Source organism: Mixophyes fleayi, chromosome 6, assembly GCF_038048845.1.
Source record: "Mixophyes fleayi isolate aMixFle1 chromosome 6, aMixFle1.hap1, whole genome shotgun sequence".
Taxonomy (NCBI): domain Eukaryota; kingdom Metazoa; phylum Chordata; class Amphibia; order Anura; family Limnodynastidae; genus Mixophyes; species Mixophyes fleayi.
The window spans coordinates 291,015-402,679 of record NC_134407.1 but is presented as its reverse complement, the minus strand read 5'-3'; the positions used below and the strand labels follow the sequence as shown (position 1 = coordinate 402,679).

Below are 111,665 nucleotides of genomic sequence, written 5' to 3'. Positions count from 1 at the left end.
ACAGAGCAGAACACTACATCACCAGGCACCACAGAGCACAACACTACATCACCAGGCACCACAGAGCAGAACACTACATCACCAGGCACCACAGAGCAGAACACTACATCACCAGGCACCACAGAGCGGAACACTACATCACCAGGCACCAAAGGAAAATGTGGGGGAGTGATGCTGCTCCAGTCCCCTGGGGTCCCTGTTCTGTTCTCATAAGAGCTGAGAACAGAACACTCCCAAAAACATACCTGTAGGTTATTTGGCAGCTGATGAAATTAACCTTAGTGTGTGCATGTATCAGGAATTTCAGACTGTAAGCTCTGATGGGGCAGAGACTGATGAGAATGGCAAATATTTTCTGTAAAGCGCTGAGTAAATAAAATAATGTTTAAATAGAAACATCTCTCTCTATAATAAATATATACTGCATTTTGCTATTATATATGTGTATATATTGTGGCAAGAGCCCGCTACTGCTGAAGCACACGCAAACAACTTCTTCCTTTTTATGTAGTTTTATTGTCAGGATGGTAAATGTTTTGACACCGTACAGATTTCACAGCAATTCTTGGAGACCCTAAACGCTAGCTAGACATAGATCAGCTCTCTCAAGACCAGCCAGCTTCCCCAGCATTGGTCTCAGTGCACAAATGACACAAACAAGCTTTTATGCATGATACTCATCCCCCAGCCTTAGCTTGATGGGCAGGTGACACACCCACCTTCTCTTTAAGAGAAAACGCCCATCACTGGCTCTGTTTGCACTAACAGACACACCCTGTCTGTTTGCTGAGAGGAAATCATGTAAGTTAACAAAACTTTACACTACACATAGGTTTTTACCTGGTTTAATCTCAACCTAGGTGCATAACTGCGCCAATGTTTTATTCTGCTTGGATGTTTTCTCTGCATCTTGTCAGATAAATGCCTCCCTTTGTTACAATATATATATATTTTCTCTTTGTTAATTCTCCACATTCTTCTACACTCAGAGCACAGGTTGAGCACATGGGTGTGATTGATTTCCAGTTTAGGTAGTTGGTGCTGGGGAGGAAGCATAAATAGCTGGATGTGTTGTGGCTGGTGTCTAGTGAGGGAGCTGGATGTCTAACCAGACACAGGGTCGCAGGAAATTGTAAAAAAAAACAAACTTTGGTTTGATTGCTGTCTCTACCATCCTGACAACTGTGAATAAAGTGGTTCAACAAAACCTTTGTGAGCAACATCTGTTCCTGATGCTTGTTAGAAGTGGTGTTAGAAGTGGGATTTTCAAAGAACTGCCAAATTTGGCTGTCCACCCAGCCACAACCTGCAAGGTAGTGAGTCTTGCAAAATCTGGTTAATACAAACATACTGTACTTGCTGCAAGTGTGGAGAATGTATAGGTTATGCAAACATTAATCATGAAGCAAATGTATAAAATTGTTTGATGATTGCAAGTGTTATTTCAGGTGACACAAAACCTTTTTTCACAAGTAAAATTGTTAAATTATGCTTAGGGAAGCAACGTTTTACTTTTCTACACACCAAGACACTGGCTTGTAGGATCTATTGAGAGCTTTGGTGAGTGTGGCCACTACGTAGCAGGAGCCATTGCTTAATGTGGCTGTTATGCAGCAGGATCGTTCTTTGGTCGGCTGGGAACAGTCTTTTCTAGTTGCTGCACCATGTCCCCCTCCACTGAGAGTACGTTGGTGTTTTGAGTGACTGTTCTGATAATCCAACATGTTGTTTTGGCATTGGTAGACTCTGGAAGTGATCTGACATTGGTCTCCAATTCTGAAGTTCCAAAAGAGGTGACAGCAAGATTACCTAAGGTAAAAGTGCTATGCAGCCATGGAACTACTGAGGAATATGAGAAGACTTGCCTACCGCTTACTCTAAAAGGTCAAACAGTTAAGGTAGTGGCTGCCATAGCCCCAAAAATACCATACCCCCTTATCCTGGGGTGATACTTTTCATTGTTCCAGCAGGCTCTTGCTGAATGGATCCAGCTGGGCACGTCGGCATACATCGGCAGAAAGTTCAAACTTAAAAGGAACCTGACTAACTCTCGCTGGACCCAGGAAAAGAGACAACAGAACTGTTGTGTTTGGATTCTAAATACAGGTCTACAACTACAACTTGTCTCAAGTCTCGCCCAAAGAGTTAAAAGGAGCAGTCGATACAATCATTTACTGGTGACAAACTTCACTGCTACTCCAGGGGGAGTAATTATGTCATTAAACTTTTATGCCACCAACGGAAGCTGAGGCTCATTTTGTTACAAGACTTTGCTAGGGACCAGTTCAATGATGCTACCCTATGCATTTAAAACGGTTTCTGAACTTAATGGTGTAATGAATGCTGTCAGGTCGGCAGAAGGTGTATCCTATTTATTGGATAAAGGGGATTTGTTGTATAAAGCGGAGGATGTTCAGGTACATGTACCTTTAGTTTTGAAAGCTGCACACATAAATCTTTGTAGGGGTCATTTGGGAGAAGATAAGACTCAGGAAAGAGTGTTATTACAGTTTTACTGGCCAGGAATATGTATGTCAGTAACACGGTACTGCCTATCCTGCCCAGTATGTCCGAAAACTTCACCAAAACCTGACTTCAGAGGCACAATGATTCCTTTTCGGGTCATTCAAGTCCCCTTTGAACAGATAGGAACGGCCCTAATGGATCCATTGGAAAAATCGGATTGGGGGTATCACTATGTCTTAGTGATTCTGGATCATGCCATGCGCTATCCGGAAGGCATTTCGTTGCATAATATCAAGTCAACTACTATAGCCAAGGAGTTACAACTTCTTTATATGAGGTTGGGAATTTCAAAACAAATCCTAACTGACCAGTGCACTCCTTTTATGTCAAAGTTAATGAAAGTCAGTTACGTGGTGTAGAAGCCCTCTGCAGCTCGGTCTATTATCCGAAAAAATGGATGGGCTGGTGGAGAGCTTTACCAGATGATTAGGACAGTGGCACAAGACCAAAAAACACTGGGATACTCTCCTCTGTTTTCTAATGTTCATGGTACGGGGTTTAGGCCATTTGAGCTCTTGTATGGACAACATTCTATGGCATTTTGGACATCCTCAAGAAAGATTGGGAACAACAAAAACCCACGGAGCCAAATATGGTTCAATTTGTAACATGATTATATAGAAGTGGCAACAAACAAAACAAAACAAATAGGACCTCTGGCATTAAAACAGAAACTTGAGACAATCCTGGTTAAGGTGACTCATACCATAATGATGTCACTAGTTTCTAGTGAGTTGATTGGCTCCCGTCTTACATTTGTTCAGCCCACAAAGCATCTGGTGTCTCCTGTTATGGAATCGGTAGGCTGTCTTCTCATGAATATTCATTCAGTACATAAAATTGTCGCCTCCACTGTGTGTTGGGTGACGTTGGCTGCTCATTAAAGTCATCTTAACCATCCTGTTCAACCGAGGCTTTGGCGACCATTTCCACGCGGACACTACCAGGGCCACGATAATTGTAATCCTAAAGCCAGGTAAGGACCCCACAATCTGCTCTAACTACTGCTCCATATCTCTATTGGATACAGATTTTCACTCTCCTCCCCTACTATGCCCCTCCTCTCACTTTTGGGAGTCAATCTGATATTAAAGAGTGCCCCATTTTTCCTGCTTCTCCCAGCACCAGAAACTTGATTATTTGTGATTTATTAATTCTGTGTTTTATCCTTTTTATTTTATAAGAAACAATTGCATTATATTTGTATGCCTTTTATTAACTGTTTTATCTTAAGCATTGTGGATGTATTTTCCCTATTAAATTACACTTAATAAATTCAAGTCTTTGTGTTCTTATGAATTCACGCGACAGTTTGGTCCAGACGCTACCTAATTGAAATGAGGAGAACATTGTGGTTTATGTTAACTCTGATTAAAGTAAATTGGGCTAGATTCATTCTAGGGAGAACCGAAGGCTTCCTAAATAAGAGTGTCAGCTCTTCATAAATAAAAAAACCTTGGTGGTGGCATAGTTGGTACAGTAACGCTAGTGTGTGGCATAGATAGGGAAGGAATTAATATTTTTAGAGAGAGCAGGTGGTTGTTTTTTGGTTAACCCTGTGTCACAAACGTGTCACGCAGGCTCAGTTGAGCGTGTTGATGCAAATTATTTTTTTTATATTTATGACACTGCATTAATGGATTTTTATGTTACTACATTAATGGTTTTATACTTACGTCACTGCATTTATAGTTTTATATTTATGTTACTGCATTTTTCACACTGCATTTGTTTTTATTTAGGTTACTGCATTGATGGATTTATATTTAAGGTACTGCATTAATGGTTTTATATTTTTGTTATTGCATTAATGAAACTATATGTCAATGCATTAACGGTTTTATATTTATATCACTGCATTACTGATTTTATATTTTTTAATATATAAATTATGTTAATATATAGATTAAAATATTTGCTAAATTCGTCGCAAATAGGTTGAATCCACTCCTCCCTAGTCTCATCCATCTCAATCAGGTGGGCTTCGTCCCATCCAGGCAAGCACTAGACAACAGCCGACGGGTCAGACTCGATTCATCTTACCAACAAATCAAAGGTCCAATCTCTTGTGCTTGCTCTTGACACGTAGGAGTCCTCCTTTATGTATATGGCTCTCACTCTCCAAAGATTCAGCTTCACAGTCAGATTCTTGAAGGCTATTGGTGCCCTTTATCGCAACCCCTCCGCCCTCGGTCCTTACAAACGGCCTGGCTTCTACCCCCTGCTCTCTAGCAAATGGCACTAGACAGGGCTGTCCCCTCTCACCCCTACTCTTTGCCCTAGTCATCTAACCCCTGGCATGCTGGATTCGTGCCAACCCAGATATTTCTTGCATTACCACTGCTTTTACTGAATTTTAAATATCCTTATTCGCTGAAGACATCCTGCTCACTAAGCCCGTCGTCTCAGTCCTGATTCTATTCAAGGAGCTGTCTGACTTTGGGGTGGTCTCAGGATATAAGGTTAACAACAACAAATCAGAGGCACCGCCCTTCCACCTACCTGGCCCGCTTAAACAGCTTAAGCTCAATTTTCTCTTCCAATGGAGGACGGACTCAATAACGTATCTTGGGGTTAAGATCCAGGGATATGACGTTAATTAAAATAGGATATTAGTGGATATAGGGCAACAATAGGACTGCAATATTGGGTCTGGGGGGATTTTCACAATTGAAACAGATTTGCGGTTGCTTACTCTGGATCAATTTCAAATATAAGTGAGGGATCGCAGGAGATCCAAAATAGGTTGAGCTTGAACTGCTGTCTTTTTTCAACCTCGTCAACTATGTTACTATATGACCACCTATATAAAGCAAATTTCCCACACCTGATCCATAAACTTGAGCAAGACCTCCTTCATTGGCAGAAACACTTCTTATCATTGATAGGCAGAGTTAACACTGTCAAAATGGCTGTGCTACCTAACTCTCTTTCCTTCTTCCAGACCTTAGCTGTCCCAGTACTGCCCTGGACTCTCTCCGCTCTTCAGACCTTCTGTAACAATATTTATTTGTAATGACCGTAAACCCAGGATTCGCCGGGACCTACTGGCTAGACCCTTGGTGTCAGGTGGCCTTGGACTGCCTCTGTTCCATAGATATTGACAAGCTGCCTACCTTAGCCAACTAATGTCCTGGCACGTTGTCCCACACTCTAAACCATGGGTCGACGTTGGAATTGGCATGCTCACCTCTAGCTCACTGGAGTTTCTGCCCTGGCTCCCCAAAAGGCACCGCCCGGCCTCGACTATTTCCACGGTGCACCATGCGCTCTCTGTGTGGAATTCCACAAACAAGACTCTCCACATTTCAGAGCACCCCTCTCAACTCATCCCAATATAGGACCATCCTCTCTTTCCCCGTGGCCCGAGAGCCCGGTGTGCCATCGGAGTGGAGGGCTGCAGGGAACATGCGCATTCACCATATAGTGGCCCATTTTGGCCCACGCCTGTTCTCAGACATACACGAGAGACAACACCTATCCAACTCACGGTTCTACCGCCATTTCCAAATCCAACATTTAATTTGGTACTCTCAACCACTCACACTCTCCCGATGCCTTTGCCAGTTCGAACGCCACTGCATCTACAATACCAACCATAATGGAGCCATCTCTCTCCTCTACCACTCTGTCGTAGCCCCATCGGACCCTCCACCAGCATCCTACTTGGTGGCCTGGGAAGCGGACCTGGGCAACCCCCTTAGCAATGAACAGTGGGACACAAACCACACCCGGATTTCCAAATGCTCAATGATTAAAGAAAATTCCTATAAAATCCGGACTTGATAGTACCTGGTCCCCACTCACCTCCACCCCATGTTCCCTAACTCCTCTGATTTATGCACATATGGTGGACGTGCCTGGCCCTGACTTCCTTTTGGGTCGATATCTGTTCCCTTATTGCAGCCGTTAACCAGGCTCCCCCTCACTTTGACCCCTGCGTATCTACTATTGTGTGCCCCAATTCCCCATATTGACAAAACCACTGATAAGCTTATCTCGCAACTGAAAAAACCCCAAAAATAACCATTGTCCTAAATATTTGCACTGACAAAACAGTTTTATATATGGCTATCTAGACCCATATTGATATGTGTTTATAACTCGAGTGAGTTCATATATTTTAATCATTAATTTATTGTTTTAATATATGCATTATTAAATCGATTATTTGATATAATTGTTGGCCAAGAGTATGTCGTTTTTATATTGTTGATACATAGATTTAGTATCAATTAGGTCTGCAGGAATTAGTTTTATTATTGTATACAAAATTATTAGACACTGGATAATATACAACCTCCATAGAACAGTCCCAATCAAACGTGTAATTTTCTTGCTTGTCTTATATTCACAAGTCCACAGCCAAGGTAGTATTTAAACATAAAAGAAAAATAATATATAGCGAAGTACGTCCAATATAGTGAACCTTCTATCTTGTGAAAGGTACCACCATTGGCATCCCAGTGTATGCATCGACTAGTGGATATTATTATTATTATTATTAGTTTATTTATAAGGTGCCAAAAGATTTTCTCAGTGCCGTACACAATACAAGACAGTAGACGATACAGGGTAAAACAGAACAGAACAATAAATGAGTATTACCAAGACTCCCGGAGCTCCAGGCATAGCAATTATAGTGAGACTGGAGCAGAAGAAATGGTATGGAGACAGGAGCGAAGAGGGCCTTGCAGTTTGGGGATAGGAGGAGGCCCACTCCACCTCCTCGACAGTCATCCGGTCTGGTGGAGTGTGTAAAGGAAAGGCCCCCATGGGAGAGTGTGGCGGAGGAAGCAGTGTCAGTAGAAGAGAGTCAGGTTTCAGTGACAGCAAGAAGGTTAACTGAGTTGGAGATGAAGAGGTCATAGATAACGGGCAGTTTGTTATGGATGGATCTGGAGTTCCAGAGGAGGTGAAGGGGAGGAAGGGATGTAGGGAGATATGGATGAGATTGACAGGGTTACTGGAGTGTGGGGAATGGTTGAAATTGGGAAGGGGAAGTGGGCCAGGGGTGAGGATGGGTATAGGACAGGAGCAAGGAGGCATGGTAAAAGACCAGGAGATGAGGGGGGGTCAGGGAGAAACAACAGGGGCCAAAGAAACAGGAGGAGGGGAGAGAAATTAGAGGCAACGGTGAACAAGGCAATAAGTGGAGAGACAAACTAAATGATAAAACTAAAAAAACAAAGTAAAATGCAAGGTAAAATGCAGGCAATAACAATTACATAATGCTATGGAGGGACAATATCAGGCATGAAATGCAAGGTAAGCGAAAAACAAATGATGAGTGACCATAGGTACAGGTGAAGCGGGTCGAGAATGTCCACAGGAGATGGAGTTCAGGTGAGTCCAGGGTATAGAGTTCTAGTGAGCCCAGGGAGAGCAGGGTCCAGGAGTAGAAGAGGGACTAGAGGTATTAGAGTGGCAGGGAGGATAGGAAGTATGAGCCTACAGATGAGGGTCTGTAGGTGGCCAGTGATTAAAGTGGGTCAGATGGTAGTAGTAAAGGTAGGTGGTGGGTGGAGGGACAGAGCAGGGATAGGGGACTAGTGGTCACTGTAGTGGTAGATAGGGGGATGGGGCAAATGAGGTAGCAGTATCAAGTGAGATAGTCGACAGCATCAAATGAAGAGCAGCATGGAGGGCAGCATCTGATGGAGAGACAGCAATATGGGGCAAATCCAGAGGGCAGAAGGGAGAGTCCAGGCCAGGGAGTGGAGTGAGGGAGAAGTGGTGGACAGTAGGCCAAAGCTGCGGCCTGTGGTAGTTGTGACCGGCTGGGCAGGGAGAGGTGTGACAGACGGGGAAAGCATGAGGTGCATTAGCAAGGAGGCAGGAACGGAAGCATCAGGTGATCAGCATCAGGTAAACGGAGGCAGAGCAGCAGTGAGCTGGAAAAGGAGACCGCTGGCCAGGAGCAGCTATAACAGGAGAAGACCCGATCCGTGTCCAGGAGTAGCAGTGCCAATCAGAGGAGCAGGCGGTAGCGGGACATCAGGCGATAGGAGGCAGCACATCAGGCCACGGACCACAGGCAGCAGACATACGGGCAGCAGGAATGGAGGAAGGTAGGCTGCACGGGGATTAGGCCCAAACCAGGATCTGTAGGAGAGAATTAGTCTATCCGACCCGAGAATGAAGAAGATAATGTGCCCATGAAAGGCAGGTGAAGGGCAGTTTCAGGCAGCAAGGAGGCATCTCAGTGGTAGAATACAGGGTCCAGAGGGAGAATCAAGCTGGGCTCCAACGGAGAGCTCGTAGGACACATCTGCCCTGAACAGAAACAGAAGGTGGTTCATTAGCCCCAAATGGTATCCTTAGTTCCAAATGGTAACATGCTTGCATCAAAATAGTTGAGAGTCAGCCTTAATATATGGTCTTTCTTGTTCCTCCTTCTTTCTTCATATTTACTAAGCCACATCTACACGACTTATCCTTTTAAAAATGATTTCACAATTTATTAAACTACACATAAGCTATATTAACTAAAAAATACATATTTCCTCAGGATAGTATTCAGTGCAGCCATTATTCATACCAGATCCTTCCATCAATAGAGCATATAAGTCAGTAGGAATAAGTTGGTTCCATATCCCAAACTGTACAAGTAGATCCTCCAGATGACCAACAGCAGTCCAGAGAATACTCCTCCAATCATCGTGTTTCATTCTTTTAATGAGATCTTTATCAAGGTAAAGGATGTGTCTGCTAGTTTTGATTGGAGGGTCAATTATGAGTACTCATATTCAGTGCACATAATATCCATAATAACACTCCACTACATATTACATTTCAAATAACATCATAACATACATTATAATCATAAATTTCAACACATTTGTCCTTTAACACATGCAGCCCACACCATGGCAACCGTTTATGCCCCACACACATCATCATCATCATTTATTTATATAGCGCCACTGATTCCGCAGCGCTGTACAGAGAACTCACTCACATCAGTCCCTGCTCCATTGGAGCTTACAGTCTAAATTCCCTAATATAGACACACACTCACACAGACACACACACACACACAGACAGACCAACAGAGACAGACAGACTAGGGTCAATTTTTTTAGCAGCCAATTAACCTACCAGTATGTTTTTGGAGTGTGGGAGGAAACCAGAGCACCTGGAGGAAACCCAGGCAAACACAGGGAGAACATACAAACTCCACACAGATAAGGCCATGGTCGGGAATCGAACTCATGACCCCAGTGATGTGAGGCAGAAGTGCTAACCACTAGGCCACTGTGCTGCCCACACACACACTCAAAAGTACATATATTCTTCCGAGATTTGGGTAATCTCCTAATTACAATTTCCTTCTTTAAGTCCTGTGCCGCATCATCATAGCAACCATACAAAGCGCAACCAAAACAAGAGCCCCATTTCTGGAAGCAGAGTCACATGATTCTCTATATTTATTACACCATCCAGGGCACATACATATCACATCATACCTAACGGCCCGCTTGATTCTTGGGCATGCAAAATCGGTTGTCATAGCAACCTGGGACTATGCGACATCCAAATAGATGAGCATCTAAATGAACAAACATTAAATCAATCACAAGGCTCCACTTTCAAGTTAAATATGAGAATTACTCCCTTCGTTGAATCAATGTAAATTACTATGCCATCCAAATTCCTTATTCCACATAACCATAGACATATCGCTACAAATTAATGTTCAAATGTTGGTTAAACATATACTCTCACATTAGCCTGCAGAGTCCACGCATTATATGTAGTCCATACATTGATGCCATAGCAACCGTTGATATAAAAGATGTAGATATAACCAAGGAACACGTACTCTCATGCCAGATGTGTGATTTGTGTTAATCACTAAATTAAACATCAATTAGCCTATTAATTAAAACTAATTTATATCGCCTTTAGAGCTTTTATAGAGCCCTATGTGACGTCATCACAGCGGTTACCGCCCCCCCCCCTCCCCCCTGTATTTATTGTGGCACCCAACCTCTGCAACACATATATTAACATCATTCAAATCAACCCGCTACACATAACACAATGATAGTCAGGCATCAAAACCAATCATATGACTTCCACTATAATTAGTGAAGAAAAGCCCCTAGGTCACTAATTAGAGACCACCCAACCCTGGACCATTTGAAAAAGCAGAGTGTTTAATTACAGTGGACTATCAGACTGGGAGAATGTGTGCTGGGAGCAGATAAGAACAGCAGCTTGGAGAAGGGGTACACAGTGGCAAATCACCAAATAAAAGATTTTCTACTTCTCTGATGGGTCAGCCCACAATTTAAGAACAAGAAAAGCTTTGCCAACCTTTGCTCTCATAAAGATGATTTTGATATAGAAGCATTTTTTATGGACTGTACATAGTAAAGGGCCTTGGGACTGAGTAGGTGGCACAGTGTAGAGGTTTGCATCCCGAGCAAGCCTGCAACGTCCATACGATAATCAGATTCTTACACCATAACAACTTTTTGAGCTCCTGACATCAGAGGGTATGTAACTGCTGTCTATGACAACAAATGGTGGCTCGTATTTATTCTGGAGAAAGATGAAAACATTGATGAAGTAAGAGACATTCCTCCATCCAGCTGGGCCATCACCATCTTTATCATACCCAGGGAAGCTGGATGTGTTATGGATCACTATGGTAGATGTTCTGTGTAAGGTGACTTCCAAAAATGGTGAACGCTAGTAAATGATGTTATGGGCCATTATTGCTACATGTATAAGGTTAGAAATGCCAGTCATAAGTATTATCAGATATGGTTTCGCTGGTACAACTCCACGTATAGTATACATTCTGGAGATGGGAAAGTTTCTGTGCCTCCTAACTAGTATATTCACAGGCTTCTCTTTCTAGGTTCCTGGTTTATTTGTTTCATATCTCTGAATTGGAACAACTGCTATTATGTCAGTCCTTTCATTAATAATTATTTATGTTCTATAATTACCATTTACCTAAATTGTTACTATATTTTTAACCTGGATAACTAATATGTAAATTAATAGATTAGATCAGGAAATGCTTGTTAGCATAACAGATGTCAGGTTTTGTTTTTTGCTTCTTTTTTTTTTTTCTCATATTTGCTTGTGTTATAAAATTCTTCCAATAAAAAACACGATTCAAAAAAAATAATAAAAAAAATCAGTACTAACATAGTGTCATTTTACATAAATCTATATCAGAGAGATTGTTTAAGGAGATAAATTACAAGTAATGAACAGGACTATATAGTTCTCATTTTCATTATTTTAACAAACAGTCCAAAATGAATGCTCTTGTAGCAAATTAACCTATTATGATCCCAAAATTTTATTGATTTATTAACAGTATGAACAATGTTTGAGATTTTTTTTTAAAATATGGCTTTTTGAGAAAATCAAAAATTTGATTTTGAAAATTTTGCAATTTCAATTTTTATTGCAACATACTGCTGTTATATATAATATGAAACCCCATAAAAAGAGGATTAAGATAAGACCTTGCCCAACTCTACAGCTCAATTAGGTGATCTACAAAGGCAATTTTTTAAAATAAGTTCAAAGCAAATTTTTGTTAAAAAATTATAGCTTTAAAGGCATATAACTTCAAAACTAGTGCGCATATCAGCCTAAGATTTGGGGGGTTTATTTACACCCATGTCAGCATTTACAATACCAAGTTTCCTTACAATCTGAAACAGTCAGTTTGAAACCTTGTGTTGATTTGATTTGGAATGACCCATTATCTTTATTTGAAAGAATTTCAACCCAAGAAGCATTAGTGCAGGATAACCATAAAACACACCAGGGGTATATTTACTAAACTGCGGGTTTGTAAAAGTGGAGATGTTGCCTATAGCAACCAATCAGATTCTAACTGTCATTTTGTAGAATGTACTAAATAAATGACAGCTAGAATCTGATTGGTTGCCTATGGCAACCATCAATTTATCAATAGGCAACATCTCCACTTTTTCAAACCCGCAGTTTAGTAAATATACCCCCAGGTCTTCACTGTGACATCCAAAGTACCTTGAACATCCGGGAGGAGGAAGATAAAGCCGACAAGAAAGGCAACTAGAAGTAGAATCAGCTTCCAATATTTACCCTGATCTACAAAAAGCTCATTTCCTTCCCAAAGGACAGAGTGGCTAATAAAGTAAACAAAAAGCAATGAGAAGGGACTTTACTTTTCAAGCCCTGATATTAGCAGCCAAAGAGGCAGCGCTTTAGGCCAAAGGCCACAAATACAAATCAAAAACTAAGAACATCTGGACAGACATCTGTCTCGTTGCAGACCAAGCGTCCTAGTTTAGTGGAAAGCTCTTCATAGCTGAACTAAAGGAAAAAGGATTTCTGTGCTTACTGCTACATTGGGTTAAGGTGAGGGAGCAGGAGCTGAAGACTGAAGCTCTTCCCCTCCTTCAACCCCTCAGTTCTTCAATTGCAAAGCCCCAAAGGATAGGTTAAACACAAGAATACTAACCAAACATACAGTCCAAAAAAGAAACAGAACACAGAATAGAGGGTGGGAAGCAGTGTCCCCCAGATGGATTCAGAGAAATGGCTTAATAGCAATTAGAAAAATCCTCTTTTCTCCTACATCCCATCAGGGGGACACCGCTACCTTGGGACGTTCCAAAGCTTCCCCTAGGGGAGAGAACGCACAGACATAACAGAACATACACACTCAAGCATGTGAAAACTCATGTAAACAGTAGAGAAACGAGTAAGCGATATGTCCTATCAGCGTACGAATAGGATTTTACCTGACAGTCTGATGGTCCTTTACAAACTGACTTTTCAATGCTTAGGAAACACATCAAGTACGTTTTTGGTGGTTTCAAGCCACATGGTTTAACCAAAATTACTGCTAAGGCCCAGAGTGCCGACACACTAATTTATGATCCGACACCTGCACTGCAGCTCCTTACGAGTGGAAGCACCTCGTTCTCTGTTGGAGAGGAGAGCTGACTTAAAGGTGACAGCTGACTCAATACGAATATTCAATCCACTACAGGAATCGGAAGGATGAGTATGGAATGGTTTTTCTTCTCTACCTGCTCATATTGTTTTTAGAATTGAAAAGAGGTCCCATTTAACCATGCTCTTGCTATAAAGTGTATCAGTAAACAGGATGGCGTATAAAGCCCTATACTGACTTAAGCTGGGTACACACTGAAGAATTGTCTGACCGATGTGTTATCTCAAACGATTGTACCCACAACTGAAGGTCTGATGAGTCTGACGATTCATCTATATACTCCGATACGATTTACCTTCAGATCTGTGCTCTTCATCTGGTCCTCTAGACTTCAGAGAATGACAGCACAACATTCATTCATTATTGTCACACTGATTAAAACCGCCTTGTTATAGCTATCCCCGTGTCCTAATAAATTTTCGTTAGCTTCTGTGACTCTGAAACGAAACATTCTGTCTCAAAACCAAAAAATGAATTATTCCTTCTACAGCAATCTCTACATTTATTCACCTGGACATTGATCACTAGCATTGGCTGAAAAGAACATGACTCTGTAAACTCTATGGAGATCATGAGCATTATTATTATTATTAATTTTTATTTATAGGGTGCCACTAGGTGTCCGTAGCGCTTTACAGGGACAAACAAAATTACAATACGAGGTGAGACAGCACAGAACAGTAAACAATAATCACAGTAACTCAGTGAGCTCAGGGCACAGCTAGAGATGTGGGGGAGGGGAGAGGGGAAGGTCCGCCAACAGCGGCACCTAGGCAGGAGGGCACGGAAAAGAGGGAGACCCCCAGGGGGAAGAGGAGGGAGCGAGAGGGGACGGGGGAAGGGGGTCATCGAGGCAGAAGGCTAGGTAGCTGGTGAGCAGAGTTAAAAGTGGTGGAGACAGGAGGAGAGAAGACCCTGCTCAAAGGAGCGTACAATCTAAGGGGTGGGGTAGACTGACAGAGAGACACGGGGGAGAGACGGAGGAACGGAGGATAAGGATAAGGGAAGGGGAATGAAGTGGAAGAGTCAGAAGAAAAGGTAGGAAGTTAAGTGGGAGCCTGGAAAGCTTTAAGAAAAAGGTGGGTTTTTAAAGCCCGTTTGCAACTGGACAGATTAGGGGAAGTTCTGATGGAGGGAGGGAGCTTGTTCCAGTGGAGGGGGGCAGCGCGGGCGAAGTCTTGGATACGCGCGTGGGAGGAGGTGATCAGGGGGGAAGAGAGGCGACGGTCATTGGCCGATCGGAGAGGGCGGGATGGAGCATGAATTGAGAGGAGGGAGGAGATGTAGGGTGCAGTGGAGTTGGTGAGGGCCTTGTATGTAAGAGTGAGGAGCTTGAACAGGATTCTGAAGGGAAAGGGGAGCCAGTGAAGGGATTGGTAGAGGGGGAGACAGAATAGGAGCGGCGAGAAAGGAAGATGAGCCTAGCGGCTGCGTTAAGTACAGATCGAAGGGGAGCAAGGTGAGAGGCCAGTAAGGAGGAGGTTGCAGTAATCCAAGCGGGAGATGATCAGAGAGTGAATAAGACATTTAGTGGCATCTTGGGAAAGGAAGGGCCGGATGCGAGCGATGTTACGCAGCTGGAATCGGCAGGATTTAGCAAGAGAGAGAATGTGGGGGCCAAAGGAGAGAGAGGAGTCGAGGATGACCCCGAGGCAGCGAAGTTGGGGGACAGGGGAGATAGAGGTGTTGTCGACGGTGATAGAAAGGTCAGAGGGGGACGAGGTGCGAGGGGGAGGAAAGACTATATGAGTACATACACACTACATGATCGGTCGGTGATTGGTCAGAAAATATTAAACAGTATTATTATTATTAATTTTTATTTATAGGGCGCCACAAAGTATCCGTAGCGCCATACAAGGACAAACAATGGCACAGTACAAGGTGAAACAGCACAGTACAAGTAACAGTAAGCACTATAACTCTGGGGCTCAGGCACAGCAAGAAAGAGAGGGAGGGAGGGGAAAAGTGAGTAAAGGCAGGTAACTATGGCCCAAGAGGGTGGGCACGGATGACAGGTAAGAGTCACTGAGGGGAGCGGAGAGAAGCGAGAGGAGGTGAGCTGAGTAGCTGTAGAGCCAAGTTAAAAGTGATGGAAACAGGAGGTAGGAGAGCCCTGCTCAAAGGAGCGTACAATCTAAAGGGAGGGGAAGACAGACAGACACATGGATGAGACGGAGAGACGGGAGAAACGGAGACGGAGTCGAGGAAGGGGGAGAAGGGAAGAAGGGATGAGAAAGAGAGGTAGCTGACCGGTGGGAGTTTAGGCATGAGACTGGAAGGCTTTTAGGAAAAGGTGGGTTTTTAATGTTCGTTTGAAAGAGGACAGATTAGGGGAAGTTCTGATGGAGCGGGGGAGCTTGTTCCAATGGAGGGGAGCGGCGCTGGAGAAGTCTTGGATACGTACGTGAGAGGAGGTAATCAGAGGGGAAGAGAGGCGATGATCGTTGGACGATCGCAGAGGGCGGGAGGGAGTGTGAATAGAGATATGGTTGGAGATGTAGGGAGCAGTGGAGTTGGCGAGGGCCATGTAAGTCAGAGTGAGGAGCTTGAAAAGGATTCTGTAGGGGAAGGGGACCCAGTGAAGGGCTTGGTAGAATGGGGAGACAGAGGTGGAACAGCGAGAGAAAAAAAAAAGCCTAGCAGCGGCGTTAAGTACAGATCTAAGAGGAGCGAGATGAGAGGGGGAGGCCGATAAGGAGAAGGTTGCAGTAGTCCAAGCGGGAGATAATCAGAGAGTGGACGAGAGATTTGGTGGCATCCTGGGAGAGGAAGGGCCGAATGCGGGCAATGTTGCAAAGCTGGAAACAGCAGTATTTGGCGAGAGTGTGAATATGAGGGGCAAAGGAGAGAGAGGAGTCGAGGATGACACCTAGGCAGCGGAGCTGGGGAACAGGGGAGATAGAGGAGTTGTCAACAGTGATAGAGAGGTCAGAGAGGAAGGAGGTACGAGAGGGAGGAAAGACAATGAGTTCAGTTTTAGCAAGATTAAGTTTAAGAAATCTGGAGTACATCCAGGAGGAGATGGCAGAGAGGCATGCAGATACCCTGGAGAGAAGGGAGGGAGAGCGATCAGGAGAAGAAAGGTAGAGTTGAGTGTCATCAGCATAAAGGTGGTACTTGAGGCCGAAGGAGCTGATGAGAGCACCCAGAGAAGAGGTGTATAGTGAGAATAGTAAGGGTCCAAGGACAGAGCCCCGAGGGACCCCGACTGAAAGGGAGGAAGAGGGGGATAGAGACTCAGAGGTGGAAACAGAGAAGGAAGGTAAGAGGTGAACCAGGAGAGGACGGTACCGGAGAGGCCAATGGACTGGAGGGTGTGAAGAAGGGGGCGGTCAACGGTGTCAAAGGCCGCCGAGAGGTCGAGGAGAATCAGGAGGGAGTAGTGGCCCATGGCTTTAGTTGAGAGATCGTTCGTAACTTGAGGCAGGGCAGTTTCAGTGGAAAGCAGGGGGCGGAAGCCTGATTAGAGAGGGCCAAGGAGGGAGTGTTCAGAGAGGTAGGTGGAGAGACGGTTGCAAACAAGTCTCTCGAGTATTTTGGAGGCAAAGCGGAGAAGGGAAATGGGGCGGTAATTAGAGAGTGAGGTGGGGTCAAGGTTGGGTTTCTTGAGAATGGGTGAGACGAGGGCATGTTTAAAGGCGGAGGGGAAGATGCCGGTGGAGAGGGACAGTGTAAAGAGGTGAGCGAGGTGGGAGCAGGTGGAGGCGGAAAGGGAGCGAAGAAGGTGAGAAGGGATGGGGTCCTGGGGGCAGGTAGAAGGGGGGGGGGGAGAAGAAATGAGAGAGTGGACTTCCTCGCCCGAGGTAGGGCAAAAGGAGAGAAGGAGTTAGTGGCTGGGGGGAGAGGGGGGAGGAAGGGCGAGAGGGGGGGTGGCGGAAGAGTGGGTGGAGGAGATTTCAAGTCTGATGGCCGCGATTTTAGAGGAGAAAAAGGAGGCGAAGTCAGTGGCAGAGAGAGAGGAGGGGAGGGGGGGAAGACAGGAGAGTGTTAAAGGTGGCGAAGAGGCGGCGGGGGTTGGAGGACTGGGAGTAGATGAGTGATTTAAAGAAGGATTGCTTAGCGAGCGAGAGGGCAGAGCTGTAGGAGGAGAGGATAAACTTGAAGTGGAGGAAATCGGCCAGGGAGCGAGATTTTCTCCAGTGGCGTTCGGCAGTACGAGAGCATTTTTGGAGGAAGCGGGTAAGTTTGGAGTGCCAGGGTTGGGGATTGGAGCAGCGAAGGTGGATGGGCTGGGCAGGGGCGACCGCATCAAGGGCGGAGAAGAGGGTTTGGTTATAAAGGGAGGCCGCCTGATTGGGGCAGGACAGGGTGGAAAGGGGAGAGAGGAGAGTTTTGAGAGAAGAGAACAGAATAGCAGGATCAAGGGTGTCGAGATCGCGTCTGGACCGGGTAGATTTGGGTGGGGGGGGAGGGGTGCAGGAGTAGAGGAGAGAGAGAATGAGAGGAGATGGTGGTCCAAGAGTGGAAAGGGGAAGATAGAGAAGTCGGACAGACTGCAATGGTGGGAGAAGACAAGGTAAAGGGAGTGACCAAGGCAGTGGGTAGAAGAGAAGGTCCATTGGGAGAGGCCAAGGGAGGAAGAAAGGGCAAGGAGTTTGACGGAAGCAGGGTCGGGGGTGTCATCAATAGAGATATTGAAGTCGCCAAGGATAATGGAGGGGATGTCAGAGGAGAGGTGGTGTGGGAGCCAGGCAGCAAAGTTGTCAAGGAAAAGGGAGGAGGGGCCAGGGGGTCGGAATATGACAGAGATGGGGAGATGGATGGGGTAGAAGAGACGGATAGAGTGGACTTCAAAAGAGAAGGAGAGGGAGGATTCAGGAGGAATTAGTCTGAAAGTACAGGTGGAGGATAGGAGAATGCCCACTCCACCGCCTGGGCGGTCTCCAGGTCTGGCGGAGTGGGTGAAGGAGAGGCCGCCATAGGAGAGAGCAGCAGGGGAGGCAGTGTCGGAATCGGTGAGCCAGGTTTTGGTAATGGCAAGAAGGTTAAGAGAGTTAGATAAGAAGAGGTCATGGATAGAGGGGAGTTTGTTGCGGACGGATCTAGCATTCCAGAGGGCACAGGAGAAAGGGAGGGAAGGGAGAGAAGGGAGAGGGGAGATGGGGATAAGGTTGGCAAGGTTAGCGGCGCGCGGGGGAGTGTGGGGACAGGAGCGTGAAGTTGGGCGAGGTGAGAGTATGGGTATGGCAAGTGAACAGGGAGGCATAGTGAGGTAAGGGAGGGGCGGGGGAGGAGTGGAAGAAGTAGAGGGGACAGAAGAATAGTCTGAAGCAGAGGGGCGGGAGAGGAGGACAGGGGGAGTCAGAAGGTAGACAAGAGGAAATGAGATAAGTGAGTTAAATAAAGTAATAGCCAACAATGACAATGACGGTGGGGAGAGGTGTGGCAAAGAGGCAAGACAAGCCGTGTAAAATGAGACAGAGAGGCGTGAACGGGGAACAAAGAGACAAGAAAGGCCAATAGACGGAGAGCAGAGGAATACAAAGGGAGAAATAAAATGCGGTTGGAATAGATTAAGAAATGCAAATATAAATAATTAAATACAGTAAATAAGAGAAGCAAATATAAATAATTAAATACAGTAAATAAGAGAAGCAAATATAAATAATTAAATACAGTAAATAAGAGAAGCAAATAGAAATAATTAAATACAGTAAATAAGTAAATAAGAAATGCAAAGAGGTAAATACAATAAAAAAAAAAGAGAGCGAAAAAATTAAGGAATAAAGAAAATAAATATAAAAATAAAGCAAATAAAAATGGAATAAAAATAAAAATAAGGTCTACAAAGGTAGCCGGGAACAATAAATACAGTACAGTATGGACTAGGGTGAAAACAGGAGAATACAAACAAACCCGGGAGATGAGACAATGTCACTGGGAGAAAGTCTGTGAAGTCTGTGAGACAAAGTCACTGGGAGAAGGTCTGGGAAGTCTGTGACTGCCAGGAGACTTTGAAGCAGGAGCAGAGACCATGGGAGGATGCTGGGTGACCAGGAGAGAGGAGAGCTGGTGAGAACCGGATGACATGGGTGGAGAGGTCCAGAGCAAGTGAAGAGGAAGAAGGAGTCCAGGAGCATCAGAGGAGGGAGAGCAGCAGTATATACAGGAGCTTCTGTGGGCGTCAGGAGCGGGACATCACTGGAGGCAGCAGCGTGGAGAATGACCCAGCAGCGTTGAGAGGCGGCGGCAGCAGCGAGGACAGGTGCGGCACCAGAGACTGGGGATCCGAACCGGAAGTGGGCCGCAGTCGACAAGAAGGCCTGGAACCAGGAAAGTCGCTGGGTGGAGGAGGTGAAGGACATCTGAAGAAGGCTGCGAAACGGCATCCAAGGCAAGACGACCGGAAGTGGATCGCGATGGGGAGAGGAGCAGCACTGGAGACCGGAGGAGTTGACCGGAAGTAGGCCTGAAGAACCAGCAGGCGCACCAGGCAGTAGAAAAGTGGTGAGAGTCAGATTGAGGACATCCAGGGAGAACACAGAAGAGGCAGGAGACGGAGGGTGGATCAGAGGAGAACCTCCGCAGGGCGGAGGGTGCAGCTAGGCCAGAGCCAGGGCCTTGATTAGGCAGATTCGACTGGAGAGACCCGGATCGACGACCACAGGAGAGGGCACAGCAGGGCCAGGAGAGGCTGGAGACGCGGCTGAAGACCAAGGCCGGATCCGATGGAGAGTCAGGTGGGAACGTGGAGCAAGACTGGAACCGGGTGCTCAATTAGCAGAATCCACCCGTCTATAGCAGTGCCAAGCAGGCGTTGAATCCCGGCGGGAGGTGAGGGATCAGTGGAGAGCAGAGCTATGCAGGAGTTGGAGCCCGGCAGCAGGTGAGTGGAGGTAGGCAGGCAGGGAGCGTAGCCGGGGCTAATCCACAGGATTTAGGAGCCCAGGACTTGGAGCCCAGTGGAGAGCTCTCACGGCACGTCCGTGCAGCATGCCAACCAACATGCAACAACCAACCAAATGAGCCAACAATCAACACTTTGGAACAACTTTCGACCATCGTGTCACTATACACACTAACCCGACTTCCAACTGAACAGTCGTATGTCGGTCGCTTATTGGACGAAAACGGTCCAGTGTGTAGCTAGCCTTATTTCATGTGGTTAAGGATCCGTTCAGCTATATTTCATCTTGATTCCATATTGCCTTACTTTGGATTATATTTATCAGTCGGCTTAATTGAACAATTCACAATATCAATAGGCTATTTATATGCTGATTTAGGAGGTGGATTTTTTTTATTTTTTATGCATATATATTATGTTTTTATGTGTGTATGTATTAATTGTATGTTATTTTAAGGTTAATTATTAAAAGTATTTGCATTACAATTGGTTGGTGTTCTACAGGTCAGTGAACAGAGCCTATCTTCTCTTTTGAGTGTTTTTTGTTGTTTTTAGACGTAGTACAGACTATTCCTTATGTGGGCAGCTGTTCTCTGTATTTCTATTGAGAGATACTGTTTATAAGTTATATGTTGGGCTTCCTCGTATATATATTTTTGACATAAGTATGTATTTTTTAAGGAAGGAGGCCCCCCTTTTTTTTAGTTTATTTTCTTTGTTTAGCGCTGTTTTTTGGTGAAACGGTTTCAGGTTGCAAGTAGTTAAAGAGTTGTGATCACAAAGTTCAAATATCAATCTTTTATTGGAAACAAGTAAATATATAATAATAATATAATTAGCTTTGATAGTTCTCTTAGTAATATGTTTAACCAGCAATTATCCAGGACCTCACTCTCTCTCTCTCTTGAGCTGGATGGACAAATGATTGGCACCATTACTGACGGTCCAGGATGAGGGAGAGAGAGAGTGGGGCCCTGGATAATTGCGGATTAAGCATGTTACTAAGAGAACTATCGAAGCTAAATATATTATTATTATATTTTTACTCATTTGCAATAAAAGATTGATATTTGAACTTTGTGGTCACAACTCTTTCACTCCTTGCAACCTGAAAGGACCTGAAAACGTTTTACCAGAAACATTATTGGCGCTGCTCTAGCAGGGTGGTAAGGTGTTAATAAAGTGACATTAGAAAATGTCATTCTTTAAGAAAATGTTAAAAAAGCTCCGGTAGTAAGTAGAGATATCCTGTGTGGTTTGTTAGCTCAGCAAAGTGTAAAGCAATGATGTTAGAGGCTGCGAGGTACATTCAGCCCGCAAAATGTGAGAATGCTTAAGCCCATACAACATGATTTGTCTGTTTATGATAAGTCACATAGAACAAGCAGCTGCGGCGATCCAGTCTCACAGCTCAATGAGATAGAAATTCAGTTTTAGGAAATGGAAACTGAACTAGAATCATTGAGGGAACAAAAATTTTTGCGATCCTGTATTAGAGTAGGAAACTGAATCAGATTTTGCAGAATTTGAGACCTATATTATAGATACTGTAAACAAAAAACAAAGACGTAGAGGCAGGCGATAAGTGAAACCTGCCAGAGTGCGAACATTAATTGTTGCGCAGGATTGGGAAAATTTATATAAAATTGAAGATGACTCAGATGAAGGTTCCCACCAGTGCCAAAGAGGCACAGAAAGTGTTGGATACACTTGGCTGCTGGAGATGTTTTGTGCCTCATCTTAAGGCCTATATACAAAGTCACCAGAAAAAAAAATCAGAGTTTGTACGGACTGCAAAAGAAGAAGATGCTTTCCAAGCGACCTAGCAAGCAATCCAGGAGCATAATGTCCCGGGCTCCATCCAGGTAGATCAGTCATGCTACCTGGACATGACGGTAACAGATCATGCTATGTTCTGGGTCCTATGGCAGAAGAGGGCAAACAGTGGAGAAAAGAAGATACCCATTAGCTTCTGGGCCAAGCAGTTGACATCTGCACAAAGATACACCAATCTCAAACAAAAACTCTTCTAGCAGCATACACAGCCTTACATTTTGAAAGTACCACTAAACAACAACCAGTGACTGTGTGAACAGAATTGCCAGTGGCTGGTTGGGTGAGACAAGAAGGACTGGGAATACATACTGTTGCAGCTCAGTAGCAGACTCTACTAAAGTGGAAATGGTACCTACAAAAAAAGAGGAGTATTAAGTCAAGAACCTTCACAGGTTTCCACACATATTGCTGAAATGGTGAACGTTGAAAGCACTGAGAAAAAGTTCTCAATTTCAGTTAGGAGAGGGCCAGTGCAAGTGGCTGAACCATAGCATCATCATTTATTTATGTAGCACCACTAATTCCTCAGTGCTGTAGAGAACTCATTCACATCAGTCCCCACCCCATTCGCGCTTAGTCTAAATTCGCTAACATACACACACAGACCAAGAGAGAGAGACTTGGGTCAATTTGATATCAGCCAATTAACCTACTAGTATGTTTTTTTTGGAGTGTGGGAGGAAACTGGAGTACCCGGAGGAAACCCACGCAAACACAGGGAGAACATACAAACTCCTCACTGATAAGGCCATGGTCAGGAATTGAACTCGTGACTCCAGTGCTGTGAGCCAGAAGTGCTAACCACTGAGCCACCGTGCTGCCCAGTATGCTATACTTCCAGAAGAGCAGCTGAAAAATGCTTGGCTCACAGGTGGCTTGGCTATATTGACAACAAATTGCCGCAGCTGTACAGCAGCAGCCTACTAGCCACAGACACAAGAGATCATCTGAGTCAGGAGGTTCCAGCCAGTATGGAAAACATGTACACATACATAGTAACATAGTTGATGAGGTTTAAAAGAGACACCAGTCCTAAATGCATTACCTTACATTTATGTTAAACCTCATACTCCATTTGGCCGCCCAATCCTCCAGTTTATTTAAGTTCCTCTGTAGAGAAGCTACATCTTGCTCTGACTTTATTACCTTCGAGTTTAGTGCCATCGGCAAAAATTAAAACTTTACTTTACTTTTACTTGCCCTCGCAGCTGCTGCTTGACATTGAGCACTATTGCTAAGTCTACTGTCTACGAGCACTCCCAAATCCTTATCCATTATAGATTCTCCTAAATTTATCCCATTTAATTTATACATTCTGTGCTTTTTATTGATCCCTAAATGCATAACCTTACATTTATCTTCCATTTAGCTGCCCAATGCTCCATTTTATTCAAGTCTCTCTTGAATAAAATGGAAACTACATCCTGCTTTGATTTTATTATCTTAAAGTTTAGTGTCATCTGCAAAAAATGGAAATTTTACTCTCTAAGCCATCACCAAGGTCATTAATAAATATATTCAAAAGGAGTGGCCCCAGCACGGAACCTTGAGGTACCTCACTTAAAGCTTTTGACCAATTAGAAAATGTTCAATTTATCACAACTCTCTGTTCCCTATTCTCTAACCAGTTTTTGATCAAAGTACAAATGTTGTTTCCTAGGCCCAGTTCCCTTATTTTGTAAACCAACCTCTTGTGTGGCACTGTATCAAAGGCCTTTGCAAAAATCCAAGTAGACCACATCTACTTTGCTGCCCTGGTCTAAGTTCCCACTAACTTCCTCGAAGAAACTAATTAAATTAGTTTGACATGACCTATCCCTCACAAATCCATGCTGATTCCCACTAATAATCCTGTAATCCTTCCAGTAGTTTCCCCACTATGGATGTCAGGCTTACAGTTTGTGATCTCGTCCCCTTTTTAAACAACGGCACCACATCTGCTATTAGCCAATCCCTTGGTACTGAGCCTGATGAGATTGAAGCTATACAAATTAAGAATAGCGGTCTAGCTATTTCTGAGTTTAGCTCCATAAGAATCCTTGGGTGTATACAATCTGGACCTGGAGTTTTATTTATATTCTTCAGACGCCTTTGGACTTCGTCCTTTGTCAGTATTAATTAATGGTACTGTTTAATTTCCGTTTTTAGGTTGTATTCCTACCATTTGTTCCTCTCTAGTAAATACTGAAGAAAAGAAAGTGTTTAATACCTCTGCTTTTTCCTTAGTATCATTTATCAATACACTCATCTCACTTCTTAGGGGATCTATAGTATCTTTTTTAACCATTTTGCCATTTATATACTCAAAAAACTTTTTGGGGTTTTTCTTTTTCTAATTTAGCCAATCTAATTTCCTTTTTACATGTTTTATTACATTCCTTGTACCTACGGAAGGACTCCTCAGACCCTTTAGACAAATAATTTAAGAGCCCGCTTCTTCCTTTACATCTCTTCCCTTACCTTTTTATTTAGCCACATTGATTTAGACTTAATTCTTTTACATTTATTACCCAAAGGTTGTATCCTCGAACCACATAATGGCAAGTGTTTAAAAGAAGCGCTTGGCTACATCCCAGAATAATCTGTTTAAGTATCGGGATCTTGCCGATAATGACGGGCATTTCTGCTAGAATAGTGGTGGTGAACTTGTGTGGGACACAGGAAACATTCAATACTGTTGAGAATTGGGACTAGATGAATTTTTCTCCAAATCATGTTACATAATGTTTTCTTCCAAAGTGTTACCTGTGAAAAATCTATGATGGCGTACACCTATAAAAGGGCTGATTGTGACAGGCCAAGCAAAATGGCAGCTGAACTCCATTTTGTTGTTCTTGTATTTTTAGTGTGTATTGGGAAATGCTGTAGTAACCAAGGTAAAGCCGGGATATGTCTATATACTACATATATCAGCCAGGTGTTGTCCCAGTGCTAACTGCACATGTACTGGAAAGTCCTGTGTAACTTCACTGCTCTGCACCAGCGTAGAATAAGTGAAACTGTTACTCATAGCTGTACCAAGAAGTTCTTATTTATGTTTATACCTTATATGTTAGTAATATCCGGCACCCTTAGCTTCTTTTATATAAAAGCTGGTTTTGCTGCGATACAAGATGCCTCATCCTGGACGTTAGTAATGGTGCCAGTCATTTGTTTTTGCTGATTAAACATATTACTAAAAGAACATTCAAAGCTAAGTATAGGATTATATTTTTACTTGTTTTCACATTAAGATTGCTCTTTGTACTTTATGGTCACGACTCTATTAACTCCTTGCAACCTGATAAAGTTTCACCAGAAACAAGCACCCAATTAATTCCTGCAGATACAGGTCTGTGGGTGTCTTTTCTTGCAAGTTTTGGATTTATTACAATTTAAAAGGTCTTCAGCCGAGCACTATCCAATATACAAGTGTTGGGTGCACTATTGAACAATCTCCTTGAACAGATAAAAAAAAAAATACAAAAATGTAACCTTAAAGCTAAAGTCAGAACCATGGTAGCATCCAACCATAAAAGAAGCACCAAGTTTTACGATTCACAGACCATTCGGAACGGTTGAAGACAAGTGCATGGTGGATTCAGCATTGGCGTTTGTTGGTCCTTCCCGTGTCTGCTTTTGTTTCCTTGCGCAGTCCGAAACGATACATTAAATTGGCTTCTGACAAAATGAAGCCGTGTGTGATCGATGTAAATGATTTAATTATCTCAGGAAAGCACTCGTAATATGGTGGCATTATACACTTAATACATGAAAATGCCATTCTTCATTTCAATTTGTACCTTGGAACTCGGGAGCAGTGCATGGTGGTACATTACAAGGTCTTGTTGAGGTTACAAATGGTCACAAGATATTTCACTACAGATTGTCTTTCCACAGAATGGGAAGAAGCAGATTTTCATACAGCCGATGTACAGAGATGTTTGCTGTGCTGCAGAAGTGCAAAAAAAATGGGATTTTTATACTTAGGTAAAATCTGTTTCTCTTAATCCATTGGGGGACACCGGGACCTTGGGGTATAGAGTAGGGACAGGCGAACAATGGCCCTTTAACTTTAGTTAAACAAATCTCTGGCTCCACCCCCTCGATACCCCACCTCCTGCTAGAGGCCAGTCTATGTTTAACCAAGCCCGCAGAAAGGGAGATAGAGAGAAACCAAAGAAAAAAAGAATAAACTTAACACATCATTGTGTTAACAACCAGACATGTCAAACATAAGGAGAAACCAGAGCGCGTTAAGGGTGGGCGCCCGTTGTCCCCCAATGGATTAAGAGAAACGGATTTTACGTAAGTATAAAAATCCCATTTTCTCCGACATCCTTGGGGGACACCCGGACCTTGGGGGCATCCCAAAGCTGTCTCACGGGAGGGAACGCTCAGAAGAAACGGCCCGAAGCATCTTTCTCCCAAAACTTGCATCCCTAGAGGCAAACACATTAAATCTGTAAAGCTTTACACAATTGTTCACTGGAAGCACCATGGCGGGCCACCCAGGAAACACTTACAGATCTTGTAGAATGCACCCGTAGGTTATCTGGGACAGGCTCCCCAGCCCCATTGTAAGCCTGACGGATAACAGCCGCAATCCACCTAGCAATGGTCACTTTAGAAGCTGGCCAGCCTCTTTTGTGAGCATCATAAAGAATGAAAAGATCCTCAGCTTTGCATAATTTCTGAGATCTTTTAACATAAATTCGCAAGGCACGAACAACATCAAGATAACGAATAGACTCATCGTTATGAGAAGATGAGGAATTAGATAGAGCCAGAATAATAATGTCCTGATTCAAATGAAACTTAGATACAACTTTAGGAAGGAAAGAGGGCTTGGGTCGAAGAACTGCCCTATCCTCATGAAAAACTATCAGGGGAGGCTTGCAAGACAAAGCAGCAAGCTCTGAAACTCTGCGTGCCGTAGAAATGGCCAAAAGAAAAAACGTTTTCAACGTTAGAAATTTGAAATCCACCGTATTCAAGGGCTCAAACGGTGGATGCTGTAAAGCCCTCAACACCAAATTCAAATCCCATGGTGGAACCGGGGGAATATAAGGAGGTTGAACATGGAGAACACCTTGAATGAAAGTTTGCACATCAGGTATGACAGCAAGTTTTCCTTGAAAGAAGATCGAAAGAGCCGACACCTGACCCATAAGGGAACTAAGACGCAAACCTGCATCCAAGCCATCCATCAAGAACCTCAGTAACCTGGCCAGACAAAAAGAAGACGTAGGATATCCCTTCTTTTCACACTAACCAATATATGTCCTCTAGACACAATGATATATTTTTGCCGAAGCCGGTTTTCGAGCACGGAGCATGGTCTGCACCACCCGATCCAAAAAACCTTTAGCTCTTGGATCCTGGCCTCAACAGCCACGCCGTTAAAGCCAGACGTTGCAAACTTTGATGACAAAAGGGACCCTGGGTTAGCAGGTCTGGGCATATTGGCAACCGCTACGACCGACCTCCTGCCATGAAGAGTACGTCAGTGTACCAGGCCCTGCGTGGCCAATCCAGCGTCACTAGAAGCACTGGAACACCCTCTCTCCACCTTTTTCAGTATTGTGGAAGCATGGCTATCGGAGGAAAAAGGTACACTAAGCGGTACCTAAAGCTACTGCTCCGAGATCTCTTGCACGGGAACAGTAGCGGGAAACCCTGTGATTCAACCGAGATGCCATCATGTCGACATACGGTTGACCCCATTTCACCACTAACTGTTGAAACACCTCCGGATGGAGAGACCATTCTCCTGGATGCAGAGTCTGCCTGCTTAGGAAGTCTGCTTCCCAATTTTCTATTCCGTGAATGAAGATGGCCACGAGTGCCGAAACGTGAGCTTCGGCCCACAGAAATATCCTGTGAGTCTCTCTCATGGCCAAGGGACTCCTGGTGCCGCCCTGAAGGTTGAGATAGGTCACTGCTGTGACATTGTCCGATTGAATCTTTACTGGATTTCCCTGCAGCAAGTGTTGCGCACTTCTTAGAGCATGAAACAATGCGCGCAATTCTAAGACATTTATTGGAAATTTGGATTTCTTCTGAGTCCAAAGCCCCTGAATCCGAGCCTGAAGACAGACAGCCCCCCAACCCCCGAAGGCTGGCATCTGTTATCAGAATCCAATTCCAAATTGAATACAAGCGTCCCCTGGTGAGATTCTGCCTGTGTAGCCACCAGATCAGCGACTGACGCGTCTGCGGAGAACGGCGATAAACCTGACTCGCCAGATTCCGATGGAATTTGTTCCATTGCGACAGGAGATCCAATTGAAACTGTCGTGCATGGAACTGAGCAAACTGGAACGCTTCGAATGACGATACCATCTTGCCCAGAAGTCTCATTGTAAAATGAATGGAAGGTCTCCTTGCCGCCAACAGGGATTTCACCATCCTCTGCAAGGCTAGGATCTTGTCCTGAGGAAAGAACACCCGTCTCAGACGGGTATCAAATAAGAGACCCAGAAACACCATCCGCTGGGATGGGATCAACTTGGATTTTTTGAAGTTGATAATCCAACCGTGCGACTCCAGGGTCTGGATTACTACCTGAATATGCAACAGAAGCTTCTCTGAAGAATCTGCCTTTAAAGGTAGATGGTCCAGGTAAGGGATGATTGTAATTCCCTTGGCCCTTAGCAGAGCAGCCATAACCGCCATGATCTTGGTGAAGATACGTGGAGCTGTGGCGAGACCGAACGGGAGAGCCTGAAATTGGAAGTGCTCTGACCGAACTGCAAACCTCAACAGGGACTGATGACCCTTCCCAATAGGCACATGGAGATATGCATCCTTGATGTCTAGAGCCACCATAAAATCTCCCTGTTACATGCCGAGAATGACTGAGCGTAAAGACTCAATCTTGAAGCTGGGCACTCTGACCTGTGTATTCAAATACTTTAGATTGAGAATCGGTCTGAAGGAGCCGTCTGGTTTTGTCACAAGAAAAAGATTGGAATAAAACTACAAACCTCTTTGAGAATGAGGAACCGGAATAATCACTCCCGACGAAAGAAGGGATTGAATCGCTTCTATTAAAGCCAATCGTTTCCTCGGACAAGACGGAAGCCCTGTGGCGAAGAACTGTCTGGGAGGAAGACCGAGCAGATCGATCTTGTAACCCTGATTCACCACTCCCCGAATCCAGAGATCGGTAGTGGACTGAGAGCACCGATCCCTGAACCGCAGAAGACGGGCTCCTACCACAGACGACAGCGGAGGAGAAAAAAAACAGTCATGCAGACTGTTTGTCTGCAGGCTTTGCAGCTGGACGTCACCCAGACCAGGCCTGACGTCCCCGCTGCAAACCACCTCTAGGTGTGGATGACTGGCCTGTAGAAGACTGGCCTGAGGAATATTAACCCTGAAACCTTCCTGAGGACTGAAAGGACTGGAATTTGGATAATCTTTGTTTGGGAGCATTAACTAGGAGAAAAATGCCCTTTCCACCTGTAGCTTGACTGATAATGGAGTCAAGCTGAGGTCCAACCAAAGACCCCCAGAAAACAGTATGGTCTCAAGAACCTTTTCAGACTCCCCATCAGACTTCCAGGACTTAAGCTCCCATCTCTCAGCTGCCGTGCCCCTCCAAGCTTCTAGAGAGACTTGCCTACACTCGCCTCACACGCTTCCTTTCCGCTAACAACCTGTTGGTCTTCGGTCTGGCTTTCGTTCTCAACACTCCACAGAGACTGCGTTGACCAAGGTTGTCAATGATCTGATCACTGCTAAAACAACGCCATTACTCTCTCCTAATTCTCCTGGATCTCTCGGCTGCATTTGACACCGTTGACCACTCTTCTCCTACAAACACTGCAATCCCTAGGTCATCAAGACACTGTTCTATCCTGGTTCTCATCCTACCTTTCTAATCGCTCTTTCACTGTTAATTTCTCTGGAGCCACCTCTGCTCCACTTCCCCTATCAGTTGGAGCACCACAAGGCTCAGTGCTAGGTCCTCTGCTGTTCTCTTTCTATACCACTTCTCTTGGAAATCCAATAAGTTCCTTTGGCTTTTAGTATCATCTCTATGCGGATGATACCCAAATCTATCTATCCTCTCCTGATCTCTCGACATCTGTGTTGTCCCGTGTAACTGTCTTTCTGCATTTCATCTTGGATGTCGTCTCGCCAACTCAAACTTAATCTTTCCAAAACAGAGTTAATAATATTCCCACCCACCAAGAGCATACCTGACATTTCTATCTCTGTTGATAACATGACCATAAATCCCACCCCACAAGCTCGCTGCCTAGGTGTAATCCTTGACTTACACCGATCCTTTGTTCCCCACATTGACTATATCTAAATCCTGCTACATACATCTAAAGAACATTTCCAGAATTCGCACATATCTCACGCAAGACACTGCAAAAACCTTAATTCATGCACTCATCTCCCGCATTGACTATTGCAATTCCCTCCTTACTGGTCTTCCCAAAAACACACTTAAACCTCTACAATCTATTTTGCACGCTGCGGGAAGACTGATTTTCCTTGCAAATCGTTCTTTCTTTGTTGAATCACTCTGTATGTCTCTACACTGGCTGCCTGTTTTGTACCGAATCCAATATAAAATACTTTTACTAACCTACAAGGCCATCAACAAAGCTGCACCAACATACATCTCCTCTCGTCTCAAAATATCTCCCAACTCGGCAACTCCGTTCTACACAAGATCTGCGTCTCTCATCCACCCTCATTACATCCTCCCATTCCCGGTTACAGGACTTTTTTCGGGCTGCACCCACTCTATGGAATTCTCTCCCTCGCACAGTAAGACTCTTCTCTGGTCTACAAACTTTCAAGCGTTCTCTGAAAACCTACCTCTTTAGACAAGCTTATAATATTCCTCAGCCACCCTCTTAACCTCGCTACCTTTAGCCTGTTACACAATTTCACACAAGACAACTACCTCCTGACCAATATTGTTGTGTGACGGGTTAATTTAGCTTATGAGTCACTTTTACCTTTGCAGTCTGGCTGGGCCAAAATGCAAAATGTACACTTAACCTCATGTGTCATTCTCCGATTGTCCCATAGATTGTAAGCTTGATTGTTTTACCCAGTTTGTTTATTAGTTTATTATGTTTGTCCCCAATTGTAAAGCGCTACGGAATATGTTGGCGCTATATAAATAAATGATGATGATGACTTAAGGCAGAGAATACGACAAGTTGAAAATGCAGAGGCAGAAATACATGCACCAATCAGTCCCGCGTATGTAGCTGCCTCTCGATAATAATCTATCGCCCTCTGAATTTGCTCCACTAATGGAAGCAGTTCAGAGGAAGGCCTGCCTGCCAACAAACCCTGAAAACGGAGTTTTGACCAGCGTTCTACTGCTTTGTTTACCCACACAGATGCCAAAGCAGGCCTGAAAGAGGCACATGCTGCCACGAAAATGAATTTAAAGACGGCCTTAACCTAATGGTCAGTACCATCCTTAAGAGTGGCAATGTTAGGAAAAGGAATAGTAGTTAACTTGGCTAACATTGTAACTGCAGCATCCATACGTGGAAGCGTCTACCATTTAGCAAAAAACTTCAGGAGGAAAAGGATAAACCGACTGCAGTCACCGAAATACTTGGAACTTGCTATCTGGGGAAGTCCAAGGCTTTGACAACAAATCTTCCAATAAGGAAGAAGCCAGGAAAAAGAGAATCTTTTTTTTTTTTTTTCTTCTTCTTGTTCCCCATGCAAAACGAGGAGCTTGTGCAACATGAGGAACCTCTTACTTAGGAAAGTGAAGTACCTGACACAGCTTGTATTAATTCCTCCACACTTTGGCGAACCGAATGAATCTCCTTCACAACCGAAAGAGCATCCATGTCAGAATTCACCGCTAAATTACCTTCACTCTGGGAACTACAGTCAAAATCTGGCTTATTTTCCTGAAGTTGTGGCGCCATCCTTCTACGCTTATGTGAGGAAGATGGTGCCGCAGATTGTAACATCCTCTCTAAGAGGAAGAAACCTAAACCAAACCCTGTACAGAGAATGCAATTCCCTGTACCCAAGCAGGCTGTACAGACACCGCCAGGGAGAAACAGTCAAACCTTGACTTAGCGAACTAGAACCCATGTCAGTTGCTACAGTGCAAGCAGAATCAGAAGATGGAGCGACCACAGCCTGTGACAGCACCAACTGAGCAAGTTCAGCCACTGTATTGGAGAGAGACGGAACCCAGGCATGAGTTGCCGTATGTAAAGCAGCAGCTGCTGTATTACACGGTATGCTCTTTGAAAGCCGGCAGGCTGCGCACAGAGCCTCCGCGCCTGACTGAAATGATGGTAGCTTTATGTGACAGACAGTCCAGGTGAAACTCAACATTGATGCAACACCAGCTTTACCACGCATGGTTTTTCCCCTTCTGACAGTGTAATAAACAGTGTAATAAAACACAATTTAAATAACAAGCAGCCCACAATACTGAACAGAAAGTGAGCCTGCAATACAGCCAATAAAAGCCCCAGAGTAAAAATAAACTTTTGAAAATAACAATCCCCAAACCTTTCTATCAGGATATTCCTGCCATAAAATAATAAAAGTAACAGAAGAGGGCTGCTGAGCAGCCCAGACACAGCCTTTTCACGGGCACTTAAACTAGACAGGCCTCTAGCAGGAGGTGGGGTATAGAGGGGGTGGAGCCAAAATTTTGTTTAACTAAAGTTAAAGTGCCAGTGTTCGCCTGTCCCTACTCTATACCTCAAGGATGTCAGAGAAATAGAGAATATTCTGCTTTCAAAGGAGACAACGGCCATGTTACTAACTCTAGCACTGTCCAAAGGCAAAATTGAGTTCCTGAAGACATTTATTAAGTTTTCACTAGGAAATTTAAATTCAGAAATGGTTGTTTTTAGCTGTAAAGTATTGCAGACAGTAGATTAAGGAACTGCTCACATGTTTCCGAAAGATACTCCTCCTATCCATCCAGCAAAACCCAGAGACTGATCTGTGAGCACCACAGATCGGGGTGTGAGGCGATACCAAACCCTCTCCCCTGGTCACATCAGCTTCATGATGCCAGTCACTGTTACAGAAAGAAGATTTACATCTAACTAGTAGACATTGCCATTAGAGAGCTACTTGAGGTGGGCTTGGGACCCATGTGGTTCTGTAAGTTGGGGGGAGAGGATAGTATCATGTGGTTTGCTTTCTTCTTTAACAATCCTATCCTGTGGCGATCTTTGGGGTTATTTGTTTTAAACATTTTTATGTATCAATACTGATGTATTAGCTAAAGTCAACTGGCTTATAGAGCTAACTGCAAACACAGTTTACATACTGAACAACTCAGGGTTGGCACACAAGTGGGCAATCAGACGTTAAGCCAGGTTGGCATACAAGGAGGAAATCAGATATTAGCGAGGTAGCATACAAGTAGGTACAAACGTTAGCCGGGTAGGCGCATGAGCAAGTAGTCAGTAGATCTGTCACCAGGTACAGGTTCAGGTAGCTGAACCTACAATGACAATACTCAAGCAAAACCTTTGGTCCGGGAGTACCTCTTTATAGCCCCAAACAGAGAACCCTAACCAAGATGGATTCTGGCCACCATGGAAAATAATAATACTCTCTGGTGGCTGGAGGTGAAATTATCAAACACTGTTCCAAACCTTTTATTATTAATTGTTCTGCATTTTTCTTCAGCCCAATGTTGATAACTTTTTTTATAAACAATCTCAAATTGTTCATGGCTTTCTTTACACTTTCATAAGAATTGACCAACACTTAATGTAAGAATTCAGACAGTCCACCTTTGTCTTCCACCTTATCTCTGGAGGAAGAATGAGCTTTAATCCACCCTCATCTAAATTTGACACTTGCAAAATGATTGTTTCTAAAATACTTAACATGAACTACCTGCTCCTTAACATTAGAAAGTTCCAAATCATGTGCTAACAAACAGCCACATGTAATAACTATAAGATGTTCCTCCTCCAGTTCATGCCGCATTACCAGTGTTGTTGGTTACACTGCTATGGACATGACTCATATTCATCATCACACTTGGTCAGATGCTTTTGCCACGTGAATCAAATATCCAGTTAATGACACATATAATGGGCTCATTGTGAACATTGGACCATCCATCTAAACTCAATCTGTCCACTAAGCACGTTTCTTATTCTTCTTTAAAGATCTTCTCGAGGAGCAAGTTACCAACTTCTTTTTGGGTTGGAGGAGTATACCTTGGACGCATTAAGTTTACCTTCTTTTTGAACTCTACATGTTCTACAGCACAGATTGAAGAATTTGTTTCATATACAAATTTACCTACTTGCTCACCAAGTGCATTTTTTTTGCAAACTTTATGTCCTAACCACATATGTGACCGTATTGCTCTTGTTGGTGGATTATTGATGTCACTGTCACCCTCACTAGGTTTTCTTTTTAACTTCAACTGCTGATTGGCTATCACAGGTGATAATTGTTTGCTTGTTGTAGGTGTCTGCAGTTCAATTTGAAAGCCGACTTCCTGCAAATAACAAATATGCATATAAAATTATTGTATTTTATATAATTATATTCCGTAACCCCTGATTACCCTCCGCCGCCCCCCGTTTAGTTGCATCAAGGGAATTTTACCCCACGAGTTTGAAAACTTTTCTTTATTCAGTGCCAGGACTCAGGCTTAGGCCAATCAAAGATTTATGGCAAATTAAGATTTGAACAAATTTCTGAAAGAGTTGAAAAGTAAACTATAGAAAAATGGTCAACTTACCTAAGGTGTCAGACTGACTGATGCTGGTCACCATGTTGGACTAGTTCTACGTCTTCACCTTCATCTTGGGCCTCATGGCCCAGAGAGCATATTTGGAGGTGTTTTTTCGTTCCGTCAACCAACCCCATCCTCTTTGTACCATAGTTTTTACATTGGGCTTAAAGTGCTTTTCCTGATTCAGTAAAATAAATCCATACAGGATCTTTATCTTTCTGCCGGCCATGACTTTTGTAATTTGTAACTGTGATAAGTTACTACTTTCAACTGTCTCGTCTGTGGTCTGTGTCTCTTGTTATCACGAGTCACAATTAAATTAGGTCAGCAAGCTATATCCACAGATACAGAGCTTTTATCAGCTAATCAAAGGTCAAAGGACTATGGTCCATATTGCACAGTATGGCAATTGCCATTAAAAACAATGGAATTTTTTTAATGGTGATTTAAATCAATTTAAAACAATAAACAAATTCATGTAAAATCAAGTTGATTTAAATCAGCAAACCCTGCTAATTTCCTATATTTTGACCTGCCTACTCTCATACTAGGCAATTTCAACATCACCACTGATAATCCCACTGTCTTCTTCTTTCACTTACTTCCTCCTTTGCTCTCCCAGTGGAACTCATCTCACACCCACTGTGATGGACACTCCCGTTGACTTATCTTTTCCGGCTACTGTTCGATCTCTAGTTTCACCAACTTAGCCTTCTGACCCCAACCTCCTTTCCTTCAGCCTCGCTTTACCGCACGCACTCCCCCCTGCCCCCAAAACCACAGAAAACGAGACGTAAGTCCCCTTAACCCTACCCACTTATTTTCTCCTACGTCTGCACTTTCCTGTCCTAATCAGGCCGCCTCTTTCTACAACAAAACACTCCCTTCAGCCCCAGGCAATGCAGTTCAAGCTATGACAGTCTGACAATCCAAACCCCAGCCATGGCTCATCAATCAGACCCGCTACCTCCACAAGTGCTCCCACTCCGCAGAGCGCCAGAGGAGGAAATCTCATTCCTATCTCTAGTTCCTCCACTATATATTCATCCTATCATCTTACAGCATTACCATTTAAATTGCCTAACAAAACATTCTTAAAATTTCTAATATCCACCGAGCTTTCTAACCCACGTCACCTCTTCGCCACCTTCAATTCACTCTCTGCCTACCTGTACCACTTCCCCCTTCCTCCCTCACAGCCCATGATTTTACCACCTACTTCAAAGACAAAATGGACAAGATATTTCCTCATGTCAAATTTCAACCACTCAGATTCTAGCTGTTATTTTGTAGAATGTACTAAATAACTAGAATCTGATTGGTTGTTAAAGGCAACATCTCCACTTTTTCAAACCCACACCTTGATAAAAGGTACTCCAAAGTTTCTACACTCTTCTCACCCTACAACCTGTCCCCTCGACCCTATTCCCTCCCAACTTGTCAGCTCCCTCTCCTCCACTAGATGGCCACCTCTTCAACCTGTCTCTCTCCACTGGCACATTTCCTTCCTCCTGTAAACATGCGCTCATCTCACCAATTCTAAAGAAACCATCGCTCAATCCAGCTCCTCTCTCAAACTCTCTCAAACCTCCGCCCTATTTCTCTCCTCCCGGACTATTTGAGCACTTCGTGTACAAACGCCTGTCTCACATCACTCCATTCTCTGCAATAAGTATTCTGCCCCCAACGTTCCACTGAAACTACACTCACAAAAGTGATGTATGATCTACTTACTACAAAGTCAAAGGGTTATTTTTTTCCATACTCCTCCTCCTGGACCTCTCTGCTGCTTTTGATACCGTTGAACACCCTCTGTTCCTGTCACGGACTTACCTGATCCTCGCCGCTCCGTCCAGCCGCACTTCCGCATTCAGGACCATGTGACCGCACCCGGAGGCGGTCACATGACCACAACCCTAGAGGCGGAGATTTTGAATCCCCTTCAGTATAAAAACCTCACTCTGACACTCGCTGAGTGTCAGAGCAACACTTACCTGTTCCTGGCTCCTGCTCTTCGTGGATTGCAGTGTCTTCCAGTTTCCAGTGTCTTCCTGTGTGCTAATCTCTACCTGTTTGACTTCCCTGGCTCTCCTTTCCCTGTGTACCGACCCGGCTTGCTGACCATTCTCCTATTCTTGTGACCCGTGTACCGAACCTGGCTTGTTGACTCCGAGTTGCCTTCTGATTCTGCCTGACTCCATTCCTGTGTACCGAACCGGCTTGTTTGACTCCGCTACCACCGCTTCACTCCGCTGTACTACATCTTGAGACGAACCTGGGGACCGCGACCTGCGACTCCTGGCAGCGAAGCCCACCCCGCCTTGCGGCGGTTCTTGGTGAACATCGGGGAGATCGTTAGACTCCGCACCTCAGGTAAGCCAGTGCTAATAAAGATTAGTAATATAGTATCCAGAATCTGTTACAGTTTGCTCTGACCATGGATACCACAGCTAAAGATCTGTTGGAGCATTTAGTAGGAAGGATGGATAAGCAAGAAGCTAACCAAGAGCAACTTTTAAAATTCCTCAATAGTCTATCCACTCGGTTGGATGTTGTCCAGAACACCCTTGCGGCTGGTGGATCACCTGGGCCGGCAGTGGCTCCTGTACCTCAGGCCGCAGCAGCAGCTTCTTCCTCGCAGTTACGGTTACCTAACCCACCCAAGTTCGATGGAGACCCTAAATATTGCAGAGGATTCTTAAATCAATGCTCCATACAATTCGAGCTTCTACCTGGGAACTTCCCTTCCGAAAAAACGAAAGTGGCCTATGTGATTTCGTTATTGTCCGGTCAAGCCTTAGCATGGGCTTCCCCCTTATGGGAGAGGGGCGACCCCATTCTACATAACTTCAACCTCTTCTTGTCCACCTTCAAGAAAATATTTGATGAGCCAGGAAGGGTGTCCAATGCCGCTTCCGGCTTACTACGTCTCCGCCAGGGAAACCAGTCTGTGGGGCAGTATGCGGTCCACTTCAGAACTATGGCCTCTGAACTTCGCTGGAACGATGAGGCCCTAGTAGCTACATTCTGGCAGGGCCTTTCAGACCGAATCAAAGACGAGTTGGTATCCCAGGAACTCCCTACGTCTTTGGACGACATTATCTCCCTCTGTGTCAAAGTTGATTTGCGTTTCAAGGAACGTAATTCCGAGAAGGAACATTCGCGGCGTAGTATGATTCGCTTGGCCCCCAACTTCCAAACCCCTGTTCTTCCTCCTGAAGAGCCCATGCAACTTGGGAGGACCCGCCTATCAGCCGAAGAAAGGGAGAGGAGATTTCGGAACAAGTTGTGTTTATATTGTGGAGAGAGCGGCCATCTTCTGAGTTCTTGTCCCAAACGCTCGGGAAACGACAGGGCCTAACGAGTTCTAGAGCTGTATCGTTGGGCCTCTTTTCTCAGTGTCAGTCAGTTCCCAATAGTAATGATTGCCTGTCTATTCCCATTTCCCTCCAGTTAGGACAAAAGACCTTCCCGCAGTCGGCTCTTCTAGATTCCGGAGCCGCAGGAAATTTCATTTTTGCCACTGTAGTTAACAATTCGCTATTCCCACACAAACTTTGGAACAACCCATCTCTCTGATGGCCATTGATGGGGGAAGAATTCCTGAGGGGTCCCTTCTGGTACGCACTATTCCCCTTCTGCTTCAGATAGGAGCACTTCGAGAGATTTCTTTTCTAGTAATACAGAGGTCTACCAACCCAGTCTTCCTAGGACTTCCATGGCTGCGTGTCCACTCTCCCACCTTGGACCGGAAATCTGGTCACATATTGTCCTGGGGACAGTCCTGCTTCGATCGCTGCCTACAGAGAGTGGTTCCTCCGAATAGTCCTAGACGTTCCCAAGAATTTCCTGTGACTCTCCTACCTGAACCATACCAAACTTTCTCTGATGTTTTTTGTCAACAAGAGGCCACTAGACTTCCTCCTCACAGAATCTGGGACTGTGGCATTGATCTGATACCTGGTAAACCCATTCCCAGGGGCCGTGTCTACCCCCTTTCCCTCCCGGAGTCTAAGGCTATGGAGGAGTATATCCAAGAAAATCTAAACAGGGGCTTCATCCGCAAGTCTGCCTCCCCAGCTGGGGCTGGCTTCTTCTTTGTAAAAAAGAAAGATGGGGGCCTCCGCCCTTGCATTGATTACAGAGGCCTGAATGCCATTACCGTTAAAAATCGGTATCCACTGCCACTGATTTCTGAATTATTTGACCGGATTAAGGGTGCCACCATCTTTTCTAAACTTGATCTCAGAGGAGCGTATAACCTTATACGCATTAAGGAGGGGGATGAATGGAAGACGGCGTTCAACACCCGAGACGGCCACTTTGAATATCTGGTCATGCCTTTCGGGCTATGCAATGCCCCAGCCATATTTCAGAGCTTTATGAATGAGCTGTTTCAAGACCTCTTGTACCAATCCGTAGTCATCTACTTGGACGACATTCTCATCTTTTCTCAAGATCTAGCATCTCATCGTACTCATGTATTGGAGGTCCTCTCTCGTATCCGAAAAAATCAGCTATTTTGCAAATTGGAGAAATGCACCTTCGAGCAGAAACAAATTCCCTTCCTGGGATATATTATTTCAGGCACCGGTCTACAGATGGATCCCACAAAATTGAAAGCCATACTTGACTGGCCCCAACCTTTGGGCCTTAAGGCCACTCAACGCTTCCTAGGATTCTCCAACTATTATCGTCAATTTATCAAGGGGTACTCTTCTCTCGTAGCTCCCATCACATCATTGACCCGCAAATCTGCTGATGCTGGTATTTGGTCCACTGAGGCTATCCAAGCCTTTATATTATTAAAGTCTCTTTTTTCATCTGCACCCATTCTTCAACAGCCAGATTGTTCTCGTCCTTTTGTCCTGGAGGTAGATGCCTCTTCTGTTGGCACAGGAGCCGTACTATCACAGCGAGGTCCTTCTGGAAAACTTCATCCCTGCGGATTCTTTTCCCGTCGCTTTTTACCTGCTGAGAGGAATTATGGGATTGGCGACAAAGAGCTCCTGGCCATCAAGTTGGCTCTCTCCGAATGGAGACATTTACTAGAAGGAGCGCAATTTCCTATCACCATATATACCGACCATAAGAATTTGCTTTACTTACGCACTGCTCGATGTCTAAACCCTCGACAAGCAAGGTGGTCCTTATTCTTCTCACACTTTGATTTCAACATCACTTTTCACTCGGGATCTAAGAATACGAAGGCAGACGCCTTATCTCGCTCTTTTGATCCAGCTGACATGGAATCCTCGGAAGATAATAAATTCATTGTAAATCCATGTCAAGTATTGGCAGCTACACACCTGAAAAAGGGTTGTCCTCCGGACAAAACATTCATCTTGCCACATCTACGCACCCAGCTCCTTTACTGGGCTCATCACTCACTCTTCTCTGGGCATGCCGGCATTCGCAAGACCTGGGACTTATTGTCCCGAAGCTACTGGTGGCCTTCCTTGCTGGAGGATGTGAAGAGATTTGTTGCTGCTTGTTCCAAATGTGCTCAACACAAGACCTCTAGGAAGAAGCCTTATGGATGCTTGCTCCCATTACCCATGGTCACAGATCTCCATGGATTTTATCACGGACCTTCCTCCTTCCAAATCCTGTACTGTAGTGCTTGTGGTCACGGATCGCTTCTCTAAAACAGCTCACTTTATTGCTCTCAAAGGCCTTCCTTCTTCCTCTTCCTTAGCCGATATTTTTATTAAAGAAATATTTCGCCTCCACGGCTGTCCTCAACATATTGTCTCCGATAGGGGATCACAATTCATATCAAAATTTTGGCGGTCTTTTTGCAATAAATCCGGGATTAAGCTTGACTTTTCTTCCGCATATCATCCCCAGTCCAATGGGGCTACTGAGAGAACCAACCAAGAATTAGAGAAGTTTCTAAGAATATTTATCTCTAGTAACCAAGACAACTGAGTGGACCTTCTCCCTTGGGCCGAGTTCGCCCATAACAACCATTTCCATGAGGCCATCTCTAACTCCCCCTTTTTTGTTCTGTATGGCTGCCATCCTAGACTACCCACCTTCTCTCAAGTCTCATCTTCCGAAGTTCCAGCAGTGGACTCGGTTTCGTAACTTCTCTGATATTTGGGAACAAACCAAGACAAATTTAAAGAAAGCAACTACTCGTTCCAAAAAATTCTACGATAAAAGGAGAAGAATGACTCCAAGTTTTGCAGTTGGTGACAGGGTATGGCTATCCACCCAGAACATTCGTTTAAAGGTTCCCAGTAAAAAATTTGCTCCCAGTTTATTGGCCCATTCACTATATCTGAGATTATTAATCCCGTAGCCTTTAGATTGAGTCTGCCTCCCTCTTTACGTATACCCAATGTCTTCCATGTCTCCTTGTTAAAACCGATGGTAACCAACAGATTCTCCACCTCATCCAGAACTCCTCCTCCTGCTGTGGATCTGGATCAAGTCGAATACGAGATTAAAACTATCCTAGATTCTCGTAAAGTTCAAGGTGCCATACAGTTCTTGGTAGATTGGAAGGGTTACGGCCCTGAGGAGCGCTCATGGGTAAGAGCCATTGATCTACATGCTCCCCGTCTACTTAAATCCTTCCATAAAAAATTTCCTTTGAAACCCTATTAGGTGTTCGGAGTCCACCCTCATGGCAGGGGGTACTGTCACGGACTTACCTGATCCCCGCCGCTCCGTCCAGCCGCACTTCCGCATTCAGGACCATGTGACCGCACCCGGAGGCGGTCACATGACCACAACCCTAGAGGCGGGGATTTTGAATCCCCTTCAATATAAACACCTCACTCTGACACTCGCTGAGTGTCAGAGCAACACTTACCTATTCCTGGCTCCTGCTCTTCGTGGATTGCAGTGTCTTCGTTTCCAGTGTCTTCCTGTGTGCTAATCTCTGCCTGTTTGACTTCCCTGGCTCTCCTTTCCCTGTGTACCGACCCGGCTTGCTGACCATTCTCCTATTCTTGTGACCCATGTACCGAACCTGGCTTGTTGACTCCGAGTTGCCTTCTGATTCTGCCTGACTCCATTCCTGTGTACCGAACCGGCTTGTTTGACTCTGCTACCTCCGCTCCACTCCGCTGTACTACATCTTGAGGCGAACCTGGGGACCGCGACCTGCGACTCCTGGCAGCGAAGCCCACCCCGCCTTGCGGCGGTTCTTGGTGAACACCGGGGAGATCGTTAGACTCCGCACCTCAGGTAAGCCAGTGCTAATCAAGATTAGTAATATAGTATCCAGAATCTGTTACAGTTCCTACACAACCTTAACTCCACTGGTCTTCGTGACAGTTCTTTTTTGGTTCACTTCCTACCTTTCGAACACCTCCATTAGTGTTTGTACCTCTGACACATCATCCCCTCCACTCCCACAACGCTCTGTTCTTGGCGCTTTACTTTTTTCCATTGTACATCTCTTCTCTTGGGACACCAATTTGCTCATACGGCCTCCAGAACCACCTCTACGCTGATGACATCCAAATCTATATCTCTTCCCCTGGCCTCTCTCCTCCTTATGTAACCAACTGTCTTTTAGCTATCGCCACATGGATGTCCCTAGGTTACCTAAAGTTCAACATGTCCAAAACAGCTCATTATCTTCCCTCCTGCCAGAATCACCACCTGTCCTCAAATCTCCCTCACTGTCAATAACACCACAATTTCCTCAGTCTCCCAAGCCCGCTGCCTTGGTGTCACACTCTGCCCTCTGCTGTATTCCTCACATCCAGACTCTCTCCCAGTCCTGTCAACTCCACCTTTAAAACATTGTCAGAATACTCCCTATTCTTACCCAACATGCTACCAAAACTCTTATCCGTTCTCTCATCATCTCCCATCTTAACTATTGCAACCTCCTGTCTAGCATTCCTGACACCCATATATCCACACTTCATCCTAAATGCTGCTGCAAGACTGATCTTCCTCTCTCACCGCTCCTCATGTGCTGCACCACTCTGCAAATCCCTACACTGGCTCCCTGTGTCCTCCAGAATCAAATTCATATTACTCACCCTTACCTACAAAGCCCTCAACACCACCACCACTTCATACATCTCACATCTCATATCAAAATACTCTCCCTTCCGCCATCTTAGATCTGCCTCTGGTAACCACCTTTTCCTCATGGCTACAAAACGCCTGCCTTGTTGCTTCCCACTTTTGGAATTCCATACCACGCCCAATCAGGCTTTCCCCATAGTCTTCAAATCTTTAGACACTCTGAAAAGCCATTTTTTTTAGATCTTACCTTATTCCCACTAATGCTATTCACACTAATGCACCCTCACAACCATCCCAATTTCTGCTCTAAGTCACATCTGTCCTCTTCCCTTTAGTCTGTAAGTTCTCTAATGAGCAGGGTCCTTCATACCATTACACTTCATACACTGTGGGGCCTTACAAGTCTACGAGAATAAATTAAGCAGCATTCTAAGAGAGTAAAATTAACTACAAATCCCTGCAACTTTGAGGACAATCAAAAAGAGATTACGTAAGCAGTTTGCAGGTCCACCTTTATACACTTGTAAAAAATATTTTATATTGAAGGAAAGTATCATATTTTGGTTTCATCATTAAAAATTTATTGAGGAAGTCAGAAAACGTTCAGGAAAAGAAAATAGTCTGAGTTCAAAGATAATGATGATTTATGTCCTTCCACACATCCTGTATGAAATGCCCAGACTGACCTGGTCAAAGCCACCAAGCAAAAAAAAAAAAAAGTTCCACTCCAGCAAAATATACCCAGCAACTATATTGGAGTTTCCATCAATCTTCAGCAGGTAAAATGGCACAAAGCAACATACATTAAAAGATTTATTAACAAGTCTGCTTTAGAGAGGGGGAGGGGAAATAAAATGTTAAAAAAAAAAAAAAACACACAAAGCTGAGGATGCAACGCAAAACAAATAAGAAAAGAAACTGAAAAGTTTTAAACAATGAATTTACATACCAAACATTTAGTGAACAAAAGGAGTGACAAATATAAACAAGTTTAGAAAATTGAAATTAAGGCTTCTCCTGGAATAGGTTATTTTCAAACCATTGACCCCTTTCAAATAAAAGTTAATTTTGGAAACACCATTTATGGTAGAGTAGGACTAGAAAACACCTACAGTGCAGCATGCTGGGTAAGTTTATATACATAAGATGTGTCCCATTAACAGGTACAATAGATGGTTAGAGACAGGACTAGTGAAAAGTGCGTGCTCATCAGTTTCTTTCATACACATGAAGTTTGGGGTAAATAGCCGTTAAAAACAAAGCTGCAAGAGGTGAAAGGATTACTGGCCTCAGTAGAGCAGATTACAATAGATGAATGGTACAGTACTGACTGCTCTATCGGAGGCTGTGTGCGTTTACAGTCTGGTAGAAAACCGTCCTATTATATATATTGCTACTAAAGAAGAGCAAGTCGTGTCTGGTTTATGAAGCTCTGTCATTGGTTATTGATCAGAAAATGTGAGGTCCTCCAGTCTCCTCTTCTCTCTCAGCGGTGGACCAAGATGTTTGTCTATCCAGTCACAGCAATATATTATTGGAAACTAGCAGCACAACCTAGAAATCAAACTCTCCAAAATAATCGCTGAAAACAGGAACATCTCTCCAATGTGAAAGACAGCCTCAATGCCGGAAAAACAGAACTAAAACCAGACAAGGATTTCGTGCACTTTGCCAACTGGATCGATTAGTTAAACAGGTCTCTCCCCAGATCTCTCAAATGGCTTTTATTTTGTACATAAAGAAATTTGGATTTTTAAGACCAGTCCTGAACTCCAGAGGGAAGAGGAAAAAAAATTTCTCTTAAAAAGCAAAAAAACTAGAAATACATGTCCTTTAATGCTGAGTGGAGCTAAAGTTTCCAAAACAGTTTCAGCTTGAAATAAATATTGTGTCTACAGGTAATCCTCTTATTGCGACCACAGCCAGTTTGTATCCTCCGGAGAATGACCAACCACAGAGCATAGACATTGGAAGAGTTCTTTTTACTGCGTTTGGTAACTGGCCACACTGTACCCTGGGGGGTTTTGTATCACTGGCGGCCCCTGAGCTTGTGGTGGAGGCTGGGCGCTGAAACCGCCCATCCATGTAGCGGATTGAGATTGTCTACAATACAAGGGAGATAAGGAAACCGGTCACAGGACAGGGTTTTACAAATCCCATTACCCACAATGCACCACAAGACTTACTCTACACCAAAGCTTTGCTGGTTCCAGGCTTGTCCATACATGCTGTATGATGGCACTTGCCAGCCATTGGCAACATATTGCCCATATTGCTGGGGGCTCCCATACACCTGGCTCCACTGCCCCCACTGACTGTAGTCCACCTAGAAGGAGATACAACGTTATCCAGCAGTTACACATGCGGGTGGTAGGCGAGTCTGCCCCAGACGATGTCCCCTCTACCCATCAATCTCTGCTCTTCAGTGTGTTCCCATGTTATACAGAAATACATTTTGTAGACATTTGTGCCAACGGATCCCACTCAACACATTCTAATTATCAGCTGTGATTATTATATACCCTTGTTGCTATCCGGGAGTTGTAGATCTACATTCTCTGTTCAAAATCTTTAGAGCAAAGTGCATCCTAAAGGAACGTATCTGTGAGAGACTAATAAACCGTCAAGCGTTAAAGTGAGATATGTTTTATGGGTAGCTGTGTCCAACCCAAATGAGTGTTCAAAATCTTATGTTCATTTATCCACAGACGATATTGGCACAACCTGATTTAAACCCTAGACCAGGCTTGGCTAACCTGTGACACTACAGGTGTTGTGAAACTACAAGCCCCAGCATGCTTTGCAAATATAGAGGCAGCTTATTGCTGGAAGGGTTACTGGGACTTGTAGTTTCACAACACCTGGAGTGCCACAGGTTAGCCAAGCCTGCACTAGACTTTACATTTGTCTTTCTTGCCATTCCTTATCGTTAGAACTATCTATTTGCATGTTTTGGTTATGTGTATTTTATATATTTTTTAATTACGCTAATTTAATTGACTTGCAGGCATCATATACACACACTGTTAATATATTTTTTGTAAGTATGTATTACTGTCTACATATATTTCTTTCTCCGACACAGTAAGTAGGTGCAGATCTTCCTGGATACTGGCTACATGGCAGAGGTTATATATTCCTCCATGACAGGCAGACGTCTGTGACCGCCTATAGTTAGTACCTGTTGGAAGTTCTTCGTCATGTCCGGTGTCTCTTTGCCCCAATAACACTTCACAACGTGACCTTCTATGGTGGTTCCATTCACAGACACAATGGCATGTGCAGCGCTGTCGTGGCTGGAAAACCTAAAGAGAGAACTGGTCAGAAGGAGCCTACGCCCAGCTCATCCACAGGTCTCTATACTACAATACTGATTACTACAATCTGAGGATTTAATACCCGCTATATAAAGTCTATGAATGTGATCACCAGCTCATAAAGCAGATGGTATAAAAGATCGATATTTACCATAGTTCAGACAATGAACTACAACAGTCCCAGACAATCTCATATCCCGGCGGTTCCCAAAGTGTGCGCCGTGGCTCCCAGGGGTGCTGCGCGCCAGCCATTGAAAAAACAAACAACACAAAAACTTACCAATCCGTGCGGCGCCGGGACCCAGCATCCTCTTCCCTCACACGGTGACAGCTGCGTGAGAGGGGAGGATGCTGGATCCTGGCGCAGCGCGGATTGGTAAGTTTTTGTGTTTTTTCAATGGCCAGCGTGAGAGGGGGGACACAGCGTGAGAGGGGGGACACAGCGTGAGAGGGGGGACACAGCGGGCATTTTTGCATACAACTAAATAAGTATTCCTGTCCTGACCTAAATACTTATTACAATTTTTTGACCCAACTACTTCTAAAACAGGACTGCTCAGTAATTATTTTGGAGGGGTGCCTTGAAATAATTATGGAGACTCTAAGGGTGCCGCGAACTGCAAAAGTTTGGGAACCACTGTCATAACCTACTCACCTAACAAAGGAGTAGCCTTTTTCAGGAAAAACTCTTATTTCCATGATCTGACCAAACACCCCAAATGTTTGTCGCATCAGCTGATCTGTAATAAATTCAATTAGCTCATTCAGTTAAAAAACGTCTACAAACCAAAAAAGATTCAGCTGCAAAGGAAAAACAACGGAATAAAGCTGCCCAATCACTGGTAGATCAAATTTTCTGAATTCAGGTCCAATTTGGCCACAAAAGTAGACGGCAGATCCATCCATTCAGCATTGTGGCTAAATAGCCAGATCACATTGTTTTCAGACCACTCACACACAGATTGCGGTCGCAATCTACCCTCATTAAACACCTGTCCCAATAGACATTCGACGCTGCACAACGTGAGGCCAATTAAAGGATACTGGAGTCAGCAGACCGTATGAATAAGGGCCGCTCTGACAATGAATCGTATATCCACACAACAAGTCTATACCATGATTATTACAAATGTACTTTTATCTGGTACCGTTTGAAAGTAAAAGGTAACAAGTCTACTACATGACGTTGTGTCAGCAACACATTCTATAGTGTAGCTTATAGAGGTGTGTCAGACACACAATATTACCACCTGGCTGGTTCTACCCTACTCCCCCCACACAGACTGTACCGATATGGAGCATAGGAGGCTTACAGCGGCCTCAATACGCTTACTTACCAGTTAACCCAGACCCGATCCCACCACAATACACTGTGCAGTTCTTCGGGCTGGACTGGTTGACTACATCTTCAAACCTCAACTGCTTAGCGTTATCTAAGGGAGAAATTAACCAGTTACCAGGAGCTGAAAGGCTACAGACAATCAGCCATCTAGAAAGGATGACCATACTCACTTTCCTGGGTGCTTTTTGGTGCAGGTGGTTTACGTGTTGCCCAGTTAGTTCTAATCTGCCGTCCACCTAACCACTGCCCTCCCATGTGCACAATGGCGTTTTCAGCATCCTGGAAGCAGGAAACAGTCAGGGACAAAGGTTGGGCAATAAGGCATCTTTCCATCAGATGATGCTACAATACAGGACAGCTAAACCAGTATCATTATTTTACAGCTAACACAGGAAGTTATTAGTACAGAGGAAAAGTTTCCCCATAGATAATGAAGAGCGGCCAGTAGCTCTATAAACATAAAGCCACCAGTACAAAGTACAAGGAGGAATCTCACCAGCTTGTTATAGAAGGACACAAAGCCGTAGCCCTTGGATTTTCCTGTAGCCATATCTTTCACAACCCTGGCATCACTGTGTGAAGAGAGCAGAGCCTGATAAGTTCATGATAAAATTATGAATGTGATAATCAATAAAAAGCTAAAAGGAACCACACACACTGTATTGTGAAGAGAATTCTTTTCCTTCATCTCTTTTTATACTTCCAATTATCCTTAATCTACTACTAAGACGAATGGCTTCCTAACCCAGCTTTTCAAAACTTATGAAAAATTTAGAGATCAAAATGATATCTACAGCACAGAATTCTAATATTAACATGTAATAAACATGCAACCTAATAATTAAACTACAAAATAAAACGGTCTGGCTAGTCTAAAGCACTCAACAATCCTGGCTCACCATGCACTCTCTAATATCAACGCCTTCAGAATAAATATATGAAATATCAAAATTGAAAAAGAGGAAAAAATAGGAATTAAAAGGCATACATGGCCTGTTAACAGATTTCTTTATTTTTCTTGGTCAATTCTTTACCACCATTTTGAAGTTTGGGCAGCTGTAAATTTTGAAAAATTGACATTTTCAGAAAATTTAAGAAAGGAGAATACTAAAGAACAATACTTCAGCACACCAGTACAAAACAGAACTTACAGAAACGTATCGTGTAATAGAAATCTGCACTGAATATAGAACGTTAAGATATACCAATAGAAAATGTATAAAATAAGAATACAAAGAAATGAGAAAAAAAAGCTACAACTGAGTTCCAGTGTGCACAGTTCCTTGCAGTTAGCCTTCAAGAGTCTGTCCATCTACCAGCAATTCTGCAAAATAATCAGAATGCTATTCAGTTTAATGGTGAGTGGGGTGAGGAAAGACTGCAGCAAGTGAGAAACGGCATCCCTTACACCACCCTGCTAACAACCTGACTTACCAATGTGTAGCGGAAACACAACAGGAAAAGGACATTAGGGAGTCATTGATGGGTGCAGAATCCAGAGTCCCCTCACCCCCCATAGACAGGAAAACATATAATGGGGTAACAGACCAGTGGGTTGCAGACGCAGTACAGTAATCTATGACCGGATGGTGACCAACCAATCACAGATTGATGGGGGCTAGGATGTCACTGCTGCTCACCAGTGATCTATATCATACACACAGAACTGCAGATTCCCCTCATACATACTTGTTTCTCTGCTGCGCACAATGTTCTGGACACACAGGACTGTGCGCACCAGAGAATCATGCTCAATATCATTAGTTACATGCTAGAGGCAGCTGGGAGGAGTCCTGGTTTCATTACACATTTAGCTGCTAATGATTAGTTGATGTTAGACTAAACATCTAAAACTTTCTTGTACAAATTGAAAGATACCCCTCCCCAGATATTAGAAACGTAACCAAATAAAACAGAAAATCCAACAGACATAAAGAAAACACATTTTTGCAGACAGGACTGTACCAAATACAAGAGAAATGAAAAACCGGAGCCGGTACTGAACCAAGTGCCAGTAAGCGCTAATACTTACGATATTTTACCAAATGGAGCAAAAGCAGATTTAATGTCTTCTGTGGTGATTTCTGGGCTCAGATCTCCAACAAATACATGAAAGTGATCTGTAAAGAAAGGTAATTATTCCAATCAGCAATCACCAACAAACAGAAATACAGGTGTCCAGCACAGTTTGGGTCTATGTAAAGCTGGGTGCTAGCTGAAGTCAGACGCATAATTCTATCAACATGTCAGTGTCTCGGAAATCATGAACGAGGGCCAGTTTCAGATGAAGGAACAAGCAGCAAAGCTGTCCAGCATCCTAAGAAACTTTGAAAACACTTAATCAGTAACGAGTAGAAGTGATTTGAATTTAGATAAACGAGAGAGAATACCAAGAGAGGCAGCCTAAACAGCACATGGACTTGTAAATGCTATCGCCCAGACTTTCTGCTGGAGGGGCCTGCAACAAGAAGGGATTAATAGCACCATCATACAATGCAGACAAGCTCGGCCACATCACCGGCTCAGGGGAAATACTTACTGGAAGTATCTTTCTTCTGGCTGCTGGGAGTTGTTGCCCAATTTACTTTCACCTCCTGGATAAAGAGATGTTACGGTTAATGTGAATGACAATTAAAGAGAGACTCAAGAAAATGATGAATGCTGCAACAAAACTGGGCAGACAAGTAAATATCCCATTATTACAGCCCTCACTTGGTTCTGCTGGGTCTCCAGCCAATCTGGACATTGGTCAAAAAAAAAACTGCAGGCTTCTGGGATTGCTTAATTTTTAACTGGGCTCATCTTCCTCTGGATCAACATTGCTAAAAACATATAAGTTAAACTCTTACAGAGTCGGAAAAATATAGTTTGCACGGAACCACTCTGGTGTGTATGCTATTAAAACAAATCAGCCTATACTTCTTGGGGGCCACAATCCCACCTATCGATAAATCATGGAACAAACTAATACTGCACAGAACACGTGCAGCGAAATACCAAACCCACCTGCACCTGGAAAAACCTGTAAACCCCCCTCTGCAGCAGGTCATACACTGCAATAGGCTAATTTACCAAAATGACCAGTCTCCACCATTCTCCAAAAATCTGGGACCCATGATACACCTACCACCAGACCTCACCTGTCACCACACCATAACCTGTGCCCCCATCATCATAACCACAGGACACAACCTCACTATACTGGGTATTTTTAATGATTGTATACGCTGAATTTTTATATATTTTACATACAATTTAACGGTGATTTATGTTTTAACTGCTTTTGCAGTTTCAATGTATGCTGTGTTTACTGTAGTGCGATTGTATAAAAAATAAAAATGCAAAAAAAGAAATTGGAGTAAACAGAACTGAAAAACAAAACTCAAATTTACCAGGACAATATCTATATATCTCTATATATCTCTATATATATCTATATATACACACACACACACACACACACACACACATATACACACTGCTGTGCATTACAGAGCTGAACAACTGAAATCTAGAAACCTAGCCAATGTTTGCTACGCTCTGCACTCCTCTGCAGCAGGCTTCTCTGAGCAGGTAGTGTTTAAGTGACAGCTTTGCAGACTTTTTATGTGTACCAATGCACTGGACTGGTTGATACATACATTGGGCAGGGCCAGCGATGTCACAGTAACTTAAATGCCTGCAGAATCAGTTCCCGTGGGGACACTGTCCAAAAAATGTACAAGGGACTTCAGGTAATACTTTATATACAGATGTGCAGTGGAAAGAAATTACATTTTAACTTTGCTGAAACCACAGACACCTATTAATTCACAGGACGTAACTACATGTGGACAAACAAGATGTATAGAGCTGGCATGCAGTTGGAAAACAGTTTAAAGTATGGGTTTTATAGAGAATCAGAGGAAAGGATCAAGGAAATGTTCAGCCCAAGAGCTGACACTGATCCTAAGAGCACCTCAAAGCTTTATGGTCAACAGTGGGCAGGATACAGCAGTCATAGTAACACAAGTACAGAGTAGTTACGTCTGGCTGTACTTCTGTGTAAGACGAGTCCCCGATACACGAGCAGCTTATTCCTCACAGGTAGGTAATGTGTAAGCTCCCGTATGGCACTTATCTGTGGCTATCATACAGTGTGGGGGTAACTCTGCACATCAGTAACTGGAGACACTTAAATGTTACCTTATTTATACAGCAAAAACGTAAACAATTTACTGAGACAGCATAAGATAATAAAGACATTTGCTTACTTTTCCTAATATCTTCCGTCCATTCATAGCTGCTAAAGCGGCAGCTGCATCTCTGTGTTCAAAAAATTCCACAAAGCAATAAGGGTCATTACTTGTATTTGGCAGGACAGAGAAGCCCACGGAAGCTGCAACCCTCCGACTGTCAGTTTGCTGTGGACACAGGATAACCATTATTCAGTTTAATTGTTCTGTACTGTGAAGCTCGGCTGTTATGTCATCCAGTCAGGCATCATCAGGCTTGTTTACAGGGCTAATACTATTTCACAAGCTGTAAGCCTTGACACCAAACAGCCCAATATTAGCTACAAAAAGAGACGTAAAATTTTTTATATTTGACAACCTGCGGCCACCATTTTGAAATGGTCTTTTCTAGCTCCACCCAATTAGATAGTAGGGAGGATACAATTCAGCACAATCTGTCTCCAGAACAATCTGCGGAGACATATCACTCCAGAGTGTTTTTTTTTTATTTCCCTCATGTCCCATAGGATGCAAGAAGATGAGAGAAGATTCTGAACCGTACTGGTCGGCAATGTGCGCAGCTGGACACCGCGGTGATGTCTGACGGCACATCACCAACAACTGAATCCCTCCACACAACATGTACAGCAGTACACAGAGACTATTTACTGGGCAGGACTACAGGTCAGGATGAGTATAAGAAAGTGGGACAATAATGCTCAACCCTGCAGGGAGGACCATGTAGAAACTCCATGTCTCCAGGCCCACAAAAGGACTCACAGTCCTTGTGGAGTGACATATAAACCTAGAGGGTAGGTGGTTTGTCAAGTATAGGCCAATCAGATCACATAACTTCAGAATGGAGGCCAAGAACCAGTCACGCAGCAAATTACCAAAAAAAAGAAAATCAAAGAGCCTTTAGGAAGCCATCCAGTCGTCAATCTGTGGTATCCTTGAAGGAATCTGTACCTAGAAGGGGGATGGCTGTTTTCATAAACCAGATGGACACCGGAGCATTTTACCAGGGCAGATTCGGGTAAGATCCAAATGTTCTCTACAGAGAAAGGATACAGAATCCTGAAGTAACTTTTTAGGTTAATCCCATACCGGCTGGACTACAGACAAAAAGGGAAGCAGGCAATGGATTGCTTATTATCATGGTAGATTTGCAAGGCACCACAGTGCCGTAATAAGATTGCTTATACCAGTAAATAAAGAGATATTTGGTTAAGAGAAGAATCTGATATTTTGAGCAAGAGAGGAGGTCCCAGGAAACCTCCATTGTGGTTGAAAAAGCTATAGGACCAAAACAGTTACTCCCACCTCCCCCCATTTTACAACAGTGAAGATAAACCATTTTGCTAGTGAAGGGAAGCCCCCAATTGACACCTCAGACCCAGAGCTAGCTCATTCAGGCTCCAGAATAGGCTTAAGTATGTGACTTTCCCAGGTATTTCTCCGAATAGGGGAGCGGGAAGGGATAACTTAAGAATTGGGTCCAATTCTGTAACCATTGCAGAGGGCTGGAATATCCAGGGAGGCTGAATCTCTTCCTGTGACACTCAGCGTTACCAGTTTGTAGTTATATAGTTTCTATAACAGTCGTGGCTGGCAGCTGTGACAGCTCAGACTATCATCTCCTATAACTGAATTGATACATAGAATTTAAAATGTTCTGTTCAAATACGATGGGTTAGACCAGGGGTCAAGAAACTTTTTTACCTTTTACCCCAAAATATATTTAGATACGCCGACGTTACCCCCCTTGATTTGAAAGAAAGGAAATCATATATTATTAATTATTGGAATTCAAAATTTTACTGAATCTATTCAAAATTTCTTTGAAAGCTTCAACTTCAAAACTTCATGTTTTGGAGAAATGTTTCATTTTTGATACGAGAGCATCAATATTGTGGCATTTTGAAGTCAGAGCAATTTGGATACAGTCTTCAGCGCCCAATCAATTTTTCTGCTTTGTTTTATGTTTGTTAGAGTGGAAAATCCTTGTTCGCAAAGGTAGGTTGTTGCAAAAGGCAGCAACTATTTGACTGCCTCCTCGTGCAATTTTAAAGCCTTTGCAGCTGTTGACATCCAAAAAATGACAGATCTGCTTTGTTTTCAAATGCAATACATGCTTCATTATTGTATGGAGCTCAAGAAGTGCCTCTGCCAACCCTTGAGGCTCTTCTGGTACAACAGCAATTTCACATGTCTTTCAAAGGGGTCTACAATCCAACTGACAGCATGTGAATCGGCAGCATTACCCCCCAGGAATTTCATTTTTATCCCATTTGAGGTAATTTACCCCTGTTCCCTGACCACTGGGTTAGACAAACACTTTAAACACGCAATTTTGTTTCTAACAGAAGGGAGCATAAAAGTTAATAACACGTGAATGATCTCAAGAAACGTGGCACTTTACTTTGTGTGTATTTCCCTTGTCAGTAAGATATGTGAAAGGTTAGATACATCCTAGATTTATGTTCCAGACAGAACGAACGCTTTATATCTCTGGTAGGTGAACCTACCTCAGTGATCATTTTACAGCTTTTACATGGCCCAATCTGACTGAATAACTGGAGAATCAGGACTTCCGTTACGTCCCTGGAGAGGTTGCCTACATACCTGCACAGAAGGAGAAAAGAGAGTCTATTATAAACTGCAAAGTTAAATTCTCAAAGGCCAAAATCAATTACAGGAATACTTAAGATATAAAAAGATCCTAAACATTTTAGCATAATAAAGCGAATTCCACAGGGTCCTGGGAATGAGGACTGTGGCTGAGAGTAGATTCAGTGCCGATCTGAGATATTATAATAGATTATAAGCATGTGAGCACGGCCTTCTTACTACTTTGTCTGTATTACCCAGTATTGTTTTATTACTGTGTTTGTTCCCAGTTGTAAAGCGCTACGGAACATGCTGGTGCCATATAAATAAGCGCTGATTATTATGAGACAAGGGAATAGATATAGGTTGGTAAAGTTTTGTTAATAGCATTGTATGTTAGTAGTAAGCATATCTAGTATTTGATTCAGTAAAATACAGACACCCAATGTAGATTGACAATGTCACTATCCCCACTTGTGCTTCGACTTGCAGTGCTTTTGGGTAGAAGTTTTCATAAATGCTTCTTGTTCCAATCAGATTTGTATTTTATTTTTTTTTAAATCAAATCATTTTTTATTGCTACCAATGCGACACACCCTAGGGTCAAGGGGGGGCAGGTACTCTGTCACACTTCCATCAATACTTTTAACACAAGTTAAATACACCAAGGACAAAATAGTGATTGCCAATGGCTTCCCGATCATATACAAAAACACATTTGCATTTGACATTTAGTTTTACGTGTGTCTGGCCATACGCTGTAAGTGAGCAGGTAGATCATGGTGATGACAGCGCAAGTAAGAACTACTTGCACCGTTCATCTTGCACCAGAAGCTGCTTCTTCTGTAACACAAGCATCATAGTACACAATCAGTTGTATAAGAAACACTCTGAATCGTCAATTACAGACAAGAGGACACCTATGCTGAACTTGGGTCTGTTTGATGCAGACCTCTCCAACCTGTGGCTCTCCAGGTGTTATGAAACTACAAGACCAGGCCTGGGCTACTGGAACAGATATTTGATCCAACATATAGGTACATTAAGGAAAAGAGTTTTGTGAAGGGAACTACACAAACAATGAATTTTAAAAGGGCAAAAAAAAATCCGCTCATAGAATTCTCAAAGCTAGTAGACTGGAAAGCAGAGACCACATGGAGCATTTTAAAAAATATATTATATTCTATTGTAAATACATTTAGGAATATAAGGCAAATGGTGGTTAAATAAGAGTATTGGATGTAATGAAGAGCATCTCATTTGTTAAGGGTAGAAGGGGCTCAGAGCTGTAACCACCGCCAATGGGCGGATGACTGAGAAGTAACTTATCAGGGGCGTAGTGAGTCTCCTGTATATCACTGGATTGATGGATTACATAGTATGCCATTTTGCAGACAACTTGTTTCTGTAACGGAAGAAATTAAATCCCATTTAATTAAGCATTTGGTCTGACAGTGACCAACACCTCTTGAGCCTGAAAACACAGTAGGGAGTCGTCGTCCTTTGTAACCCATGTCAGACACATAGGGAAACTATCTGACACATGATACAACAAGCCATTTGCCAGATATGGGACTTTAGCACTCAATGATTTATTCTACTCTCACTGAAAATTTGAGACTCTAGAACATTCACTCACTAGACCCGTCAAGACCTAAAATTAATTTCATGCATAGAACCACTACAATTCTTCCCCTCATTTGCAGAAGTCTCTTGGTTCAGTTTCCCTAATTCCAGGATTTATTTATTTTTTTCAACATTTAAAATTTAGGCTCCTTTATTCTATGACTGCCCTATAAACCTTCTCAGCCTTTCACCCTTGGAATCACTTTACATGCACAGGTCTTCCTCTAGATCAGGGGTAGGCAACCTGTGGCTCTCCAGGTGTTTGTGAAACTACAAATCCCAGCATGGCTTGCCACCTATCTGCTGGTTATCTACTGGCAAAGCATGCTGGGACTTGTTGTTTCACAACATCTGGAGAGCCGCAGGTTACCTACCCCTGCTCTAGAGGACTGAAGGTGACTTATTACAACTTGGTGATGGACAAGAACTTAAAGACTCACACATGATAAAATGGCGGGACATGATGGAGATCAAATACCAGAGGAGTGGGCGGTAATTAGGGTAACTACCTCAAAGAGCTCGCCAGCTATCGGTATACACCCATAACATTTTCTATAGATGGTGCCTTGAACCTACAGGATTACACTTAATTTTTCCAGGCACTTCTAACCAGGGTTGGAGATTAAGAGGTGTCTCCAGAACGTCTACGTGACAACTAGCAGAGGAGATCCGACAAATCTCAGCTTGTTTTTCCTTGCACCTCTATAAAATGAGTGGATAGTTTAGTTCTACGGCACTTGCCAAAATTGAGCATAGCGATGTCCCTGCGCCACATCGTTGGCAAATAAATCTCCCCCTATGTGGACAGGCAGACACTATGTATAAAGACCCCCCCCCCTCCCAAAACAAAACAAAAAAAACCACTTTGGAGGGACATATATTTATTAATTAGAAAGATCACTAAGATTTTTATCCAAGTGAACCTTCCTCCTTCTCAGGTGTACCATACCAGAAAAAATCAAGCATGTGTAGAGATCAACATGACATATTTAGAGCGCATTCCCATTGGGAAAATCCAAACCACCTTTCTTTGCCCTCAATCATTAGCAGAATATGGCAGTCTTATAGAATGCAGCACATTTCATATATTAGTCACAACAACCCTCATAGATTGTATGAGAATACAATATTTTGTAGTCTCTTCCCTCTAATTATACATCTCCTCTCAACCCCCATGCAACATTTTCAGATTACCCTCTATCCTTTGAAACAATATTCGATCTGCTTAGCAGTAAACTAGTTATAGAATTCGTCAGAGATATGTATGTACTATGTGTGTTCTGCCTTTTTCTCTTCACAATTCTCTTTCTTCTTGTAACCCATTAAATTAGATCTAAAAAGTAAAATGTATATGTTCAGCAGTAATAATTTTATATATGTTACTATGTTGAGCTCGGCTAAGGAGGAGAATGTAATTTGGAGTATTGCTACAAATTGCGGAGACCCTTTTTTGTGGAAAGCCTTCACAAGCACTCCTAGTAACCACTGAGGTCTAAAGGGTACTACTGTGCAATAGGGGTATAAGATCCATCTGTAGCCGAATGTCCATGTTTTATTGTTTTAATATATTTTATAAAAATATTTATAAGATGATTAATGTGTTTTTTCTCAGTGACAATGGGTTAATTTGGGGCAGAGTTAGCATTTTCTATTGTTCTTTTTTATTTTGTTATATGATAGGGATTCCCAGGTCCCATATTGAGTGCTGCAACCTGGGGTCTCATTGATATTTGTATTGTTACTTTGTATGGGTGAGAAACACCTCTTAAGTCTGAAGCACTTGGGTGCCATTCAGGTTCTCTCTACTTGTCATTCAGGGTAAGAGGTGAAAGGACCCCCAGGGGCCCCGCTCTGTCCTAAAACCAGAACAATCATTAACTAGGGCCGACCACTAACATCACAAATAGATTTATCCAGCACAGGACAATCTCCTGCACACAGCTCACAAGACAAATATTGACATTGGTAAAAATCCAAAGTACGTGTCCCATGACAAATATCCCAAAACATCTACACACATGTACATGACAAACAGCGCAACCTGCACACTCAAATGACACACACAGACTCACCTACCTGCGCTCCACACACACACACACCTACCTGCGCTCCACACACACACCTACCTGTGCTCCACACACACACACTCACCTGCGCTCCACACACACACACTCACCTGCGCTCCACACACACACACACACACACCTACCTGCGCTCCACACACACACACACCTACCTGCGCTCCACACACACACACACACACACCTACCTGCGCTCCACACACACACCTACCTGCGCGCCACACACACACACACCTACCTGCGCTCCACACACACACACACACACCTACCTGCGCTCCACACACACACCTACCTGCGCGCCACACACACACACACACACACACACACCTACCTGCGCTCCACACACACACACTCACCTGCGCTCCACACACACACCTGCGTTCCACACACACACACCTACCTGCGCTCCACACACACACACTCACCTGCGCTCCACACACACACCTACCTGCGCTCCTCTCACACACACACACACACACACCTACCTGCGCTCCACACACACACACACACACACCTACCTGCGCTCCACACACACCTGCGCTCCACACACACACACACACCTACCTGCGCTCCACACACACACACCTACCTGCGCTCCACACACACACACCTACCTGCGCTCCACACACACACACCTACCTGCGCTCCTCACACACACACACACCTACCTGCGCTCCACACACACACACCTACCTGCGCTCCACACACACACACCTACCTGCGCTCCACACACACACCTACCTGCGCTCCACACACACACACCTACCTGCGCTCCTCACACACACACACACACACCTACCTGCGCTCCTCACACACACACACACACACCTACCTGCGCTCCTCACACACACACACCTACCTGCGCTCCTCACACACACACACCTACCTGCGCTCCTCACACACACACACCTACCTGCGCTCCTCACACACACACACCTACCTGCGCTCCTCACACACACACACCTACCTGCGCTCCTCACACACACACACCTACCTGCGCTCCTCACACACACACACCTACCTGCGCTCCTCACACACACACACCTACCTGCGCTCCTCACACACACACACACACCTACCTGCGCTCCTCACACACACACCTACCTGCGCTCCTCACACACACACACACACCTACCTGCGCTCCTCACACACACACCTACCTGCGCTCCTCACACACACACCTACCTGCGCTCCACACACACACACCTACCTGCGCTCCTCACACACACACACACACACCTACCTGCGCTCCTCACACACACACCTACCTGCGCTCCTCACACACACACACCTACCTGCGCTCCTCACACACACACACCTACCTGCGCTCCTCACACACACACACCTACCTGCGCTCCTCACACACACACACCTACCTGCGCTCCTCACACACACACACCTACCTGCGCTCCTCACACACACACACACACCTACCTGCGCTCCTCACACACACCTACCTGCGCTCCTCACACACACACCTACCTGCGCTCCACACACACACACCTACCTGCGCTCCTCACACACACACACACCTACCTGCGCTCCTCACACACACACACACACCTACCTGCGCTCCTCACACACACACCTACCTGCGCTCCTCACACACACACCTACCTGCGCTCCTCACACACACACCTACCTGCGCTCCTCACACACACCTACCTGCGCTCCTCACACACACACACACACCTACCTGCGCTCCTCACACACACACCTACCTGCGCTCCTCACACACACACCTACCTGCGCTCCTCACACACACACCTACCTGCGCTCCACACACACACACCTACCTGCGCTCCTCACACACACACACCTACCTGCGCTCCACACACACACACCTACCTGCGCTCCTCACACACACACCTACCTGCGCTCCTCACACACACACACCTACCTGCGCTCCTCACACACACACACACCTACCTGCGCTCCTCACACACACACACCTACCTGCGCTCCTCACACACACACACACACACCTACCTGCGCTCCTCACACACACACCTACCTGCGCTCCTCACACACACACCTACCTGCGCTCCACACACACACACCTACCTGCGCTCCTCACACACACACACCTACCTGCGCTCCACACACACACACCTACCTGCGCTCCTCACACACACACACCTACCTGCGCTCCTCACACACACACACCTACCTGCGCTCCACACACACACACCTACCTGCGCTCCTCACACACACACACCTACCTGCGCTCCTCACACACACACACCTACCTGCGCTCCTCACACACACACCTACCTGCGCTCCACACACACACACCTACCTGCGCTCCTCACACACACACCTACCTGCGCTCCTCACACACACACCTACCTGCGCTCCTCACACACACACCTACCTGCGCTCCTCACACACACACCTACCTGCGCTCCTCACACACACACCTACCTGCGCTCCTCACACACACACACCTACCTGCGCTCCTCACACACACACCTACCTGCGCTCCTCACACACACACCTACCTGCGCTCCTCACACACACACACCTACCTGCGCTCCTCACACACACACACCTACCTGCGCTCCACACACACACACACCTACCTGCGCTCCTCACACACACACACCTACCTGCGCTCCTCACACACACACACCTACCTGCGCTCCTCACACACACACACCTACCTGCGCTCCTCACACACACACACCTACCTGCGCTCCTCACACACCTACCTGCGCTCCTCACACACACACACTCACATCTTCCACAACCATCCTCCTGAGGCCCCTGGGGTTAGGGCTCCTAGCACACAGCTGGGGCCCCGGCTCCTCACTCACAGTGTCCGGGGCTGTCCGTCGTCATCCATGCTTCCTCCGGGCGGGCTCCCGGGTATATCCCGTGGGAAACGCGGCAGAGGGCAGGGGGGCGGAGGGCTGGGGCTGGGACTCGGCCTCACCGGAGCCTGTAACAAATCTTCGAAACCTCCGTCCGGCTCTGAGGGAAATGGCGGCTGCAGCCAGCGACCAGTCAGAGAGAAGCCGCTCATTGCGCAGGCGCCGTCTGCCCGCTCGCTCCCGCCTGCCCATCCGCTCTGCGCGGGCACAGTGTGTCAATCAGTGGTGCGCGGGCTGAGCGCGTCATACGTGCGCCTGCGCGTGGTAAGCTGTGCGCGTGATCCGGATGTCTGCGCGTACGCGGAATGTGCGCGTAACCCGGTTGCCAGCGCGTCAGATTGTGCGCGCTCCCGCCATTATTTATATATTATGTGGTGTCTTCTCCTGTGTGTCCCCCATTATACCCTCATACCCCATGTGTCCTTCCACTGTACCCTCATACCCCCGAGTGTCCTTCCACTGTACCCTCATTATACCCTCATACCCCCGAGTGTCCCCCATTATACCCTCATACCCCGTGTGTCCTTCCACTGTACCCTCATACCCTGTGTGTCCTTCCACTGTACCCTCATACCCCTGAGTGTCCCCCATTATACCCTCATACCCACGTGTGTCCTTCCACTGTACCCTCATACCCCGTGTATCCTTCCACTGTACCCTCATGTGTCCCTCATTATACCCTCATACCCCCATGTGTCCCCCATTATACCCTCATACCCCGTGTGTCCTTCCACTGTACCCTCATACCCCCGTGTGTCCTTCCACTGTACCCTCATACCCCATGTGTCCCCCATTATACCCTCATACCCCCGTGTGTCCCCCATTATACCCTCATACCCCCGTGTGTCCCCCATTATACCCTCATACCCCGTGTGTCCTTCCACTGTACCCTCATACCCCCGAGTGTCCCCCATTATACCCCGTGTGTCCTTCCACTGTACCCTCATACCCCCATGTGTCCCCCATTATACCCTCATACCCCGTGTATCCTTCCACTGTACCCTCATGTGTCCCTCATTATACCCTCATACCCCCATGTGTCCCCCATTATACCCTCATACCCCGTGTGTCCTTCCACTGTACCCTCATACCCCCGTGTGTCCTTCCACTGTACCCTCATACCCCATGTGTCCCCCATTATACCCTCATACCCCCGTGTGTCCCCCATTATACCCTCATACCCCCGTGTGTCCCCCATTATACCCTCATACCCCGTGTGTCCTTCCACTGTACCCTCATACCCCCGAGTGTCCCCCATTATACCCCGTGTGTCCTTCCACTGTACCCTCATACCCCCATGTGTCCTTCCACTGTACCCTCATACCCCGTGTGTCCTTCCACTGTACCCTCATACCCCGTGTGTCCTTCCACTGTACCCTCATACCCCCGAGTGTCCCCCATTATACCCTCATACCCCGTGTGTCCTTCCACTTTACCCTCATACCCCCATGTGTCCCCCATTATACCCCGTGTGTCCTTCCACTGTACCCTCATACCCTCATGTGTCCTTCCACTGTACCCTCATACCCCGTGTGTCCTTCCACTGTACCCTCATACCCCGTGTGTCCTTCCACTGTACCCTCATACCCCCGAGTGTCCCCCATTATACCCTCATACCCCGTGTGTCCTTCCACTGTACCCTCATACCCCGTGTGTCCTTCCACTGTACCCTCATACCCCATGTGTCCTTCCACTGTACCCTCATACCCCGTGTGTCCTTCCACTTTACCCTCATACCCCCATGTGTCCCCCATTATACCCCGTGTGTCCTTCCACTGTACCCTCATACCCCCATGTGTCCTTCCACTGTACCCTCATACCCCCATGTGTCCTTCCACTGTACCCTCATACCCCGTGTGTCCTTCCACTGTACCCTCATACCCCCGAGTGTCCCCCATTATACCCTCATACCCCGTGTGTCCTTCCACTTTACCCTCATACCCCCATGTGTCCCCCATTATACCCCGTGTGTCCTTCCACTGTACCCTCATACCCCCATGTGTCCTTCCACTGTACCCTCATACCCCGTGTGTCCTTCCACTGTACCCTCATACCCCGTGTGTCCTTCCACTGTACCCTCATACCCCCGAGTGTCCCCCATTATACCCTCATACCCCGTGTGTCCTTCCACTGTACCCTCATACCCCCGAGTGTCCCCCATTATACCCTCATACCCCGTGTGTCCTTCCACTTTACCCTCATACCCCATGTGTCCTTCCACTGTACCCTCATACCCCGTGTGTCCTTCCACTGTACCCTCATACCCCCGAGTGTCCCCCATTATACCCTCATACCCCGTGTGTCCTTCCACTTTACCCTCATACCCCCATGTGTCCCCCATTATACCCCGTGTGTCCTTCCACTGTACCCTCATACCCCCATGTGTCCTTCCACTGTACCCTCATACCCCGTGTGTCCTTCCACTGTACCCTCATACCCCGTGTGTCCTTCCACTGTACCCTCATACCCCCGAGTGTCCCCCATTATACCCTCATACCCCGTGTGTCCTTCCACTGTACCCTCATACCCCCGAGTGTCCCCCATTATACCCTCATACCCCGTGTGTCCTTCCACTTTACCCTCATACCCCATGTGTCCTTCCACTGTACCCTCATACCCCGTGTGTCCTTCCACTGTACCCTCATACCCTGTGTGTCCTTCCACTGTACCCTCATACCCCCATGTGTCCCCCATTATACCCTCATACCCCGTGTGTCCTTCCACTGTACCCTCATACCCCCGAGTGTCCCCCATTATACCCTCATACCCCCGTGTGTCCTTCCACTGTACCCTCATACCCCCGTGTGTCCTTCCACTGTATCCTCATACCCTGTGTGTCCTTCCACTGTACCCTCATACCCCCGTGTGTCCTTCCACTGTACCCTCATACCCCATGTGTCCCCCATTATACCCTCATACCCCCGTGTGTCCCCCATTATACCCTCATACCCCCATGTGTCCCCCATTATACCCTCATACCCCGTGTGTCCTTCCACTGTACCCTCATACCCCGTGTGTCCTTCCACTGTACCCTCATACCCCGTGTGTCCTTCCACTGTACTCTCATACCCCCATGTGTCCCCCATTATACCCTCATACCCCGTGTGTCCTTCCACTGTACCCTCATACCCCCGAGTGTCCCCCATTATACCCTCATACCCCTGTGTGTCCTTCCACTGTACCCTCATACCCCCGTGTGTACTTCCACTGTACCCTCATACCCTGTGTGTCCTTCCACTGTACCCTCATACCCCCGTGTGTCCTTCCACTGTACCCTCATACCCCATGTGTCCCCCATTATACCCTCATACCCCCGTGTGTCCCCCATTATACCCTCATACCCCCGTGTGTGTCCCATTATACCCTCATACCCCGTGTGTCCTTCCACTGTACCCTCATACCCCCGTGTGTGTCCCATTATACCCTCATACCCCGTGTGTCCTTCCACTGTACCCTCATACCCCCGTGTGTCCCCCATTATACCCTCATACCCCGTGTGTCCTTCCACTGTACCCTCATACCCCCGTGTGTCCCCAATTATACCCTCATACCCCGTGTGTCCTTCCACAGTACCCTCATACCCCGTGTGTCCTTCCACTGTACCCTCATACCCCCATGTGTCCCCCATTATACCCTCATACCCCGTGTGTCCTTCCACGGTACCCTCATACCCCCATGTGTCCCCCATTATACCCTCATACCACCGTGTGTCCCCCATTATACCCTCATACCCCCGTGTGTCCCCAATTATATCCTCATACCCCGTGTGTCCTTCCACTGTACCCTCATAACCCCGTGTGTCCCCCATTATATCCTCATACCCCGTGTGCCCCCCATTATATCCTCATACCCCGTATGTCCCCCATTTTATCCTCAAACCCTGTGTGTCCCCCATTATATCCTCATACCCCCGTGTGTCCTTCCACTGTACCCTCATACCCCGTGTGTCCTTCCACTGTACCCTCATACCCCCGTGTGTTCTTCCACTGTACCCTCATACCCCCGTGTGTCCTTCCACTGTACCCTCATACCCCCGTGTGTCCTTCCACTGTACCCTTATACCCCGTGTGTCCTTCCACTGTACCCTCATACCCCGTGTGTCCTTCCACTGTACCCTCATACCCCCGTACCCCCTTCCACTGTATCCTCATACCCCGTGCGTCCTTCCACTGTACCCTCATACCCCCATGTGTCCTTCCACTGTACCCTCATACCCCGTACCCCCGTGTGTTCTTCCACTGTACCCTCATACCCCCGTGTGTCCTTCCACTGTACCCTCATACCCCGTGTGTCCTTCCACTGTACCCTCATACCCCCGTGTGTCCTTCCACTGTACCCTCATACCCCCGTACCCCCTTCCACTGTACCCTCATACCCCGTGTGTCCTTCCACTGTACCCTCATACCCCCATGTGTCCTTCCACTGTACCCTCATACCCCGTACCCCCGTGTGTTCTTCCACTGTACCCTCATACCCCCGTGTGTCCTTCCACTGTACCCTCATACCCTGTGTGTCCCCCATTATATCCTCATACCCCGTGTGTCCTTCGACTGTACCCTCATAACCCTGTGTGTCCCCCATTATATCCTCATACCCCGTGTGTCCCCCATTATATCCTCATACCCCGTGTGTCCCCCATTATATCCTCATACCCCCGTGTGTCCTTCCACTGTACCCTCATACCCCGTGTGTCCCTCATTATACCCTCATACCCCGTGTGTCCTTCCACTGTACCCTCATACCCCCATGTGTCCCCCATTATACCCTCATACCCCGTGTGTCCTTCCACTGTACCCTCATACCCCGTGTGTCCTTCCACGGTACCCACATACCCCCGTGTGTCCTTCCACTGTACCCTCATACCCCGTGTGTCCTTCCACGGTACCCTCATACCCCGTGTGTCCTTCCACGGTACCCACATACCCCCATGTGTCATTCCACTGTACCCTCATACCCCGTGTGTCCTTCCACGGTACCCACATACCTCCGTGTGTCCCCCATTATACCCTCATACCCCGTGTGTCCTTCCACGGTACCCTCATACCCCCATGTGTCCCCCATTATACCCTCATACCCCGTGTGTCCTTCCACGGTACCCACATACCCCCGTGTGTCCCCCATTATACCCTCATACCCCGTGTGTCCTTCCACGGTACCCTCATACCCCCATTATACCCTCATACCCCCGTGTGTCCTTCCACTGTACCCTCATACCCCCGTGTGTCCCCAATTATACCCTCATACCCCGTGTGTCCTTCCACGGTACCCTCATACCCCCGTGTGTCCTTCCACTGTACCCTCATACCCCGTGTGTCCTTCCACTGTACCCTCATACCCCCGTGTGTCCCCCATTATACCCTCATACCCCCATGTGTCCCCCATTATATCCTCATACCCCCGTGTGTCCCCCATTATACCCTCATACCCCCGTGTGTCCCCCATTATATCCTCATACCCCCGTGTGTCCCCCATTATACCCTCATACCCCCGTGTGTCCCCCATTATACCCTCATACCCCCATGTGTCCTTCCACTGTACCCTCATACCCCCGTGTGTCCTTCCACTGTACCCTCATACCCCCATGTGTCCTTCCACTGTACCCTCATACCCCGTGTGTCCTTCCACTGTACCCTCATACCCCCGTGTGTCCCCCATTATACCCTCATACCCCCATGTGTCCCCCATTATACCCTCATACCCCGTGTGTCCTTCCACGGTACCCTCATACCCCCATGTGTCCCCCATTATACCCTCATACCCCGTGTGTCCTTCCACGGTACCCTCATACCCCCATGTGTCCCCCATTATACCCTCATACCCCGTGTGTCCTTCAACGGTACCCTCATACCCCCATGTGTCCCCCATTATACCCTCATACCCCGTGTGTCCTTCCACGGTACCCTCATACCCCCATGTCTCCTTCATTATACCCTCATACCCCGTGTGTCCTTCCACTGTACCCTCATACCCCCCGTGTGTCCCCCATTATACCCTCATACCCCGTGTGTCCTTCCACGGTACCCTCATACCCCCATGTGTCCCCCATTATACCCTCATACCCCGTGTGTCCTTCCACGGTACCCTCATACCCCCGTGTGTCCTTCCACTGTACCCTCATACCCCCGTGTGTCCCCCATTATACCCTCATACCCCCGTGTGTCCCCCATTATATCCTCATACCCCCATGTGTCCCCCATTATACCCTCATACCCCCGTGTGTCCCCCATTATATCCTCATACCCCCGTGTGTCCCCCATTATACCCTCATACCCCCGTGTGTCCCCCATTATACCCTCATACCCCCATGTGTCCTTCCACTGTACCCTCATACCCCCGTGTGTCCTTCCACTGTACCCTCATACCCCCATGTGTCCTTCCACTGTACCCTCATACCCCGTGTGTCCTTCCACTGTACCCTCATACCCCCGTGTGTCCCCCATTATACCCTCATACCCCCATGTGTCCCCCATTATACTCTCATACCCCGTGTGTCCTTCCACGGTACCCTCATACCCCCATGTGTCCCCCATTATACCCTCATACCCCGTGTGTCCTTCCACGGTACCCTCATACCCCCATGTGTCCTTCATTATACCCTCATACCCCGTGTGTCCTTCCACTGTACCCTCATACCCCCCGTGTGTCCCCCATTATACCCTCATACCCCGTGTGTCCTTCCACGGTACCCTCATACCCCCATGTGTCCCCCATTATACCCTCATACCCCCGTGTGTCCCCCATTATATCCTCATACCCCCGTGTGTCCTTCCACTGTACCCTCATACCCCGTGTGTCCTTCCACTGTACCCTCATACCCCGTGTGTCCTTCCACGGTACCCACATACCCCCGTGTGTCCTTCCACTGTACCCTCATACCCCGTGTGTCCTTCCACGGTACCCTCATACCCCGTGTGTCCTTCCACGGTACCCACATACCCCCGTGTGTCATTCCACTGTACCCTCATACCCCGTGTGTCCTTCCACGGTACCCACATACCTCCGTGTGTCCCCCATTATACCCTCATACCCCGTGTGTCCTTCCACGGTACCCTCATACCCCCATGTGTCCCCCATTATACCCTCATACCCCGTGTGTCCTTCCACGGTACCCTCATACCCCCATGTGTCCCCCATTATACCCTCATACCCCGTGTGTCCTTCCACGGTACCCACATACCCCCGTGTGTCCCCCATTATACCCTCATACCCCGTGTGTCCTTCCACGGTACCCTCATACCCCCATGTGTCCCCCATTATACCCTCATACCCCCGTGTGTCCTTCCACTGTACCCTCATACCCCCGTGTGTCCCCAATTATACCCTCATACCCCGTGTGTCCTTCCACGGTACCCTCATACCCCCGTGTGTCGTTCCACTGTACCCTCATACCCCGTGTGTCCTTCCACTGTACCCTCATACCCCCGTGTGTCCCCCATTATACCCTCATACCCCCGTGTGTCCCCCATTATATCCTCATACCCCCGTGTGTCCCCCATTATATCCTCATACCCCCGTGTGTCCCCCATTATATCCTCATACCCCCGTGTGTCCCCCATTATACCCTCATACCCCCATGTGTCCTTCCACTGTACCCTCATACCCCCGTGTGTCCTTCCACTGTACCCTCATACCCCCATGTGTCCTTCCACTGTACCCTCATACCCCGTGTGTCCTTCCACTGTACCCTCATACCCCCGTGTGTCCCCCATTATACCCTCATACCCCCATGTGTCCCCCATTATACCCTCATACCCCCATGTGTCCCCCATTATACCCTCATACCCCGTGTGTCCTTCCACGGTACCCTCATACCCCCATGTGTCCCCCATTATACCCTCATACCCCGTGTGTCCTTCCACGGTACCCTCATACCCTCATGTGTCCTTCATTATACCCTCATACCCCGTGTGTCCTTCCACTGTACCCTCATACCCCCCGTGTGTCCCCCATTATACCCTCATACCCCGTGTGTCCTTCCACGGTACCCTCATACCCCCATGTGTCCCCCATTATACCCTCATACCCCGTGTGTCCTTCCACTGTACCCTCATACCCCCCGTGTGTCCCCCATTATACCCTCATACCCCGTGTGTCCTTCCACTGTACCCTCATACCCCCCGTGTGTCCTTTATTATACCCTCATACCCCGTGTGTCCTTCCACTGTACCCTCATACCCCGTGTGTCCTTCCACGGTACCCACATACCCCTGTGTGTCCCCCATTATACCCTCATACCCCGTGTGTCCTTCCACGGTACCCTCATACCCCCATGTGTCCCCCATTATACCCTCATACCCCGTGTGTCCTTCCACGGTACCCTCATACCCCCATGTGTCCTTCATTACACCCTCATACCCCGTGTGTCCTTCCACTGTACTCTCATACCCCCCGTGTGTCCCCCATTATACCCTCATACCCCGTGTGTCCTTCCACTGTACCCTCATAACCCCGTGTGTCCCCCATTATATCCTCATACCCCGTGTGTCCCCCATTATATCCTCATACCCCGTGTGTCCCCCATTATATCCTCATACCCCCGTGTGTCCTTCCACTGTACCCTCATACCCCGTGTGTCCCTCATTATACCCTCATACCCCGTGTGTCCTTCCACTGTATCCTCATACCCCCATGTGTCCCCCATTATACCCTCATACCCCGTGTGTCCTTCCACTGTACCCTCATACCCCCATGTGTCCCCCATTATACCCTCATACCACCGTGTGTCCCCCATTATACCCTCATACCCCCGTGTGTCCTTCCACTGTACCCTCATACCCTGTGTGTCCTTCCACTGTACCCTCATACCCCGTGTGTCCTTCCACGGTACCCACATACCCCCGTGTGTCCTTCCACTGTACCCTCATACCCCGTGTGTCCTTCCACGGTACCCTCATACCCCGTGTGTCCTTCCACGGTACCCTCATACCCCGTGTGTCCTTCCACGGTACCCACATACCCCCGTGTGTCCTTCCACTGTACCCTCATACCCCGTGTGTCCTTCCACGGTACCCACATACCCCCGTGTGTCCCCCATTATACCCTCATACCCCGTGTGTCCTTCCACGGTACCCTCATACCCCCGTGTGTCCCCCATTATACCCTCATACCCCGTGTGTCCTTCCACGGTACCCACATACCCCCGTGTGTCCCCCATTATACCCTCATACCCCATGTGTCCTTCCACGGTACCCTCATACCCCCATGTGTCCCCCATTATACCCTCATACCCCCGTGTGTCCTTCCACTGTACCCTCATACCCCCGTGTGTCCCCCATTATACCCTCATACCCCCGTGTGTCCCCCATTATACCCTCATACCCCCATGTGTCCTTCCACTGTACCCTCATACCCCCGTTGTCCTTCCACTGTACCCTCATACCCCCGTTGTCCTTCCACTGTACCCTCATACCCCCGTGTGTCCTTCCACTGTGCCCTCATACCCCGTGTGTCCTTCCACTGTACCCTCATACCCCTGTGTGTCCCCCATTATACCCTCATACCCCCGTGTGTCCCCCATTATATCCTCATACCCCCGTGTGTCCCCCATTATACCCTCATACCCGTGTGTCCCCCATTATACCCTCATACCCCCATGTGTCCTTCCACTGTACCCTCATACCCCCGTGTGTCCTTCCACTGTACCCTCATACCCCCGTGTGTCCCCCATTATACCCTCATACCCCCATGTGTCCCCCATTATACCCTCATACCCCGTGTGTCCTTCCACGGTACCCTCATACCCCCATGTGTCCCCCATTATACCCTCATACCCCGTGTGTCCTTCCACGGTACCCTCATACCCCCATGTGTCCCCCATTATACCCTCATACCCCGTGTGTCCTTCCACGGTACCCTCATACCCCCATGTGTCCTTCATTATACCCTCATACCCCGTGTGTCCTTCCACTGTACCCTCATACCCCCCGTGTATCCCCCATTATACCCTCATACCCCGTGTGTCCTTCCACGGTACCCTCATACCCCCATGTGTCCCCCATTATACCCTCATGCCCCCGTGTTTCCTTCCACTGTACCCTCATACCCCCGTGTGTCCCCCATTATACCCTCATACCCCCGTGTGTCCCCCATTATACCCTCATACCCCCATGTGTCCTTCCACTGTACCCTCATACCCCCGTTGTCCTTCCACTGTACCCTCATACCCCCGTGTGTCCTTCCACTGTGCCCTCATACCCCGTGTGTCCTTCCACTGTACCCTCATACCCCTGTGTGTCCCCCATTATACCCTCATACCCCCGTGTGTCCCCCATTATATCCTCATACCCCCGTGTGTCCCCCATTATACCCTCATACCCGTGTGTCCCCCATTATACCCTCATACCCGTGTGTCCCCCATTATACCCTCATACCCCCATGTGTCCTTCCACTGTACCCTCATACCCCCGTGTGTCCTTCCACTGTACCCTCATACCCCCGTGTGTCCCCCATTATACCCTCATACCCCCATGTGTCCCCCATTATACCCTCATACCCCGTGTGTCCTTCCACGGTACCCTCATACCCCCATGTGTCCCCCATTATACCCTCATACCCCGTGTGTCCTTCCACGGTACCCTCATACCCCCATGTGTCCTTCATTATACCCTCATACCCCGTGTGTCCTTCCACTGTACCCTCATACCCCCCGTGTATCCCCCATTATACCCTCATACCCCGTGTGTCCTTCCACGGTACCCTCATACCCCCATGTGTCCCCCATTATACCCTCATACCCCGTGTGTCCTTCCACTGTACCCTCATACCCCCCGTGTGTCCTTTATTATACCCTCATACCCCGTGTGTCCTTCCACTGTACCCTCATACCCCGTGTGTCCTTCCACGGTACCCACATACCCCTGTGTGTCCCCCATTATACCCTCATACCCCGTGTGTCCTTCCATGGTACCCTCATACCCCCATGTGTCCCCCATTATACCCTCATACCCCGTGTGTCCTTCCACGGTACCCTCATACCCCCATGTGTCCTTCATTACACCCTCATACCCCGTGTGTCCTTCCACTGTACCCTCATACCCCCCGTGTGTCCCCCATTATACCCTCATACCCCGTCTGTCCTTCCACGGTACCCTCATACCCCCATGTGTCCCCCATTATACCCTCATACCCCGTGTGTCCTTCCACTGTACCCTCATAACCCCGTGTGTCCCCCATTATATCCTCATACCCCGTGTGTCCCCCATTATATCCTCATACCCCGTGTGTCCCCCATTATATCCTCATACCCCCGTGTGTCCTTCCACTGTACCCTCATACCCCGTGTGTCCCTCATTATACCCTCATACCCCGTGTGTCCTTCCACTGTACCCTCATACCCCCATGTGTCCCCCATTATACCCTCATACCCCGTGTGTCCTTCCACTGTACCCTCATACCCCCATGTGTCCCCCATTATACCCTCATACCACCGTGTGTCCCCCATTATACCCTCATACCCCCGTGTGTCCTTCCACTGTACCCTCATACCCCGTGTGTCCTTCCACGGTACCCTCATACCCCGTGTGTCCTTCCACGGTACCCACATACCCCCGTGTGTCCTTCCACTGTACCCTCATACCCCGTGTGTCCTTCCACGGTACCCACATACCCCCGTGTGTCCCCCATTATACCCTCATACCCCGTGTGTCCTTCCACGGTACCCTCATACCCCCATGTGTCCCCCATTATACCCTCATACCCCGTGTGTCCTTCCACGGTACCCACATACCCCCGTGTGTCCCCCATTATACCCTCATACCCCATGTATCCTTCCACGGTACCCTCATACCCCCATGTGTCCCCATTATACCCTCATACCCCCGTGTGTCTTTCCACTGTACCCTCATACCCCCGTGTGTCCCCCATTATACCCTCATACCCCCGTGTGTCCCCCATTATACCCTCATACCCCCATGTGTCCTTCCACTGTACCCTCATACCCCCGTTGTCCTTCCACTGTACCCTCATACCCCCGTGTGTCCTTCCACTGTGCCCTCATACCCCGTGTGTCCTTCCACTGTACCCTCATACCCCCATGTGTCCCCCATTATACCCTCATACCCCGTGTGTCCTTCCACGGTACCCTCATACCCCCATGTGTCCCCCATTATACCCTCATACCCCGTGTGTCCTTCCACGGTACCCTCATACCCCCATGTGTCCTTCATTATACCCTCATACCCCGTGTGTCCTTCCACTGTACCCTCATACCCCCCGTGTATCCCCCATTATACCCTCATACCCCGTGTGTCCTTCCACGGTACCCTCATACCCCCATGTGTCCCCCATTATACCCTCATGCCCCCGTGTGTCCTTCCACTGTACCCTCATACCCCCGTGTGTCCCCCATTATACCCTCATACCCCCGTGTGTCCCCCATTATACCCTCATACCCCCATGTGTCCTTCCACTGTACCCTCATACCCCCGTTGTCCTTCCACTGTACCCTCATACCCCCGTGTGTCCTTCCACTGTGCCCTCATACCCCGTGTGTCCTTCCACTGTACCCTCATACCCCTGTGAGTCCCCCATTATACCCTCATACCCCCGTGTGTCCCCCATTATATCCTCATACCCCCGTGTGTCCCCCATTATACCCTCATACCCGTGTGTCCCCCATTATACCCTCATACCCCCATGTGTCCTTCCACTGTACCCTCATACCCCCGTGTGTCCTTCCACTGTACCCTCATACCCCCGTGTGTCCCCCATTATACCCTCATACCCCCATGTGTCCCCCATTATACCCTCATACCCCGTGTGTCCTTCCACGGTACCCTCATACCCCCATGTGTCCTTCATTATACCCTCATACCCCGTGTGTCCTTCCACTGTACCCTCATACCCCCCGTGTATCCCCCATTATACCCTCATACCCCGTGTGTCCTTCCACGGTACCCTCATACCCCCATGTGTCCCCCATTATACCCTCATACCCCGTGTGTCCTTCCACTGTACCCTCATACCCCCCCGTGTGTCCTTTATTATACCCTCATACCCCGTGTGTCCTTCCACTGTACCCTCATACCCCGTGTGTCCTTCCACGGTACCCACATACCCCTGTGTGTCCCCCATTATACCCTCATACCCCGTGTGTCCTTCCATGGTACCCTCATACCCCCATGTGTCCCCCATTATACCCTCATACCCCGTGTGTCCTTCCACGGTACCCTCATACCCCCATGTGTCCTTCATTACACCCTCATACCCCGTGTGTCCTTCCACTGTACCCTCATACCCCCCGTGTGTCCCCCATTATACCCTCATACCCCGTGTGTCCTTCCACTGTACCCTCATAACCCCGTGTGTCCCCCATTATATCCTCATACCCCGTGTGTCCCCCATTATATCCTCATACCCCGTGTGTCCCCCATTATATCCTCATACCCCCGTGTGTCCTTCCACTGTACCCTCATACCCCGTGTGTCCCTCATTATACCCTCATACCCCGTGTGTCCTTCCACTGTACCCTCATACCCCCATGTGTCCCCCATTATACCCTCATACCCCGTGTGTCCTTCCACTGTACCCTCATACCCCCATGTGTCCCCCATTATACCCTCATACCACCGTGTGTCCCCCATTATACCCTCATACCCCCGTGTGTCCTTCCACTGTACCCTCATACCCCGTGTGTCCTTCCACGGTACCCTCATACCCCGTGTGTCCTTCCACGGTACCCACATACCCCCGTGTGTCCTTCCACTGTACCCTCATACCCCGTGTGTCCTTCCACGGTACCCACATACCCCCGTGTGTCCCCCATTATACCCTCATACCCCGTGTGTCCTTCCACGGTACCCTCATACCCCCATGTGTCCCCCATTATACCCTCATACCCCGTGTGTCCTTCCACGGTACCCACATACCCCCGTGTGTCCCCCATTATACCCTCATACCCCATGTATCCTTCCACGGTACCCTCATACCCCCATGTGTCCCCATTATACCCTCATACCCCCGTGTGTCCTTCCACTGTACCCTCATACCCCCGTGTGTCCCCCATTATACCCTCATACCCCCGTGTGTCCCCCATTATACCCTCATACCCCCATGTGTCCTTCCACTGTACCCTCATACCCCCGTTGTCCTTCCACTGTACCCTCATACCCCCGTGTGTCCTTCCACTGTGCCCTCATACCCCGTGTGTCCTTCCACTGTACCCTCATACCCCCGTGTGTCCCCCATTATACCCTCATACCCCCGTGTGTCCCCCATTATATCCTCATACCCCCATGTGTCCCTCATTATACCCTCATACCCCTGTGTGTCCCCCATTATACCCTCATACCCCCATGTGTCCTTCCACTGTACCCTCATACCCCCGTGTGTCCTTCCACTGTACCCTCATACCCCCGTGTGTCCCCCATTATACCCTCATACCCCAATGTGTCCCCCATTATACCCTCATACCCCGTGTGTCCTTCCACGGTACCCTCATACCCCCATGTGTCCCCCATTATACCCTCATACCCCGTGTGTCCTTCCACGGTACCCTCATACCCCCATGTGTCCTTCATTATACCCTCATACCCCGTGTGTCCTTCCACTGTACCCTCATACCCCCATGTGTCCCCCATTATACCCTCATACCCCCATGTGTCCCCCATTATACCCTCATACCCCGTGTGTCCTTCCACTGTACCCTCATACCCCCCGTGTGTCCTTTATTATACCCTCATACCCCGTGTGTCCTTCCACTGTACCCTCATACCCCGTGTGTCCTTCCACGGTACCCACATACCCCTGTGTGTCCCCCATTATACCCTCATACCCCGTGTGTCCTTCCATGGTACCCTCATACCCCCGTGTGTCCCCCATTATACCCTCATACCCCGTGTGTCCTTCCACGGTACCCTCATACCCCCATGTGTCCTTCATTACACCCTCATACCCCGTGTGTCCTTCCACTGTACCCTCATACCCCCCCGTGTGTCCCCCATTATACCCTCATACCCCGTGTGTCCTTCCACGGTACCCTCATACCCCCATGTGTCCCCCATTATACCCTCATACCCCGTGTGTCCTTCCACTGTACCCTCATACCCCCCGTGTGTCCTTCATTATACCCTCATACCCCGTGTGTCCTTCCACGGTACCCTCATACCCCCATGTGTCCCCCATTATACCCTCATACCCCGTGTGTCCTTCCACTGTACCCTCATACCCCCCGTGTGTTCCCCATTATACCCTCATACCCCCGTGTGTCCTTCCACTGTACCCTCATACCCCCCGTGTGTCCTTCATTATACCCTCATACCCCGTGTGTCCTTCCACTGTACCCTCATACCCCCGTGTGTCCTTCCACTGTACCCTCATACCCCCATGTGTCCCCCATTATACCCTCATACCCCGTGTGTCCTTCCACGGTACCCTCATACCCCCATGTGTCCCCCATTATACCCTCATACCCCGTGTGTCCTTCCACGGTACCCTCATACCCCCATGTGTCCCCCAATATACCCTCATACCCCGTGTGTCCTTCCACTGTACCCTCATACCCCCCGTGTGTCCTTCCACTGTACCCTCATACCCCCCGTGTGTCCTTCCACTGTACCCTCATACCCCCCGTGTGTCCTTCCACTGTACCCTCATACCCCGTGTGTCCTTCCACTGTACCCTCATACCCCCATGTGTCCCCCATTATACCCTCATACCCCGTGTGTCCTTCCACTGTACCCTCATACCCCCGTGTGTCCTTCCACTGTACCCTCATACCCCTATGTGTCCCCCATTATACCCTCATACCCCGTGTGTCCTTCCACGGTACCCTCATACCCCCATGTGTCCCCCATTATACCCTCATACCCCGTGTGTCCTTCCACGGTACCCTCATACCCCCATGTGTCCCCCATTATATCCTCATACCCCGTGTGTCCTTCCACGGTACCCTCATACCCCCGTGTGTCCCCCATTATATCCTCATACCCCGTGTGTCCTTCCACTGTACCCTCATACCCCCGTGTGTCCCCCATTATATCCTCATACCCCGTGTGTCCTTCCACTGTACCCTCATAACCATGTGTGTCCCCCATTATATCCTCATACCCCGTGTGTCCCCCATTATATCCTCATACCCCGTGTGTCCCTCATTATATCCTCATACCCCGTGTGTCCTCCCACTGTACCCTCATACCCCCGTGTGTCCCCCATTATATCCTCATACCCTGTGTGTCCTCCCACTGTACCCTCATACACCCGTGTGTCCCCAATTATATCCTCATACCCCGTGTGTCCTTCCACTGTACCCTCATACCCCCGTGTGTCCCCCATTATATCCTCATACCCCGTGTGTCCTTCCACTGTACCCTCATACCCCCGTGTGTCCCCCATTATATCCTCATACCCCGTGTGTCCTTCCACTGTACCCGCATACCCCCATGTGTCCCCCATTATACCCTCATACCCCGTGTGTCCTTCCACTGTACCCTCATACCCCCATGTGTCCCCCATTATATCCTCATACCCCGTGTGTCCTCCCACTGTACCCTCATACCCCCGTGTGTCCCCCATTATATCCTCATACCCCGTGTGTCCTCCCACTGTACCCTCATACCCCGTGTGTCCCTCATTATACCCTCATACCCGTGTGTCCCTCATTATACCCTCATACCCGTGTGTCCTCCCACTGTACCCTCATACCCCGTGTGTCCCTCCACTGTACCCTCATACCCCGTGTGTCCTTCCACTGTACCCTCATACCCCCGTGTGTCCCCCATTATATTCTCATACCCCGTGTGTCCTTCCACTGTACCCTCATACCCCCGTGTGTCCCCCATTATATCCTCATACCCCGTGTGTCCTTCCACTGTACCCTCATACCCCCGTGTGTCTCCCATTATATCCTCATACCCCGTGTGTCCTTCCACTGTACCCTCATAACCCCGTGTGTCCTTCCACTGTACCCTCATAACCCAGTGTGTCCCCCATTATATCCTCATACCCCGTGTGTCCCCCATTATATCCTCATACCCCGTGTGTGCCCCATTATATCCTCATACCCCGTGTGTCCTTCCACTGTACCCTCATACCCCCGTGTGTCCCCCATTATATCCTCATACCCCGTGTGTCCTTCCACTGTACCCTCATAACCCAGTGTGTCCCCCATTATATCCTCATACCCCGTGTGTCCCCCATTATATCCTCATACCCCGTGTGTCCTTCCACGGTACCCTCATACCCCCGTGTGTCCCCCATTATATCCTCATACCCCGTGTGTCCACCATTATACCCTCATACCCTGTCCCATCTCACCCCAACTCTCACTTAATTACAATCTCACCACCTGTCTGTCCCTCCATTATACCCTGTCCCTCTATATACACTCATTCCCATTTTTCCCTCTCACCCCATTTGTGCCCCCCCTCCCTTCATTTCTGACTGGCCACCTGGGCCTGGAGCTGAAAATGATTAAGGGCCTATTGTGAGCAGCGCTGACCTGTTGGAGGGGGTGTGTACAGCAATGTGAATTAGGAAAATAAAATGATAGCTCTGCTAAGTATCATCTGCATGGTCACAGTACAGCATTATTACCCCTACTTTCACCTCCACACTACAGAGTAGCACAAAACGCTCTTCTCACTCCTCAGTTCGTACTGTATAATATTGAGTTTTTGAGGTGAGGCAGAGAAGGGCACAAACATTTCCCCAGGTTATTGGGGCATATCACAACGTCGCCGCTCTGCCCACCTTTCCTCCATACTCTAACTGCTGAGACAACATAAGCTCTGGTGACCTTATTGGCTGACTCCAGCCATGACATGAGTCACAACTCTGCAGCCCAAAGCTGACAGCTGCAATCTATCCAAAAGTCTGGACATATGAATCCTCCAACGATGTGAGGTCTGGTGTAAGCAAGATCCAGGTAATGGGGGCTCCTAGCATTGAGTTGCCATTTGCTTAATAGGGACTGAGGGGATTGGACACAATTCTGGCACAATGTGTAAAAGTCGCAGCTAAGTACTTGCACACTTGTGACCTCAGGATCTCAATGCTTGTTCCAGGGACGGATCAGGGAAATGCTGCAGGGTGATGCATTTGTTGTCTTCTGCAATGCAGTTTTAAATGATAAAACTTGCAATTGCTAATAATGATTTGCTTTTTAAAAGTACAATGGAAATTGCCTGTTATTTGTAGAAAGATGACCATATTAAAAACACAAACAATATTTTACTAGATTGCAGACTTCATAATACAGGGTACTTCATAATACTTCCTACCTGGCTCTCCTCCACCGCTCCTTCATTGATCTTCAGCGCTTCCTGGCCAGGTTCTTCCCCCCAGTGGACCTCCATTCGGCTGTTCTGCCCGGGTCCTCCCGCTGCCTGGTCTGCCCATCCTCGAGGCCTACTTCCGGTTGCATCCACGGTCTCGAGTGCCGCTCCTCTCCACCTCGTGGGCCTCTTCCGGTTCTTCGCCTCTAGCTGCTGCCTCGTTCCACGCTGCTGATCGCCGATCGGCATTGGGCCTGTGAACTGCTCCAGTGATCGCTCCTGTGCCTGCTCCAGGGATAGTCCTCCTGATGACGGACCCGCATCGTGGCACGTGTCCTCACTTCTTCACTGCTCCAGCGTCGACCGACCTGCACTGTGGCCTTCTCCCGGATGTCTCCACAGTCTCCTTGCTTCCGCCGCCTCCCTCCGTCCTTCTGTCCTCCACTGGTGCTAATCTGACCCCCACGTTTATTTCCACCGCAACATCCGACGCTCACGGAGGCCTCCGAGGCTCACGGTGGCTCCTCTCTACGGATGGTCTCTTCACCCTGCTGCTCCTCCTTTGACGTCTCCTGGCTCTCCACTAACTCTCTCCCTGGGACTCTGCTTCATCCCCGTGGATTGACATTTCACCTTGCTACGCACTCAGCTCTCCAGGTATCTTTGTTCAATTGCCTCGCTGGTATGCTCCACTGACTCCTTCCCTGAAACTCTGCTCCATCCCCGGGGCTGGCTTACCATTTTGCCTGCACCTAACCACGTTTAGGCACCGGTTGTGATTTACTGTTACCCTATTGTCTCCATTTATTTTATCTCAGTTTTATTTATTTTATTTTTTTTCTTTATTTACTGTTACATCTACTGCCATTTATTGCCTCCTTAACTTACTGTATTTACTGTTATTTTACTTATTATCTTATTTACTTTTACTTTTTACTTACTATTTTACTTTATTTACTGTTATCTACTGTCCTCTCTGTTCTTGCTCACGCCCTTGCCTTACACTTATTCTCATCTCTCTCCCATGTTCTTTGCTTACTCATACCTCTCTTCATTGCATTTGCTCTCAGACATTCCCCTCAGCTCATACTACACGGCCTGCCATACTCATATACCTCATTTTTACTCCCCTCCATCTTAGGCCTCTCTTCCCGTCCTTATTTCACTCTCTTTTTCACACTCTTGCGCTCGTATTTTGCCTTCCCTTTTGCCTTTTGCGCCACTTCATACTTGGCGTCTCTTAACGTCTTATTCCCTTCCTTCTAGGTCACCCTTCCTCCACCCTCTATTCTGCCCTCTCTCTCCCTGCTATGCCTCCCCGCTCTCGCCCCATACCCTTACTCTCCCCCCTGCCCCACCTCGCCCTCTTCTCCCCGCACTCCCCCTCGCACTGCTCATCTTGCCAACCTCATTCCCATCTCCCCCCTTTCCTCTCCCCCTTTTTCCTGTGCCCTTTGGAATGCTAGATCCGTCCGAAACAAACTGACTGCTATCCATGACCTCTTTTTATCCAACTCCCTCAACCTTCTTGCCATTACTGAAACCTGGCTCTCTGACTCCGACACTGCCTCCCCTGCTGCCGTCTCCTATGGTGGCCTCTCCTTCACCCACTCCGCCAGACCTGGGGCCCGCCCTGGCGGTGGAGTGGGCTTCCTCCTTTCCTCCACTTGTACTTTTCGTGTCATCCCTCCTGAACCCTCCCTCTCATTCTCCTCCTTTGAAGCCCACTCTATCCGCCTCTTCTACCCCATCCATCTCCGCATCACTGTCATCTACCGCCCCCCCGGCCCCACCTCCCTTTTCCTTGACAACTTTGCTGCCTGGCTTCCCCACCACCTCTCCTCCGACCTCCCCTCCATCATCCTCGGCGACTTTAACTTCCCCATCGACAACCCCTCTGACCCCGCCTCCAGCAAACTGCTCACCCTTTCTTTCTCTCTTGGTCTCACTCAATGGACCTCTTCCTCTACCCACTGCCTTGGTCACTCCCTTGATCTTGTCTTCTCCTACCTTTGTAGTCTCTCTGACTTCTCCATTTCTCCCTTTCCTCTATCTGACCACCATCTCCTCTCCTTCTCACTCTCCTCTTCACCTGCTCCCCGCCCCCAGCCCAAACCTACGCTGTCCATTCGCAATCTTGACGCTCTTGATCCAGCCACTCTGTCCTCCTCTCTCGATACTCTCCTCTCCCACCTTTCCTCCCAGGTCTGTCCCAACCAGGCGGTCTCCCTCTACAACCACACCCTCACCTCCGCTCTCGATGCGGTTGCCCCCGCCCACTCCGTCCACCCTCGCTGCTCTAAACCCCAACCCTGGCACTCCAAATTTACCCGCTTCCTCCAAAAATGCACCCGTACCGCTGAACGCCTCTGGTGAAAATCCCGCTCCCTGGCTGACTTCCTCCACTTTAAGTTCATCCTCTCTTCTTACAGCTCTGCCCTCTCACTCGCTAAGCAATCTTTCTTTAAATCCCTCATCTCTGCCCAGTCCTCTAACCCCCGCCGCCTCTTCGCCACCTTCAGCTCTCTCCTGGCCCCTTCTCCTCTCCCCTCTCCCTCCTCCCTGACTGCCACCGACTTCGCCTCTTTTTTCTCCTCTAAAATCGAGGCCATCCGACTTGACATCTCCTCCTCCACCCTTACTTCCACCCCCCCCACTCTTCCATCCTCTCCCCCTAGCCACCTTTCCCTTCACTCCTTCCGCCCCACCTCGGGTGAAGAAGTCCACTCCCTCATCTCTTCCTCCCCCCCTTCGACCTGTCCCCTCCCACCTTTTTCGCTCCCTTTCCCCCTCCACCTGCTCCCATCTCGCTCACCTCTTTAATCTTTCCCTCTCCACCGGCATCTTCCCCTCTTCCTTTAAACATGCTCTCGTATCTCCCATTCTTAAGAAACCTAATCTCGACCCCTCTTCTCTCTCTAACTATCGCCCCATATCTCTTCTCCCCTTTGCCTCCAAATTACTCGAGAGGCTCGTCTGCAGCCGTCTCTCCTCCTACCTTTCTGTTCACTCCCTCCTTGATCCTCTCCAGTCTGGTTTCCGCCCCCTTCACTCCACCGAAACTGCCCTGGCTAAAGTTACCAATGACCTCCTCTCTGCTAAAGCCAGGGGCCACTTCTCCCTTCTTATTCTCCTTGATCTTTCAGCAGCTTTCGACACCGTCGACCACCCCCTCCTGCTCCACACCCTCCAGTCCTTTGGCCTCTCCTGCCCTGTCCTGTCCTGGTTCACCTCCTACCTGGCTGACCGATCCTTCTCTGTCACCACCTCTGGGTCTCTCTCCACCCCTTCTACCCTTTCAGTCGGGGTCCCACAGGGCTCTGTCCTTGGACCCTTACTCTTCTCTCTATACACCTCTTCCGTGGGTGAACTCATCAGCTCCTACGGCCTCAAGTACCACCTTTATGCTGATGACACTCAACTCTATCTCTCCTCTCCTGATCTCTCTCCCTCCCTCCTCTCTCAGGTGTCCGCCTGCCTCTCTGCCATCTCCTCCTGGATGTCCTCTCGATTCCTCAAACTCAACCTCGCCAAAACCGAACTCATTGTCTTTCCTCCCCCTCATACTTCTTCCCCCTCTGACCTCTCTATCACTGTCGACAACACCTCTATCTCCCCTGTCCCCCAACTTTGCTGCCTCGGGGTCATCCTTGACTCCTCTCTCTCCTTTGCCCCTCACATTCTCTCTCTTGCTAAATCCTGCCGCTTCCAGCTGCGTAACATCGCTCGCATCCGGCCCTTCCTCTCCCAGGATGCCACCAAATGCCTTATCCACTCTCTGATCATCTCCCGCTTGGACTACTGCAACCTTCTCCTCACTGGCCTCCCCCACTCTCATCTCGCTCCCCTTCGTTCTGTTCTTAACGCAGCCGCTAGGTTTATCTTCCTTTCTCACTGCTCCTCTTCTGTCTCCCCCCTTTACCAAGCCCTTCACTGGCTCCCCTTCCCCTACAGAATCCTGTTCAAGCTCCTCACTCTCACATACAAGGCCCTCGCCAACTCCACTGCTCCCTACATCTCCAATCTCATCTCTATTCACGCTCCATCCCGCCCTCTCCGATCTGCCAACGACCGTCACCCCTCCTCCCCTCTGATTACCTCCTCACACGCGCGAATCCAAGACTTCTCTCGCGCTGCCCCCCTCCACTGGAACAAGCTCCCTCCCTCCATCAGAACATCCCCTACTCTGTCCAGTTTCAAACGGGTTCTAAAAACCCACCTCTTTCTCAAAGCCTTCCAGTCTCCCACTTAACTTCCTACTTTTTCTGCCTCCCTCCCCTCTTCCCCCTCCCCTGAATCTGCCTCCGTTCCCCCTTCTCTCCCTCTCACCCCGTGTCTCTCTGTCTGTCTACCCCTACCCTTAGATTGTACGCTCCCTTGAGCAGGGCCATCTCTCCTCCTGTTTCCTGCACCTTTTACTCTGCTCTCCAGCTACCTTTCCCCCCACCCCTCTGGGGGTCTCCCCGTCATCCGCGCCCTTCCTCTTGGGCTCCGGCGCCTGCCGGTCTTCCCTCCCCCCTCTCTCTAGCTGTGCTCTGAGCTTACTGAGTTACTGTGCTTATTGTTTACTGTATTTTGCCGTCCCACCTTGTACTGTACTTGTTTGTCCCTGTACGGCGCCACGGACACTGAGTGGCGCCTTATAAATAAAAATTAATAATAATAATAATAGCATTTTATGGTGCAAAAAAGTATTAAAGTCTAAATGGAATTTTTCATGTTAAAACCAGCTACTATGACTTATAAATGTACCTCAGAATGTCAGTGATACATCCCCAGTAGCAGAGTCCCTGCAGGAGGTACAACCAGCGCTCTGGACACCTGTCCCACTCTCTACATAGACTATCTTACGTCATCAACAAATTGAGTCATCAGCAATACTAGCCAGAGTGCCTCATCAACCAATAGCAGGCCGTGGAGCCACAATACTAACCAGTCAGCACATAGCACGGGGAGGTACTGATCTGCTATCCATCCAATCAGAGCGCTCTGTGCTACAGAAGGAGCAGCAGGCAATTCCATAGCTGAAGAGGGCACCAGATCGACTGAGTCCTGGGTGACAGTAATGGCTTTGGCTGTCACCCGTTGCTGTGAAACCTGTGTATTGACCGTGACTGAAGGACACCTTTACCAACCTCTTCATGGGCCTATTTCAATGTGGAGGCCTGGAGCTGCAGCTCCATCAGGCTCATTATTAATCCTGCCCTGGTCTGTCCCCCCATGGATAACTGGCATCACACCAAGGCAGCACAGTGGTCGCAGTGCAGGACATCGATATTCTCTCTTCAGGATCATAACAGGAAGTATAACATCTATTCCTGTTTCTTCAACTTCTGTGTCTGGTTTCCCAAGTGCTGCAAACCTATATCCGTATTTCTATCTTCTGTCCTCGTACTTGTACCAGCTAAGTATTCTGCTGCTTTCATGGAGGGAACCAACTACACTGGGCCGCGACCCGGGTCCTCAATGAGTGAACTCTATATGCTCTTGCAGTGATCCCTGGTGAATTCCGGTGGGGGTCTTAGACTTCACACCAGTGTGTTTGCTAGTGCCAAACCCGCCAACTAAGTTTTTGTTTTCAGTCTGTGTGCGCGTACTCTGCTGCACTGTGTATCTCTGTTGGGAATGGTCACTGTGATAATATTCTATTTGTTTATTGCACGATACACGCTGTTCAAACAGTGCCAACACATCCGTGTACCCCAGAACATGCTATCCCAATTGTAAAATGCTACAGAATATGTTGGCGCTATATAAATAACTGATCATCACTACTCACCACTGGAGCTGACTTCCTACTAGATACAAGAGCATCATAGTGTCACACACTGCACCAGCTAACCTGCATTCTGATCACTGTTCTTACCTGTTCCCCTTGGTTCTCACCCCCTGCATCCACTTGCTGGTCTGAACTGAGCATGTGTTCACCTGGTCTTTTCACAACTTCCTGCATTCTCTTGATTGGCTAATTGTCAGCTCTGTCTATTTAAAGCACCTGCTTCTCTACTAAGGTGCCAGATCTTCAGGTCTTCTTACCTGTTAGGACGCTGTTCTCTCTCTCATCGGTATCCTGTGTTATCTGTACCACAATCAAGACCTGCAGTATTGTTGCAAGAACCTCTTGCCTCATTATCGTTCCGTTCTCAAGATATTCGCTTTTCAGGGATCTCGGTGCATCAATTACACAGACAGACAATAACTGATTGCATAAGTTGTTTTAATACTTGGTAGAAACACCTTTAGCTGCAGTCGCAGCTGTGAGTCTATGTCAGACACCGTCCCCGCTGATCCCCTGTCAGGCGGGGACAGACGTCTGACTTACGCTGCGGCTTCCGGCTGGGCAGTGTTGTCGGGCGCGTGCGCCCTGCCTCCGTCCCACGCTACTTCTCTGCATCGTGCCGCCCCCTGAGCCTTCCAATCAGCTGATCATCTGCCTCTATTTAAACTTGTCTCTGGCGCCATTAGGGTGCCAGAGTAACTGGTTTTCCTGTCTAGTGTTCCTGGTTTCCCTGCTCCCTAGGCTGCTACCCTGGATGTCTTCTTCCAGCTGCTTGTGTGGTCAGCTGTGTATTGCAGTGTACTGAGCAGCCCTGGGTATTGGCCCATAGTACTTTAAATGGCAGGGAGGGCTTAGCCTCCCTGCCAGTTATAGCGTGTATGCTTTGCTGTTTGATTACCTTATGACAACCTCCTGTCTGTCTTTTTGCATTATTTCAGTTTTTTCTTCTGTATACTGAGTGGAGTGCTGTACTCCCAGTCTCTATACATCTTTGCTACCTGCTATGTGTGATAAACTTTTGTTACTTTGAGTTTAAGTCCCAGGAGCATCAGAGTACCTGTGAGAACATCGCTCTCTACAGAAAAGGTTGAAGACCCCTCTCTCTCATCCTTTGTGGGAGTCGTAACATTACAACTGGTATTATACTCCAGGGAGACCCACAAACATTTTGGCCTCAATCTTATCCACCCAGCACTACTCTCTGTGGATGAATTGTTTTTGTCTATTTCATGATGATCCTGACAGGGTGGCTCTGCGGAAAGCCATCTGCAATCTCTTAAAACAAGGACTTAGGATAGAGAAGGAATACTATGCTGAATTCAGTCGCTCGTCCGTAGACAGTGGATTGACCAAGCTTTGCACTGCCAATTTCATTTGGAATTTTGTTAATTGATTAAAGACTCCCTTGCCCAGTACCCAGTTCCAGATACATTGGATAAATTAATGCAGTTAACGATTAAGAATCGACAGATGCATTAAGGAAAGAAAGATGGAGAAAGAGTCCTCTTCCTATTATTCTTCTCCTACATGTTTCCCTGTCATGGCTGAACCGCTTGAGCCCATCTATGGTTCCTCTCATCTTAGGCTATCTGTGGTTATATAATCATAGTCCTCTTACTGACTGAACTAAGAAATTATTCATTGGGGGTTGTCCTGTGCTTCCACGTGTTTGTCCTTACCCATACGGATGCCCCAGCCTGTTCTTCCAAGTCTTCCTCATCCTTACCATGAATTGCTTGATGTTTTCTCTAAAAAAGCAGCTGATACACTACCCCACATAGGAGCTGCGACTGCATGATCGAATTAGTTCAGGGGGCCCGAATGCCTAAAGGGAGGCTTTATCCTTTGTCTTGTCCTAAAAGTAAGGCCATGGAAAAATAAATCCAGGAGATCCTTGGTGAAGTCTTCATAGGACTTTCCAAGTCACTCGCTGGAGCATGGTTCTTCTTCCTATCAAAAAAGATGGGAGTCTTCAATCCTGTATTGACTTTAGAGGTCTCAATATGATAGCCATCAAAAATACCTACCCATTACCATTGATCTCAGTATTATTTGTTCAGCTCATGGAAGCTACTGTTTTCTAAAGTAGACCTCTGTGAGGCTTATAATATAATTTAACTAAAGATGGAGATGAGTGGAAGACCACATTCAATACTCATGTCAGGTGCCGTCTCCACAGGTGCCGGAGACAGACACCTTCTCTCCGCAATCCACGTCCTGTTGCCTAGCAGCAGGACGCTATCTCTGCTCATCTGTCTGCAGCCAGCATGTCTGACCGCCAAAATCTCCCTAACCCAATCAGGAGGCACCTTAGGGTATATAAAGCAGCCTCTGACACATGTCTAGTGCCAGAGTATTGGTTCTTCCAGCTCCAGCATTGTTATTCCTGTGTTACTCCTGTGTATTCACTCCTTGGATATAGTTTGACTTCTCTTCCGGATCATCCCTTGTTCTTCGCTGCCTGCACTGTTTTTGACCCTTGGACTGTTCCTGACTACGATTTGCCTTCTCTCCGTTGTACTGCGCTCCTCTGGTTTCGACTCGGCCTGTTTGACTACTCTTCATTCACTGCACTGGTAACTATCTGGGAGAACAGCGACCTGCGCATCACACGCAGCAAAGCCCAAACCTCCTTGCGGGGGTCCCTGGCGAACACCGGTGGTGCGTTAGACTCCGCGCCTCTCAGTTTAGTTGCGCTAATACCAGTGAGTGATATTCCTAGTGAAAGGCGTGACAACTCAATCAGGGCATTATGAATATCTTATTATGCCCTTTGCAACAAATCAATGACATGTTTTGTGATTTCCTGGGAAATTTTTTAGTTGTGTATCTGACTGATATGTGAATGTATTCTTCATCTCTTGAATTACATCGGCTTCACGTCAAGAAGGTCCTTCAGAAACGGGAGCATCAGTTGTTTGCCAAATTAGAAAAATGCAAACTTGAAGTAGCCAGCGTTGCCTTCAATACATTATCTCCCCGTAAGGATTTTCTATGGATCCCAGTAAGCTTTATGCCATAATAAATTGGGTTCAGCCCACCAACCTTAATGCCATCCAATGGTCCTAGGTTTTGGCAACTACTATAGAAGTTTTTATTCACTCATTTTCTGTCTTGGTTGTGTAGTGCTGGTGGACATGATGGTCCAAACATGTGCACTAATGTCAGGGATTGATAAAGCTTTGCTCACAGTGCATCATAGAGACCAAGGGAGTGAGGGAAAAGTGACAGGGGAGAGGAATGACTTGAAGTTGGCAGTTGGTCCCGTCAGTGGGGAAACCTGTGAATCTGTCAGGGAAGAACCCTGTCATGTTGTCAGCAGAAAAGCCCTGTGACTGTCTGAAGAAAATCCTCTCAGGAAGAAACAGTCGGGAGGGACAGAAGAGTATGAGCTCTGACAGTAGGGAGAGCCCTGTCAGACTTGTCAACCCTGTCTTGCGAGAGAAGCAGCTGAAATCTGTGAGATCTAAATGAATTAGTAACCCCTGTCTATTTATTATTTGATGGGACTGAGTATTGTGAATCTTGTTGTTAGGTAGATAGGGACTTGGTGGGGAGGCCCGAAGATAATTTGTACACCCCTTTGCAGGACTGTGATAAACTATCAGGAGTAGTGATAAGGAAAAACAGGGATCAGAGACTGAGATATATTGTGAACATCTGCACTAAACATCAACATTTAGCGCAGACAAGTGACATTAATTGCAGTAAAGTACAGAGGAGAGATAGCTCCCTGCAGGAAAAACTGACACCAGCGACTTTCTTCTGAAGCCTTTTCTACCATAGTCTACAGTTTATGGGATAGAGAAGTGAAGAGAAGAATGGTACCATTTTTTATTCATGGGTGTGTTTTTAGGCAAAATTGTGAGTGAGCCCACTCGCTTGGCAGAGAAGCAACCCCACACATGAATGGTCTCAGGATGCTTTACTGTTGGCATGACACAGGACTGATGGTAGCGCTCACCTTTTCTTCTCTGGACAAATGTTTTTCCAGATGCCCCAAACAATCTGAAAGGGATTAGAAAATGACTTTACCCCAGTCCTCAGCAATCCAATCCGTGTACCTTTTGCAGAATATCAGTCTGTCCCTGATGTTTTTCCTGGAGGGAAGTGGCTTCTTTGCTGGCCTTCTTGACACAAAGCCATCTTCCAAAAGTCTGCTTCACTGTGCGAGCAGATGCATTCACACCTGCCTGCTGCCATTCCTGAGCAAGCTCTGCACTGGTGGTGCCCCGATCCCGCAGCTGAATCATCTTTAGGAGATGGTACTGGCGCATGCTAGACTTTCTTGGGGCCCTGAAGCCTTCTTCACGACTATTGAACATCTGTCCTTGAAGTTCTTGATGATCCGATAAATAGTTGAATTAGGTGCAATCTTACCAGCAGAAATATCATTGCCTGTGAAGCCCTTTTTGTGCAAAGCAATGATGACTGCACGTGTTTCCTTGCAGATAACCATGGTTAACAGAGGAAGAACAATGATTTCAAACACCACCCTCCTTTTAAAGCTTCCAGTGTTATTCTAACTCAATCAGCATGACCTAGTGATCTCCAGCCTTGTCCTCGTCAATACTCTCACCTATATTAACGAGAGAATCACTGACCTGATGTCAGCCGGTCATTTTGTGGCAGGACTGAAATGCAGTGGAAATGTTATTTTTGGGATAAAGTTCATTATCATGGTAAAGAATGACTTTGAAATTAATTGCAATTCATCTGATCAGTCTTCATGACCATCTGGAGTATATGAATATTGACATCATAAAATCTGAGGCAGCAGACTTTGTGAAAAATAATATTTGTGTCATTCTCCAAACTTTTTGCCATGACTGTAGAAATGTCTTATTAAAAAGAAGGATGGTACCCTTAGGCCATGTATCGATTACCGTAAGTTAAATGCAATTACAGTAAATAACCTCTTCCTCTCATACCAAAACATACCAGAGATCTCCACGAAGCTGAACCTCAGAGGTGCCTATAATTTAATCAGAATCCGTCGAGGGGACGAATGTAAGACTGCGTTTAACACCAGTGACGGCCACTATGAATAAATAATAGAATATATAAACATCAAGCGCACATGAATTCTTAAAACCGGGAAAAGGATTCTTCACTGCCAAGTATTTGGAAGAAGATGACATACACTTTTTTAAATTCAAAAATCAAAAATACTGCAATAAAAACTCAAACAAGAAAGAAAATTTATAGTGTAATAAATCACTTCAAAGTTCATAAAACCACTCAGTGATGAAACACATATTAGGTGGGGTTAGCAGCCCTTCCCCCCCCCCCCCCAACCCATTGTGTGACACTCTCACATAAGGTGACTCATGAGCCCATCAAATGATTTCCTAACGATCACTGAATATTTTCAATCCTCGCATCATATGTAGAAAAGTGAAATAAAAACATTATCTTTTTAGTACTGGATAAAATATCTGTGAATATTTGTAGTAGTTACGGTGTTTTCCTTTTATTAAGAAACACCACAACTACTACAAATATTCACAGATATTATATCCAGTACTATAAAGATAATGTTTTTTATTGATTCTATGTGACTCTTTATGAACAGATTCTAAGTTTCCCTTTACAAGGCAGCGCCGCTTTACATTTAAGCTGCGAAGACGCCGAACTTGTGGGAGTTGACAACACCGGGGTATGATACATTTACCCCCTGGATACATTTACCCCCTGGATACATTTACCCCCTGGATACATTTACCCCCTGGATACATTTACCCCCTGGATACATTTACCCTCTGGATACATTTACCCCCTGGATACATTTACCCCCTGGATACATTTACCCCCTGGATACATTTACCCCTGAGTGTGTGATGTTTCTTCACATTATTTTCACATCAACATTGCTGTGTGACTGATCACACAGCCAACACAATACTTTTACCTTTGTATTCCAGCTGGACCAATGTACAATATGATGTAGCACGTGCCCTTGTGTATCAAACCATTGTCCCATAGATTGTAAGCTTGTGATCAGGGCCCTCTTACCTCTCTGTATGTATAACCCAGTATTGTCTTATTAATGTTTGTTACCAATTGTACAGCGCTACAGAATCTGCTGGCACTATATAAATAAATGATGATGATGATGATTATTTACTTGTCTTTTATGACCAGGTTTCCCCTAAAACTACAGCAGTGGACAATGTCCTGGAAACTCATCTCTTTAAGTAATTTAGAACTCAGAGACAATGGTTATTTACCAACTTAAGGGAATGTTGATTTTACAGCAGACAGATATATAAATATTTGTGTATTCTTAAGTATACTTTTGTAATGTTTGTTTATAAGCAATATATGAATGTAATTACTTAGTTTTCAAAATTAGCTGTTTTTTACTGAGAATGATACTGTCATCAATTTCATGTATTTCATCAGTATTCACTTTAACCATCTATCTGTTAATGATTCAGTTATTCTTGTAACATTATCTTATGACCTGTACACCTAGGGAAATGGCTGCAATAATTTTCTGCTCACTACATAAAGTTAGACGGGGAGGACTCAGGAACCTTTCCCCTGAAATGACGTGGACTGCAGAAGCACCAGGGAGCCTGAAACATATTCTAGCCTCACTGATTGACCAAGGAGGGCTCTGAAAATTGCTGTACTGGACATATATACTTATGAATTGATCAACACTTAATACTTCTCTGTTCCTGTTTCTTGAGAGGGGAAAATCTTTGTGCCTGTGAGCCGTCTTATCCAAAAAGTAACTTTTGTCTTCAGAAAGTTAATTACAAAAGCTTCTGTGGGAGTGGCTGATGTACCCATTGAAATGTAAATGTTTCCGACTTCACAGCTCTCCACAGACAAATGCCATTGCCTTGCCATACAAAGTGGGGGAAGATAGAAACCAGTTAATTTATCAATGGCTACTAAAGAAGGAAAATGGAATAGATTATATATAATTTCTTCATGTACTTATATAAAAATGTTGGATTATACTGTTGGATTATAATAACATCATATGATGCCGAAATTCCTCCTCATTTAAAAAATACACATATATAATTATATGTAATTATATACTATTTTTCTCTTCAAAGGAGACAGCGCTTACCCTTTCCACTCTTTTCTTATCACTTCCATATTACATCCACACACAGAGCAAGTGGTCACACCAGATTGGTTACAGAATGGACTTTCGAGCTTTTACAAGCCTAGTCCTGTTGCACTGACTGGTCTGTATGTGCCAGATATTGCATGCCACATTATAGCTGTGTGTTTGATAATTCACAATATTGCCATCCGGAGTGCAGTTCCATGGGTGGAAGAGGTCGAGGCTGCTGGCCAGGAGGAAGATGATGCTAATTCTAGTCGTCCAGAATCAAAAGATTATTCTGCCTTCAATACATATGTGAATTCAAGTTACTTTTCATGTAAGTACCTTTTGGGTTAACTTAAAATGAAATGTTTACAATGTAGAAAGAACCAATCAATATTTTTTCCCAAAACAGTGTATTTAGTAGAACAAAAAGGCAAATTAATGACACACACAGACACAATTGAAACACACAAATATCACAGCTGGCTCCGGGTCTCCCGAGCAGGTGCAGAAGCAGATGGAACAGCCTCTGTCTCCCTGGATTCAGCAGAACCTGGTGTCACACCACTTTGTTTAACCATAAAATTTATGATCCCACCAGTCAGTTTTTCAAATGTTACATGAATATATGTGAGTTTCTGGCATATCGTATCCATTTTGATTGGACATTGGTGCTGTCATTCATCATTGTCATGTCATTGACATTCATCAGATGCATTTCAGATACATCAGTTTCCTCAGGTGCCTCACAAGTGTCGAGTGACAGTTCCGAAGAACAAGAGGCATCTGAGGAAACTGATGTATATGTTTCGTTTTAATACAATAACATTTGGTAAGTTCCTTTTTTGTAAGGGGGGGTGAGGCATCACTGCACAAAAGGCTATTATAGCAGCATGAAATATACAGTATAAAGTGAAGTTAATGTATTTACTGATTAAACTGCATTTCTGCTTTCACATATTTGTTAATAATGTTATGAGGGAATTCATGGGTATAGGTTTACATGTTATTCTTTTTTACTTTATTTATTTATAATTAATATCTTTAATATTTTTGCCTACCTAATCTTTTATAAATGCAGTGAAATAATTTGACCATGAGATGATTTGGGTTTTATGAATTTGCTTTGACATTGATCGATTACTCACAAAAAGATTTATTTTGACAATAAAGTCATTTTAGTCCCATTTGATAATTGTGACGCTTATCATCCTCTGAACTTGTTATATGTGTATGAAACCACGTTACCTCTATGTGTGTCCTTAGGTTTATTGCCGAGTTCTAGGAATTAAATACATGAGGAGTGTTACAAATATGAACTTAGTTTCAAAGCAACTAGATGTCGTAAAACCTCGATAGATTGTAAATAAAATCACAAAGGAGATTATAACCAAACCACTTTTATATCATCGACACTTCAATTAGCACATTTTTAAGAGGAAGAATCAGCTTTATAGCGATGAAGTTGTCTTTATATTGTTATTAAATTGCTAGAAATTATATATTTGAATTTCTATTAATAATTGTTATGTGAAATGTAACTTTTGATATATGAGAGAGCCCTGATTGATGAGATTTCCAGCATTTTATACTCCGTTGATAGGCTTTATAATTATATACTATTTGCTGCTATTGATCTGTCATATTTGACTGTTTTCATAGTGTTCATATGTGCGCTTTTTATGGTTATAATCTCACAATCTTTTTTTATTTAGGATTCTTCAGCTTAAAATGTATTACACTAAATATGCTGATCCCCGATCTCAGCGAGCCAGTACAGCAGCCCTCCCCCATATGATCTGGTCCCCACAGTCCGGCTACCTAGGGACCGGTCCGTCCATTGGGACCTCCTAAACTCCTCTCTGTCCACCAAGTCAACCGCAGCGTTGAGCACATCTGTGGGTATCATATTCAACAATGATGGTCTAGTGGTAGCGCCAGTATTCAGCTCACGGATCCTAGTGCTGGCTGGAGCACTAAAACCAGCACAGGTCTAGCTGCATGTGATCGTCTAGACCCATTGGCTGGCTAGCACATGCCTGTTTTGGCTGAAACAAGCAGTGGTGCCGGTCAGAGAGCTCTGAGTCTGATCTTTGCGTTGGAACGTGACACTGTTGTGCAGCTCAGGTCCGTTTTCTAAAATACAGACGGGCATTTCTCAAGTGTGGTATCTCAGATGAAGCATTGGGTCGGTCATCTCTCGTACCCAGCGGATCCTCAACATCTCGGCTGATTGGCCACAAAAACTTCTTCAGAGGTATTGGGGTTTCTGTCAAATGTTTGCGGCAATATTTACCAGAAGTTGCTCCATCATAATGAGCTCTCTTATCTTCTCAACTATCAATGTTTGCCATCCCTCCAGCCATCAAACATAGGGCTGCCATAGCTGGCTGGCACACTCCATATGTGAGCTGACCCCACGCTTCGCAGGGTCTGAGACTTCAGCGGATATCTTTAGTGAGTTAGTGAGCAGTGCCAGCTGGACCGCCTCATGGATGCCATATGATACTGGGCTAAGAGCACGGTACTCTTCCAAGACTCGACCTGTCAGGCTGGGTCTCAGGTGTCAGGACTATTCTGCCTCTGCAATGCCATGCATGCCAAGCATGGGCTTGAAGACCTGTAAATCAGTATCAATGTCTATCATGGCCTCCTGGAAGGTGAGAAAGTCTCTGCACCCCAGCGAGGGTCCCATTCTCTCACTGTAGTTACTGCTGCTAACTGAAGCTAGTGGAAGGTGGTAACTGAACTACTACCTTCAGGACAGACTATATGATGCAAACCCTCTCATTCTCCATGGCATACACTAGCAGATCCTGTAGTGTGGCTGCAGAGTCATTGGAGCTCCTGCTCCTCAAAGATCCTGGTTCAGACACCTTCCAACTTAGTCCAGACATTTCTTCTACATCCTCTCAACCACTTTTCCCCATTTCACTGTTCCTAATCCCGTTCCACTAGCCTGGTGTTGAGTGTCTCCCATGTATCTGCACCTTGCACAGCTTCTGCAACGGCTGCTTCTGAAACGAGTGTTTTTCTCAGGCTATAGGACACCTTTGGCAACCATCACAAGGACAGACATTTTGCCTATGGAAGATCTGATGTGGGTTTCCTGTATTTCTCAATAGCAAATGCCAACTCTTTAAATCATGTAAAAACCATGTGGTTTCAGTATTTAGTCAAATGATAGGAGCTCTCCATTTCTGCATGGATCTCAGCAGTAATGTCACAGGACATACAGTAGCTGCCTCTAGCTGGTTGACTTGCCTGTAGGCAGCCTTATATACCAGCCTGGTGCACCCAGAATCCGTAGGCAAACTGCTGGAAAAATGTAAAACAGTGATTTATTGTACACAAAATACACCACTGATTGCAGCTCTTTCAAGGAATAAGTACCAGGGGGTTCACCGCACTAAGAGCCTTTTACACAACCCTAACATAAAGGAGCATATAAGCACTGTTCTCCCCAAGCCAGTATTCAGAGCCTGAGCAACATGATTCACTCGTCTACCAGCAAGGTAGGGCCAAAGTCTGATGTCTTCCTGCTTTTGGTAGGTGCACCATGTGACAAAGTCCACAGAATCTTAAAGATCCAAAGTACCAGCAACCATCCATGACCAGTCCGACAGGAGATGTAACCCCAAGTTGGTACTGTCAGACTCCTGTCGGTGGGGTGACGACTCCTTTTAACTGCTGGTCTAGTTCCCACGGTGGTGTGACTTCATCAGGACAGGTCTTTAGTTAACCCTTACTCATTGGATTGGTACCTGTCACCTAGCCTACCCCCATTCTTCACATAGCAGTTAGGCTTAAGGTTGTCTAGCTGGAATAGATATTAAACAATGGGCACCCACTTAACCAGACAAAAGAGAATGATCACCTTAACTACCAGTATATAGGCATCTGGGCACCAATTTAACCCCTTATAGTCTTTTTAAGTGAATTTCAGCTCTAGAACAGTACTTTCTGAACAACATGGCCACCTGACCAACATTACTGTGTGAATGATCGCATAGCATACTAATCACTTTTTACCTTTGCAATCTGGCTGGACCGAAATGCAATATGTAGATTTAACCTCATGTATCCAACTCCCATTGTCCTATAGATTGTAAGCTGTGAGCAGGGCCCTCTTCCCTCTCTCTATATATTACCCAGTATTGTTTCTACTGGGTATGTCCTCAATTGTAAAGCGCTACAGAATTTGCTGGCACTATAAAATGTTGATGATTATACAACGATAACTTTATTGAAAGTAGATAATTTAGGGGACATATTAGAAAATCTAACGATACCAAACAAACTCACCTGGCGACATTTAATAACAGTGTAATCAAAATTATTAAAACACAAGTAACCATATACATATCAATATAACAATTATGAGCGAGAGTACTAAATAATGCCAAACGGGCTTAACCTTTATTTCCCAGTAGTCTGCCACAGTCTGCTTTATTGAAATATAAAATATTCATCTAAAATTCTGACTAACGTCTGTTACAAGTTGGAGATATTTTGTAAAATAGGAGGAATGTAAATTGTATTCCATATTCTGTAACGTGATATCAGCATTACACCGGCCATTCTAACTCTTCTAATGCTAATGCTGAATGTGGCCAAAACAACACAAAAAATCATCACCTTATACAACACGTGGAATGTCCCATTTCTGAGGTCCCAGATTGGCTTAGTTTATGGAACGTGTGTATTTTTCCATACAATTGCAAGATTTCTTCTGCCATAACCCACTTAACGTTTTTAGATTGATATGGGGACTGCAACGTTCTGCGAAGCATCAAGCTTTGAAAAGTTTTGCATTTCGCAGAAAGGTGACGCTATCTCAGTATGGTGTTACCTGTAATATGGGATCTATGGGATCCTGCTGAAGCCACTCCAGCTCCGCAGGAACCCTCATCCGCATGCGTATAGCACTTCCTCCATTCACCAGTGCTAGGCTGCCGGTAAATAGGGGGGCTTCAAAAGGGTTAAATATTGTAGCAATGCATTGTTTGGTACCGTATGATTTTAATAAATAGACCCCTGGTCTGATAAGAGCACAGGAGTAAAACGTCTGTTCTCTTAGGCAGTATGATAAATAACAAATAAATAAACATTTTTAATATAATATGGTGTAGAAATTTTAACTAATTTCATAAGACATTTTTAAGAACATTTTCAAATCCCTGCACTTTTATAGGATATTACCCACAAGGTGTGAAAATGAATCTGCTTGTACAATCATTCAAGAGGACTGAGCACTCACTACCACACAAAGTGGACACTGCAGATAAACTCCTTAATATGGAGGTACAATAACTCCATATTCTATAAACCATCTGCAACTTTATTACCAAACTGTGATTTTTTTTAAAAAAAAATTATGAAGTAGATTTAGCACCATAAATTACAGCCATTTTCTGAGTCTTGGTGATATATTAACCTGTTATAAATGCAGACACAATAATGTCAGCAGCTCAACCCAGAAGCCAAATCATTACGCACACTAATTATTTTTCCACAATTTAGACTTCTGATGACCCACATTACAGGGCAAGTGGGAACAGGTTCCTCCAGCTCTTTTACCTTATTTGGGACTATGGGGGGATGAGCAAGCTGCAGTTCACATGGATGTCCCGAATTTAACACCAAGCCCTGCTCATAAAGCTCAGAGTTATTAATGAGGAGTCACAGAGATAATAAGTGATGAGTCAGAGAGAAGCTGCTGCAGCTCAGAAGTTTCCAGCAGTTACTCTGAGTCTCTGGCCGACCTACTCCCATATAGGGCAGAGTCCCTACCCACAGTCCCACCTACCCCCATGTAGGGCAGAGTCCCTACCCACAGTCCCACCTACCCCCATGTAGGGCAGAGTCCCTACCCACAGTCCCACCTACCCCCATGTAGGGCAGAGTCCCTACCCACAGTCCCACCTACACCCCCCCATATAGGGCTGAATCCCTACCCACGGGCACTGACACCGTCCCATTTAGGGCTGAGTCCTGCTGGGAAGTGCCCCCTGCTTCCAGCACTCTGCAGTCTCTTCCAGATATTTCCACCCCTCTCTCTGGCGTCACCCTGGGGCGGTAGATAAGGTAGCAGAGAGGGGTAAGGACTCACTATGGCTCATTACCCTCTTCCTAGGAGCAGCATGAAGACCACCATGTCCGGCAGCAGCGACCCCCTGCCCCCCGGCTGGGAGATTAAGCTGGACCCCCAGACGGGCTGGCCCTTCTTTGTCAATCATAATGACAGGACCACCACATGGAGCGACCCCCGGCTGCAGGACAAGGTGAGCCCGGGGGCACCCCCGGAATTGTTGGCTCTGTGAGGGTCTCTCCTGCAGCAGGGTGTCCGGGTGATGATCTCTGAGGGTCTCTCCTGCAGCAGGGTGTCCGGGTGATGATCTCTGAGGGTCTCTCCTGCAGCAGGGTGTCCGGGTGATGATCTCTGAGGGTCTCTCCTGCAGCAGGGTGGCCGGGTGATGATCTCTGAGGGTCTCTCCTGCAGCAGGGTGTCCGGGTGATGATCTCTGAGGATCTCTCCTGCAGCAGGGTGGCCGGGTGATGATCTCTGAGGGTCTCTCCTGCAGCAGGGTGGCCGGGTGATGACACCACTGATAGGTTATAGAATCATTCCAACTTCTGTCATTCAAAGTAACAAAGTAACTATTCTGTCCGGTGATTCCACGGAAGCGGCCACTAGGCGGCGCTCTGCTCCTTGTGTCTATAGGGGATATATAATGTCTGCTCCTAATATAAAGAGCAGGTTCCCAGGGATAATGTATGTGCATCTCTATTGGATGACTGTGCAATGGATAAAGTACGTGGGGGGTAAAAGTGAATCATTTGCATTATGTAATAAATAATTCATTAGGACTCACATGTAATATATAGTTGTGGACTCTTCCCAGGTTACATCCTAATTATTCTTAGCATCACCGATGAGAAGAGCAGATATTTGTGTTGTGACTAATTCACATTCCTGACCCAGCCAATGTCCGGCTATTTATAACCTTTCTGATCTGCAGAATATTCTGTCTATATCCCAGACATAAAACAGGGACACTGCTCTTTCCCAGCATGCATTGCAGAGCTTGTATACATTCCCAAGGCACACCCTGCAGAAGAATTTATTCCAAGTAAAATCAATAAAAAGTTTCCTATCTTCCATCTTCGTCTATAAACAAATCCCTGGGATAAAGGTGTGAGGGTCCAGATGAGACGTATCTGGGAAGTTCTTCCTTTTTGTGACCTTTAAGAGGGAAAATCTCTGGGCTGTTTACAGCGCAGCTGTCACTGAGCTGTCAGGCCTTCAGCTGTTGCATGTTTCAGGGTTAGCAGGGATCTGAGATCCTCCAGGTCTGTGGCCTCTGGGAGACACAGACACTTCTAGGACAGCAGTGAAGTACATGTGTGTATTGTAATGTCCTTTCCATGTAACGGCAACACGACAGACAATCTTGTAAAGGGGAAGGGGGCGCCTCTGGGGCCCCACAATGTGGCACCTGATTGTTATGTAGACAGCAGGACCCCTTCTTGTAGTCACATCTTTGTCAGATGAAATGGAATCTTTTGTTCAATGTGGAATTCACAAATGTTTTCTGAATACTAAAGTCTGATGACCTTTTAAGGCCATTCCTATATATGAAGACTAAAATATTTTGTAAAACATTTCTGTATTTCACATTAACCAAAAATGTTTTTTTCCTCTGATTCTTGTTGACTGTAGTTCCTGTGAATTTCACCCATTTTGTGAGAACAGATCCTAAGGAAAAGAAACCTGTCGTAGTGCAGTTAGTGGGAGATAAGAACAGAAACTAACAATTCTGTCTGTTTTATATAGAAAGTGGAGTCTGAATGTAATAGGCTAGGATGGAAACATTACACTTGGTTGAGAAATGACCTAGATGAAGTCAGCAGGATAATATCAACCAGTGACTCCCACTTCAGAGATAACTGGGAGACCTCTGACCTCCGGCCATTGTCACTTTCACACTAATTGATTTCCTTTTAGTGAATGGATTTATCAGTGTCTATTTCTACACCATAGTTGCTACCAGTGGGGGGTATACGGGATCATACCATTACTTCTACTGTTTTCATTGTAATGCTATCACCTTCCACCTACATTATCTATGATTATATATATATATATATTTCTCCGAATACCTACATGGTACCATTACCATATTCCAGTCACATTCCCATTACATTTGTAATATTGATACTTCTAAATTTCCACATCGATCATTGGGTGTCACCTTTCCCATGACATCTAGGACATGATTGTCTGCTACTGTTTTTCCAGGATATATTCGCTGTCATTAACTTGGAATAAAATCGTTTTGAAGGGGTCCAGGCTCTGAACTAGAGTTGACTTGTAGATTGAAAGTTTGTTGGTCACAATGTTTTTTTTCTGAGAAGTTACTGATTCCTTCTGTAGATATACTTGTGAATGTTGCTATTAGTAGTTTTATAAAGTGACTCACATTTTAGGTTAAAGTAACTTCAAATAAAAGCCCTGTATGTTGAGATGTGGGAGAAGGTCTTGATTCCAGTGTTGTCCCCAGAATATTTTGCCAGCCGTGTGGCATTAAGAAGCAGCCGGTGGGGACAGTTGTAATACTTTGCAATAAGAAAGAAAAATGTTGGAGGTTATTGCCCACACCTGTCAGGACTGGTCAGACTGGTGGTCAGTGGTCTATCACACACTGCTGGCTGTAGTGCTCACATAGACTGTACTAATAGGAGAAACAATGGTTTATTCTATTATAATAGGAGTCTGTTGGGCTCCAAGAGCCGGGTGACAAGTAAATCCAGCCGGGTGGAGCACCCGGGAAGGAGGTGCTGGGAGATCACTGGATTCTATACTATAATAATAATTCTGTACAGGACAGCCTGGTCTCTGCCAGTCTCTGCCAGTGGCATCAGCGCTACCAGTCCCTAGATACAGAAAGTGCTGGTTGCTGAATCTGTCAGACAGGAAGCGCTCAGCGTAATTTGGGTGTAATTCCCGGCCTTACGCTCTCCGTTAAGTCATTTTGGTTACATTCATGTTTGTGACTATGCTGATACACTATGAGTAAGATATACTGGTATAATGACGTTTATTATAAAGCCGCCATCTCTCAGACATAAGAGTAGTAACAATGGTTCTGGCAGGTGAATCAGACCAGAACATAAATGTATTTGTGTTGTGTTATAAAATGTCACTTTACATTAAGCAGAGATGTCATTTAAGAACAATTTAAAGAGAAAGCTGTTCTCGTCTTCCCACTTGTTGGAAATAATAAGATGTGTCCTTGACTTGTATCCTCCATAATGGTGGACTGACTATTCCAGTAATGACATCATTGTTTCCCGCCAGTAATGAACCTCTCCCAGCACTCGGTACTGACCGGAGTCCACACTCGAGAGCTTGTTCTGTACTGTATCTTTCTGCAGGTTTATATCTAGGGAGAGGTACAAGTAACTACAGCAGCATTTAGTGCCTTCATAAAATCAGCAAACATAAGGGCAAAGTCTGTTATTTCAGCTGCGCTGTCACCTGATCAGCGGACACTTACCTGCATATTAGAGCTGGGAGGGTAAATCTCTCATGTAAGTGCCCTGAGGCCAGGGCAGCCCGATGTCACAGGATAGGGGACGTTTGTGGGTCAGGTCAGCAGTTACTGTCCATACAAGAGCAGAGGGAACCTTAATCCTGCGCTCTTTGTGTTGTAGACTTCAATGCTCCTATAAATATAGAGAACATGTCCTTAGGGGATAATCTAATATAATTAAATCAATATCAGAAAAATAGGTGTGAATACCAAATAAGTTCCAATGCAGCAGCTGTCTAGAGAATACCGCTGTATCCACACAACAAGGACAACAACTACCAGCTCAGCAGTGCAAAAAGAAGAAATGTATTTAAATGAAGGAAAACTAACGAAAGTACTTTCATTAGAGATCAGTGTATAATATATTCTAATCTTGACGCTTAACATTAATTAAACACATATGTAGTAAAATGAAATGCTGATAAAATCCAGATATACAAACAGCTTCTTTAGACATCATATTAGTCCACGATACCGGTACATGCAATCAGAAGAGTAGAGTAAAACAGAAACTTGACGCGTTTCTCCGCTATCTCTTGCGGCTTCTTTAGAAAGCAACAAAAGATCTGTGTACTGAGTCTGCTATTTCAATCCATTGTGTTCAATCAGAATGTGTAATGTGATATTAATTAATATCCACTTATTGTGGACATAGTAATAGTATCAGTGTACAACCCCTCAAATGAAACTCATAATATTAGATACCAGGGAATGATTTAACAGCTAGAGATTGTGGAGAAACGTGTCAAGATTCTATTTTATTCTACTCAACAATGGGAGTTATTATACTAAACGCACAGAGACTGGATTCCCTTTTACTGAAACCATTGTGACTATTTAAACTATTGTCACTCGGCTGAAACTTTGTGAAGTGGTTCAAAATACAACAACAACAACAAAAGCCGAACAACCGGCAGGTGATGTCGGAGGGAAGACCCCACATTCTGTTTGTCTTTCTCCTATTATACCTGTCAGAGTTACGATTGTATCCACACGACTGAACTGCACAGTTTCCGGTTCCTAACTTCAGTCCTCTTTCCCTTTACATTTCGGACTATTCATTGCTTATTGTCTCACCAAGCGCGTTTCACCAACTCCACTGTGGACTAATTATGCACTTTTAAGATACTGTTTGTATGGATTATATCAGTATTTTATTTTACTACTTATGTGTTTAATTAATGTTTAAATAAATTAAGCTTTTAGAATATTCTACACTGGTCTCTAAAAATTGTAATTTAGGTTTTTGTTTTTTTTCCTTTATTGAAATGAAGTACTTCTGTTAGAAGAGTGGGAAGTTGTTGTGCAATGCTCGTCTGTCCAGGGGGGGCCAAGAGGGGGCTGACCTGCCTGTGTAGTGGAAGGAGCCACCAACCTGGTGTGATTACACCTCCTTCGGGGGCTACAGATTGGGCCCTGTCTCAGGCTTGTCACTACCACTATAGTAAGAGATTTTATACACTTTATTTCTGGAGAATTGGTCATTATAACTATGTCTTTCATTGTTTTAATTCAGATGAACCAGTCGTTGGGTAATGGTCCATCCCAGGAGAGTCATAAGCCGGCTAATAACTATTACCCGCAACTTCGGCCAGGTTACATCCCAATTCCAGTCCTGCACAATGGCTTAGAAAACCGACAACAGCATCCCTACTACCATCTCCATCAGCCTGGTATGCAGAGAGTTAAGTGCGAGCCCCCCGCGCAGAAGCCACCACAGTCTCCCCTGCTGGGCTTTAATCGACCACAGTCTCCTGCCTGGACTCAGCCAGAATCTCCTCAGACAGAAAAGAGTGGTCAGCTTGTTGGGTCACTGGCACCGCGTGGATCTACACCAGGACAATCGGTAATAGCACTAGTGGCATCTCTGTAATACGGTCAGGATGTAACACTAAGGGCAAGTACAGTTCTAATTTTAATCATAAAATATATAAGGTCTTGAAATGTAACAAACTCCTGATTTAAACATGGGTACTGCAATCACTGGGCATTACCAACACATCTGTAAAATAATTTGTTCTTTGAGTGTAGTACTTTGCAGTTGTTCCCAGCCACAAGTTTCTATATGCAGCAATATCTACGTTGTGTTGTGCATGTTAGAGTGTGTAACAAGCTGGTGTGTGTGTTTCATGCATGTCCTGACTGGGACATTATGTCCATTTCTCAGCAGAGTTAGTGCAAAATCCAGGAATCACAAGTCCTCAGCCCTGGTAAGGAACAGTTATGTCTGCACCAAGTGTCAGACCAAGCTGCAGGTCTGTTGGGACTTGGATGTCAGGCATGTCCAGTCCTGACATTAGCCAGACGACGGGGACCTATGTAGGCCCCAAGCCTGAGTTGAACTGAGACTTCTTGGATTGACGTTGAAAGCTCCAGCAGTTAGTTGCATGATGGTTTCTGTACTTCAGGAAACAACTTGCTCAAGTGAAGGATATCTCTAAGTTTCTTGGTAGGCTACTTTATTATTATTATTTATTTACATAGCTCCAGCATACTGTGTTCTTTACTCCTTTGACCTTCCAGGGGGGAAGGGTGTTGCCTCTAATTTAGTCCTGAGGTTCTGAAGGCGAAGGAGCAGAGGACACAAGTCCCTATTGGCACTTACTTTTACAAACAAACACACAAGATGTCTTTTTCCTCCAGCCCCCTTGCTTAATAAGTGGATAAAATAGGAATGGGTGACCCTGGAGATACGGTTCGGATCTCCGTGGTGTTTCTCCATCCATTTCTTCTGTGAGAAGGTGGATCTTTGAACAGAGGGTCTAATTGTAGTAGCTCTGGTGTCCCGTCAGTCTAAGAAGACTACTGCCCAAATTTGGCATCTTTTAAAGACAACGCCAACAACTGACTAAAGGGTCTCTGGAGGATCCTCTTTAACAGCATGATTGGCTTTTAGGCCAAGTTTTGTTTCCTTATAGGTTGTTAAAGCGATTCATGTTTGGTCTTATCAGCTGTGTAGGACCCACAGAATGATTCTCCTGGGGCAGAGCTGACATAGCAGCAGGCAGTGATTTATCTCTATCACTTTGGCCAACGCTTTGGTGAGGAGCAGCCTGAGGGCTCCAGGCCTGGGCTACAGACATCTTATTTCTAAAAAATGATTCTGTTTTGTCCAGAACTGTAAGAGCTTATGAAGGAGAACTCAAGAGAAAATATCATTGTGCTGATTGTGTCGTTTCATAGTTGTATGGAAGAAACCTTCCACACTAGACACCATTAGTACTCTGAGCTACATCTAATTCTATCATCTACTAGTTACCTGGTCTGTGTTGTACAACTTGTCTGGTTGTAGAAGCAGAGAAAAAGAACTTCTGTCTATGAGAACCTCCGGGGCATCACTGTCAGGACGTATTTGTTAGTATTCACAAATTGGTTCTAGTTCTAGAGAACACATTTACATTTAAAAACTTTCGTTGCATACCCATAAAATATATATTACAATATATATACATTTATTTATTATATTATTATTAATATATATATATATATATATATATATATATATATATATATATATATATATATATATATAATTAAAAAGCAGAATATTCTTCAAATTAGAATTAGTGATCTTACATTTGGTAGGTATTATCATGTTTACCAGGAGAATTCCTAAGTGATATAAATTCTTTTGGGGTCCGGACCAGAATATCACATCATTTAGATATTATAATATAATATAATTGTCCAAAATGTTTAAGGGTCTGTTTTGTTTACATTACAGCCGCCCCCTTCAGTCTCTGATTTCAGCGGCCTCTCACAGTCTCCCGGCAGACAGGGCTCCGGGAGACTAAGCATTGGGGGCCACCAGCTACCACGTGGTTATATTCCTATACCTGTGGTGCATGAGGGAAACATCCAACGACAGTCTCCTCAGAATGTCCAGCAGCCGCAGAAGACTCTTTACCCACAGTCAGAATACCATTCGCACCAGCCAGTGTTCCACAAAATTCAGGATGAACGGGACTGCAGGCAACCCCCAACGGCAAATTCAACTAGTGGAGAAAGTTCACCAGCCAGAATGATGTCTCCATCTCCAGGGAGAGGCCAGGTAACGGGATATTTCTGTACACAGTAATATAGGAGTAGCTGGATATATCATAATTATTCATTTCGAATTGACAACAGATAGAAAGTATTCATCTTTCCAGCAGTAGTAAATGTTCAGGTAATACCTGTATGAGACTAGCTGTACAGATCTAGCTGGTGAATCTATAACACATAACTGATAACACTTGGGTTAAGGTCTGTGAAACAAATATGGAGTGAGGTCCTCATTACTGCTGACTTCACTCTCCTGGCACCTTTACACTTTGGGTGGTTCCTCCTGCAGATATGATTTACATTGGGTTGGATTGTACTACGAGACCGTCAGAAGATAGATACATTGAGCAGAAAGCAATCACATCTTTATGGTGGTCATTCAGACAGTAGTCCATGGCCATCCAACAGGGTACAACAAAAGACAGATTAATTGTACAATATTATTGAGAAATTAATTAGTATTTTGTCCCATTCTTAATTTTGGACCTCTCATAGGGCTTAAGTGAAGGCAGTTTCTAGTCTGGCTCTTCACTTCCCATTATCCAGGGCTGTAACTGGGGACGTGCTACGGGGCAACCACCCAGGATGCAAATCTGAAGGGGGTCACAGGGAGATGAATATTTTAGATGAATTTGGCTACAATTGACGGTCAGAAGGACATCGGTATTCCTTCTTGCCCCAATTAATAAAATCTTGTTACGGCCCTGTTTATAGCACTTTCTTTATTTTTCCTTCACTCTTTTCTTTTGTTTCTTCATTTTTTCCATTACATGTATGCTTTTTTGGTATGACTTAGTATGACTCTTAGTTGGCCTCTATTTATGAAGATTAGTTTTAATACAATAATCATCTCTCTCTTTACATTTGATACTTAGCAGATTCCTGTACAACGGATCTCCCCTCTTGGCAGTCATCACAAGACTGAGCCAACATCTCCCATCACTGTGCCGGTCCAGCCGACCTCTCCTATCACTGTGCCGGTCCAGCCGACCTCTCCCATCACTGTGCCGGTCCAGCCGACCTCTCCCATCACTGTGCCGGTCCAGCCGACCTCTCCCACCACTGTGCCGGTTCAGCCGACCTCTCCCACCACTGTGCCGGTTCAGCCGACTTCTCCCACCACTGAGCGGTTCCAGCCGACCTCTCCCACCACTTGGCCGGTCCAGCCGACCTCTCCCACCACTGTGCCGGTCCAGTCAACGTTTATACAGGAGGAGATTAGAGCATCTCCCCAGATGGTAGAGAAGGAAGAGAAGCAAGCTCCAAGTCATGTGGAGGAGACACCCATCTCAAAGGAATCCATTCCTCAGAGAGAGCCGGTAGTGACAGAGCCCCAGGAGAAGCATCATGGAGTCATACAGGTAGAAAGGATCTTGGACAGGGTACAGGCACTACAAGAAGCAGTTGCCAACTTACAGGACAGTAAAAATGAGAAGAAGTATCTAATGCTAGAGGAATATCTTACAAAGGAGCTGCTGGCTTTAGATTCAGTAGACCCTGAAGGTCGCGCTGATGTGCGCCAGGCCAGGAGAGATGGTGTCAGAAAAGTCCAGAACATTCTGGAGATTTTAGAACAAAAAGCTACTGAGAATCGGGCTATGAACCTACCTGCGAGCTCCAAAGACTTAATAGAGGCTGTCAGTATAAAGGACAAAGACGGTGGAATGTCAGATCCAGCTGTCTGTGAGAACCCTCAGAAGGAATTATTGTCTCCCCAGGCTGACTAACTGTCCACCACTTCTGATGGATCAGTTGCTTGAACTTTGGGAAGAAGAAAACCCTCAAAACTTTGAGCATAGTTGGTTGGGTTTCAGTTTCGTAAATAAAAAAATAAAAAACTGCATGTGTTTCTATAGCTGAATCTGCTGACTTTTCACTCCACAAAACAGCATGTGGGCACATTTGTATGGAGAAGACCTTTTTAAATTGCAGTATTCCCATCTTAGATTCATGCAGGCACTTTTCATGAGAAGCACTCTACTTAGGTAACATTTTGGAAACTTTAAGAACAGAAATAACACTACCTAGAAGAAGTCAAATGAAAGCTTGTATTAACCATTTTACAGTTTTATTAGTTTTATTTAGTTTCAGAAATGTCTAGTTGTTATATTTCGGTTCGGTTATTAGCAGAAACTTAAGCGGCTTGATATCCATGGTTACAATTGTTAATTTTTATCTACGGTTAAAGTGGAATTAAACACTAAACAATGATCTTTAGACTTCAGGTTCGTACACCCGGCCTTTGGATACTAGTTTAAAGTGACAAAAGATTGTTCTTTAATATGTGCATATTGCACAATGTGAATTATGAGGAGCGTTTCCATTATATTTTACATATAGATACTACAAGCAGCATTGAAAGTGCATCATAGGAAACTTTGGTTAGACAATGTGTACAAAACCATTACTTTCTTGTACGATCACCATCAAAAGTTAAGAATGTCAAATGCTTAAAATGAACTGCACATTACTGTTATGTGAATCACTGGTCAAACACGGTTCTTCATTGACTGGGCTGAACAAGCAGATCTGTGGTTAGTGTGGCCATGGAGCGCACATGCCACACACAATGACTGTGACCAAAGTATCGGTAAGTTAGGGTTGGCTCTCATACACCAAACGGATAAATACTCTCCAGTATATAACCACATAACCCCACGTATCATCACAACCTCCGCCAGTCTGCTGAATAGAGTATAAAACACCCATTTATAACTTTCACATGATGACTAAATGTTGAGATATATTTATGCTTTTTACCTTTTTCCAGTCTATCCACTTTAATTGTCACTGAGTTAAACTGGACCCTAGTATTACTGTATGTAAACCTCGTCCGTTTGCCTCTCTGCCATGTATCAGCCAGCTGAACGCGGGGATTTCTGCTGTGAATGTGATGAGCTATCGGCCACTCTCAGAGCCGTGAAAAAATAGGTTGTAAGATGATAATTATTACAGGAAAAAGCAGATTCTCTTGGATACAGTAACAGAGCGTCAGGTTAAGCTACTGTTACTATGTGCACCTTACATAATCCTGTAAAGAGTGTTTATATATATATATTTATATGTGTGAATACAGCATTGTGTATATTTTAAAATAAAAATTTTATATAACCATCAAATCTTCATTTTTGTTTAATCTCTTAAGTGTATTAAGACACCTGAAATAACCGAACTGTTTCCACTTCATTACATCCCTCCAGCAGATGTATAGAGCCATCCCGCTGTTCTACTTGTATGTTTCATCTTGGTGGATTAACCTCAGATGGAAGAGAATCATCTGAAACTGCCAGGGTTTGGTACAGCCAGGTATCCCCAAACCATGAACCTTCCACCACTGACATCAGCTTCTTGTAGAGTACAGTGTTTAGTTTTTTTCTTGGCATAATGGGGTCCATGTTTGTGGAAAAGTTTCTCTGACTCCTCTGCCTAACGTTACTCCAGAAATCTGGAGAATCATCCGGGTGCATATAAAGTAAGCAGCAGTGGTCACCTTGTTACCTGTGTCTTTCTGATTGTGGCATCATACTGACCTTTAGTCAGGGAGAAAGGTCTCCACGTTGTAACTTCATGGGCGATTTTAGCCATAGCATTTGGAGAGATTTTGGTAGAGCAGCCTCTTCGATGAAGGTTGTATGTCCCAAACATTGTCAATTTGCTCCAAATGTGGTTTGGTGGTGCCCCTGCACCTTAGTAACCCTTTCCTGACTGATAGATGTCAACAACTTTTTTTCCCAGATGTTTTTAGGAACATCCTTAGATTACGGTATGATGTCTCTCTAGAGCCTGTGCGCTGATTTCACTATGATGGTAATCAGTTTTTATTTATATGTCCCAAGGGTGACCTAAAGTTGCCTGTACCTGCTGTGTTTTTGACGGATGTATGATTAGACCATTGTAGACTTAACTGGACACAAATTGCGGTGTGTGTGGGCTCAAAAAGACCATAAATCCAAGTATTTGATAAGGATTGATCAGATGTTGAATGGGACAGATGACAAATTGGTTGCAACTGAACATGTTTGTGATCAGAGTCTTCTGAATGAATTATTAATGGTCCTGGTCAGATCCTGGTCAGATCCTGGTCAGATCCCATTATTTGACTAGAGAATGCTTGAAAGAAGAAGGGAAGATGCTGGGGAAGAGGGATATGTTGAAGAGATGGGCGAGGTAGAGGCAGGCAACGGGAGAGATGGAGCAATGAAGATGAGAGGGAATGGGTCAAGGGGACAGATGAAATGGGAGAAGACCACAGGAGACTGTGGATTTCATCCTGTATAGTGAGTATGAAGGAGTCTGGTGAGAGCAGGGTGCCGGCATATTGAAGATAAAGGTTAAGCCTGCTTGACATCTCCTCTCACCCAATACTGTATTGCATACCATTGAATGTATGTATTTTGAAGTGTGATGGCTCACATTCTTAAATGGCACTAGGTGGGTTCTGTAGATACCACTAGTTTCTCAAACATGTCCCCTAAAAGAGCCATCTTCAATTGGGTTTATGTCTAGACTTATGTTAGGACTGGATGGAGTCACTTGCTGGTACTAAAGTATCTGAACAAGGGGGCGCGGAGGCTAACCTAGTATTCACTAGGGACCACCGCAAGGAGGTTTGGACTTGGCTGCAAGGGATACGCAGATCGTGGTTCTCCAAGACCATTACCAGTAAAGTAGTGGTGGTGATGTGAAAAATGGTCAGACAGTCCAGGTCAAGTCAATCGAGACAGGAGGTACAAAAGTGAATCCAGAGAGTGGTCAGGTCAAACCAGGAGATCTAAAACATAGCTGAAACAATATCTAGTCGAGTAGTAAGAACACAAACTGGGTCAAGATGCAAAAAGGAACAAGAATGCAGATACAGAGAGTATAAGCACATGGCAACTATACTGGAATGCAGGAGACAGGATATCACTTGATACTCTGGTACCCTAATGGTGCCAGAGCCAGGTTTAAATAGAGGCTGGTAACCCCTGATAGGCTGGGAGAAGTTTTGTCAGCCATTGACGACACTGACCGTTGACACATGCAGAAAGGAGGCAACAGGAGCCGGGGGAGTTGTGTCACAGTTGTCTGGCAACAAGGTGCCCCCGGTCTGAAGTGACAGGCGGCCTACCCGGTACCATGGAAGAGATCCAGGAACAGGGTCTGGCAGTTTATAAGTGTAAACAGTCCATTGGCAGAACCAACCACATGCCAATTGGCTATGTTGGGACGGAAGTGCCAGTCAGCTGTAGGACCACTTTCAGCTAAAAAGAAACTCGGGGGTTAACTGAGGGGCTGACCAGGGAGTTAATAGACTATTCCTTTATTGCCTAGCAAATGGGTGCCCACTGTTCACCAATGAATCTACAGTATATCTACACTATCTCTATACTATCGCTCATATATATCTGTGCTGTCTCTATGCCATATCTATGCTATCATTATTATTATTATCATTTATTTGTTAGGCGCCACAAGATTTCTGTAGCGCCATACACCGTACAAATAGTACACATAACAATAAACAAAAAATACCAATACTTCAGAAACTCCAGGCAGGCTAATGCAGTAAAGACGGAGCAGAAGAACAGGTATGGAGACAGGAGGGAAGAGGGCTGTGCTATCTCTACATTATCTCTATACTATCGCTACTATATATCTATCATCATCATCACCATTTATTTATATAGCGCCACTGATTTCGCGGCGCTGTACAGAGACCTCATTCACATCAGTCCCTGCACCGTTGGAGCTTACAGTCTAAATTCCCTAATATACACAGACAGACAGACAGAGAGACTAGGGCCAATTTTGGTAGCAGCCAATTAACCTACTAGTATGTTTTTGGAGTGTGGGAGGAAACCGGAGCACCCGGAGGAAACCCACGTAAACACGGGGAGAACATACAAACTCCACACAGATAAGGCCATGGTCAGGAATTGAACTAATGACCCCAGCGCTGTGAGGCAGAAGTGCTAACCACTGAGCCACCGTGCTGCCCTCTGCCCTCTACA

General features: G+C 46.0%; 2 protein-coding genes across 4 annotated transcripts; one reads left to right on the top strand and one right to left on the bottom strand.

Moving 5' to 3' along the window:
- Window positions 1-43,464: 43,464 nt before the first annotated feature.
- TIAL1 (TIA1 cytotoxic granule associated RNA binding protein like 1) lies at window positions 43,465-101,611 on the bottom strand. 2 transcript variants are annotated; one of them, XM_075215545.1, is made up of 12 exons: window positions 101,593-101,611; window positions 54,308-54,404; window positions 51,819-51,968; window positions 50,105-50,159; window positions 49,598-49,685; window positions 48,062-48,137; window positions 47,736-47,844; window positions 47,561-47,656; window positions 46,879-46,963; window positions 46,088-46,211; window positions 45,093-45,232; window positions 43,465-45,009 (listed from the first exon to the last, which is right to left on the bottom strand). In XM_075215545.1, exons 2-12 carry the CDS (start codon window positions 54,317-54,319, stop codon window positions 44,889-44,891), a joined length of 1,056 nt encoding a protein of 351 aa, XP_075071646.1. In that variant the 5' UTR covers window positions 54,320-54,404; window positions 101,593-101,611; the 3' UTR covers window positions 43,465-44,888. The 2 variants fall into 2 exon arrangements, with proteins under 2 accessions (XP_075071646.1, XP_075071645.1); XM_075215544.1 differs by lacking the exon at window positions 101,593-101,611 and adding an exon at window positions 60,913-61,149.
- On the top strand, window positions 98,048-108,791 carry BAG3 (BAG cochaperone 3). Of its 2 annotated transcripts, none has more exons than XM_075215543.1 (4): window positions 98,048-98,316; window positions 103,145-103,474; window positions 105,353-105,679; window positions 106,551-108,791. In XM_075215543.1, the coding sequence occupies exons 1-4, from the start codon at window positions 98,146-98,148 to the stop codon at window positions 107,397-107,399; spliced, it is 1,677 nt and encodes a 558-aa protein (XP_075071644.1). In that variant the 5' UTR covers window positions 98,048-98,145; the 3' UTR covers window positions 107,400-108,791. The 2 variants fall into 2 exon arrangements, with proteins under 2 accessions (XP_075071644.1, XP_075071642.1); XM_075215541.1 differs by having other exon boundaries at window positions 98,049-98,316; window positions 106,548-108,791.
- The last annotated feature ends 2,874 nt before the right edge of the window (window positions 108,792-111,665 follow it).

Excerpts from the sequence above, each read along its gene's own strand:
- TIAL1 (XM_075215544.1), bottom strand. The coding sequence starts at position 61,121 with ATGAGCGGCTTCTCTCTGACTGGTCGCTGGCTGCAGCCGCCATTTCCC. Across the intron at positions 47,845-48,061 it reads TGTCCTTCTATAACAAGCTG|GATGCTGAAAACGCCATTGT; the intron begins GTGAGATTCCTC and ends TCCTGCTTCCAG. Across the intron at positions 46,212-46,878 it reads AAAGGCTACTCCTTTGTTAG|GTTTTCCAGCCACGACAGCG; the intron begins GTGAGTAGGTTA and ends TTCTCTCTTTAG.
- BAG3 (XM_075215541.1), top strand. The coding sequence starts at position 98,146 with ATGGCTCATTACCCTCTTCCTAGGAGCAGCATGAAGACCACCATGTCC. Across the intron at positions 103,475-105,352 it reads GATCTACACCAGGACAATCG|CCGCCCCCTTCAGTCTCTGA; the intron begins GTAATAGCACTA and ends TTTACATTACAG. Across the intron at positions 105,680-106,547 it reads CATCTCCAGGGAGAGGCCAG|CAGATTCCTGTACAACGGAT; the intron begins GTAACGGGATAT and ends TTTGATACTTAG.